General features: G+C 47.8%; 1 protein-coding gene across 4 annotated transcripts; it reads left to right on the plus strand.

Annotated features, from left to right (window-relative positions):
- Positions 1–13,572: 13,572 nt before the first annotated feature.
- On the plus strand, positions 13,573–110,858 carry GALNT16 (polypeptide N-acetylgalactosaminyltransferase 16). Of its 4 annotated transcripts, XM_063596267.1 has the most exons (17): positions 13,828–13,965; positions 14,144–14,433; positions 74,577–74,734; positions 78,506–78,604; positions 79,150–79,217; positions 79,775–79,840; positions 82,269–82,390; positions 85,285–85,372; positions 86,903–86,987; positions 87,315–87,418; positions 92,462–92,588; positions 93,338–93,430; positions 95,494–95,577; positions 100,878–101,019; positions 101,715–101,840; positions 105,869–106,008; positions 107,170–108,305. In XM_063596267.1, exons 2-16 carry the CDS (start codon positions 14,257–14,259, stop codon positions 106,004–106,006), a joined length of 1,677 nt encoding a protein of 558 aa, XP_063452337.1. In that variant the 5' UTR covers positions 13,828–13,965; positions 14,144–14,256; the 3' UTR covers positions 106,007–106,008; positions 107,170–108,305. The 4 variants fall into 4 exon arrangements, with proteins under 4 accessions (XP_034793609.1, XP_063452335.1, XP_063452336.1 ...); XM_034937718.3 differs by having other exon boundaries at positions 13,573–14,433; XM_063596265.1 differs by lacking the exon at positions 107,170–108,305 and adding an exon at positions 110,571–110,858 and having other exon boundaries at positions 13,602–14,433.
- The last annotated feature ends 21,689 nt before the right edge of the window (positions 110,859–132,547 follow it).

Genomic DNA, 132,547 nt, shown 5'->3' on the forward strand with positions numbered 1-132,547 from the left:
CTGCAGCACGCCAGGGCAGAGTTGAGATTCTGGCCACTCAGGCCACCAGGGTATCTATTAAGTCCTGGGTAAGAAACAGAATTTTGAGCTTAGTCAGCTACAGGGGGCTGAAAAGGAATGAGACTGAAACATGGATAATTTTAAAGGAGGTATGTTTGCTTAGTGGGAATGGGGTGGGCTGGGGGCTTGTTCATGAACTGAACTTTAAATTTTGCTCTTTCCTATACCTAGTTCTGTCATGTATTGGAGGATCAAAAAAAAGTGTGCTGGTGACTGAGGTTCTGGTTCCAGCCACCAGCTGTGTGCCTTTGGACAGATCACTTTTCTGGGCTCCTTTCTGTATCTATAGAGGTTTGAATTAGATGTGCTGTAAGGGCCCTCCTAGCTGTAGCATTCTGTAATCCACCCCACTGTTTCCTTATGTGGCCCTTTCCCTTGAGTACTGTGTACTTTCTGCTTTGTTGCACACTCTCGTCCCACCCCCAGCGCTGGGAATGGAGACTGCATGGAAAGAAGGGTAATGAGGGAAGCAGGATGCCACACCATGGCCTCATTGACTAGGGAGAAACCTGCTCTCTCCATCTGGTGTCAGAATACTTGTCTCACCAGAGATGTCTGTGTGTGGGGAACTCACATTTCCCTATAGCCCAGTCCACTGAATAATCAGAAAGAGAGAAGGGAAATCTGTATGTTTAACCACATTGCCAGTGCTCTAGGATTTAATAGGAGATAAGTGTAAAAGGGAAATGAGGCAAGTGTGCCAGGTGTTGTAGATGGGAGGATATTGAGTGGGGAAAGACTGTTTCTCATTTTAAGGATAAAGAAATTAAGATTTTATATATATATATACACACACACACACGTATATATACATATATACGTATATATGTATATATACATATGTATATATATGTATATATACATATGTATATATACACACATATATGTATGTATATATGTGTATATATGTATGTAATGGAGAATTGAATTGGGTACTTTGAAAAAAAAACCTTAAACCAATAAGTAAAAATACTCTTTCTGTGTTTTGTGTGTGGGGTTGTAACAGCCCAAGAATATTGGAGGCGTCCACAGTGTTAACGTGTTCTTACCCATCCATGAGTGCTAAGACATGAAGAACTCACAGGGAGACAGGGAAGCATCTCTGGAGCCTGTTTTGTATAACCCTGACATGCCTTGGACTTTGTCCTGCTTGCCTTTGCCTTTGCCTGGGCATCAGCTAGACAGACATGTGCAAAATGTAAAGTTTGCATTTTATAAGCTGCTGAAGACATTTCTCTCTATATCTCCATCCCCTATGACCTGACAGAAAATACAATTTCTAGTCCATCCTTGTGCTTAGTTTCAGTCCCAAAGTGGATTGGCTTTTCATTGTGTAACACAGATTTGTATCAAATGTGTTCATCTTGGAGCTCTTTCCACAATAATCACCTAGATCTAGACATGAGCCCCTGCTTTCTACCAAATTGGGGTCCTTTTGTTGTTTGTTTCAGAAAAAGTAGGCAGCTAGCCAAACAGGAAGCTCAACTACATTTCTCTGCCCTCTCCTCGATGGACCCTAACTTTATCTAAAATTCTGAAATTTCTCCTTATATCCCATGGAATCAACTAAAGCCCTGTTGGCTGGCTTCGTTTCTTTTTAATCAAGATATGTATGTTTGGCCCTGGAGGTTTGGTAAGCCTGAGCTGTTGCACATATGGCTGCCTCTGAGTTCTTGGACACAATGAGCAGGACTAAAGTTGGCTACAAAAAGGAACAGAAGATGACTTAGGTTAGTTTTTCTTTTTTAAATGTTATACAAGTGCAGAGCACTTGGCTGCCATCCCCCTCTCAGACCATCAACAGAACTTGACCTTGGCCAAGATTTTGCCTCATCCTCTCGGCATTTCAGCATAGAGTTGCGTTTCAGCCATGGAATGCTTAACCAAAAGCACATGCTGTAGTGGTGGTTTCCAAAGAGTAAGTTTTTGCAAAAAGTCCACATAATGTTTCCTCATAACAGCAGCTTTCTCTGAACCACCAACCCAACAAACCTCTAAGTGGTGATTTTTTGGCTTATTTGTCCACAAGGACTGTGATTTTTTGTTTTGTTTTTAGCAATACTTTATTAAAGTGCAGTATAAGTAACATATGATAAAGTGCACACATCTAAGAATACAACTCAATGAATTTTGACAAATGCATATATCCATATAACCACCAGGGGCTGGTGTTTTTAATATTTTGTGAAGCACCTATTCTAATGATGTATGTTTTGGGATTGGAAGGTTGTGCATTCTTCTAGCTGAGAAAATTACTATAAAACAGTAAATCCAGATCAAAATGTGATGAAGATCCACCTGCCACAGAGAAAGTATTAATAGAATATAAGGCTAGGGTGTAGGAGAAGTGGCCCAGGAAAGCCATCCATGCAAATTTTGTTTCCTTCCTACTTGAGAGGGTTGGAGATGAGAGGTCCGTCCTTCCCTGGCTCATAAGCCCATGAGTTGTGTAAAACACTGTTCAGTAAGGCAGAATATAAGTCCTCTTATATATTGAGTCCAGACAGTTTTCCCTTTTGTCACATCTAGTGGGTTTGGTTATTGCAAAGCTTCATGTTTGTTTTTAGTAAGTTAATTTTTAAAAATAGGTAAAATGTGCACATAGTATAAAATTTTTAAAAAACATATAATGAAAATCGCTCCAGTCTTTCTGCCCTCCTTGAAGGCAACCAGTGTTACTATTAATTTGCATCCCTCAGAGAGATTGTATGTGTGTGTGGTTTTGTTTTGTGTTTTAATTCCCAGGTTTCTTATTTGGTCGCGAACCAATAATATTCTCCACCCCTTTGTTTCACACTTTAGGCTCTAGTTTAGGGCATTTATGCAGAAACGTTTTGGATACTGCAGCCTGAGTAGGACTACTACTTTTTGTTCTGTACCACGAAGTTCATCCTCTATATCTGTCAGCTGGTTCAAAAGTTCATGTTTCTCACAGGATTGGCCATGGGTTGAGAATCATTGAAGCTGTGTGTTTATTATAGTGGGCCCTCTCTCTCTCTCTCTCTATATATATATATATTTGAAAATTTCCGTTAAAAATGTTCTTTAAAAACTCAGTCTTTTGTTTGTTTTAAAGTAATGCTTAGTTGCAACCTAAAAGCAAACCATAGATTAATCTCTAGACAGAACCCCCTGCCCCACCATCCAAGTCAGACATTCAGAGTTCCCAATTTGCAAATTGTGACCTAGGATGGTTATTCACCTTTACAAGCCATCCTTCTGTTTAAACATAGGATTGACCTCGAATTTATTTTGAAAAGCCAGCTTCTCTGGCAGGTAAAATTTGATTTATACACTAATTCTTTCAAGAATATGAATCTCATGCACAACAGAGGGCTTATATTCTGCCTTCTTGAACAGTGTTTTACACAACTCATGGGCTTATGAGCCAGGGAAAGAAGGACCTCTCACCCCAACCCTCTCAAGTAGGAAGGAAACAATTTGCATAGATGGCTTTCCTGGGCCACTTCTCCTAGTCCCTAGCCTTATATTGTATTAATACTTTCTCTGTGGCAGGTGGATAAGGAGTCAGGTCTTCTCCAAATTAGAACTTCCTGAAGATACACAGTCCAGAGAAAGGAGCGAGGCTGTTGGTGTTTTCCAGTTCAAGTCCCGTATGGTTTCCCTAGGGCCATTTTACCCTTGATGCCCTTTCATGCTCGCTCCTTTGTCTTGCCATAGTCTAAACACCCAAGGCCTCTCAGTCATCATTAAGAATATTCCCACTGGTCAGGGAGTGCCCTTTGAGCATGCCCTTAAGAACAGCTGTCAGATTTGAGCAGCATCTGCTTTCTGACAAGCTTGAAAACAGGATGAAGGAAGCCATTGAGTATTTCCCAGTGGAAATGGTACCACAAGCTGCCTTTGGGACTGTGTTCAATATGCGAGGAGTTTAGTGGCCTGGCAGCTTGGGTGGGGGTGGGGGATGTAAGTGTGGGTCATTCAGGATGGAGCAGGGATCTTCCCCATCCTGAATGGTCTCAGCCATGTCATCCATGCAGGGTCCTGATGCTGGAATCCTTCCCTCAGCCTTTGGCTCCAGCCTTTTCTGGGCAGGGAAACAGAATGAGGCAAAATGCCTGGTGTGTTTTAAATAGATTCTTCTTGTGGCAGCCAATGAGTCCAACAGCTTGGAAGGTGAGTGACCCTTCCCGAGAGACTTATGTTGTGCCATTTCTCTTGTCCCTAGCCCCTGGAATACTGACCACCTCGGCCCCTCCTGCCGTCCTCCCCTCCGACCTAAACTCCAGTGATGTTAGCCATCCTCCTGCTGCTCCCTACATGGACTGTCTTCAGGCTTTTCTGGTTTTAGTATTTATTACACTTCCCACTTGGCTTTTTCTGTCCCCAAAGCTGATTTTCCTTGTGCTATTTGTCCACTCCACCCAGTGCACATCCCCATCTGCTGCTGCTTGTCTGACTGTCATGGCTTCCCGATGATCTTCTTGCCTCCACCTTCCTGTGGCCTGCTAGGGGACAGCCCAGCCCCACCTGGGCCTGTGTGCAGCTGGGGAGGCAGGAGAGGCTGCTCATTGCAGTGGCAAACCCTGGGGTCTGCAATGTGAGGTCAGCAGTCAGTGCTCCAGCACAGCCAGGACACCCCAGATTGAGCATAGGCAGCGTGCAGAGCCATTTTCAAAAGAGTATCTTTTAGCAAAGAGAGTTAGGACTTCAGAAGACCAATGTGGCCTCTTCCCACCCTATCCACGGAGACCACTTACAAGACCTAAGCATCATGATCTCTGGATTCCCAGTAAGGGGTCATATAAAGCAAGGACATGAATATTTTTTACTTGCTAAGGGGAGATTGGCTGTGTTGATTCTGGAAAGATGTAGGGTATGGGGAATGTGAATGGACGGTAGAGGCTCCTACCTCGAACAATCTCGGTTGTGGGGCAAGTGAGAGCTCCAGACTAGGAAGCAGACCTCAGTGATGATGGCTATTCTTGGCAGTGTGGCAGTGCCATAAGTCGGTGAAACAGGTAATGGGGGGGATCAGAAATCTGAGGAGGGGCATAGAGAACATAGGACACACAAGTGATGGGCCAGCACCCATTAAAGGTTAGAATCAAAAGAGGAAGGTCAGGTGGAGGCTGGATGTCATGAGGGAAAGTTGATGAGGAGCCGGCACTGGGGAGACCAGGGCAGTGGGACCCTGCCAGAGACCCTGCAGCTCAGCTCTGCCACATGGAGGCAAGCAGTTTGGGGATAAGGCCAGGAACAAAGGGATCTGAGAGGACCCTGTCTCCTACTCATCTCTCGCCCTTTTATTATTTTTTATGAGCCTGTCCTCATTTTATATTAGTAGTAGAAAACAAACAAAGGCAGTCTGCATTTGAAAGGGGATGGCACAGCCTGGAGAATTTAAGGCTGGATGTACTTCCCCTTTTGCTGAATTCTTAGGCCTCTTTGCCCATCTGGTGCTGAAGCTATGGGGCCAGTCCCTTACTGGAGCACTCTGAATGGAATCCCTACACAGCTCGACAGCTCAGATGAGTGCCGGCGGCAGGGGTAGCCAGCAGCGGGTGTGCACCCACAGAACCCCTCCAGGCCCATGGGGCAGCCAGGGGAGCAAGGCTGTTGGCCAGCCTGGCTAGAGAGGGACCCTTAGGGAGGGTCTGGTCTGAAGGCAGCTTCCAGCGTGTGACTCCAGCTCAGTCACTGGGCTCCTCTTCCCCTAGGCACTGAGCTGCAGAGAGGCCTGAGGTAGAAGAAAGAGGAAGGAAAACTTTTTTCTTGCTGGAAAAGAATTTTAGGTAAAGAGGTAAAAAAAATTGAAAAGGCACAAAAGGGTATACAATGAAGGTCTCTCTCCTACTCATGCTCCCCTCAAATTCCCCTCCTCAGAGGCATCCCCAGATGTACCAATTTCTTGTACGTTCTTCCAATTTCTCCTTTTTTAGTCTGCTGTAATCCAGAAGTTTCCAGATTCTTGAACAAATGGACTATTTGCAGTTGTTGGGATGTGTGTGTGTGTGTGTGTCTGTGTGTGTGTAACATGTAGAGGGGGGAATCAAATGATAATAAAGAAAATTGTATCCTAGTTGATTGCCCATCATTCTTGCTGAGGCAGGGAATGGTTTAAAACATTAAAACAAGTAAATAGAATTCTAAAATGCTAGCACTTGAAAGGACCTTCCAAGTACTTTTTTCTTTCTTCTTTTCTTTTTTCTTTTCTCTTCTTTTCTTTTCTTTCTTCCTTTTTTTCCCAAAGCCCTCCCCATAAACATGAGGAAGAGGCCCAGATAAGTGACTTTTCCAGGGTCACCATGCTAGCTGACAGCATATCAGCTACTGAAGTGGAAATTAAAGCAGTGTTCCTGGAATTGGTATATATCTTGAAGCTGTCAGCAAGGCTGAAGATATCCATCGATATATTGTGAAGTGTCATTTCTAAAACCCAGGTTTCCCATCTCCCAGTTGTCCCAATTGCCCAGGAAAATACTGCTTGCTCCATCTTTAGGTAGTGGTCTTTGTAAAGATAAGTGATTCAGAGGTGGAAGGAAAGACAAATGATCAGACATGGATTTAGAAATTTTCTCCGGTGGACACAAATAGGAGGAAAGAAATTAGTAATTCCAGGAAAAGCCTGAAGTCAAATTCCAATTGAAAACAGAGCATGTGCACACATGCACCCGCCTACCCACCCATACACAAGTACTGGCAGAAGACAGAAGATGGCTGCCGGCAAAGTCTATTGTCTGTCTATCCTGCTGGGCTCCGGGCTGAGATTCAGGGTCCAGGCAGAGGCTGTGAGAGGCAGCATAGCGCCATCCCTCTGCCAAAAAACTTGCAGCCCTCTGGCTTACTGTCACTGGGCAGGTATTTTCTTGTTGGGCAAAAGGGATAAATGTCAACTTAGACTGGACAACTAAGAAGACAAGCTGTGCGTGGGGAGGATGTGCCTGGCCATGCCACCATGGAGCTCTGCCACCACTGGCTCCATGAGCACTGATAGACAGCCCCAGCTGTTTCCTACCACCTACCAGGAGGAAACTCCATAAAATTTACATGCTGATAAAATGGCAGGATGATATTTTAAAATCCTCCCTGTTTTGGCATCAGCTCCAGACACTGTGAGCAATTTCAGTGTCCAAGCCAGACTGATGGGCCTTTTGATGGCTTCAGAGGGTGGCTTCAGTGAGAAGGGGACATGTAGGACTGTAAACATTGGCTGTAAAAGCCTTCAATTGCTTTGAAATGGTAAATTTCCAGGCAATGTAGATCTGATGTTATATGCCTCCTGCATTAACAGCTTTTTCTTCCCGTTCAATTATTTTGACTGGTAAGGGAGTAGAAATTACACTTCAAAATATATCGATGGATATTTTCAGCCTTGCTGAGAGCTTCAAAATATGTACCAATCCTGGGAACATTGCTTTAATTTCTACTTCCCAGTTTCACAAGGAAAATGGAGATATCAATTATAAGCACCATTAAACTGAAGGAAATGCAGGACCAGGACTATGGATCTCTCTTCAAATTCTTTTTGGTCTTGTCACCTGACCTTTTTGATATGGAGACAAATTTTATACAAACCCTAGGTCAAGGGGTCCATCCTGGGTTTCCCGATAAAGCAATGAGTATTCCTAAGAGACTGGGTCCAGGGACTTGAATTAAGGCATCTGACAGAGGCAGAAAAAAATGCCAGTTTTCTGTCTCTCCATCTTCACACGAGGCATCCAGAAGCCCTCATCTCTGACAACATGGCCTTTCTGCTATGCCTAGGTGCTTGGTACATAGGCAGCCACCCAGCAACATGTTCACCCCAGTTGTGTTTCTGGCTTTCTCATCTCTACCTGACTGGTGACGTCCACTCTCCCTGAGCTCCAGATCTGGATTTATAGATGCCTTCCTGGACCGACCACAGACAACTCAAGTTCACTGAACACACCTCCCAAATTGGCTCCTCCTCCTATATTCCCCATTTCAGTTAATGGTTACATTACACCAAAGCACTAGTCTCCTAATCAAGAAACTTAACATGCTATTCTCAAATCCTTTCTCTCACATCCACCTCAAACTGACCACCAAATCCTACCCTCTTTCTCTCCTGCTTGAATGTTACTGCTCTAATCTGTGCTTCTGTGGAGCTCTATTATATCATCTTGTGATTTTTTTTTCCTCTGAGGCAGGGTCTTGCTCTGTCACCCAGGCTGGAGTGCAGTGGCATGATCATAGCTCACTGCAACCTCAAACTCCTAGGCTCAAGCTATTCTCCCCACTAACCCTCATGAATAGCTAAGACTACAGGCATGCACCACCATGCCCAGATGATTTTTAAATGTTTAATGGAGATGAGGGCTCACTATGTCTCCCAGGCTGGTCTCGAACTCCTGCTGTCAAGCAGTCCTCCTGCCTTGGCCTCCCAAAGTGCTAGGATTACAGGCATGAGCCACCACACCCGGACTCATCTTGTGATTATCTATGTGTATTTCCCCATTGTCAATTACTGGACTCTTCAGAGGCTACAACAGATTCTATTAATTTTTATATCCCCAGTACCTAGAAGTGCCTGGCATGGTAGGTGTTCAAGAAGGAAAGGAAAGGAAGGGACTGGAAATTCCATGCCAATGGGCAATCAAGCACTGGCTTTACAGTCTGAGTGGGCTATTTGGCATTTTCATGGGACAGAATGGGGAGTAGCAGCAGCTGCCACCCTCAATATTCATTCATTCATTTACTCTGCCTAGATATTTAGCGAGTGCTGCCAAGATGCCCAACACTGTGCTAGAAACTCATGATACATAAGAGGAGGCTGCCAGGCTCTGCTTAGAGGAGCTCCCATTCAAGGGAAAGACAGGCATGTGGTAGGCACTAACCTGGCATCTTGGGCCATGTAGTCTGATCTGAGGACCTTGGCCACCCAGCTCTGCAGAGGCTACGGAGAAGGGGAAGGGGCTCAGGAGAAGGTAGTGGAGACGGGAAGGTCAGAGAGGCCTTGGAAAGGGCTCTGCCTCTGGGATCAATTCTGCTGAGGAGTGGTTTTATTTATGTATTTCTCCTTTGTACAAATTCCTTGCTTGTTAATGAAAATCATTTGACACATTTCTAATTAGCCTGCAGCCTCTGCAATCCTATTATTCCCAAATGCAACACCTGGGTTATTTCATGATCCCTAGTAACATTTATGGTTCTTGCAGTTGTCCACCAGAATTGGGGTCATTCCTTCTGCTACTTCTCATGGGACCACAAAGGACTTTCTCTCCCCCCTCATCCTGGGGCAGGAAGGTTTGGCCCTGGCTCCATGACTTGGGGAGGCCCTACACTGGCCCGCCCTGACCCTAAACGAATCACCCCCTTTGTCTGTGCTCTAGTCCTGTACTCATTTCTCAAGTGCTTGGCTTAAGAGAGAAGTGCATTTTTTCATAGAGCTACACTGCCTTTTTTCCTCCCTCCCTCTTCCTCTCCCTTCCTTCCATCAACAAATACCTATGCGATCGCATTCCAAGGGCTTCAGACAAACAAACAAACAAAAAAACAAATACTACACACTAACAAGCATGTACTATTTGCCACTACTATAGGCACCGGGGAAACAGTGGTAAGGAAAATATACAAGAACCCCAGTCCTCTTGGAATTTATACTCCAGTGGCAGAAACTAATAAGTAAGAAACCAGAGTTATCAGACAAGTAGGAGGAGGAGGATTGACAATAAGAAAACTGCCAAGTTCCTTTCAAAGAGCTAAGTCCTTTCCTCCATCTATAATGGTTTATAGAAACTACCTTATAAATATCTTTTCCTTAGAGACGATTGGTGCATTGAGTGCGCTTAGCTGGCAGTGGGCAGCGCATGCTCCACTTTATGCTGGCACCTCCGTGGGCATCAGTCTCCTCCCCTGTGGAAGGGGGATGATTGCGCCTTCCTCACAGGGTCGTTGTGAGTATTCTGAGATCGTGTATCAGCACATTGCCTGTTGCTTGGTAACATACATTCTGTCCACCATCCCTGCCTTCCTTCCTGCTTAGAGCAGACATGGGCCAGTAAGGGTATCCAATCAGGTCCCTTCCCTACCTTCTGGGCCCTGCTGCTGCGGACAGAGCAAGAGCTTCTGAGCTGGCCCAGCACCTCAAATGGGAGGCTGGGGCCCTGCTCTGTGCCTCTCCCCTGCCTTGCCTCCAGCCTGCTCAGCAGAGGCTCTGGAAGATGCAGCCACCCACCCACGGGCAGGACAGTCTATGACTGCTGGACATTAGCCATGGCCAAAGAGGCTGGCATCAGGTCTGTTCTTGGCAGCAATAGTGAGCAGTCCCTTTCAGGAGGCCCCTTTCACCTCCAGCAGCCAGCAACAGCCTGCAGGAGAGAGCCCCTGGGGGGTGCTTCTGAGGCACTGGATTTTACATGACTTTATTTCATCCTATCTTTCCCAACAAAGTTGTGAGGTAAGAGCTGTCAGTGCCCCATTTTGCAGTTGAGGAAACTGAGGTTAAGAATTTGCCCAAACCACTCTCTTAATTTGTGACAGGATCAGCATTCAAGTTCAGGTTGTCCAATTCCAGAGCCAGGGCCTTACACTGAGCTATACCCTTTCCCCCTCGGTTATCCACTCCTCCACAACCCCCACACCAAAGGCCCAGAGGCAGAGAGCTCCCTGGGGCATCTGGGAGCCCCAGGGGCATGTGGAACTTTGCCCAGCTTACCCTGAGTGCTGGCTTTGACAGCTTTAAAACAATATGAACTGTGCCTAAGAGAAATCCTGAAAAGGAGGAAATGCAAGTTCTAAGTGGCACAGTTGGTGAGACCCCCCCACCCCAGGACATCTTGTATCCCTCCTTTTATGGATGAGAAAACGGAGAACTGTGGGCAGGGAAAGTGAGGCTCCTGCATACAGAAATTCAGACCACACTGCAGAATTCCCAGTGGCCTCAGAAGCCCTGTACTCGTACCCAGACACAAGCGTTGAAAATGGCACAGGACTTAAACCGAGCTTCACCACTTACTTGCTGTAGGATTCCAGGCAAGTTGAGTAGCCTTTGAGCCTCAGTGTCATCATCTGCAGTTGGGGATATGATCATCCTTAGCTCAGGGTTGTAGGGGCTTTAGAGACAGTATAGGTGAAGTGGTGGCACAGTGGCTGGCACCTGGTAGGTACTGAGTAAACTGCAGCTATTATGATGACTCTTGTTTTCACAGTTCAAAGTATGTGAAGAAACAGTGAATTCCTTAGGTGTTGCTTTGATTCTGTGATGCTGCTGGAGTCCATTCCTAGTACCAGAGAGGAAACAACACTCATTGTCATTTCTGAGCATTGAAACCTATCCCAGGGAGGGCCAGTTCTGCACCCACTTGGGATTACAATCTGAAACAAAGACCACAGACTGTAGCCAAGGTGGCAATTCCTGGTCTTTAGCTCTGCCAGAGTGCCTATGGCTTCAGGCACATTACTCCACCTCTGTCTATGTGGAATTCCTGTCAGTCAAATGAGCACGGTAATTACTTGCTGTCTTACCCCCACCCCACCCCCATCATCCCCCAGGGAAGTGCCCAACTAAGGAACAGCTGTAGTTAAGTCATCTAGAGAGGCTACGCTTCACTTCTGTGCAGTCTTTCTGGTGGTGGGGGCCAAGCAAACCTTCTCTCAGGGACAGAACTACCAGGAGTGACCATTTGGGGCAGATATATAGCATCCTCACCACTGAGCCCTGGGCAGTAAGTGGTGAGATGTGAGAAACCCTGCCACATTCCAGCCCATCCCACTCCTCCCTCCTTCCCCCCATGGAGCCTTCCTTTTGGAGTCACCAGAAGCCCCAACTGCCTGGTTTCAGTCAGCATGGTCCAGCTTCATCCCCGTGCCGAGGGGTGAGTTTGGAGCCTTTTACCAGGAGGTGATAGATGATGTGATGTCTTCGAATCCCACATCCAAAGGCAAGTAGAGATGCACAGACCAGGCTGGGATGAGGGGAGCAGCCTATGACAACAGGGCTACTCCCTAAGTTTTCACCTGGCTCACCTGAGAGATATGTGAAAATGGGGGCACCAGGAGGGTAGTTCCCTTACATTTTCTTGGTTGACCTGAGAGGCCTGTGGAGCCTGATTCCCAAGGAGCAAGGTCTTTCCTGGCCTCCCACAAATGGCACCACTGGATCTGCCCCATGATTCCTGTGGAAACCAGACGGTGGTTTGGCAGTGGTTTTCTCCATCTATGCAAACAAGCCCTGGCCCCTGGCGCAGTCTTATTAAACTCCCCAGGGGAGAGAGACCTGGGAGAGCATCTGGCGTCTCCAGACTCCTGCCCTTGTTGTGACTGCCACACCTTATGCCTGAAATTCCCTGCTACTTGTGTAGACCCTTTGTGAGGCCCTCTTTGCGTATTCTCTTCTTTCTAGGTCCCATTCCTGCGTGGGTCACTTCTGGACTTATCTAAGTGTCATCGTAATTAGTCTTCTGAGTGAGGATATCGTATTGCAGTAATGACCCTGGGTTTTCCTCAGCAGAAACCCAACTAGGGTTTCTTCACCTCAACAGAAATGTATTGAGCATCTATTATATGTGCGGTTCAGTCTCAAGTGCTGGAGAAATGGAGAAAAGCCACCTGATTTTACTTCTATCTGTCAGGGTGGTGCTCATGGGATGCTTGTGGGGGGGGCATGATGCTGTGACTTCAGTTTGCCTGATTCCCCAGATGGCTTCATTTAGAGGCTGGACCCTATGTGGGTCTTCGGAGTAGCCATGGTGTCCAGCAGTGCCAGCAGGAAGCAGACTCCTCAACAACTCTGCCCCGGCATTCAAGGACCTCCTGAGTTCAGACTCACCCAGCCTGGCCAACCTCAACTCCTATCAAATCCTAGGCCCCCTGCAACGCCTGGCAGCTCTCTCTCTTGAACACATCAAGCTCTTCCATCCTCTGGATTTTTGCAAGGCCTATTTCTGCAGTCTCTCCCCTGTCCTCACCTCCCCCTTCCTTGCCTCTTAAGTGATTCATCCACCTTTCTGAGAGCTTTCCCAAAGGCCACCTTACAATAAATTATTTCTTCCTCTGTTGGATCCCTACTTTGTTGTTACACATCGATTCATTGAGCGCTCTGTGCCCGACACTGTGCTGGTTTCCTAAAACTCATCTAAGTCTCTTGCTTTCTGCCTGGAGTGAAGAGTAGTTCACGCCTGATTCTCAGTGCCTCTAGGGCTGGAGCGGAATCTCAATGTCTGTGTCCTCGTCTCTCACCACCGCGTTTTGCACTTTGTCGAAAGGTGTCAGATGGAGAGATGGCTTCTAGACTGGGCTCTGCCCACTAATTAGCTGTTTGGCCTTGGGAGAATCATCCGGCCTCTCTTGCTGCCCTTCTTTCCGATGAAATAATGCTGACGATGATATTTCAGGGTTGTCCAGGGGTCAATGAGGCGGGATAGAGGGAAGCATCGTGAAATCTGGGAGCCCCAGGCCACCGAAAAATGTGGAAGGGCCGTACCCCCACTCTCCTAGCACTGGGTGTGAGGCAGCGTCGTTTCCCCTTCGCTCTCTTCGAATGTCAAGTGCACCAGCTTCCAATCCCTCCTCTGGGCGGGCCCTGTCTGGCTAATCTCAGCTGCAGATTCCAGTACAAACTCAGGACTCTCCCCCGCCCAGCCGCCCCTACACAAGGACTCGCCGAACACACCTTGAATCCCGCGCCAGAGTGCAGCCCGGAACTGCAGCTCGCGGCGCGGGCCCAGGTCGGGGGTCGCGCGTCTCCAGTCGGTGACTCAGGGCCGCTCGGTCCGGGGGTGGGTGTGGGTAGGCAGGACCGACCAGGGCCGCGCGGGGGCAGCTGCCGGGCGTTCGGTCACCTAGCGGTGGGAGCCGAGGCTGGCTTTGGCCAGTCGCCATTCCGCCGCGGGCGTCTGTCTCGCCGGGTTCCCGGGCGCGGGAGGAAGGCCCGCGCCGCTTCCCACTCGGCGCGCTTCTCTCCCAGTGCGCAGTGGCCTGGTGGGTCAGCCGGCGGCGGCTGGAGCGCGGGGCCGGCCCTGCGCGCGAATGAATGGGCGCCCGGGGGACGCGCGCGCTCGGGGCTGAAGGGCATTAGGACCGTGAGGATCGCTCCGCGATCCTGTCTCTCCCTATCACCCCCCCGCCCCCCCACCTCTCTCCTTTTTCTGCTCTGCAGGACTGAGCAGCTAGGCGCGAGCGAAAACAAACAGCTGGGGCTGCGAGCGCCCCCGCCCCGGCCCCGAGAGCACGCCGGCCCAGTCCCCCACCTGGGGCGCCCGTCTGCCCACCATGAGGAAGATCCGCGCCAATGCCATCGCCATCCTGACCGTAGCCTGGATCCTGGGCACTTTCTACTACTTATGGCAGGACAACCGAGCCCACGCAGCATCCTCCGGCGGCCGGGGCGCGCAGAGGGCCGGCAGGAGGTCGGAGCAGCTCCGCGAGGACCGCACCATCCCGCTCATTGTGAGTACGCCCCGAGCGTCGGCCGGCCGGCTAGGGAGCCGCGGCGCGCGTCCAGCCCCTGCGCGGCGGCCGAGGGCGCGGGGCCCGGCCAGGGGCTGAGTGCCCGCTGCGCCGGGCCGGCTTTGTATATGTTGGAGCATTCCTGCCCGTTGTTATGGCAACCTCTGCCGGGCGGCGGGGCTGGGGCGCACCGACTAAGGGAGGGTGACAGAGGGTGGGGGCTGGGAGAAAGTGCTGCAAGTTTGGTGGGCCCGGCGTGCGCGCGCGGCTGGGAACGTGGCGGCTCTCCCGGCTCTGCGCTGCCGGGGCCGGGAGTCTGGGGGCTGCAGGAGCCTCGTGTGCCCCGGAAGGCTGCCGGGCCCAGCGCGCGGCGAGCGGGCGGTGGGAACTACTCGCAGCCGAGCGCGTAGGTGGCAGTGCGCAGCCCGTCTCCAGCCTTCTGGGGGCAAAGGACATCGGGTGGGGGCGTGGGTAGGGGAAGGCTCTCTAGGCGCTGCGCCTGGCTTCGAACCCCCTTCTGAGCAGGGGTCAACTTGAACCCGCTTCTTCGGCGCCGACACCCAGCTCCCCCGGAGTTCTCTGGGTTGAGGAAAGGTCTCGCACTGTACGCGTCTCTCACTCCCAACATTAGGGTCCGCCACCACGGGTAGGTGGGCAGTGTCAGCGCCCGAACTTGGCGATACCCTTGCATGAAGTCAGCCTCGCGACATCTAAGCGGGCAGGGAAACAAAGGCAGTGTGGCACAGCGGGGGCGGCGGCGGGGCTGCGGGGGCCCTTGGCGCTCTGGGGACCCGGGCGGGGGCGTGCGGAGCCGCAGCCGCCCTGCAGGGGGCGATCCTGTCGCCGTCTCCGTCCGAGCCCCAGGTGACAGAGCTGTGCGTGGCCAGGCAGGGGCACCTGTTGAGGCGGGAGGCTTTGGCACCCGCCGAGAGTGCGCTCGAGCGGGCGCGTTCTTCCAGACGGGGGCGGTTGGTGGACGAGAGCCTCGGACGACCCTCAGGAACTACCAGGGCGGGGCAGCCTGGCCGGATGAGGACCAGGAAGAGGAGAGCCGAGTGGGGCGGGGGTAAAGGAGTGAGGAAGCTTGGCGATTCCGACAAGGAAAGATCTGGGCCTGGGGGTGGAGGGGTGAGGAGCTCCGCGGGGGAGGTGCAAGGTCCGGAGGGCTGAGGCTTGTGTGGAGCCGAATCCGAGAAACGCATCCAGACGCGGATCTGAATCCCAGGAATATCAGGAAGTTCATTGGAGAGTGTCCCCTCATATTCCCATCCTGCCCCAGATTCCAAGTCCCCTGCAAAGGAAACATTATTTCAGGGCTTTGCCTGAGGAGACCTGGCGGGGGGTGAGGTTGTGGGTTTTGTCCTAGATACCAGTCTGGGTGAACTCTCTGGGGGCAAGCCTGATTAGGTGCACTGTTCCCTTCTGGGCTGTTCTCCCAGGACACTATTTCCAAAGCACTTGTCGCCCTTTGGACAGAAAACTGATAAGGAAAAGCCTCCTGTGCTGAGACCCCAGAGTGTTGTGATCTGAGCGGAGGGACAGGTTGGAGCTGGAACTGTCCAAACCAGCAGTGGCCTCCAGACCCCAGGGAGCTTCCTCTCCAGGAGCCCAGGCTGCCACATTCATACTCAGTGGCAGGAAGAGCCCTAGTCTCAGGCAAGACAGACTGGCCAGATGCTCTGTCCCTCTTTCTGGTGAGGCGACGGGAAGAGGGTCTGAGTTGGAAGGGGCGGAGAAAGAGGCTGGGCAGGGAGGAGAGGAGGGAAGAGAGCACAGGGGACTGCTGCTCAGAGCCTCTGCTTTGGAACCCGGAACCTGAACCCTGACCTGGCCCATGCACCTCTCTCCTGCTCCTTCCAGAGTCCTGTAAGATGCACTGGGAGGGCCGCTCACATTTCTCAAGAGTCCCAGAATGGTGTAGGGGACCTGCTGGAAGGATTCAGCACTCATTTTGAGGGGTGGGAATTGGAGGTCATGAGAATCACCAGTAAACATCCTCTTGTCCCTGCTTATTCCCACAGGGTTTGACTTGCTGCAGGTAAGAAAAGGTCTCAGAGCAGGAAGCTAAGTTTAAAGTATGAAGGAGTATCAGGGAGATACCTGGGAGCTGGGAAGTGAAGGTGCAGGAAGAAAGGGAGAATGGAAGTCCCTGGGAGTGGCAGAGCCTTCTGTGGCCACTTAGGGGCACAGCCAGCTCCCTCTTTGTTCTTAAGCTTTAGATGCCTGTTCCACCAGCACTGACCCCCGTCACGCACCACTTTTGACAACTGCCTTGCATTGTTTCATTGTATTCCTCTCTTCCAGTTATTTCTTCCATGTGATTTGCAGCTGAATGTAAGTGATGCATGCGGGAACTGTGCTGGAAGCTCCTTGCATCCCCACATTGATGCACACAGCAAGATTTCTTTTTTTCTTTTTTTTTGAGATGGAGTCTCACTCTGTCACCCAGGCTGGAGTGAGGTGGCATGATCTCGGCTCACTGTAACCTCCACCTCCCGGGTTCAAGCGATTCTCATGCCTCAGCCTCTCGAGCAGCTGGGATTACAGGCATGCGCCACCACTCTCAGCTAATTTTTGTATTTTTAGTAGAGACGGGGTTTCATCATGTTGCCCAGGCTGGTCTCAAACTCCTGACCTCATGTGATCCATTCACCTCAGCCTCCTAAAGTGCACAGCAAGGCTTCTTAAAGGAGTGAAATAGGATTCTCACCCATTTCTGGGGACAGTCAATGCTTCACATCCCCTTAATATTATTATATTATATTCATATCTCCTTAATATTTTATTATCAACTGTAACCTCTAAGTAAGGAGGTGGCTCTAAGTAAGGAGGTGGGGGATGTATGTTCAAGCTTCTGCAGGCATTGAACCCTTTGTTCAACTTAAAAGGGGCAGGTGCAGCTGAGGATTTACTTTCTCCCTGCAATTTGTGGTAACCGCTTATTCAGAAACATTTCTCTGTCTAGTTGGGCCAGGATGCTGCGTGTGGATTTTCAGATTCTTAGAGAATGATGTGGCTAGCCCTGCTGTCAGAGGCTGGCAAATTCAGACAGGCGTCATCATTGCTCCCTTGGGGAATCAGAGAGCTGAGCTGGGAAAGGGAGGGTCTGCAGAAGCGCCTGGACCTGGAAGCAGCTCTGCTTTCACAATGTCTGGACTATTCAAAGCCAGCCAAGTTGCTTCTGGACCTTGGAGATGCCTGTTTGGCATTATAGGGTGTCGGCATGGCAACCGTATGGCCAGATTTCTCAAGAAGGTCCTGATTTTTAATATTCTGTCCTGCTGTCGGCCCATGTGTCACCAATTTTGATGTGAAAAATTTGGCTATGAAATCTGTAAAGCTAAAGGGAGATACTGATTCCATCCCCATATGGCTGCTTACGATGCGGCAAGGTTTGTGATTTTTCCATGCTGTACCTGATGGGCGAGGCAGTAGATTTGGGGACATCCCCTTGAATCTACACTGATGCACGCTGGGACAGGACAGCAGCCAAACTGGGAGGCAGGGCCAACACAGCCGGCCTTGAGTCTTCAGTCCTCACAGTTGGAGAGAACATTTGTGGTTGTTTTGGTTTGGGACCTAGGTTTTCCATATGCCAGTTCACTAACAGGCATGGGTGGGAGGCTAAGGTGTTATATGGAATTTCACTTTACATTTTTTAAAAAGACTACTCATTTTCGGTATAGGTGCACTCACTTGTGTCAACAGTCTCCTATTTAGAACTGTGAAAGATTTAGCCAAGAATTTCTTAAACCGGAGTTTCTTAGCCTGAAATTGGGATACTGCTGAATGACCATGGACACAATACTTAACATCTCTGGACCTTGGTTGTTTTGTCTGCTGAAGTTGAGTGAAATGATTTGCAAGGTTTGTTGATCCTGAGATAAGCAGATGATAGCTCCATTTCTAGATGTAAATACATGACTTTAAGGGGGAGTTCTCCTGAAAGGTGTTGTGAAGTTTCTGCTTATGGAGGGACATGCTCCTGTCAGTGGAAGGTCCCACAGGAACCCTTGAGGCCTTGCAGGAAGCCCCCGCTTACCTAGCAGAAGGGGATGCAAATGATGGCTTTTCTGGTAGTGTTCTCAGAGAGTGGATGCTTTAATAAGATCTAGAATAATTTATATTTTATTTATAATGTGTGCATTTTGGAACTGTGGGAATATGATTTGCCTAAATATAATAACAGAAAGTGATTTTGTATTTAATTGGTTTAGGTACCACACTTGAGAAAGAGAGTGAGGAGGAAGAAGCACAAACACCCACAATTCCCTTTGTCAAAATGTTCAGATTTTTTTCTTTTCTTTCTTTTCTTTTTTTATTTTCTTTTTTCTTTTTCTTTCTTTTTTTTTTTTCAGACACAGGGTCTCACTCTGTCACCCAGGCTGGAGTGCAGTGGCACAGTCATGATTCACTGCAACCTTCACCTCCTGGGCTCAAGCGATTCCCCTGCCTCAGCATCCTGAAGAATAGCTAGGACTACAAGTGTGTGCCACCACACCTGGTTGATTTTTATATACTTTTGTAGAGACAGGGTCTTTCCATATTGTCCAGGTTGGTCTCGAACTTCTGGACTCAAGGGGATCCTCCCACCTTGGCCTCCCAAAGTGCTGGGATTACAGGCGTGAGCCACTGCGCCCAGCCAAAAATGTTCAGATATAAAGGGCCTGATTTCCTGTCAATGGGGTCTGTTCCTGGGCCATTTCGAGACCTGCCTCTGGGACATGGGGTCAGCCCAGAGGGAACTAAGACTGGGGGTGGGGAGGAGGGCTGGCAGCCCGAGAGTTACCTTCCTGGAAGTCCAGAGGTCCAAGGGCACGGGACTAGCTTTAGGGTGCTGCTCATGCTTCTGCAGGTCTTTTATTTCTGTGCTGTAACAGCAATTTACCCCCCAGCTGCTCCGAGATCTTTGGGAGCATGGCTTTCTTCCCTGGTGGCTGTGTTTGTCCTTGCTGCAGGCAGAGGAAACCCTTGGGTCTGGAAATGCCATTTAAGGTAGAGGTAGGAGGACACTGGTAGACCAGGGCCAGGCTGAGTTGCCCACGGGACTGTCTCACTGTAATGGAGGAAGCTTCCCTGAGGTCAGAGGGGAGCCTATAGCCAAGCCTTCATTACAGTTACAAGATTGAAGATTTATACCCTGTCTGCTTCTTGAGGAGACCTTAAGCACCTTCCCCATGAAGAGTAGAGCAAAGACACAGGAGGCTAAACAGACGTGGAAAGGAGCGGAGGAGCTGAGCTTTCAGACATGAGTCAACTGCTGATTATACTTGGGCAGTAAATTCAGTTCAGTTAATCAGTGTGCTTGCCTGGTACAGTCACCGACTGTGTGTAGCCCACTCTGAAAACGGTGTCAAGTGGTTTAGTCCCTCTTCTCTGAAATCTTGTGGTCTTTGACCTGTACCTTCTAGCCTCCATAATCACTGTATACTCTGTTATGTTGATGGTGATGACATTCGTTGGAGACCTGGATGCTGTGTGTTTTACAGGCTTACCTCTCTGAATCCCCTCAACAACCTAATGAGATAGGTACCATTGTTAAGTTCTCATACGAGTAAACATGCTTACTCATGCTCTGACAACTAGTAAGTGCACCCGACACTAGGTGTTTCTGACTCCAAAGCCCAGGCTCATGTCTTCCTTCCCCTAGAGCATCTTCTGGGCAAGATCCAAGCCTGGTTTATCAGCACATCTTTTCTGGGGCACCTGAATCAGCACCTTGCTTTGTATTCGCTCCACAAACATTCGTTGGGGAAAAAAATGCAAAAACGATACAGAACAAAATGTTGGCAGTAGGGAGGTAGGATTATGGGCAATCCCTCCTTCCATCTTTTGGGTTTTTACCCCCAAATTTTCTGTAATAAGCATCCATTGACATGATAATGTTCAAACCAATAAGGATAATTATTTTTAAAACATATTTGGTGACTGGTTAAGATCACTCTTGACTCCAAAATCAAAGTATAACCTTCTTAACCACATCTCACACTTCTGACTCCCCATCAAAACTTAGCATTGAGCCAACTTTCAGAAAAGGCAAGAGACTTATTTGAATTATTCTGTAGGGTTCCAAGGAATAGAATTGAGGCCAGGAGGTGAAAGATGCAGGGAGAGAAATTTCTTTGCAACAGAAGGAAAACATTCTCACAGAACCATCCAACAGCGGAGCAGTCCAAAGGCCGGCCAGGGTTTCTCTCCACACTCCCCGTTGGCCCATAAGTGCTCCCAACAGCAGCAGGAAAGGGAGAAAAAAGACTCCCTGTCATGAAATAGGGCCCAATTATTGCACTGCAAGAGCCCTGCACCCTGGGAAGTAGGCGGGCCCCATGCACTGAGGCCAGCCCAGGACAGGGTAACAACCAGAAATCCATAACTGCTGCTGTGCTCCTCTCTCCCCTGTTCCTTTGGAGCTGCCAAGCAAGGACAGAGAGAGGAAGCCAAGGCTGGTCAGAGACAAAGCTGCAAAGTTGGAGGCGCTGGTCTTTAGCATCTTTCCTCTCCCAAGACTGAGGCCTGCGTAGGTGTTTCTGCCTGGTGGAGGCACCTTGAGTCTGACCTTCCCATATTCCACTTCTATTTTCCCAATCCAACCCAGGTGTGATTTCCAGGTTACCTGTCCTGTCTCCCAGACCCCTGACTGTTGCTGCCTGGGGCGGCGCTGGCTGGCAGTGCCCCTGAGCTGTGTGCTTATGGAGAAGCCACAGCCCTGGCCTGCCTGTCTCCCCACACCCCTAAACTTCAGATGCGCCTTTGAACTGTATCTGGCTAGAGACAGTATGGTCACTCAGGGAACTTTTGTGAACATTTCAGACCAGATAGGAGTGGCAGGCCAGAGGTACTTTGGGAAAGAGGGGGAGACTGGAAGAAGCTTGTCGATCATATTATGTAGGCAAGATAAGGCTCAGGCAAAATTTGAGGAGGCATTGAGGCAGGTCTGCCCAGGTATAGCCTTTCCACTTTTCCAGACCCATTAGGAACAACTTCACGTTTCACTGAAGAGCACAAGCTCCTCTTTCTTGCTGTTTCATAAAGTGAGGTGTGGCTCTGTGTAGAGCAGGGATGACATTGTCTCAGAGTTCAGAGGTGAGTGACATGCCTTAATGTGAATTGTGCTGTTGCAGGATTTTCCTGGCCCCTAGGTGGGCCAGGCAGAGTGAAGTGGCCCAGGATGGAAACAGATGTTGGCTGTCAGCAGGGGATGGAGAGAGGGAATGGAGAGAGGATGTGAATGAAGTCCAAGTGATCCCACTTCTAGGCTCAGCCCTGCCCTCAAGGGACTGTGTTTCCTTAGGTGAGTCACTCCCACTCCCTGGACCTTAGTTTCCTCATCTGTCAGGTGAGGGTTGAACTACAGGATCTCGGCGGTCCCTATCAGCTGAAATAATCTTGGACTTTGTTGAACTTCTCCCGCAAAAGTGAGGTGGCCTTCAGCCAGGGCTTAAGTCCTGATAGTGCTTGAATTAAGGAGAATAAGACCAGAGGGTGAGGTGTACAGAGACCTCGACCACATGTATTAAGAAGGGCTGTAACCTTTAAATTCTCATAAGGAATAAACTGGCCCCCATCCTTCCCCTTTCTCTTCCCTTGAAACATTGTCTGATGGAGCTACACCGCTCCCTGCCCGCTGTACTAGAAGCCTAAGATATTTGTGAGTGTGTCTGAGAATGCACACAGGCATGTATGCAGAAGTGTCTACAGGTGGACTTCAGATACCTCAACAATCTAGGAAGACCAGAAGGAAGCTACAAAGACCCCTTTGCAGAGCATAAATAGCCATAACACCCATGGACTTTACTCAGAAGACAGGCATGGAATTGCCCATAGGCCACAGTCTGGAAATTAACATTGTTTATAAAAATTGGTTTCAGTAGTTCAGGGGGTTGGTCATCTCCTGGCAACTTTCAGTTTTCCTAGGTTACAAATATAGTAGATTGGATGAAGCAAGATGAGGGAATTGCTAGGAGCTGCTGACACACTGAGAAGTGACAGCTGATAGCAAAGGCCTAGCCAGGAAGGGCCGTGTGAGGTAGGAGGGGCCCCTCCTGCCTCCACACACACACAGGATCAGAATGCTGAAGGCAGCATCTATTCATTCTCTTGACAATTATTTACTGAGCATGTACTATGTGCCAGGACTGTTACAGGCCTGGAAATAACAAACCAGGTAAAATCCAAGCTCTCAAGGGGCTCATATTCTAGTGGGGAGAGGCAGAAAATAAACAGAAAGATATATTAGGTGGTGGCAAATACTATGAAAGTAAAGCAGCATAAGGGGGCAGAAAGATGGGAAAAGGATGGCCAGGAAAGGCCTCTGGTAAGACTTCACTGGAGATGGCATTGGCATGCAAAGAGAGAGTGAGCCATGCGGACATCTAGGGAGACAGTGTTCCAGACAGCCTGGGCCAGGGCACCATCCCGGAGAGTGTGTGCTTAGAGGGGCAGCTGGAGCAGGAGGAAAAGTGCCCACAGCAGAGGCCAGACCGTTAGGCCTTGCAGGCTGTGGTAAAGATAGACTCAGAAATCCATCCCTGAATCATCAGGAAGTGATAAATTCCACTCGGTGCACAGGCTGGTAAGTCAGGGAATTGTGTCATTCATTTCAGAACATTTTCCAGCAAGATGGTCAAATTTAGTTGTTAGTGTTGGTTCTTTTTTCTTTTTTTAAGATTTTTTTCCCTCTCAGGATATGTGTGTGTATAAAAGCGTTGGTTCCTAAGGAGGTAAGAGTAGGTTCGTTGGAAAATGTTCTGTGTCTTGGAACACTTCATTTCCTTAAAATGTGGGATCAATGTGTGTTGTGTGTGGTATGTGTGGTGTGTGGTGTCTGTGGTATGTGTATGTGTAGTGTGTATGTTGTGTTGTATGGGTATGTATAGAACGTGTGATGTATGATATATGGGGCGCACGTGTGTGTGTGGTGTAGTGTGTGTTGTGTGTGGTATGTGTATATGTGGTATGTCTGGTGTGTGTGTGATGTGTGGGGTTTGTGTATGTGTGTGTAGTATGTGATGTGTGTGTGTGGCATTTGTGTGTGTGTGATGTGTGGGGTTTATGTGTGTGTGATGTGTGTGATGTGAGGTTTGTGTGTATGTAGTGTGTGTGTGTGATTTGTGGGGTTTGTATGTATGTGTGTTATATGTTGTGTGTGTGTGGTATGTGTGGTGTGTATATGATGTGTGGGGTTTGTGTGTGTGTGGTGTGTGTGTGATGTGGGGTTCGTGTGTATGTAGTGTGTGTGTGTGTGTCTGTGTGCATTTGTGTGTGTGTGTGTGTGTATGATGCATGTGTGGGGGGTGTAGTGTGTGATGTGAGGCTGGTGGAGGGTGCTGGTGCCTGAAGCGATGTAAAAGGGAAAAGGTAACGGAGCCCTTGTTGAAATATTGGAGTGGGCAGGCTGGGGAGGACTCTGTCTGGAGGGAGAGTTTTGTGTGGGATGGAGAATTCCTCTGAATGGTGGTACCTGATCAAGCCTGCCTTTGTCTCCTTGTCTGGTTCGTGGTGTTCTCTTCTGGTACCGTTGGGACTCTGGAAATTGTTTTCTGGCAATGCAGGAACTTGGAATCCCTGCCCCTCCCCACAGCTTCTCCTCTGTTCAAGCAGACCCCCTGGAGGCTGAAGCCTGTCAGGGCCTTCCCTAAGACACAGAGTAGGCACTCGTGCGGGGAGTAGTCACTGCTGGGCAGGAGTGGGCACTGCGCAGCTCTTTCTCGGGCAGGTGGTTGATAAAAGGGGCTGCCTTCAGGAGGCAGACGGCTCTGCCCGGCCCATCTGAGGTGTGTCCTCTGAGGTTCAATGGCTCCCTCAGTGCCCAGGTGACTGGTATGACACAGCGTCGTGTGTCTCTGGCAAGCTGCAGGCACCTTTTTTCTGTGGTTTAGGTCACACACAATTCCAATCCCCTGGCAGTCGTGCCCTTTGAGATGCTTCTTGTCAAAGTTCAGATTTTCATCCCTTCATCTTCTCACAGCAGCTCTGCCTGTAGCTTCTTTAAACAAACTGTATGGGAGGGCTTCTGATATTTCAAGGTCTTTCATGTCAAGGGAAGCTGGCCTTGGGCTGCCACAGTCCACTGGGGCAACCCGAGTTGCCTTCCAAAGTTGCCGGATCAGCGGTCCGTTCCAGGGGGCTTCACTTCTGACGCCTCACACATCTGTGACCTGATTATTTCCTTGGAAGTCATCTTTTCCTCTCCCTGTGGAAGTTCTCACTGGATAGGGAGATGCGGGGCATGTGGCAGGCTTGGGGCATTATCCCAGGGATGAGGGGAAGCGCAGCCTGGGGCTCAGGGAGAAAGAACATGTGATCGCCTAGTGATGTCTTGCTGGGGATCTGGTGGTTTGAAGGGGCGAAGCAGTTAGGACTGAGCACAGCCCCCACAAATACCGCACCAACCTAGAGGCCGGATGAAGAAGGAGAACCAAAGGTCAGGGCAAACACACCGCAGGGACCAGGGAAGGCAAGGGAGCAGCAGGCCAAAGCACTTCTCCAAGTGGAAAGCAGAGGCTACCCACGGTGATGTGTGAGTGCAGTCTTGGTGGTGCCTTGCGGGGGCATGAACATGGCAAGGGCCTTCTCCCAAAACAACAACGGGACATGGCTCATCGCTGGATGCACCCCAAAGTTGCCAACTCCAGTTGTTTTTTGTATAGCAGAGAACACAGCGTCACCCAACTACCTCTTCCAGACAATGCAGCATCCCTGAACCACACTGGGGCCGGGGCTCTGGAACTGGGACTCACAGCGGGGTGAGGATGGGCTAGCTCAAGACCTATGGAACTTGGGAGATCAGAAGGCCAGCGCTGGGGCAAAGCTGAGGGCAGGCCAACCAGAGAGCCCAAGAAAGGGCCCTGGCAGGGAGGAAAACTGGGCATAAGGTGACAGGTCTGAGCGAGAGTGCTCAGAGGAGCCGGCCCCTGGGATCCCCGAAGCCAAGCCGAGTCACAGGAGCTCTGATGGGAGGCTGGCATCTGCCCGAGGCTGGGGAGAGCCCTCCTCATCACAGAGTCCAGACTGTGCTCACCAATGCAATGGTTGCCGGCCACAGGTGGCCACCGAGTGCTTGGAATGTGGTTATTGCAACTGAGGAACTGAATTTTTCATTTTATTTGATTCTCATTGATTTAAGTTTTGAAACAACACTCATTTTAGTTGTGGGAAAACATTTGGGAATGTTTAGAACTTCGGTATGTGGAATCTATATTTTCAACTGTAAATTTTTGTGAAATCTCAATACAGATCTGTGCTGAAAATTTAGTATCTGAATTGAAATCTGCTGTAAAATATATATCGGATTTCAAAGACTTAGAAAAAGAACTAAAATACCTTGCTAGTATTTTGTACATGTTGAAATGATATTTGGATATATTAGGTGAAATAACATTATTAAAGTTAATTTCGTCTGTTTCTTTTTATTTAATGTGGCTACTAGAAAATTTTAACTTGCATACATGGCTTGCAGTCTGTTTCCACTGGGCAGTGCTGGTGCTCACATTCATTCACATCCCCTCTCTTAAGTGCTAGGAGGGACCAGGTGCTGTGGCTTGCGCCTGTAATCCCGGCACTTTGGGAGGCTGAGGAGGGGAGATCACCTGAGGTCAGGAGTTCAAGACCAGCCTGGTAACATGGTGAAACCCCATCTCTACTAAAAATACAAAAAAATTAACCGGGCCTGATGGCATGCACTTGTAATCCCAGCTACTCAGGAAGGGGAGGCACAAGAATTGCTTGAACCTGGAAGGTGGAGTTTGCAGTGAGCCAAGATGACGCCACTGCACTCCAGCCTGGGTGACAGAGCAAGACTCTGTCATAAATAAATAAATAAATACATAAATACATAAATAAAAAGTGCTAGGAGGTTGTCCAAGGAAGGTTATACAGTCATGTGCTGCAACAATGTTTTGGTCAACCAGGGACTACATATACGACAGTGGTCCCATCAGATTATAATGGAACTGAAATATTCCTCACCTACTGACCCTGTAGCCACCGTAATGTTGCAGCACAATTACTTTATTTTAAAAAATAAATTTAGTGTAGACTACATGTACAGTGTTTATAAAGTCGTGTAACATCCTAGGCCTTCCCATTCACTCATCACGCACTCACTGACTCACCCAGAGCAATTCCCAGTCCTGCAAGCTCCATTCATGGTATGTGCCCTATACAAGTCTACCATTTTTTATCTTCTATACTGTATTTTTACTCTACTTTTTATATGTTTAGATACGTACACATATGAAAATACTTATTGTGTTACCATCGCCTACCATTCAGGACAGTAATATGCTGTACAGGTTTAGAGCCTAGGAGCAATAGGGTATCCCATATAGCCTAGTTGTGCTGGAAGTTATACCATCTAGGTTTGTGTAAGTGCACTCTGACATTTGCACAGTGATGAACTTGCCTAATGACACATTTCTCAGAATGGATAAGGAATGCATGACTGTATACAAAGTGAAGAATCTGGCTACGCATCCTAGTTTACCTTGACTTCAGGATTAGATCTTTCCAGTCCAGCTGCTGCTGAGCTATTGGTTCCTAATTCACCATTATCCGTGAGCATGGGATACCTCCCAGCATGGGCTCTAGTCCTCATATCATCATTAAAAACAAGGTCAATATTTTGTGCAGTGTCTTCTCTTTTAGAAATCCCTTCTAAGCTCTTGCTGTGATGAAAATGGGTTTTGGAGGAGGGGTAGGAGCAGTGGAGGCGAGAAGCCTTTTACTCCCCTGGAAGGTAGAGGGATTATTTCCAGTCTGTTGCTTTTGGTGTTTCGTCTTTGTCCTGTTACAGCCAGAATGACAAGTAGGTCTCAGCTCTAATGCCAACTCAGAACTTGTGGAAGTGGCAGCCTGGAGCACTGTGGTGAGGATTCTGGAGCTGCCTCCAGGCTGAGCGGGAAAGAGGCTATGATCGATTAGCCATGTCTATAAAGGGCTTGGAAAGGGACCCTAGGACATGCACCTTGTATTTACTAATCCTGCATTAGGTGAGGTTGTCTTCTTGGAGTGATTTTTCTCCACTTTAGAGATCTGACATGCTTTAAGACATCAGCCACTTTGAAGAAGCAGGGATGAGGCTTACACTGAGCCAGAACATGTGCAAAAGAGACATTCTCATCTCCTTGGGCCAGAATCCTAGCTAAGGAGATGTGTGACATTTTAGTAAGCATTCCTGTCAGGAAAGTCTCAATACCCACTTCACATACTTGGTGGAGGTGAGCTTGGCTCTGGTCTGGGCTCAGCCTACTGGCAAGATAGGACATAGTTAGAGCCGTAAACCCAAGAAGAGTAGGAATCTGCAGGGTCTGGAAGAAATGGGAGGGGTTGGCTCTTTTTCTGTCTTTCCTCTTCTTTGCTTAAAAACAGGAGCTGTGGATTTGAGAACATGTCTTGCTTCTTGGTGCTAAATTTCTGATGATGGCTTTGTTCAGGATGCAGCATAGCGTAGTGGTTATGGGCACAGACATTGCAGCCAAAGTGTCAGGGTTCATATTCTAGTTCTGCCACTTACTAGCAAGTTACTTAAGCATTCCATGCCTCTGGTTTCTCGTCTGGAAAATGAGGATGCTAGTAATCCGCGTTTTAGAGGGTTGCTCTGAAGATTGAGTTAATTCACATCAAGAGTTTAGGTTAATTCACATCAAGAGTTTAGAATTCTGCCTAACTCGTAGTAAATGCTATACAAGCATTAGTATACAAATTGTTACACAAATTAGTATGCAAACTTGTAATATAAGTTATTTGTTAATTTGTATATTAGTTATCTAATTCTGCATAACAAATCACCCCAAAACTTAATGACTTAAAACAATAATTATTTATTCTCTCTCATTGGGTCAAGGAATTTGGGAGTGGCTTGGCTAAATGGTTCTGGGTTTTCTCATGTGGTTGCAAACAGATGTCAGCCAGGGCTATTGTTATCTAAAGGATTGAAGGTGTTTCTCTCATATTGTTGGCAAGTTGGCATTGGCTGTTGGCAAAAGACCTCAGTTCTCCACGTGAGTCTCCACAGGCCTCCTGTGGGAGGCCTTCATAGTATGCATCTTCATAGTATGGTGGTTGGCTTCCCCCAGAGCAAGCAATCTGGGACACCAAGGCAAATATTGCCAAGCCTTGTATATGTGTGATGCAGCCTTGGAAATCTCATAAACAGAAGAGTAGTAAGATTTTGAGAGACTGCTGCGGCTGCTGGTTTGAGAATAGACTGGAGGACGGCAGGGATAGAAGCACTTTTTGACTGTCCAGCTTGTTCTGGTACTTTCCCCCTTGACCAGAATAGCAGGCCTGAGCTGATTGTTACTGTCCTCATTTTACACATCAGAACCTGACTCAGAGATGGCAGGTTACTTGCCAACAGAGCCAGTTCTACCAGGGCTGCCCGGCTTCAAAGCCATGGACACACTTACTTGTCAGGATACCCACCACCTGATGGCACAGCTTACAAGGGGAAAACAGATTCTGTGAAGGATCGTAGTTCCCTTATCCTTCAAGTCAGGATGGGGAGCTTCAGAGGACAGAGAGGTACTCATGGATCAGACAAAGGATTGGAACGAGAAAGGGGTGACCATAGCAGGTGCCATAGCTGTGGGAAGATAGAGGGACTGGGGCAGAGTTTGGAAGGTCTTAGGGACTAGAAGGGTGCAGCCTGGGGAGAGCCCCTGCAATTGGCTTAGCCTCTCCAAAGTAGAACCCCTGAGGTCAGGGAAATTCTTGGTGTTATTTATTATACCCTAGAGAGCTCTATGCAAAGGAAGCAGGACCACCCACTTGGGATGGAGTACCTTGCAGGAATAAAATAAATGAAATTGATCAGTATATATATATCAGTATGAAAGGAGCTGAAAAATATGATGTTAGGGAGGAAAAGAACTGCATTGCAGAATTGATGATTTAGTATGATACCATTTATGTAAATTAAAATAATACAAAACAATTCCATATATCATCCTTGGGTGTGTCTATGTGTGTGTGTGCGCATGTGCACATATACATCTCAAAGTATAAAAGTGGAACTGGCCAGGCACACTTGCTCATACCTGTAATCCCAGCACTTGGGGAGACTGAGGCAGGAGAACTGGTTGAGCTCAGGAGCTTAAGACCAGCTTGGGTAACATAGTAAGCCTCTGTCTCTACAAAAATTTGTTTTTAATTAGCCAGGCATGGTGGCATGCACCGAGTAGTCCCAGCTACTCTGGAGGCTGAAGTGGGAAGATTGCTTGAGTCTGGGAGGTCATGAGTCTGCAGTGAGCTATGATCATGCCACTGCACTCCAGACTGGGCTATAAAGTGAGACATGTATTAGTCCATTTTCACGCTGCTGATAAAGGCATATCTGAGACTGGGCAATTTACAAAAGAAAGAGGTTTATTTGGACTTACAGTTCTACATGGCTGGGGAAGCCTCACAATCATGGCAGAGGATGAAAGGCAGTGGCGAGAGAGAATGAGGAGGAAGCAAAAGTGGAGACCCCTGATAAACCCATCGGATCTCGTGAGACTTATTCACTATCACAAGAATAGCATGGGAAAGATGATTCAGTTACCCACATTGATTCAGTTACCTCCCATTGGGTCCCTCCCACAGCATGTGGGAACTCTGAGAGATACAATTGAAGATGAGATTTGGGTGGGGACACAGCCAAATCATATCATCTGTTTCCAAAAAAAGAAAAAAAAGAAGACCAAAGAAGATACACAGCACACTTATGACAGTGAGTGTCCTGGAGAAGGATGGGAGAGAGGATCAAAAGAGAGTGTGACTTTATCTGTAATGTTTTGTTTCTGTTGTTTTTGTGGTTTTGTTTGTTTGCTTCAGTTTTTTTATAAGAAAGAAGCTTGGAGGCCGGGTGCGGTGGCGCACGCCTGTAATCCCAGCACTTTGGGAGGCCGAGGTGGGCGGATCACGAGGTCAAGAGATCGAGACCATCCTGGCCAACATGGTGAAGCCCTGTCTCTGCCAAAAATACAAAAATTAGCTGGGTGTGGTGGTGTGTGCCTGTAATCCCAGCTACTCAGGAGGCTGAGGCAGGAGAATCGCTTGTACCCAGGAGGTGGAGGTTGCAGTGAGCCGAGATCACGCCACTGCACTCCAGCCTGGGCAACATAGTGAGACTCTATCTCAAAAAAAAAAAAAGAAAGAAAGAAGCTTGAAGCAAATCTAACAAAATATAAACAGTTGTTAATTCTGGTGGCAGTGCAAGTAATTGTATTCTTTGTCTTTGTCCTTTTTGGAATAAAAAAACTCTGATTTTAAAACATGTTTAAAGTAAAAGGAAAGAGCGAGCTTGTGACTTAAGGTTGCTGGAGCTCAGCTGATTGAGAAGGAGGGTGCAGTGGAGGACTGAAGGCAAAATGCCTGTTCCCCCAAGCCTGTCACGCACGTGTCACTGTGGTCACTTGCCTGGAGGACAATCAAAGTGACTCTCGATTCTTCTGAACCTGAAGATCAACCCTGATGGGCTGGCATTGAAGGCACTGGTCATGGAGAAAGGACTTCCCTGCTGAGAGCCAAGGCAAGAGAGACGAGATCCCAGGACCTGAAGGCCAATCTGTAAAAGGGCTGAATAGTCAAAATGGGTGTGTCTTCATGAAGGACAAATGACAAATTCTTTTGATAGAAAGGTATGAGATCAAAGACAAAAAGCCTTTATTATTATATTTTCTCCTTTTTTTATTATTATGCTTTAAGTTCTAGGGTACATGTGCACAACGTGCAGGCTCGTCACATGTGTATACATGTGCCATGTTGGTGTGCTGCACCCGTTAACTCGTCATTTACATTAGGTATATCTCCTAATGCTATCCCTCCCCGCTCCCCGCCACCCCACGACAGGCCCCGGTGTGTGATGTTCCCCATCCTGTGTCCAAGTGTTCTCATTGTTCAGTTCCCACCTATGAGTGAGAACATGTGGTATTTGGTTTTCTGTCCTTACAATAGTTTGCTCAGAATGATGGTTTCCAGCTTCATCCATGTCCCTACAAAGGACATGAACTCATCCTTTTTTATGGCTGCATAGTATTCCATGGTGTATATGTGCCACATTTTCTTAATCCAGTCTATCATTGTTGGACATTTGGGTTGGTTCCAAGTCTTTGCTATTGTGATTAGTGCCACAATAAACATACGTGTGCATGTGTCTTTATAGCAGCATGATTTATAATCCTTTGGGTATATACCCAGTAATGGGATGGCTGGGTCAAATGGTATTTCTAGTTCTAGATCCTTGGGGAATTGCCCCACTGTCTTCCACAATGGTTGAACTAGTTTACAGTCCCATCAACAGTGTAAAAGTGTTCCTATTTCTCTACATCCTCTCCAGCACCTGTTGTTTCCTGACTTTTTAATGATCGCCATTCTAACATTTATGCAGCCAACAGACACATGAAAAAATGCTCATCATCACTGGCCATCAGAGAAATGCAAATCAAAACCACAATGAAATACCATCTCCTTTTTTTTTTTTTTTTTAGAGACAAGCCCTCCCTCTGTGACCCAGGCTGGAGTGCTGTGGTGCTATCAAAGCTCACTATAACCTCCAACTCCTGGGCTCAAGCATCTACTCACCTCAGCCTCAGCCTGTAGCTAGGACTACAGGTGCACACCACCATGCCCGGCTAATTTTTAAATGTTTTGGAAAGACGGGGTCTCACTATGTTACCCAGGCTGGTCTTGAACTCCTAGGCTCAAGCAGGCCTTCCACTTTGGCCTCCCAAAGTGCTAGGATTACAGGCGTGAGCCACCACACTGGTCATATTCTGTCCCTTTAGACATAATATGTGTTTAATTTACAAGGCAGGGAATCAAAAGGAAGGAAATAAAAATCACCCCAAATCCTACCATTCAGGGTTACTGCTATTAATGTTTTGGCAAATAATTGATTCAGATCTTTTTTGATTGATTTTTAAAAAAAGGAAATTATAGATTCTATACTGTTTGTAACTTGTTCTTTTTATTTAACACTATATCACGAATACTCTTCTGTATCATAATCTTCTTCCAAATATTTTTAAATGTCTGTCTAGGATTTCATTGTTGTCTACTGTTCCATAGACTATATAATCACAGTTCATAAATGATGAATGTTTAGATTAGGTTGGACTATATAATGTTGTATTTTAGGTAAAAAATTGTCAAATTGGCAGTTTTGTATGGTCTAACCAAATGTGTTGTCCGTGTTTCATAGTTATAAACAACACAGTGAGCATTCCTGAAGGCAAATCTTTGCACATAGCATTGATTAATTCCTTAGATAAATACCTCGAAATGAATTGTTGAACAAAAGATCAAATTTCAAATAAAGACAGGATCTGACAGGGCTGGAATTAGGGTGAGGCAAATTATCTATGCACAGAGCCAGATCCTGTCTTTACCTTAATTTTTTTTTTTTTTTTTTTTGAGACAAAGTCTCACTCTTGTCGCTGAGGCTGGGGTGCAGTGGCACAGTATCAGCTCACTGCAACCTCTGCTTCCCAGGTTCAAGCGATTCTCCGGCCTCAGCCTCCCGAGTAGCTGGGATTACAGGCACTCGCCACCACTCCCGGCTAGTTTTTGTATTTTTAGTAGAGACGGGGTTTCACCATGTTGGCCAGGCTGGTCTCGAAATCCTGACCTCAGGTGATCTGCCCACCTTGGCCTCCCAAAGTGCTGAGATTACAGGCGTGAGCCACCACGCCTGGCCATTTATCTTAAATTTAATATTTTGTTCATTAAGAATTTTTTGCATTAATTTTGATTTTTAAAAATACTTCATTAAAATATTACATACCTTGATTACTGAGTTTTGGGGGGGTCCCTTTACATTTGCACCTGAGGTGAGTGCCTCACTTGTCTTACCCTGAAGGTAACGATAGCACTACCTTTTAGAGCTGTTAAGATGAGACAATCTTTTGTAAATCTCAGAACATTGTCCACAGTAAGTGTGTTCAATAAATGTTATGTACATCTCCACTGAAAAAGCATTAGTTTTCTTGTGTGCAACAAGCACTAAGCTAGAAGCTGGTTTACAAGGATAAGTAAGACCCAGTTCCTGCCCTCAAGTTGCTCAGCCCTGTAAGGGACTGAGTGGGTGTGGGAAGGGCTTTGGGGGCCGTGTCAGGGCGTATGCCGAGTATAGCACAGTCTTGCACAGCTTCACTGAGGGCTGAATCTTTGAAGATGAGCATGTGCTTGGTGGACACAGGAAGGAACATCAGGTGAGGGGTGTGGCAAAGGCTTGGTGTAGTAACCCCAATTCCATCTTGTAGGGTCATCTCATAGGGTCATCTCATGGGATTGTAGCCTGAATGGAGGGGGCCTAGGTCGAGAAATAAGACTGGGCTGTTGGGGGAAGAGACTGCAACTTCACCCTGAAGCTGGTATTTATTCTGTTCCCAAGCTACACAGACTACAGGAGAGCCCAGCCTAGAATAACCTACTCATGTTCCCTATGCAACAGAAATAATGGTGCCTAGTATTCATTTATTTTTCTTATTTTTAAAATTTTATATTGTAGTAAAATACATATAAGATAAATTTTACCATCTTAACCATTTTTAAACGTACAATTCAATGGCATTAAAGACATTCACATTGTTGTGTGACCATCACTACCATTCATCTACAGAGCTCTTTCATCTTCCCAAACTCAAAGCCTATGCCCATTAAACACTAACTCCCCATTTCCCCTCTCCCTAGCCCTTGGAGGCCACTATCCTACTTTCTGTCTCTATGACTGTGACTACTCTAGGTACCTCATATAAGTGGAATCCTGTAAGTTGTGTCTTTTGTGGTGGCTCATTTCATTTAGTGTAGTGTTCTCAGTGTTCATCCATGTTGTAGCATGTGTCAGAATTTCCTTTTTTTAAGGCTGAATAATAAATACTTCTATGTATGTCTATACTACATTTTGTTTATCCATTCATCCATCAGTGAACCTCCCGGGCTGCTTCGACCTTTTGGCTACTGTAAATAATGGTGCTGCAAACATGGTGTACAAGTATCTGTGCAAGACGCTGCTTTCGGTTCTTTGGGGTATATATGCAGAAGTGGAATTCCTGGATCATATGGTAATTCTATTTTTAATTTTTTGAGGAATCACCATAACTTTTTCTTACCATTTTTGCTGGATAAGGGAGCTGAGGCATCCAGCACAGTGCCCACCCCTAGAAAGTATACAATGAACATTGTTGCCTGGATGAGGCCCATGGAGGTTGAGTCACTTGCCCAAGGTCTCAGAGTTGGTGGCAGATTGGGGGAACATCCAGATTCGAATCCAGAGGGCAACTCCAGGGCCCAAAGGCTCTTTACCTCCAGGTTGTATAGCTCCCTGAGAGGGCCTGGCTCCATCAGTTTCATGATGTCTTCTCTTCCCTTTCCTCCTCTTGGGGAAGAAGCTGAGGTTACAGCCCTTAGGGGAGCCCCCACTGCCTTCGCTGCAATGAGTTGTAAAGGTGGCCAAACTGCTCATGGCTAATAAAAACACGGAGTCTTAACCACATGCCCACACCAACCCCCGAGACCGGGGCAGCAGCTGCTGTGCACCAACCCAACTGTGCTGCAGATTGCTTTTCCTTAGCTGTTCCTTGTATACCCAGTGGTCAGAGTCCGCGATCGTACTTGACCTCCACAGTGCCTGGTCCATCGTGAGCACCTGGGGACTCTGCAGTGATTGAACCTACAGGGCCTACTGTGTGTCACACCCAGAGCAAAAAGCTCGACACATTCTCTGATTTAATGCAGTGAACTAGGAACTGTCAGTATCTCCATTTTGCAGATGAAAAAACTGAGACTCAGAGAGGGTGTGACAGCTAATCAGTCACAGTGCTAGGATATACAGCAGACATCTGGGCTCCTAACCACACAGGCATATAAAGAGGGGGAGAACCTAATTAATTCAGCTCCAGACCTTGTTAGGTGTGCAGGGTCCCACTCAAAGTCCCCAGAGCACCCCTGGATTTCTGGGATGGAGGAAAAGGATGAGAGGAAAAGGAGGACAATTGCAAAGCTGGTGGACCCAGTGCTCTGCTTGTCTGCCCTCCCCGCTTTCAATGTTCTGTGAGCCTGGCGGTGGAAATCTGTCTCCTTTGTTGCCAGCAGGGCTGGAGGCTGCATCCCTGTGTAGTCATGACACCAGCTGAACCCTCCACTCCTGGGCTTCATGTGCTCACGTGACCCCAAGGAGAAGTGGCTTGTTAAAGAACTCTGACGTCAGCCTTTCTCCATCCCAGCACACAGACATGTGCCATTTCTGAGACCTGATATTTTACAAGCCTGTATTGAAGAACCCAATACAGTCTCCCATTACTCCAGACACAGTCCTCTGCCCGAGGGTGGTGCTGGGTAGGAGCTGAGACTGTCCCCAGTGCCTGTCTAAACCCCAAGTAACCATGAGGGTCATTAAAGAAACAACACTCATTCTGAAATTGCCTCCTGTTGGTAAGTATTTGCATGCACAGAGCACTTCAAAGACTAAGTGTTAGGATTATGAATTTTCATACGTTACATCGTGGGGTTTGTCCCAGAGAAACTATGAGAAACGTCAGCCTTGATGAAGACGATGTCTGCACTAGCTGGGCTTTGTTTTCTTTATGTGAAGACAACTCAAGTTGCATAATGAGGTTTCATTGCTTTCAGAGAGGCTGTAACCTGGGACCACCCGCATCCCCTGGAGGCGATTCCTTGAGTAGTTCCCTTGCACGCTGCCTGTGTGGACACAGTATTGTGTGGCGTTGGAGTGCACAGGCCTGGAGTCAACCAGACCTGGATTTGAGTCCCCGACTTTCCTCATCTCCTATTGTTCCTTCTACGCACTGTGCTCCTTCCACACTGACCTCCTTTCTTTCCAACAGGACCTCAAGTTGTCCTGCCCTGGGCGCTTTGCACAGGCCACCCTCTCTGCCTAGAACACCCCTAGCTCCTCAGATCTGACCATGGTTGGCTCCTCTCTCCAGCCCTCTCCAGCCTGTACCTTGCTTTGTTGCCTTCCCCACGATGATCGCCCTTGGAAATGATTTTTTTAGGGTTCCCTTTTATAAGGATAATGTGAACATGGGCCCTGTATCTGCTCTAAGTGCAGGCCCTGTATCTGCTCTAAGTGCAGGCCCCATATCTGCTCTAAGTGCAGGCTTAAGAATTTGTCCTATTTATTTATTTATTTATTTATTTATTTATTTATTTGAGACAGAGTCTCCCTCTGTTGCCCAGGCTGGAGTGCAGTGGTGCTATCTTGGCTCACTACAACGTCCGCCTCCTGGGTTCAAGCAATTCTCCTGCCTCATCCCTCCTGAGTAGCTAAGATTACAGGTACACACCACCACACCTGGCTAATTTTTGTATTTTTGGTAGAGATGGGGCTTCACCATGTTGGCCAGGCTGGTCTCAAACTCCTGACCTCAAGTGATTCTCCCAACTTTGCCTCCCAAAGTTTTGGGATTACAGGTGTGAGCCACTGCACCTGGCCGAGATGATTTTTTATATGTTCTCTACTGCTCTCCATCCCACCTCTTCCACTAGCATTACAGCTCATGAGGGGCAAGGCCATCTGTGGTGTTCACTTCTGTACCACCATATCAGCACCTGCCATGCAGATACCTGTAAATTTGTGCAGTTACCATGGAGCAAGTGATCTCACCTTTCTCAGACTCGGTTTCTTCATCAATAAAATGAGCATGATTAAGGTCACAGAATTACATGAAAAGACACTATGGACACATTAGTACAATCCACAAATGATGGATCACTAATGTCAGTCACTTGGGTTCCTTGAGCGCATTAGGGAGTGCACCTAGTTTAGCTGCATCAGGTCCTGGACAGTGCCTGGCACTTGGTGGACACACAGTAAATGTTGCCTGAATCGGAGGGAGGCTGGCCAGTATTGATATGGCTGCAGTTTCTTTGCTCACTTGGTCTTTCATAGTCTGCATCACCCATGTTGTGGTTGCTAGGATAATGGTTTGTCTACCAGGGTCACACTTGGCCTCTTACGAGTCCTGACTCTTGGGCTCAGGCTGGTGAGGAGCTTTGTGTAATGTGCCAGGGAGCTTTTCCAAGGTAGGATAGACAGGATGGTAGTCATCACAGGGATGAAGACCACCGGTGCTGGAATCTAACTGTCTGGGTTCAAATTTAGCTCTATCACTTACTAGCTGTGTGACCTCAGGCAAGTTACTTAACCTCTCTATGCCTCATACCTACATCACACGGTAGTTAAGAAGATTTGATTATTTACTCTAAGTGGTGCTGTTAGAATGGTGCCCAACACTTAGTAAGTGCTGCATTCATTTTGTTTGTATTACTGTCCCTCTGCTTTCTCATCTTCCCTGTGTCATGTATTCATTCATTTAAGATATATTCATTATGCACCTACTATGTGTCATGAACTGTACAGGGGGCTGGCAAATCAAAGATGAACAAGACATTCTAGCTCCTGTCTTCAAGTTGCTTACAGTAAGGTGGGAATCGGTGATAACAGAGGCATGGATAAATACCAGGAGAGGGTGTGCTTAAGAATGATTTGGCTCATCCTTACCCATCCTGATTTGGAAAAATGGATTCCTGCTTTTTGGGTGCTCACACCTGTCCTGCTATACAAACTTTGACCCTCTCCTAAGACTAGACTCAACTTCTCCGGGCTGGACCTCCTCCTTATCTTCCCCCAAACACCTGCTGCAGTTCCTCGAGAAAGGGATGCCTGCTCTTCAGGCACAAGGAAGCAGAGCCACCACTTCAATGCCAGCAGCCAGGCCATCCTGCTACCCTCCAGACTCCAGAGGCGAGTGGGCCCATCAGCAGCAGCAAGGAGAGAGAGATCAATGCACCTGTCTCAGGAGCTGCACACAGATAGGTATAAGGAGGCACTCCCAGCAGCGTGTCAGCTCCAGGGCTGTAACTTCCAGTTAACTCACCCCGTGTGGCGTGTGCAGACGAAGGTGACATTGGGGAGCCAGGGCCAGGAGGCTTTTACACGTGGCTGCTCACTCATGACAAATAATGCTCCCGGGTGGAAAACTTGCCACCCACCCTGGACAGGACTCTGGGGCCTTCACTGAGCACCTGCTTTGGTACAGGAACCTCTTATTCAGCAAAATGCTGTGACTTGCGGCTTCGTAATATGGTGAATTCTGGTTCCACAACTTACTAGCTGTGTGAACTTGGGCAAAGTATACCTCTGTTCTGTTTCCTCAGTCACAAAATGGGGACTGATATGGTTTGGCTGTGTCCCCACCCAAATCTCATCTTGTAGTTCCCATAATCCCCATGTGTCATGGGAGGGACCTGGTGGGAGGTAATTAAATTATGGTGGTGGTTCCCCCATGCTGTTCTCTTGATAGCAAGTGAGTTCTCATGAGATCCAATGGTTTTATAAGGGGTTTTAACCCCCTTCGCTCGGCCCTTCTCTCTCCTGCCACCATGTGAAGGACGTGTTTGCTTCCCCTTCTGCCATGATTGTAAGTTTCCTGAGGCCTCCTCAGCCATGCAGAACTGTGGGTCAATTAAACTTCTTTCCTTTATATGTTACCCAGTCTCGGGCACTGTTTTTTTTTTTTTTTTTGAGACGGAGTGTCGCTCTTTCGCCCAGGCTGGAGTGGGGCAGCGAGATCTCTGCTCACTGCAAGCTCCACCTCCCGGGTTCACACCATTCTCCTGCCTCAGCCTCTCGAGTAGCTGGGACTACAGGTGTCCGCTACCACGCCCGGCTAATTTTTTGTATTTTTAGTAGAGACGGGGTTTCACCGTGTTAGCCAGGATGGTCTCGATCTCCTGACCTCGGCCTCTCAAAGTGCTGGGATTGCAGGCTTGAGCCACTGCACCCAGCCTGGGGCAGTTCTTTATAGCAGCATGAGAATGGACTAACACAGGGACTATAAAAGTGCCTGCTGTGGGAGTAGGATTGTCAGGGGGATCAAATGAGATTACACCTCTAAAATGTGTAGTATCATGTGTGGTTTTCTCATCATTACTGTTGTCATTATTGTTATCATCTTCCAGGAGCAGTGAGGTCATGCTGATAGCCCATCACACACGGAAGCAGGATGGCTCCCATTTAAGAAAGATCCTTTAATTTTTATGCCACACTGTCAATTTTGCACCTGCACAATGTACCATCGTCTACATTTCCATTGTAGGCACCATTGTAGCTGGGGCTGTGGCAGTCGCATGGAGAAAGGGCCTGTTTGACCCTCAGAGAAAGAGGGTTTTGTGAGGACACCAGAGAACTGGAACTGCAGTTGAAAGGGGAGGAAGCTGAGCCCCCCTCTCCATCTGTCCCTCAGGGACGGTGCCATCTCTCACACAGAGTTTCTTCATCTTCTGGATACACACCCCCTACCCCTCATTAGCTCTGGCTTTTCCACACTTCTGCTGGCACATAGCATGCAACCATAGTGACCCCAACCCAGATCTGCCTCATGGCCCCTCAGCTCAGCATCCTGGTCTGACTCCCCAACCCGCCCCAGTGCAATCAGTTTCCCACTTCTCGAAAGAGCCTCTGGTAGGTGTGGCCTACCCTGCCAAGCCAGGCCAAAGAGGTTAAAGATCACTCTTTAACCAGCACCTGGCTGGCTTGCCTTTGGGTGAGGTGCCCAGGCTGGGCAACTCACTGTGGCCAGGTGCTCAGAACCACAGGGCACAGAACTCATAGGGTAGGACAACAAAGGGTAGGGCATGCGGGACAAGGGCAGAATCCTGTAAGAAGGGATAGATGAGGGAACTTTCTGGAATGATATTACTACTCTATTTCTTGGTAGGGATTTGGACTACACAGGTGTATGCACTTACCAAAATTCATCCAAAGGCACTTTTTTTTTTTTTTTTTGAGATGAAGTCTCGCTCTTGTAGCCCAGGCTGGAGTGCAATGGTGTGATCTCAGCTCACTGCAACCTCTGGCTCCCAGGTTTCAAGTGATTCTCCTGCCTCAGCCTCCGGAGTAGCTGGGATTACAGGTGCCTGCCACCACGCCTGGCTAATTTTTGTATTTTTAGTAGAGATGGGGTTTCACCATGTTAACCAGGCTGGTCTCAAACTCCTGACCTCAGGCAATCTGCCTGCCTCAGCCTTCCAAAGTGCTGGGATTACAGGCATGAGCCACCGCGCCCGGCCAAAGGCACTCTTAAGATTTGTGCATTTTACACACACATATTATAACTCCTACTTAATAATATGCATGTGAAGGGTTTAAGTGAAATATACTGAGGTCTACAGCTTCCTTTGAAGTGCACCAAAAAATCAGGATGGGTTGACTGACAGATGAAAGGATGGTTAGAGGAGAGCTGTATGATCAAGCAAATATAGCAAAATGTTAACAGTGGGATCCAGATGGGTGTTCACTATACAACTCTTTCAACTTCTCAGAATGTTTGAAAAATTTTATAATAAAATGTTGATGTTTTAATAAAAAAAGAAAGGGAGTGTGATCAGGCAGGTCTTGACTGGCATCTCCACACAATTTGCCCTATTTCCAGTCAAAAACACAGGATCCGTCTACCCCAGGCCTGCCACAGAACACGCGGCATCTTCTTGACCAGTGTAGCCCCCATCAGTGAATCAAGAGACTTTCCAGGACATATGAGTCACTCACCATTCCTGGTTTTCCAGATCAAGACCCCACACACCTCACTATGGTTTGTGACTCTGCCCACTGTTGGTCCATCTTTGTGCAATTACAACTCTGCATCACACCCTTCACTTTCATAGGGCCCCTTTGAGCATCTTTTGTACAATTGCCATTGACATCATTGTATATCCACTGTGTGAAATACATCCCAGAGATAAAATCCCTGTTGGTTCCCTGGGGACAGGAGCCTCAGGTCTGGTTGTTGTTGCAGGCCCAGCACAGTGGCTGCCTAGCCAGATGCTCAGTAAGTGTTTACTGGCTAAACGCAAGGATGAGTGAACTGTAGAATTCAGTGCAAGAAAGAAGTGTTTATCTCCTGACGTTTGGGTAATCTTTCTTTTTAGCCAACAGAACTGAGTAGCACACAGCGTTTCCCTTTTGGTGCAATATAGCAATTACAACTGCTCCCGTAGCCTGAGCTCCCTCACTGGAAGTGGGAGGGGGTACCTGCTCCCTCCCTTACACGTCTCTGGATGTTTTGTCTCCCTGTGAGTAATGCTCCGGGGAATACATAATAAATAAGTGAATAGAAATCAAGTCCAACCTCCAGAGAGATTAAGTGACTTGTCCAAAGGCAAACAGCCATCTGCTGGCCAGCACAGCCAACACAGAGCCCGCCTTTCCTACCTGCACTTTTTTCTCCTGGACCACACTGCCTCTTGTGTTCAGATTTGAGGTGAAAACACAGCTTGGAAATGATGCAGCTGCCTCTGAGTGAGATATGCTAACCAAAAATCCTAACTGCAGGGCCCAAATCCTGTAGAAAATTTTCCTCTTGATCCCCGCCTGGGTATTTGGTGACTAATTCTGAGGACTCAGAGAAAACCCTCCATAGCACCAGGAGCTCTGAATTCTCCCTGAAGTTTCTCAAGTCCTCAAAGACTGAAGTGCTAAGAGCCAAAAGTGTTTCTTGGGATCAGTGACCCCCCAAGTCCAAAGCAAACTAACAGTGTCTGCCACTGCCTAGCTCAATTCTTTGTGTACTGCTTTCCAGCAGGGACTGAAAGAAGGGCCAGTCAAATCTAGGAAGTGACCTGGACAGCCGCCTAGTGGCCTAATTTACAGGGGGAGGAAATGAAGGTCAGGAGAGTGTATCATTTGTTTAAAGTTGCACAGCTTGTTTGGACAGACTAGGGCTGGAATCCAGGCCTCCTGGCTTCCAGCATCCCGGCAGGACTCTTCCCACTACCCCCTGCTGCGTCTTTAAAAAGCCACAGGGCACTTGTTCTGCATTAAGGCAAACCAGAAGGCAGTTGGAACAGGTTGACAGCCTGCAGCAAAGAAACCTCTGATGCAATTGGTGGTGAATGAATTTTAGTGGGGATGCTGCCAAACCTGACCCCCATTGACACAGGAGGCCCATGTGAAACAACAGCTCTCCCACCAGTAACCCTGGCCCCTATGCTTTCCCAACACCCAGCAGGCTGGCCACGTTTCCTTCATTCATTTTGCATTGACCGAGCACCTAGCCAGGCCTGGCGAGTTGCAGCACCAGGCCTCACTAGTTTACCACCTGGAATTACTCAGAGAAAATGAGATTAATGGGCCCTTCCTAGGCTATCTCTTCAAGGATCAGAACTTCCAGTCGGTTTCAATCAACCCAGAACTCTGTAGATTGGAAAATAGCTTCCACAGCATCAGAAACTTCAAAACTCAATATGAGGTCCAGAAAAACCAACACCTGGAGAATGAGAGAACCCACATGTGGAGCAGGAGCATATTTGAGTCTGGTGTTGGCATGGGCTGTCATCCTAGCGAGTGGATAGAGGTCTTCTTTTTTTTAGAGACGAGGTCTCACTCTGCCACCCAGGTGGGAGTGCAGTTGTGTGATCACAGCTCACTGCAGCCTCAACCTCCTGAGCTCAAGTGATCCTCCTGCCTCAGCCTCCTGAGTAGCTAGGACTACAGGCACACACCCCCATGCCTGGCTAATTTTTAAATTTTTTGTAGAGACAGGGTCTCGCCCTGTTGCCCAGGCTGGTCTCAAACGCCTGGCCTGAAGCAATCCTCCTACCTCGGCCTCCCAGAGTGCTAGGATTACAGGCGTGGGTCACCATACCCAGTCAAATAGAAGTCTCATTGTTTTCCCTTTTGCGGCCTCTGAGGGATGCCGAGGTGCTGGAGAGTCTTGAGAGTGGCTGAGTCCATGTGGAAGTCATTATGTAACACTTGAACTTGTATGAGGCCCAGTGAATCCATTTTGAAGTCTCTGGTTTTAAGTTTGCACAACTAACTGAAGTCATCAGGGAATGTGATGCAGGGGAGACTGGAAACCAGGATGCTTCAGAAGGTCTCTGTGGTCAAAACTTTTGAAGGCTTCAGCTCGCTGGAAGGTTCAGACTCTACAAATCTCAGTTGCTGGCCTCAGGCCTAAGGCTTGAGAGTGGCTTGTTGGCTCGGCCTATGTCCTGTGGTTGCCCTTTGGTGGGAAGAAGTGGGCAGTCTCCACAGGGGCCTACAAGGACTGCCCTGGCTTCCATGGTGGTGATAGTGGTGGTGGGGCAGACTCCTGGATGCTCCACCAGGAGTCTTCCTGGAAGGAAACGGGTGCTCTTAGGAAGAGGAAATGGATACTAGGCTTCCCAAAACAAACGCTGTCCCCAGAACCCAGTGTAGACGTTGTTCTGAGTTATTTATTTATTTGGAGATAGAGTCTCACTCTGTCGCCCAGGCTGGAGTGCTGTGGCGCGGTCTCACTGCAACCTCTACCTCCCAGGTTCAAGCAATTCTCATGCCTCAACTTCCCGAATAGCTGGGACTACAGGTGCCCGCCACCAGGCCCAGCTAATTTTTTTTTGTTTTTTTTAATAGAGACAGGGTTTCACCGTGTTGCCCAGGGTAGCCTTGTACTCATGAGCTCAGGCAATCCGCTCGCCTCGGCCTCCCAAAGTGCTAGGATTACAGGCATAAGCCACCACGCCTGGCCTGTTCTGAGTTATTTTTGTTAATGAATTTCATATGAACATATGCTTTGTTGGTCAATATCAATGAGCTAATGTGTAAGGTTTTAAAAAGCAAGAGACAGTGCCACAGTGGTAGTTATTGTCACATGCCATGTGTTCATCTTTCTCACCGGAACTGCTATTTGGAGATGCTCTCAAGTTTGCTCTTTGACCCACACAATCTTGCCAGATCTTTGCAAGGTTCTTAGGAGGCAGCTGTTGTTTTACCGAATATGGTGTTCCCAGGAGAAGGACCCTTTGCCTCAGGAAACCAACATCTTGGATGGCCTTGCAAGCAAACAGGAAGGCGGGGGAAGAAAAAGCTGTCCCAAGACATCAGAATTGAACCCAGGCTGCCTGCAGCTGGGAACAGCACGGCAGGGACAGACTCCCAGAATCATCTGTGTTTGGTGCCTCCGCAGAGGAGCTGAGACAAGATGTTGGCAGGGGCTTTGCCCTTCGGTTTCATTGTTGATGGTTTTAAACTGACAAAAGCAGTTGAAAAGGTTGCAAAAAATAGTAAGGCTCTCATTGACCCCAAGATGCTATGACAGAGAATGATTGAAAGATTCACGTTAAGAAAGTGACTCTTGAAAGTGCCTCCCAGAATTCAGACTGGCTTAGGAAAATAACTTGTGTGCTTCACCTCTGGGCTTGGAACCATCTCAGTCCAAATGGTAATGGTCTCAGAAAATTACCAGCCCTCGAAAATGAGTGTGGCGAATGGAAATGCTATTTCAGCCTTAAATGGAAAGAATTAAGTGCCAAAACCTTCCATCCAGGTTCCATGACTGACAACAGTTAAACTATGTTAGAGGAAGGTAACGTCACCAGGGAAGGTTCCCTGAAGCTTCAGGACCCACAGAGCTCCCTTGAGAGACATGGTTCTGGGGTGCGGCAGCCCGCCGGCCAGGAGACAGGGTTAGAAGCTCAAGTGTCAAGGACACTTCTTCCAGGCTGGGTGTGGTGGTTCATGCTTATAATCCCAACACTTTGGGAGGCCAAGGCAGGAGAATTGCTTGAGGCCAGGAGTTCGAGACCAGCCTGGGCAACATAGTAAGACCCTGTTTCTACGACAAATTTTAAAAAGTTAACTGGGCATAGTGGCATGTGTCTGTAGTCCCAGCTAACTCGGGAGGCTGAGGCAGGAGGATTGCTTGAGCCTAGGAGGCAGAGGTTGCAGTAAGCCGAGATCACGCCGCTGCACTCCAGCCTGGGTAGCAGAATGAAACCCTGTCTCAAAAAATAAAGTAAAATAAAATTTTATGTGGGAACTTTTGAAGTTTGTCCCCAAAGCTCTTATCTAATAAGCCCCCCTCCCCGGCTTATTAGATAAGAGGGAGACTTGGCTCTGACTTTCCGAGTCTCTAGGCTGGGTGGCTCCAAGTAGACCAGCTATTCATACAGCTGACTTGACAAGGACACAACCCAGTGAGGTCAGGGTCCCCACCCACCCTGCTCTTGGTCAGAACAATGGGAAAGGCACCTTCGTCCACAGACATGCGCCAAGCCCTGACCTTGAGCCAGCCTGCCAGGCCTCCATGCTGCGCTCACCGACCACCAGGCACAGGCACTCAGGAGGAAAGGGAGTGGGATGGGGAAAGACAATCCTCGCCTCTGCCAGGAAGGCTCAAGGTCATGTGGAACAGGAGTTCCACCCCCTGGACTTCAGTCCTTCTTCACTAGCTGCGTTGCCTCCCTTGACTTCCCCCATTTCTTCATCTGTAAAATGGCTACCATGAGAATGCTCACAGGCTTATAAGAGCCGAACTGAGAAACCGTGTGAAATTGCTTTGCAAACTGATCAGTGCCATAAAAGCAGAAGGAACCACGGTCATTACTATAGTAGGCACCCGAAGTCCTGTAATGGGTATGACCCCACAGGCACTGCTAACTTGGGAGGGGTTCAGATACCCCTCCTGGGCACAGGCCTGATGGCATCCTGGGTCCTTCCTCAAGACAAGAATCTCAGGCAGGAAAGGGGACCTGTGGATGGCTCTGTCTTAACCTCAACACAAGCTTAACAGTAGCTGCTAATTATGGAGCATTAACTCTGTCCCCAGGCATGCTAAGAATTTTCTTCTCCCAATATCCATGTGGGGTAGGACCTGGAGCACAGAGGAAGTGGGCACAGAGAAGTGAAGTACTTTGTGCAAGGCCACACAGCTAGTGAGTGGCAGAGCTGGGACTCCCATCCAGGTTGCCTCATTCCTGAGTTAGTGCTCTTAGCTGGCATGCTGGACCACATCTTTGTTTCCCATTATGAACTCTGTCCTGAGACAGAGGGGAAAAGGTGAGTCAGCTGCTTAATGCTGCTGCCCCTGCTGGGCCCTGCTCCTCCTAGGAGAGGAGCCTGAGGCCAATGAAGGCAGGGCAGGGAATGGGAGTGCCATCCCAGAGCCCCAGGGAAGGAGCACAGCTGACTGCTCCTGAGCGCATCTCCGTCCTAGTGACACCAAGACGAGTCTCCTTCCATACCCTTGGCCAGTTTAATGGCCAATGGAAAGTCCTTTAAGGCTAGCTTAGCCAGCCTCCTGCCCCAGTCTAGACCCAGTGGCTCTTTCTCTGTTCTCTGGGGAGATGGAGAATCATTCCCTCCTACCCACAATAACCTTTCTTATACCAAAGTCACAGATCTACTTAAAGCACCTCATCTTTTTCTCATTAGTCTAGTGATGTTGGCTTCCCCCTACCAGTTTGATTTGCTGTACACAGTGGCTAAATTTCCCGTCGTCCCTCCAGGCTGATGACAGGGTTGGCCCATTGGGCAGCCTTTTTCTAGTGTGGAGAGTCAAATCACAGTGCTGAGAGCACAAGACCTTTTGTTAACCTTCCTCTACAAAGTGCTACACTTCCTTAATGAGCTGTAATGAGAAATGCATCTGTGGTGACAAGAAAATTAGGTGGAAGATAATTGACTGAACTTATTAATCCCTCAATATGTGCCATGACCTATGCTGAGCACTCTGCACATATTACATTATGTCATCCTTGCAACCTCCAAGCAGGTTTTTTTTTTCCAACCCATTTTACAGATGAGGAAGCTGAGAGTGAACAGAAGGTAAGTATCTTGTCACTGATCAGATGGCCATATTGGTAGAGGGGCCAGGACCAAGCCCTGTTCTGTCCTGCCCCAAAGCCTGGGCCTTAAACCTCAGCACGCTGCCTCACTGCTGCAAAGAAACCCAGATGCGGTAGGAACTGCATTGACTTCTTGCTCCACCCCTTAATGTCTAAACCAGATAGAAAAGGGATTTCTTTACAGAGGCTCTGTAGAGTTAAGCACTTTTCTTTCAGACAGAATACTTCTTAAAACGGGCTTGGCTTTTTTCTCCCCAAACACTTCAAAATACAATTGGACAAATTCAAGCCATTTGAGTCAGCTAAGCAGTAGTTTCTTCCCTGACTAGCATTTATTGAGCACTTATTGTATGTCAAGTACTTTTTATTCATTGTTTTTATTTAATTCTCATAACAACCTGAAATAGGTGATGTCATTGTGAGGTGGTACAGTATGGTGGTTAAGCATTTGGCCCTTAAAATCTGGCTACTGCTTGCCCTACTGCCTGCTAGCTGTGTGACCGCAGGCAAGTCACTTAACCTCTCCGTGCCCAGTTTTCTTATTGTAAAATGATGATGATCATAGGAGAGTTGTGAGGCTTAAGCGCATTAATATATGTAAAGTGCTGGAACCAATGCCTGGCTTTATAGTAAGCATTAGTTATTCCCAGGACCATGTTACTGATAAGGGAATAGGAAGATAAAGGAGCAGCTACACTGGGACAGTTGGCATTTTCACCCAATGAGGCCAGAACCCATACTTTTTTTTTTTTGAGACGGAGTCTTGCTCTGTCACCAGGCGGGAGTGCAGTGGCATAATCTCGGCTCACTGCAACCTCTGCCTCCCAGGTTCAAGCAATTTTCCTGACTCAGCCTCCTGAGTAGTTGGGACTAGAGGCGTGCACCACCATGCCCAGCTAATTTTTGTATTTTTAGTAGAGACGGGTTTCACCACGTTGGCCAGGATGGTCTCAAACTCCTGACCTTGTGATCCACCCGCCTCGGCCTCCCATCTCGCTCTGTCACCCAGGCTGGAGTGCAATGGTGCGATCTCGGCTCACTGCAACCTCCACCCCCTGGGTTCAAGCAATTCTGCTGCCTCAGCCTCCCAAGTAGCTGGGATTACAGGTGCGTGCCACTGCGCCTGGCTAAGTTTTGTATTTTTAGTAGAGATGGGGTTTCACCATGTTGGTCAGGCTGGTCTTGAACTCCTGACCTCAAATGATCCATCTGCTTTGGCCTCCCAAAGTGCTGGATTACAGGCATGAGCCACCACGCCCAGCCCCCTTTTACCTTTTTAAAAAGCCACTTTACTGAGGTACGATTTACATACCAAAAAAATTCACTAGTTCTAACTGCAATTCAAGGACTTGTACTAAATTTACACTTGTGCAACTTACACCATAATCAAGTTTGGAACGTTTCTGTTATCCCAAAAGGATCCCGCATGCCCACATACAGTCACTTCCCCTTCCCACCCCCAGCCCTAGGGAACCACTAATTTACTCTCTGTCTCCATGGATTTGCTTTTTAGGGGAGACATTTTATATCAATGGAACCTACAATATGCAGTCTTTTGTGACTAGCTTCTTTCACCTTACCTGATTTTTTTTATGTTTATTTACTTTTAAAGAGGGGAGTCTCATCATGTTGCCCAGACTGGATTTGAACTCCTAGGCTCAAGGGATCCTCCTGCCTCAGCTTCCCAAGGAGTGGGGATTTCAGGCACAGGACACCGCGCTGGCTCACATGATATTTTTGAGGTTCACCCATGTTGTAGTTTATATTAGTAGTTTGTTCATTTTTATTGGATGAATAATATTCCGTGGAATGGATATGCCTCATATTTTTTCATTCACCAGATGATAGACATTTGGATTGTTTCCACCTTTTGATCTTTATAAATACCTTTTAAAATTTTAATAATCTATTATGAAAAAATTTAAACATACGATGAACCCCCACGGGCCCATCAACCACCTCAACATTTAACATTGGCCGGGTGCCATGGCTCACGCCTGTAATCCTAGCACTTAGGGAGGCTGAGGCGGGTGGATTGCTTGAGCTCAGGAGTTCGAGACCAGCCTGGGCAACATGGGGAAACCCTGTCTCTACCAAAAATACAAAAGATTAGCTGGGTGTGGTGGCGCAGCCTGTAGTACCAGCTACTTGAGAAGCTGAGACGGGAGGATCGCTTGAGCCAGGGTGGTTGAGCCTGCAGTGAGCTGAGATTGCGCCCCTGCACTTCAGCCTGAGGGACAAAGTGAGACTCTGTCTCAAAAAAAAAAAAAAAAAAATTAGGCTGGGCACAGTGGCTCACACCTGTAATCCTAGCATTTTGGGAGGCCGAGGTGGGCAGATCACTTGAGGTCAGGAGTTCAAGACCAGCCTGGCCAACATAGCAAAACTCTGTCTCTACTAAAAATACAAAAATTAGCCAGGCATGGTGGCACGTGCCTGCAGTCCCAGCTACATGAGAGACTGAGGCAGAAGAATTGCTTGAACCCAGGGGGCAGAGGTTACAGTGAGCTGAGATCGCACCACTGCACTCCAGCCTGGGCGACAGAGCGAGACTCCGTCTCAAAAAAAATTAAAAAATTAACATTAACATTTTGCCATTGTTCTTTCATCGAAACCACTCACAATATATTTTTTTTTCTGGAGTACTTAATTTCTCATAGGTAATATATTAATCAGGTTCTAAGACCAAGGAGTATAAGAAGATATTTCTTTCACTCTGGAAAGTCCTATCCCCCATCTGCTCAGTTCTCAGTTCCCTCCAACCACCGTTTTGTTCATGGACCCTTCCAGAATTTCTTTGTGCATATCGTTATCAGTCCATTCTTAGATTGCTGTAAAGAAATACCTGACATTAGGTAATATATAAAGAAAAGAGGTTTTACTGACTCTCGGTTCTGCAGGCTGTACAGGAAGCATAAAAGCTTCTGCTTCTGGAGAGGCCTCAGGAAACTTCCAATCATGGGAGAAGGTAAAGGGGGTGTGAGCCACTTCACATGGCCAGTGTAGGAGGAAGAGAGAAGGAGGAGGAGGTGCTAAACACTTAAACAACCAGATCTCATGAGAACTCACTATTATGAGAACAGCACCAAGGGGGATGGTGTTAAACTATTCATAAGAAATCTCCCCCATGGTCCAATCACCTCTCTCCAGGCCCCATCTCCAACACTGGGGATTACAATTCAACATGAGATTTGGGTGGGAACACAGAGCCAAACCACATCACATATGCAAGAAAATATAAATATATAGTCTTGCTCAGGTGTGTTGGCTCATGCCTGTAATCCCAGCACTTTGGGAAGCCAAGGTGGGCAGATCACTTAAGTTCAGGAGTTCAAGACCAGCCTGGGCAACATGGCAAAACCCCATCTCTACAAAAATATAAAAATTAGCCTGGCATGGTGGCACATGCCTGTAGTCCCAGCTACTCAGGAGACTGAGGTGAGAGGATTGCTTGGACCTGGGAGGCAGAGGTTGCAGTGAGCCGAGATCACACCACTGCACTCCAGCCTGTATGACAGAGCCAGACCCTGTCTCAACACAAAATAAAACTAGATAGATGGACAGATAGATAGATAGATAGATAGATAGATAGATAGATGATAGAGATAGACAGACAGATAGAGCTAGATAGATAGATAGATGCCTTTTCTCACCTTTTACACAAAAGGTAGCATATTACATATACTGTTTTGTACCTTGATTTCTTTTTCACTTAATAGTATAGCTTGGAAATCTTTCCATATCAGAAGACAGCTTCCTCATTCTTTTATTTACATTTTTACAGCTACATATTATTTCATTGTGTAGCTATACCATAAGTTATTCAATCAGCCACCTACTGATGGACATTTGGATTATTTCAGTCTTTTACTCTTAACAGGCAATGCTGTGGTTCATTGCCTTGTACATATGTCATTCATCATGCAAAATATCTATAGGATATATTTCCTAAAAAGGAATTGCTGGGTGAGAGAGTATGTCCATTTGTAGCATTTGTAATTTTTACTCATTTGCCCTCTTTGGCGGTCGTATCGATTGACACTCCCAGCAGACGTATACACTCGCAAGTTCTTGATTTCCTATTGCCTCACCAATAGAGTGAGTTATCAGACCTTTTAACTGTTACATAATAGTTCTGCTTTTCAGCTCTCGCCTCATTTTCTTTCTTTCTTTTACTCTTTTTGCTTTAGTTTATACATTTTTATGTTAAGAATTTTTGAATGGGCTATTCTTATACACCTTGACTCATGTTTTAAGGTTTTTAAAAATAACAGCTTTAATGAGGCATGATTCACATACTATACAATTCACCCATTAAAGTGTACCAGTCCATGGTTTTTAGTATTTAGCTCACTTTTAATGCTCATCCTCAATCTTTAAGAGCATTTTTTTCTAATTGCATTAGTATTATGTGTTTGGAAAAGCCAAAAAAAAAAAAAAAACAAACTACAAAGAAAAACATAACACTGTCACTTAGAGATATCCAGTTAACATTTTTTTAAAAACAAAAATAATACCATATTGTAGATCATATGCTGAGGTTTGCTTTTATCATTCTCAGTTCTTCTAAGTCTCTCAATTATGTGTTCAGCCTCTAGGTCTTCTAGTGACATAATCATCGGTGATGATAACAATAGCAATAAGAACTATAATACTGCCGACTTACTGAGAGCTTGTTATGTGCCAGCATTGTGTCTTACATACTTTATGTGCTCGATCTCAATTAATCCTTGAAACAGTTTGTTGGTCGGTACTGTACTCACCCCTATTTTACAGCTACAAAAACTGAGGCTCAGAGAGGTTAAGTAATTTGCCTCATGTTAAACAGGTAGCAACTGAAAAAACTAAGGTTTGAACACTCATCTATGCAACTTCAAAATCTGTAGTCACTCAGCTACAAGTTCAGACTAGAGACATTCAGGACTGGTTAAAGAAAGCAGCCCCTCTCTCAGGAAGAGTCAGGAGGGCAGAGGAGTTACAGCCTCTCAACAGCAACGTTGGGGCCTGCCAATGCCAGTTCCTGATGCCCCCCTCTTTCTCAGGGCTGGTGAGTGCCCAGCGCCCTTCACCTGCATTGGCAGGACTCTGTTCTAGCTGTGTGTGGCCCTCTCTCTGCCCCTGGAGGGCCCTCCCTCCTTCAGCTTGTAGATAGGGAGTGGAGTGGGTAAGGAGGTGTTGCTGGAGAAGTGGCCTACATCACAAGAAGGTGTGGGAACCCCTCTGGCGGGAGTCATCTCATAGCTCTTCCAACCTGTTGGTAGGGAATGATAGAACAATTCCAAATCTCTGCACTTCACAATCAGCCTCCCATTCCCTGTCACACACTTCCCACGTCCTCCACCATGTTCCATCCTCACAGACACTTTGGGGGCACCTTCCCCTGCAGTTGCCCAAGCCAAGTAGTCAGCAGGAGCTTCATGGCTGTTAGCTGGAGCGGAAGGCTGGCTGCCTGGTTGCCACAGCAACAGCTGTTATAAGTAAGTGGTCCTTGTGACAGAAGACAATTTAATAAGCCAGATCTGGGGGCCTAGTGGGAAGGTTGCTAGTGGCTTTACTGGGTATCTTCTGTGGTGCTGGAGCTGTAGGCAGGCAGGTGTGACTGAGGACAGTTGGAGTCGGGGGAGGCCAGGCATCTGCCTTTACCTGAGGGCTGGAGGCTTTTGTCCTGCAGAGGTAGGCCCAGCCAAGAGGGAGCTGCCTCCTGTGTCTTCAGAGATCCCGACACTCAGCTCTGGATATCACCCAAGGCCGAGGCCTTGCACTTCTGCTCCCAGCTAGAATGAACTAGCTTGTATCAGAGCAGTTCTTCTGCTGAGAACAACCGGACAATTTGGATGAAGCATAAGAAACATCTGTGTGCAGTTGAGACTGAGGCAGACAGGACAGGTGTCCATATCTAGGGCCCGATTTCAGCACGTGCAGTAGCCCTGGGAAAATGGCATGCTGTTTCTGCATCTCTGTGCTCCTAGTAAAACAGCAAAACTCCTGGAAAGAGTTGCCTATGCTTGCTGTGCTGTTTCTCTCCTTTCATTCTTTCTTGAATCCACTCCAGTGAGGTTTTTGTCCCTACTGTTCCTCCAGAATTGTTTGTCAAGGCTGTTCTCACTTCATTTGCTCCCTAAGGGATCTCGCCTCAAGTCTCAGGTTCCCAGGAAGCTGACTCGGAGACGGAGGTTTGCATGCAGCAAGTTTATCTGCCAGTACTTTGGAATGAATACTCGCAAGTCACACAGGATGGTGCAAAGGGAGATGCTCCACTGTGATGGTGTTGCAGCAAAGACTGTGGCTGACCTCCGGGGGTGCTCCAGAGCTGGGGCAGCCTCATCCGTAAGGTGGGGTGGGGAGTGCTGAGCAGTGTGCTGTGGAGGCATTACCTTGAGTCTTCCTAATGTCCTTAAGGAAGAGGTTCTGTCATTGTCCCCATTTTGCAGGTGCAGAGGTGGAGGCTGAGTGAATTATACATCTTGCTCACTGTGGGGAGCTGAGACTCAGATCAGGTCTTCCTGCCTCCCAGAGCCCTAGCCACGCTTCTGCTTCATAAAGCCTCCAAGAAGCGTGTTGAGGAAACTCCTGGGCCAGGTCTCTGGGAGGCCTGTGACTGTCACTCCCCTGGGCTGGCTGCTGGGAACCCCATCTTCACCATGGAACTTTCAGGCTACAGTGGAGGCTTCCCACAGATTCTGTCCTATCTCCTTCCAAGACACCAAGGTGTCCGTGTTACAGGGTCTGATGGAGCAGCTCTGAGATGTTACAAGAGTTCGAGCAGCCTCAGAAGCAGGATGAAAGGATGAAGCCCCAGAGAGCCAGGCCTCTCTTCCCCAGCCCATCAGCGGCTGCTTTTAGCACGTGTGTGCACATTTTAGGAAGGGATATTTCCTAGGGTGCTGCCTCCTTTCCCCACAAATGGCTCTGAAACTTGAAAAAACAAAAGTCAATTCCAAAATAAGCGAATCTCTAACCACTGGGTGAACCCCTCTGTGTCCCCTTGAAGAACTTGTATTTAAAGTGTGTGTGTACTACACCCGCACACACACATATGCTCTGATACACACAGACACATCCCTGTCCACAGCAAAGCTTGTGCCTGTGTACACACATAAGCACACTCACATATTCACAAATATGCAGACCCAGAAATGGAAACACTGAGCAGCATCAGCACTGGGGTGATGCCACTCCTGCCCTTGCTGTCACTGGGGCTGTAGCTAGTGATGCTTCTGCTGCTGCCACATCTAAGGCCACCTCTAAGAGCCATTACCCTCTAGGGAGCCCAGGCAGCATTCTCTGATCTCAGAAAACCACGCTTGCTTTTGCCTATTAGGGTCTGGGGTGATGTTTGAAGCCTGCAGGAATGGTTTTAAATATTGATTTGAGTCATCTGCAGAATCTTCCATTTCACTTGGGGTGTGCCCATTTAACCTCTGGAGAGCTACTGCCAAATCACCTGCCCCTCCTGCAGGCCCTCCTCCTAGGTCCTAGCAGTCCCCTGTGCAATGACAGTTGGTAGAGGTCTTGGAGTTTGGTTCTTGGTACAGCTTCTTGAGAGATCTTTCAAAGCAAGAGGACATCCAACTCAGAATTAAAGCAAAACTCCTGTTCCTACCCCCACACTCCCCTCCCCGCCCCATCCCAAAGGCATGGGACATAGGAAGTCAGAGGTACCAACTTGGGATTTACCTTCTGGTTCTTCCTGTCTGTGGAGCCCTCCCAAATTGAATGCTTTTCAGCGGTACTCAGAGTACAAGAAATTCTTCCTCTGCATCATATTCTCTCTCACACACTTTAAAGTGCTTGCTGTGAGGCAGCCCCCTGGGAGTGCTGAGCTAATTCTATCCCTGGCTTTGTTCCTTTTTTCAAAATCCATGTTTAACCAGTTTGGCCCAAAAGGAACTTGGGGATTTCAGGGCTCCAGGGAGTGCCAAAGGCTTGGGATTGCACCAGGGATTCTGAATCTGGACTCCAAGAATGGACCTCAGGGGTTTGTGAGCCTCTGAAAGCACCTGCAGCTGCGTGAGAGTTTATGTGTGCTTTTTTCCTGAGGAAAGAGTCCATAGCTTTTAACAGGGTCTCAGCAGGTGTGCGATCACTCTTCCCTACATCCCCCAGAAAAGGTTAAGAACCATTGCCTCAGGGACAGAGTATGTAGCTTTATTTTTTTTAATTATTATTATTTGAGACGGAGTCTCTCTGTGTTGCCCAGGCTGGCTTGCAGTGGTGTGATCTCTGCTCACTGCACCCTCCACCTCCTGGGTTCAAGTGATTCTCCTGCCTCAAACTCCCTAATAGCTGGGATTACAGGTGCATGCCACCGCACCTGGCTAATTTTTGTATTTTCAGTAGAGACAGGCTTTCACCATGTTGGCCAGGCTGATCTCAGAGACTCGCCTGCCTCAGCCTCCCAAAGTGCTGGGATTACAGGCGTGAACTACTGCACCCAGCCCAGAGTATGTGGCTTTATAAACAGGCAGAGTTAAGTAACTGCATTCTAGAATCAAGAATCTAGGGAAGGGCCGGGCGTGGTGGCTCACTCCTGTAATCCCAGCACTTTGGGAGGCCAAGGCAGGCAGATGATTTGAGCTCAGGAGTTTGAGACCAGCCTGGGCAACATGGTGAAACCTGCTCTCTCCAAAAAGTACAAAAAATTAGCTGGGCATGGTGGTGTGCACCTGTAGTACCAGCTACTCGGGAGGCTGAGGCAGGAGAATCGCTTGAACCCAGGAGGCGGGGTTGCAGTGAGCCGAGATGGCGCCAGCTTGGGTGACAGTGAGACCTCATCTAAAACAAACAAACACACACACAGAAAACAGAATCTCAAGAGGGATTCAACAAGAAGTTGAGGTGGGGGTGCTGCATGCAAAGTTTTGTGTGACTCTGCCTTCTGAGAATAGGATACAGATTTCATTAGATCCCCAGAGAGTTCATAACTTCCTGATTTAATAATCACAGATACAGAGAATTAATGATGTTAAAGTATTAGTGTCATCTGAGAAGGTAGATATTTTTAATAGTGATTCTTTTTCAAAATGTAAATGCATTTATTCATTGAAGAAAACTTGAAAAAAATCTTCTGGAAATCTTCCAAAAATCACCTATAATCCCAGAACCCAGAAATAATAACTGTTTTTTTAAAAAAAGATTTCTCCAGTGTGTTTGATGTCTGTCTGTCTCTCTCATTCTCTCTTTCTCTGTGTGTGTATGGGCATGTACACACAAACCTAGAATCATACTGATTTTAACATGATTTTTATTTATGTAATATCTATTTTATGAGCACTGTCTCCTGTTGTTAGTTTTCTAAAACAGTGTTTTTCAAACTTTGTTTAGTAATGGAACCCTTATTTTTAAACCGAATCTTGCACAGAAGTCTAAAATATAAAAGAGATAAAAGGTGAGACGCTCTAGTTAAAGCACAGGAAGAGAAGAAACACAATTTGAAAGCTACTGCACTAAAAATTTGAATTTTAATGGCTATATTGTATTCCATCATATGGACATATAGGGTGACCAGATTTAGCAAGTAAAAATACAAGACATCCAGATAAATTAGGGTTTCAGATAAAAATGAATAAATTTTTAGTATAACTATATCCCAATTTGAATTTTAGATAAACAAATACTATAAAAAAGAAAACATTTTTAGAATAACTGTGTCTTACAGCAATATTTGAGACATACTTATACCAAAAAAATTATTTGTTGCTTATCTGAAATTTTAATTTAACTGGGTATCCTGTATTTTACATGGCAACCTTGTGATATGCCATAATTTAACCACTCTCCCATTATTGGACATTTAGATTATTTCCAATATCTTACAATTATAAGAAATATTAAGCATGTATCTTTGTACCTACATCTTCATTACTTATTATTTTATAACACCCTAGAATCAAAATTGCTAGACCAGAGGTTGTGAACATTTTAAAGGCTTTTGACGCATTTGCCAAGTTGTTTTCTACAAAGAAATGTACCTTCCACAGCTGTATGTGAGGGCGCCCTGACCCATTGTTACTGGTTCACATTTGCTCGTCATTCTGCCTCAGCAAGGTCCTGAGCCTCCAGGTGGGATCCAAGATAGCTAAAATGGATGGGGCCTGAAGGTGCTAAAGAACCCAAAGGGAGGGGCTGGTTAGCCCAATAGCATCTGCTGCTTGGGGTCAGGGATCAGGGCTGGTAAGAAATAGGGTAGAGATGGCAGAGACTTCACCCAGGGAAAGTCAGCTCCAATCATGTGTTGCAGAGACCATCCTTTCTCCATTAAAGTAGCAGTAAGCTGTACACTAGGCCCATGTAATGCGTTATATTTAGTAAGCAGCCTTACTTACCATAAAGACAGCCATTCCAAGGAGGGGAGAGGCTACAGAGGAAAAAGTCTGAAAAGATTTTTTCCCACTTAAAAAATAACAATTACATAAACATAGTAACAACCAAAAGGATGGAAAATCACCCATAATCTTCCCATCCTAACAAATCACAGTTTTTAGTTTTCAGTATACCCTTCTTGTCAAGGTCCGTAATTTTTACATAACTGCAATCACAAAGTGTATACAATTTTATCCTGCCCTTTCCTCCCTTTATTGTGCAAGCATTTTTCTGTACTGCTACAGAGCTTTCATAGCTAATATTATTATTGTTATTTTTTCTTGATTTCAGAGGTATAATTATTCAGCAAGATAAATGAGAACATCTAGATAAACAAAAATGGGATCAAAATGCACATATTAATTTGTAGCTCATTTTTTCCCATTTAACTGTGTCTAGTGAACATCTTTCCATGTTAAAAAATGTTGATTTCTGCATCATTTTTATAATTGCAATATGTTCTATTTAAGGAGTCTTCCATCACTTTTTTTCCAGGCTCTTTTTGGGGGTGGGGGTGAGGGATCAGCTCACGTTTAATGATGACATTTTAAAATTGTACAAGTATTTTCACATTTGCCCACTACAAATTTAGCCTCTTAAAATGACAGGAAAACACCAACCAATCGCAGGTTAAATAAGTTTACCCCTTCAGTTCTGATTTGCAATATCCAATATTCTTTTGAAATATGAAACAGACCGGTAAAGGCCAACAGTAAATTTCTGCCCTCTTGACAGAGTTGGAGAGTTCAGTCCAGGTTCTATTATGGTTTAATTTTATAAGTGAAGAGATGGAGATTCAGAAAATTTAAATAACTTCTAATAGATCACATGTCAATGAGTGAGAAAATGTAGGCCTTTTAATTCCATATGTGGTTTTTTCTTTTATATTATTGCAGTAAGAACACATAACATGAGACCTACCTTGTTAGCAAATTTTGAAGTGTAAAATCCATTATGATTGACTATAGGTACGATGTTGTACAGCAGACTCTAGAGCTCATTCTTTTTGCTTGGCTGAAACTTCACACCTGTTGATTAGTAATTCCCCATTTCCTTTACACCTCCCCCAATAGCCCCTGGCAACCATGAATCTGACATTTTGATGTCTATGAATTTGACATCATCATATTTTAGATACTTTATATAAGTGGAATCATGCAGTATTTGTCTTTCTGGGACTGGCTTATTTCACTTGGCCTAATGTCCCCAAGGTTCATCCGTGTTGTTGCAAATGGCAGGATTTCCTTCTTTCTCAAGGCTGAATAGTTTCATTGTATGCATCTACCACATTTTCTTTATCCGTTCATCTGTCATGGACATTTGGGTTGTTCCCACATCTTGGCTATTGTGAATAATGCTGCATTGAACAAAGGAGTGCTAATATCCCTTCAAAGTCTTGATTTCAATTCTTTTGGATAAATACCCAGAGTGGGCTTGCTGGATGTTATGGAAGTTCTATTGTTAATTTTTTTAAGAGCTTCCATACTGTTTTCTGTAGCAGCTGCACCATTTTACATTCCCACCAAAAGCGTGCAGGAGTTCCAGTTTCTCCACATCCTCACCAACACTTGTCTTTTTTTTTTTTTTTTTTTTATAATAACCACCCGACACGTATCTTTTTTTTTTTTTTTGAGAGAGAGTCTCACTCTATTGCCCAGGCTGGAGTGGTGTGATCTCGGCTCACTGAAATCTCTGCCTCCCCGGTTCAAGTGATTCTCCTGCCTCAGCCTCCCAAGTAGCTGCGATTACAGACATGTGCCACCATACCTGGCTAATTTTGTATTTTGTGTAGAGACAGGGTTTCACTGTGTTGGCCAGGCTGGTCTCGAACTCCTGACCTCAGGTGATCCACCTGCCTTGGCCTCCCAAAGTGCTGGGATTATAGGTGTGAGCCACTGCGCCTAGCCCTGACAAGTATTTTATTGTGGTTTTGATATACATTTCCTGATGATTAGTGATATTGAGCATTTTTTCATATACCTGTTGGCTGTTTGTATATATTCTTTGGAGAAATGTCTATTCAAGTTCTGAGCCCAATTTTTAAATCAGGTTACTAGTTTTTTGTTTTTGTTTTTTTTAACTGTTGAGTTGTAGGAGTTCCTTATAATTTTTGGAAATTAACCTCTTATAAGAAATATGACTTGCAAATATTTTCTCTCAGTCTTTTCACTCTGTTGATTGTGTCCTTTGCTGTGCAGAAGCTTTTTTAGTTAGATTTAATCTGGCTTTGTTTATTTTTGTTTTTGTTACTTGTGTTTTTGATGTCATGTCCACGAAATCATTGCAAGACCAATGGCATGAGGATTTTCCCCTAGGTTTTCTTCTAGGAGTTTTGCAATTTCCAGTCTTATATTTGTCTTTAATCATTTTGAGTTGATTTTTGCGTATAGCGTAAGATAGGGGTCCAGTTCCATTCTTTTGCATGTGGATATCATGTTTTCCCAGCACTATCTGTAGAAGAGACTATCCTTTCATCATTGCGTATTCTTGGCACCCTTGTCGAACATCAGTTGACCATATATGGATGGGTTTATTGGGGTATCTATTCTGTTCCAGTGGTCTCTTTGTGTCTATGCCAATTCCATACTGTTGTTTGATGACTGTAGCTTTGTAATATATTTTGAAATCAGAAAGTGTGATGCCTCCAGCTTTGTTTTTCCTTTTCAAAATTAATTTGGCTGTTTGTTGTTATATAATAACTTACTGAGCCAATTTCCTACAGTTGGAACTAGGGTTTTTTTTCCCACAATCTTTTGCTATTATAAGTGAAACCAAATTTTAATCATTTCCTTGGGAAAGACCCCTAAAATTGAATCACACGTACACTTTTTTTACTTTTGATCACACTGTTAAATTTATCTCTAAAAGATTTATACCAGTTTATACTCCCACTAATAATGTATTAAAGAGTACCTAGTTCCCCACAGCCTATATCAAATATTGTAAATCATTGCTAAATATTCTATTCAGTTGAGAGAACATAATTTATTTACTCTTCTTCCTGCTGTTAACATTTAGATTATTTTCAAATTTTCATTCTTACAAAACCATCATGAACATCTTTCTGCCTAATATTTGTCTATAAGTTGAATCATGATTAAAATAGGAATCCTGGGTGAGAGGGCATATTTACCCTTGTCACTTACACTTTCCAAAGGTTAAACTGAAATCTTCTGGGTAGATGGGAGTTTTGGGGCACCCTGCCATGTCTAGGGGAAGGTAATGGACAGAATGAAATAGAAGAGGCCATGTGCCAAAGGATAAAACACTAGAAACGTACTGCCAGACTGTTTTCCAAAAGGGTACTAATTTCATAACCATTCCGGTGTCTTAAAAACAATTTAATGCGGTATTCAAAGATATTAGGTAAGGAAGAAAAGCACTATCCACCATTAACCTGCAATAATGTCATTCCTCACAGAGGACCCTTCAACCTCAATAAAACACACATCTCTGTCCCTCCTGGATCCAAAGCTAGCATGCGCATCTGCCTAGCTCATGCACTTGCAGGAACTACCTGGGGAACTCACAGGGTAGCTCATCTCCTGGGGCTCCTCTGTTCTAGAATCCTTTGTATTTTTATCTCCTGTCCAAAGCTCGAGATCCCCAAGGGAGCAAGTCCCATTTTAGTTGACACCTAATCAAAGCTGCTGATACTCCTTCAGCTCCTGTGGAGCGTAGGTCTCTGGGGCACAATGAACACACTTTTTCACGTGACAAACTTACCTCGAGCAGCTACTGTGTGCCAAGCAAAGCGACAGATCACAAAGAAGCTCTCAGCTCTTCAGCAGCCTTGTCCAGAGACCTAGTCCTCACTGTTTCAGCATTTGCTCCATGATCTGCAATAAATATGTATTGAACAATGATAGGACGAGTGGATGTTGTTCCGGCTCATTTGATATTTGAGGTGGAAGAAGACTCAGAGATCATCTTGCTGAACCCCTCCTTTTATACAGTCATTTAGTGATGGCCTCCCATGACCCGATGTGCTTGACACCCCGAGGCAGTACCATTACCTCCTTTCCGCAGCTACGGAAACTGCTTCACTCAGAGGTTAACTTGACTGCCGCTGTGGAGTGGCTGTGGTCTAGCTGGAGGAACTTGACTGACATCCCTTTTCAGCTCTCCTTGCCCTGCCTGCCCCCTTCAACTAAGTTACTAAGTTAAGCACTCACATCAGGAACTTTAGAAAATATGTTTTTTAATGGTCAAGACGGAAAAGGAAATGGCACCAATTGCCCATGTGCCTAAGTACCTAAGTACCAGCCTCCTGGGAGTGTTCTGTGGTTGATGTCTGCAGTACAGGTGAGGAAAGGCTTGGCTTCTCGGCCCCCACCCCCAGTCCCACCCTGTTTTCAATTGTTAGGCTTGTGCTTTGGGGAGAAATCAGGCAAAGTCAAGTTGGGTTGCCAACCATCACACGAATGATGAATTCACCTGCAAAAGCACCTCCCACCCCAACTCTGCAGTTCAGCCTCCACATCTTGCTCCCCTCCCTCCTCCGCTTTCCTCTCCTTCCTGTCCATCAGGACTAAGCTACTCCGGACGGTACCTCGGCCCTCAGATGTTACAGCTGAGGAGGGACTTACTTTTCATCAATGTATTTATCCCTGAGTTTCACTCTGAGGATGATGATGATAATGATGACAGTAATGAGCTCAGTCCTTTTATCTTAGGTAGAGAATTAAGGTTCACCTGTTTCTTAAAATTTTTTATTATAAAAAATAAATCCTTATTTATATTAAAAAACCTGACATGTATGAAGGAAAAGGTAAAAGTCTTCAGTTTTCTGTCTCACCCCCATGCCATTTTCCAGAGGTGACCCCTGTAGAGTGGTTTCCTGTGTATTCTTTCAGGTATACGTATGCATTTACACATGCATATGTTTATAAACTATTTATATAAAATGAATCACACTGTATACATTTATTTCTTCTAACATTCCTTTGGAATTCTAGTATAAGGATAAAGTATACTTTAATTAATCAGTTGTCTACTGATAGACATTTATTTCCACCATTTTTATTAAAAATAATGCAGTAATTAATATCTTTGTACATTTCACATATTTACATGAGTTTAATTGTAGGGCTAATGCCTAGAAATATAAGGTGACCATATAATCTATTGCCTAAACCAGGACAAGTGCTCATTCAGAAGGGCTCCAGAGAGCACAGGAATGTACACTGTAATTGTCTCAGGAAATCAAGTGTATTTTTACCTAGAAATGAAACTTCTGCTAAGTCAAAGAGTAAGATTTTTAAACACTGATGTTGACAAATAGCCTTCTGTCATGGTTATACCAATGTATCATTCACCAATGTATAAAAGTTTCTATTTCTTCAAACTGTCAAAATACTGAGAATTAATAATTATTCTTGAACTTTGCCAGATGAATTAGCAAGACATTATGTCTCATTTTAGTTTTTGACTTTTGTTTTCTGTAATTTTTTATTACTGGCAGAATCAACCAGATAGATCTTGCTTTAATTTGCATTTTTATTTAGTCATTAATGAAGTTGAACATCTTTTCATTTATTAATGGCCATTTGCATTTTATTTTTATTTTATTTTTCCTTTTTTAACATGTACTTATATTTATTATAAAAGGATATAACTCAGGAAAAGCCAGATGGAAGAAATGCATAAGGCAAGATATGGGGAAAGGGGCACAAAGCTTTCATGACCTCTTGAGATGTGCCACCTACGTTTCATCTTTCTTTCTTTCTTCCTTTCTTTTCCTTCTTCTTTTTTTTTTTTTTTATTTGAGACAGGGTCTCACTCTGTCACCCAAGCTGGAGTGCAGTGGTACGATCATAACTTATTGCAGCCTTGAATTCCTGGGCTCCAGTGATCCTCCTGCTTCAATCTCCTGAGTAGCTGGGACTACAGCACGCACCATCATACCTGGATTATTTTTATTATTTTTTTGTGTGTTTGTAGAGATGAGGTCTTGCTGTGTTGCCCAGACTGGTCTTGAACTCCTGGCCTTAAGTGATCCTCCTGCCTTGGCCTCCCAAAGTGCTGGGATTATGGGCATGAGCCACTAGCCAGCCACACATTTCATTTTTCTATGAACTACTTCAAATCCTTTAAGCTTATATTCCTTTTTAAATATTGGTTCATTTCTTATTGATTAATAAGAGCTCTTTGTGTATTACAGAAGTTAGTTCTTTGTCATATTTTTATTTAATATTTTTTCCCAACGTGATGTTTGTATTTTGACTTTATGACATTTTTGACATATAAAAATGTTAAGTCTTTGTATAGTGTTTTCTTTTATGACATATGGGCTTTATGGCCAAGATTGAAAATAAATGAAAAGTGACCAATTTTTTTCTTTATACTTTTAAGTTTCTTTTTCAGTTTAAATATTTGAGCTACCTGAAATTTATTTTGGTTGAAGAAATTAGTCCAGCTTTATTGATTTCCACATTGCCTAGTCACTTTTCCTAACATCATTCACTGAATGGCATAGCTCTCCCTCCCCACTGCCATTTGAAGTACAAGTGTATCTTATGCCAATCCTCCACATGTATTTGGGTCTATTTCTGATCTCTCCTCTATTGATCTGTTTATAGTAAGACATACTATAAGACTACAGGTACTACTAGTATAGTAGTATTCTACTATATAGGATATAGATCTATATCCTATAGATATAGGATACTATTATATGAATAGCATCTGTAGTCTTATGGTATATCTTAAAACCTGGTAGGTAGTTTTTTTTCAAATTTTCTCTGATTGTTCTCTCATGTTTAAACTCTTCCAGCTGAATCTCCCTTCCCCCAACACAGCTGTTATTTGATCAGAGTTGCATTAAATTCATAGATTAAGTCAAGGAGAATGTATGTCTTTACATCACTGAATCTTTTCCAAGCATGAGCTGTGTCTTCCCTTTAAGGTGTGTTTAACTAAAGGGTGGGTGGCCGTAAAGGGAAACATGGACAAATATACCTAATCAGTGGTTTATTTCTATCACATTACAATACATGAAACTGTGTTGTTTTTACTAACAATGTATGGTTCAGTGTACTGTGCAAAACTGCAACAAATGCCACATTTCCATTGATCCCTGTACATGCATCTAAAATATGCTATGATCAGAACATTTGTGTCTCTGTTTTCTGATGGAATAAAACTGCCTTTATGGCATCCCAGAAGTAATCAAAAGGGTTTTTTCTGTCTAAAAAAAATTAGGGCTGGGTGCGGTGGCTCACACCTGTAACCTCAAGACTTTGGGAGGCTGAGGCAGGAGGATCACTTGAGCCCAGGAGGTTGAGGCTGCGGTGAGCTATGATGGCACCACTGCACTCCAGCCAGGTGACAGAATGAGACCCCAGCTCAATAAATAAATAAAATTTTAAAAAATGGTATTATCCCTCTTTCCAAAATTTATGGCTACTTTGTGCCTTGATAAAATGCGGGCTACAGGGGTAGAGGCAGTCCAGGGGCATGGTCCTATTGAGGGGACAGGTCACACCTGCTCCAGCAGTGGTCCTGTCTTTGTGCTGCTGTAACAGAATATCACAGCCAGGGTGGCTTATAAACAACAGAAATTGATTTCTCACAGTTTCAGAGCCTGGAAACCCAAGATCAAGGCACCAGCAGGTTTGGTGTCTGATGAGGGCTGCTCTCTCTGTTTCCAAGATGGTACCTTGTTGCTGTGTATTCCAGAGGGGACAAATGCTGTGTCCTCGTATGGCAGAAGGTGAAAGGGCGTAAAGGTGTGAACTCTCTCTGAAGCCTCTTTTATAAAGGCATTAATCCATTCATGAGGGCAGAGCCTTTCTGACTTAATCACTTCCCAAAAGACCTTACTTCTTAATACCACCACAATGGGGATTAAGTTTCAACAGGAATTTTGGAGGGGACATATTCGAACCACAGCAGAGCCTCAAAGAAAGTCACACAAGAGGCAGGCTGATTTTTCCCAAGTTCTCCTTCCTCTCTCCCTTTTCCTTACGTTTAATCTGATTCAAAAAAATCTGCCTTTGTCATGCTCTGTCCTATTGGTGGACATTATTGTGAGAGTATAGCCTAACCGATTAATTACTAGTCACAAACCACAGGTAATGTGTTTCTAAATTTGACCCACAGTGCCAATAATGTGCCATATCAGCCAGTACTCTGTTTTTGGCTCTCTCTTCTGAAAAGTGTTATAAACCGACATGCCCAGCTGGCAATCAAAGGCTTGCTGAGTTCTAATGTGTTGAATTGGATCCTGGCCCGCTGGTCCCGACCTCAGTTGGTGGGGCAGAAGGCTGTCACCATCTTTGCAATAGTCACACTATAAGTGTTCTATATGTTATACGGCCCATTATTGCTTTTTTTTCCCCCTTAATATGTTGGGGCAGGGGTGGTGGCTCACACCTATAATCCCGGCACTTTGGGAGGCCAAGGCAGGAGGATGGCTTGAGGCCAGGAATTTGAGACCCGCCTAGGGTAACATAGCAAGATCCTGTTTCTAAAAAAAAAAAAAAAAAATCTATCTATCTATCTGTCTGTCTATCTATCTATCTATCTATCTATCTATCTATCTATCTATCTATATCTATCTATCTGTCTAATATATATAGTCCCAGCTACTCGGGAGACTGAGGTGGGAGGATCACTTGAGCCTAGGAGTTTGAGGCTGCAGTGAGCTAGAATCATGCCACTGCACTCTAGGCTGGGCAACAGAGCAAGACCTTATCTCTAAAAAAAAATTTTTTTTTAATTAAGTGTGATCAGTCCGTGTTCGATAGATACTGACTGTGAAATACCTGAAGTACAATGATGGCTTGCAGACCTTGACGCTTTGCGCTTGTGACTACAGCAGAAGTGGCACCGACCTGGACCCCATGTTAGTCCAGAGGGTGTTTCTTGGGGCCTCAGTTGCCTTCAGGTTGTCCTGTCTCAGCAGTTCATCCTGCTCATGTCCTTTTCCTCAGCCATAGAGCAGGACCAGGTTGTTTGGGGGACTGGTACCCTGAGCAAGAACGACTTTGTCTCCCGTTAGGTGTGACTGCTGCTGAGGGTCATCAGGACCTTGAGGGTGTCGCTGGCTGAGAGGACCCAGGAAATCTGGTGGTGTGCTGATTTGGTCTGAGTACACAAACTCTTGTATTTTTCTGTTTTTCCATGTTCTTTTGAGCCATAGTCAAGAAGCGCATGTCCAGGCCAAGAAGTGACAGCACTGGGCAAGTCCCTATCTGAGCCACGAGCTGATGCCCTGATCCTTGAGCCAAGGAAGGAAGCGACCTCCAGCCTGAGCTTGTCAGGACCCAGCTGTGTGCCGGGCACCAGAGGCCAGCCTGCTTTGGAGCTGAGGACTCAGAATTGGCAAGAGGGGATGCCAAGGACATCTGAGCCACAAGCTGGTCTGAAGGCACACAGAGAAAGCTTTATGCTTAGGCTCTGTGGCCAGACAGCCTCAATTTTGGTCCCGGCTAAGCCACTCAGCAGCTATGTGACCTTGGGCATACTATTGTACCTCTCTAGGCCTCAGTTTCCACCTCTGTAAAATAAGAATAAGAGGAGCGTTTGGAGATAGAAATAAGCCCTTGGCATAGCACCCAGTGCACAGTAGACCCTCAATGAGCCGTCAGCATCAGCTCATTCCTGTTGAAGATGCCCAGTCTTCCCCCGATACCCTGGGCTACAGCAGCTGTGGCTGGAAGGATCAGGTGGGGCTTTTGTACCCTTCACAGACTCAGGGATGCTTGATTTGCACCAGCGAAACTGATAAGCAGATGCAAGCCGAGCATCACATATCTCTGGCATGGACCAGTCTCACACTCCCTCCATCCCCAGATGGCCTCTGGGCTGGGCAAAGGGCGGGAAATGGAGACCTGGGGAGCCTGGTGGACCTGGAGAGGACCCTCGGGTCTGAGCAGAGACTGCCTGGAATGGCGGGCCTGATGCCTTGGCCCAGCCTTAGGTAGAGGACCCTGGGTGGCTCAGATCCCTAGGGGAATAAGCAGTGGGCCTCCCTCCACTTTCTTGGTGAGATCACTGGAACCACAAGCACTCATAAGGCCACAGGAACTCTTTCTCAGTGAAACCAGTAGTGTTGGAAAGCTGTGCAGTCATCAGTACCCCTGGAGGAGTCATTAGGATGTGTTGGGAAATCTAACTGGAGGCCTTAGGTGGGTTTCCCCAGGCAGCTCCTATCTCGTGTTCCGGATATGTAATTAAACTAGGGCCTCCCAGGCCTGTGGGACAGAAGTGTTGCAAGGTAGTGGATTTCCATAGTAACCATGGTGGCTCTAGCTGAGTTTCAGTTGGCTCTGCTGATGATGAAGTTCCTGGTCAATACAAATAGAGGCCAAAAACCAGACTCGCGGTTAGCCTTCCTGGGAACGGGGTCAAAGGAGACAGCCTTTAAGGTCCCTCGTAGTTCCAAGATCCTATGATTAGCCCCTCACCATCATGAGTTTGTACAAAGCAGCGGCTCTCAACTTGGTAGCACATTGGAACTGCCTGGAGAGCTTTAAAAACATCTGATGCTTTTGTCCCACCTCCAGAGATTCTGGTTTAGTTGGTCTTGGGTATGGCCTGTACATCAGGCTTTTTGCCATCTTCCCACATGATTCTAATGTGTGGCCAAGGTTGAGAACTACTGATAAAAAGGCAGACAATGTAATATAATAATAGTTAATAACAATTCGTTAGTTAATAATAATAATCACAATTTATGTGCCAGGCACTGTGCAAAGCACATTATATACATTGCATTCTTGATAATTTCCATTTTCCAGATGAAGAAGAAACATGTTCAGAAAGGGAAGTGACTTTCCAAGGCCAGAGAGCAGTAAGAACTGCCATTCTATACCAGGGCCATGAGAGTTCAAAGCCCTGGCCAGTCACTTCTATAATTGCCAGTTTTGAGGCAATGTGCAGCAGAAGATGGGGACATGTCTGGAGCAGACTCCTGAGGGACCCTTGATACTCCACTCAGGCCTCCCCTGTACCCAACCTGAGGTTCCTGGCCCTGTGCAACCTGCAGCACCTTGTCTGGTTGGATGAGACCACTGGCAGCCCAGTGGGGTTGGCTACTTCCTGAGGCAGGCTCAGGGAGGCCCTGTGGAACCCTCCTTTTCATTTGGAAGAGTTGGAACCTGAGACCTTGAGCTCAGAGATGTCGAATTATGTGCTTAGCTTCCCAGCTCTCATAATGAATGGCAGTCTTTCAACTTGGGACAGAGAATCAGGTAAGATTTTACTCCCAGGGGAGTGGGGAGTGGTTGGAAATCATATTTTATTCACCAGGTGTTTTTGGTTTATAGCAGACTCAGGAAAAAAGTCAAGGGCCATCCATAAAATAGGGCCAGAGCCTTTTTACTTGCAGTTTCATTGAAATTTAGTGAAAGGTAAACCCAGCAGGTACCTGTTTTACTGGCAGTAAAAGAAAATTGGGCAACAATTATTTAAAATGAGTCAGAGCTGTTTAAATCTAAAATTTAGGGGTATGTGTATGTTTTAAAAGAAAGTTTACAAGGCTTGGAGATTTGGACTGAACTGTTTTTGATGAAAATGACATGGAAAATATTTTCCTTTCTTATTTTAAACCTTCTTCTTTGCTGTTTGTTTCCTAAATTTAGCAGGAAGCAATAAGCAAATCTAGCTGGAAAAAAAAACTGAAGCAAGTTAGGGAAGTTTCAAGGTCTAATCGAAATGATAGACTGAAAATAAAGCTGTCCAAGGTGAGACAGTAATTCTTCCCATTTTATAGAAAAAAGTCATTATTTCAACTTAAACCATTTCAGATGTGATTGACCTATTGGACACAGAAGTGCTGGATTTGGCACTCCCTAAAAGTACAAAGACTGGGGAGGGAGGCAACTGTCTAAACATCAGCCAAGAACTCTCAGCGGGAGGCTGGAAGGATGTGGGAGGCTCGTCAGCCTGTCACTCACCATCTCCTCAACCTTCCTTCCTCACCATGGCAACACCAGCGCTTTGGAGCCATGGTCCAGATGGAACCCCCAGTCTCAAAGCCTGAACACCGCCCTGCCTGCTGGGGAAGGCTGGGAATGCCCCACCCAACTCTAGACTTAAGCCACTGGCCAAATCCCAAAGACGGGCCTGATATTTTGGAATGGAGCGTTGACACCAGTGACTGTCATTGTTGTCAGTGACTCACTTGTTGGGTTTTGGGTTTGACTTTGTTTTTTACTTGTGGAGAATGATTTTCTATTTATTGGAAGAACTGCAGGACTGATATCTCTGAACTTTTGGTCACTAGAGAAGAACACCCAACTCAAATCAGTTTTTTTAAAAAAAAATATGTAGGTAGGTAGGTAGGTAGATAGATACTTTACATCTCTTGGTTCTGATTGTTTCTTCTTGGTTCATTTTTCAGACAAGGTTTCTCCATGTGATGGACAAGAAGATTCTCATTTTGCACGCTTGGCAGTGCTGGCAAAAAAAAAAAGTTCATTGTACAGAAAAGTCTCAGGGAAGATTCTGATTGGCCCAGATCAAATCAAATGACCATTCCTGAGCCAATCACTGTGTCTAGAGGTGCAGTAATGAGATTGGCCTAGCCAGGGTCTTGTGCTCACCCTTGTGGTGGTGCTTGGGGTGTTGGTGGGACAGGGGACAGTGAATGACAGTCCTGCCAGGAGCCTATGAGTGGGGAAGAAGATCTCCAAGACAGGCAAACTACCATATGCCAGCTTGGTCCACCTCAGTCTCAAGTGTTGTATTTGGCCAAGGGTGCAGGGATGGTGGGGAAAGGAGGAAGGAGAGGCTTGAGATTACACATGTATTCAGTAGCTATTGTTTTTGAGTGTCTACAATCACCAAGGTTCTGCTCTGGGCTTTGGGATTCAGCATTAGACAAAACAGAAAACCCCTGCCCTGGTGAAGCTTATAATCTTGTGGGGAGAGGTAGCCAAAACCCTAAAATAAATAAGTAAAGCACATATAGACTGTGAGATTGCAATGAGTGCCATAGGAGAAGCAAAACACTGCAGGAGGGCAGGGAATGAGAGGGTCGGGTTGGGGTCACAGAGTTACATGTGGTGGTTGGGGAAGGCTCACAGAGGAGGTGAGGTTTGAGCAGCGTCCTGCAGGAGGTTTGAGCAGGGCCCTGCAGGCCCTACACAGAGGAGCCTTCCACAGAAAGAGAGTGTGGCTGGAGCAGAGCGAGTAAGGGGCAGCAGTGGAAGCAAGTTCAGCAAGGTGACACCTGCCCAGAGAGCGCCTCAGGCCATTGTGAGCTTGGGGGCTTGTAGTCTGTGGGGGGGGGGGGGCACTGAAGGTCACGTGATGTATCACAGGGTCCCATTTGTTTGCTGTTTTCTCTCCATTTGATTATAGGTCCTTTGAGAGCAGGGACAATATTTAGGTATTTATTCATTTACTTATCTATTCCTTGATTCAGCAACCACCTGTTGAGTACCTACTGTGTGCCAGGTGCAGGGAGCCCCATGAGGAAGAGCTCACCATCTAGTGGAAAAGAAAGAGAAGTAAAGCACAAATGTCAGTGTCATGTGACACGTGCCCCTGCTTGACATAAGAATTCCACCAACAACCCAAAATACTTTCACTACCCCCTCCAGAGAGGGCAGCCAAGCTAGTCCCATCTAGTGGCTCCAAGCCCAGGATCTCCAGTCTCTTGAGCTGGTCCAGATATAGCTCCTCATGGTCCTGCAGCCAAGTGCCAAATGATGCATTTACTCCCTCGCCAATACACTTAGTGAGCAACATGGATGGAATGCAGGCTAGCAGCAGCACAGTTCCCCTTTAGAAGAGGGGAGGAGGGAAACAGCATCCACTGGTCACACGACATCTGCAGACTCCTGCTCCAGTGGGAGTCAGGGTGGGGTGAGGTTCTGTGGTCAGTTCTCCAGCTCCGCTCTGAGCTTGGGGTTGGAGGTTTCTTCTTTCTGATCCTCCATGGCCAAGCCTGGCATGGGATGGGGCATGAAAGGGACCAGATGCTTGGATTCCTGTTCTAGGGGTTATGTTGCCTTTTGTTTATTTCCACATTCCCAGCCTCTTACCCAGTGTATGTACATAGTAGGTTTTCACTCAGTATTTGCTGAGTTAATACCAGTGTTGTTAAGTACACTGCCTATGAATACACAGGGCAGACATTGAATCAGGCTATGGAGCATGGGAGGGCATCAAAGACGATTTTGTGAATTCATGACTTGGGTGGAACTGCTCATCTCTGCAACAGGGAATGCAGGAGAAGCAGCAGCTTTGGGATAAGTGGGGAATTTGTTTTGAGATGCCAAGTTAGGGGCACCCATGGGACATTCAAAGACCTGAAGTCTCAAGATCAAAGAATGGGGCTAAAGGCAAAAGGAGGAGTTCAAGAGCTGGAAGGAAATGATTATGATCTGGGCATTGGAACTGGGGTTACATATCGGAAGTAGAACAGCTCTGGGTGGTGACCGGGGCGAGGCCAGAGAGAGCTGAGGAGAGAGGAAGTGAAAGCCCTTCAGAGGTCATGGAATTGTGGCCAGGAGCCACAACCTACCCTTCCTCAGGATCCCCTTCACTTCACTGGCTCAGGGCCAACTGACATTTCAGCTCCAACCCCAAGGAACAGCAGGGTCATCCTGAAAGGAGAGCTAAGGCCTCTGGGCCTATTGTTTCCATGACACCTGTCTCACAGGTGAAGAGTCAAACCCCAAACCCTGATACCACCTGGAGCGGGGTTGGACCACCCAGAGAATATGGCTTGTGGAAGGGAACAGCAGACTTTACTTTTCCCAATAGCATCTTTGAGGATGTGTAACTCAATTTCGAGGCCTTGGGAGGAACCTCTCTAGAGAGCCTGGGCCTGAGCAGACATTCTTCCACAACAGTCTCCATGGCCCTGAGGAAGCCTTGAATGAAGTGGGGAAGGCAGCAGGCTGGGGCAGGGGGAACTATCTCAGAAACCTTACTTCTGCTTCCTGGCACATAGGAGGCGCTTGGTGGAGCTTTGTTGAATGAATGCATGCATGAATGGATGAGTGAATGCAAGCATTCATAAACAAATGAATGCATGTTTAGGTGATTCAGAAGGGTGCCCCAGTGCCTGGTAGATGGGTGACTGTCAGTCAATGTTCACTGGGCAATGAATGAGTGTGGGATGAGGACTCAGAGGTTTCCTGAGCCCACAGAGTGGCCGTAAGTCCTAAATAAACAAACATGGCTATTTCCCACAGCTGACCTGGAGGATAATGAAGTGCACACTCTCCCTTTGGGAGCTTCAGCAAATCATCCCTCTGCAGTTTGTCTTTAATTTTAGCTCCTTTGCCATCAACTGGAGGCTCCGTTCCATTTCCCTGACCTAGAGCTAAGAGGGCATCCATCGCTCTCCCAGGTGGGAAGGACAAAAAGAATCACTCTCCCTTTCAGAGTTGGATGGCTTGGATCCTTCTGGCGATCCAGGGCCCAAGCCAGAACATTCCTTTTCTCCCTCTCTCCCTCCTTCCTTCCTTCCATCTTCCGTCTTTCCTGAAATGGATTTTGAGTTCACTGGGGGCTCCGCCACATCTGTTCAGTCTCTGGCATGGCACCACCTCAGTGTTCCACACAGCAGCCACAGCAGTGTTACCATCATGAGCATCTGTGTCTAGCATGGGGTGGGCCCAGTGGACACGAGGACATCTCCCTCACTGTTCTGCCCTCAGGGAACCTCCAACTGGCTCCTAGGACAGGAGGCAACCCTAGAAGGTAGCATCGCTACAGAGTGGCAGCAGTTCAGGAGATCAGAGCTCCCCGGACCCTGGGCATGCCTGTCCAGTGAGGTCGGGGGCTAGGCTCTCAGGGGAACATAGAGGCCCTGAGCTGCTGGTGACAGTCCCAGTGTCATTCCACACAGCGATCCACTCCCCACAGGTCTAGCTGCCTTGCTGGGACCATCCCTCTAGGACTAGGCCTGTGATAGCATCCTCATGCAAGAGTTTTGTGAGTGGGCAATTCTCACCCTCCTTTCTGCTTCCTCTGGGGCCCCAGCTTCAGCCCAGGGCTGATGGTTGTGCGGAAAGTTGGAGTTGGGATGTACCCACAGTTGATGATATTTCATGGCACTCTGGAGAACATCCAGCCAGCAGTTTGGTTCAAGTAATGAGATGTCAGGGTGCTTGCATCCATCTGTTAATTTCAGATGTGTCCTTCCCCAGTGTCTGTTGCTGGAGACTCTGGGAGCACAGGGTAGGGTGTGGCCATGAAGGAACGGGATGGGCAATGGCATCTGCCATCCATCACTGCCCAGCACTTAGTGCCTGGGGACCAATGGATCTTACAGGGGCCATTTCAGGAGCAAGCAAAAGTCCCAGAGAAGATGCATCACTGTCTGAGCACTTGAGTTCTGGTAGCTCTGGCATCAGCCTGCAGGGGTTTGCTGTCCTTACAGGTAGTTCTTTATGCAGCAGATTGTCCAAGCCCTGGTGTTTTACTGATCGGGTGCCTCATATAATGCCTAGGCCAGGGCTAGGCCCAAGTTTCTGCCTAGGAGACTGTCAATCTGCAGGCGCTTGGCAGCGTCCATTCTGGTTTGTAGTCCCCTCAGGACACCTTGCCTTAGAGGTCTGGTGCACTCCAGGACTCATCCTCCCCATATCCCGCAAAGAACATTGGTTAAGAGCATGGGCTTTGGAGTCGGAATGACCAGTTTAAATCCAGACCTTGTGACTTACTAGCTCTGACCCTGGATGCTTTTTAAAAAGCCTCTTGATGGCCGGGCGCGGTGGCGCATGCCTGTAATCCCAGCACTTTGGGAGGCTGAGGTGGGTGGATCACTTGAGGTCAGGAGTTCAAGGCCAGCCTAGACAACACCACGAAACTCCACCTCTACCAAAACTATGAAAATTAGCTAGGCGTGGTGGTGTGCACCTGTAATCTCAGCTACTTGGGAGGCTGAGACGGGAGAATCGCTTGAACCTGGGAGGCAGAGGTTGCAGTGAGCCAAGATCTGCACTCCAGCCTGGGTGACAGAATGAGACCCTGTGTCAAAAAAAAGAAAAAAAAAAGAAAAAAAGAAAAAAAAAGAAACCCTCTTGAGCCTCAGTTTTCTCTTCTGTACAATGGGGGAGATAATGGTCTCCTCCTCATAGAGTTGGCGTAAGGCACAAATGAGGCCACGTGGCTGGCTCCCGCCTGGTGTGTGCTGAGCACTCGCCATGCGGTGGGGTCCTCCTGCCTGTGGTCCTCTCTGATGCTGACCTTCATCTCAGGTGACAGGAACTCCCTCGAAAGGCTTTGATGAGAAGGCCTACCTGTCGGCCAAGCAGCTGAAGGCTGGAGAGGACCCCTACAGACAGCACGCCTTCAACCAGCTGGAGAGTGACAAGCTGAGCCCGGACCGGCCCATCCGGGACACCCGCCATTACAGGTACGGCCTCCATCGTGTCAGTGGAGGAAGAAAGGCTGAGAAAAGGCCAACATTGTTTAGTTTGTCTTTTACATGTATCTAAGAAATGAGGATGATTTCCTCAGACTGTGTCCAGTGATTTAGACATTCAAAAACCCTCACCCTCTGTTGCTTGTTTACCTGACCTACTGAGGCCCTGCCAAGACCAAGGAAACCGCTCCGCTGGGGCCAAGGAGGCCCCAAGGCACTTCAGTCTGGCGCCCCAGCAAAAGTGACCTGGGAGGGGACCAAAGGAGGTCCGTGGCGGTGGGTGAGCCAGGCGCTCTTGGGGCCTTACTGGTGGTGCCTAAAGTGGAGAGAGTCACAGCCCTGCACATTGCAAACAGTGGGGTGCTGTGGCCCACCCCATTGACCTCCCTTTCCTGCACCACAGCTCCACCTCCTCAGCAACTCCCAGAAATGCTTCCTAGTCTTGTTCTTAGTTCTCCCAGGATGGTGAGGAGAGAGGGGCCTTAGACCAGGACCAAGGAAGCCTCCACTCTCATCCCAGCTCAGTGTGCGTGACCGGCCTTAAGCAAGGCATTAGTCCCTCTCTGGGTCTAGGCCCTTGTGTGTTCTGTCTAGAGCGTGAAAGTCACCATCTCCAGTCTTTCCTCTTCCTGCCATCACCTGCAGGAACAGTCTGAGTTCCTGATGCTGAAGCACCACCCCCCCCTCCCCATGACCTGGCCTTACCCACCTTTCCCCCAGCACTTGATGGTCCTGCAGTCCCAGATTCCTCCCTCCTTCCTTCCTTGCTTTCACACATGCTGTTTCCTCTGCCTAAACGCACCTCCTCCGCCCCACCTACCCTTTGAGCTACTTGGCTCACTTCGAGGACACTTGGCTCACTGTCCTCTCCTCCATGGAAGGCTCCTTCCCAACCCGGGCTAGGTTGGGCCCCTCTTCTGTGCTCTGTGCAGACATCTCACAGAATGGCCAGGGCGCTGTTGGAGCTGACCCACGGCTGTGCCTGCAGCTATGTGCTCAGAGCTAGGCTGGGCCTCCGTCTGGTCCTGGCTTGAGGGTAGCAACAATGACTTGGATCAAGGTTGCTTTTACTTCTGAAGCAGCTACTCCACAGCACAAAGGGTATAGGTGAGGTGAGGGTGCGAGAGGGCCTGGTTCTAGCACCTTCCTTGCCACTCACAGATGCATGCCTGAAGTCCAGGGTGCTTGGTGGCCTGTGCAAGGTGAGATGAACACAGGGCTGGGGGAGCCCCAGACCTTGGCCTTGCTGTCCTGTAACGCCAGCACTGTCAGCCTCCAGAAACCACTCATGCAGCCAAGTAAGACGGTACTCCTGCTTCACGGCAAGGCCAACACCAGGTCTGCTGGCTGTTTCTGGGCCTCAGAAGTTCTTCTCACCCAGTCCTGGGCAGCGTCCCCTCCTGTCTGCCTGTGCTGCAGAAGAGGTTACATCCACATAGCTCCACTTAGAGACCTTTCACGGGCAGCCCTAGCCATGGCTGACCTAGTCCCAGGGTCTAGAGGATCTGTTGGCCCCAATCTGTGAATTGAGGCCTTGCCCTGGATAATCTCTGTTCACCCCCCAGCTTACCTGACTCTGAACCGTCTCAGGTGCTCACTGAGAAACTTAAAGGGGGAATTGCCCTGGGGGCTATGTACATTTTTTAATGAGACGCTTTAAATCCAGGGTAGTGGTGGGTTGATGAGGTGCCACATGCTGCTGCTGGGCCCTGTCAGAAAGCTGAGGTGGGCCAGGCACGGTGGCTCACACCTGTAATCCCAGCACTTTGGGAGGCCTAGGCGGGTCGATCATTTGAGGTCAGGAGTTCAAGACCAGCCTGGCTATCATGGTGAAACCCTGTCTCTACTAAAATACAAAAATTAGCTGGGCGTGGTGGTGGGCACCTGTAATCTCAGCTACTCAGGAGGCTAAGGCAGGAGAATCTCTTGAACCTGGGAGGCAGAGGTTGCAGTGAGCCAAGATCGCAGTACGGTACTCCAGCCTGGGTGCCAGAGTAAGGCTCTGTCTCAAAAAAGAAAAAAGAAAGCTGAGGTGGCTCACGGTGTGTGTGTGTGTGTGTGTGTGCGCACGCGCGCACACATGTGTAGGGAAGCAAAGGACGTGCTGGCTTTAGTGGGCAGGCCTCCTGCCATGGTGGGGCCAGTTTGCTGGTAGAAGCTGCTCTTCCTTGCAGCCCTGCAGGCTGTAGTGTCCGCTGGACTCCAAATTGTCAGGTTCATTTCTGGTCCAGCCTCAATCTAGGGAGCCCGCTCCAGGCGAGCAAAGGGACATAAACCACATAAGACAGGCCGAGGAGGATCACAGAGAAAACCCCATCAGCTCCAAACTCAAAACTCAGGGCTGGGACAAACCCCTTTAGAGGCTCCTGGCTCCTGGGAGCCAGATAAACCCCCATGCTAAGTAACATCAATCCCAGAGGCATACATGCCGAAAGGGTTGGAGGGAGCTGGTGGGGAGGTCAAGTGCACCCTTCAGATGGGGTGTGGGTGGGTTTGCCCCCTTCAGGGAGATGTCGCTGTCCCGATTCCCTCCTTTCTGGGCACCGGATGGTTGGGGGATCAGGACAGAGGACTGGGGCCCTGGAGGTCAGCACTGGGAGGGTGCACACTTAGGAGGTATTTGCTGCTCCCAGCACACCCCAGCTCAGCTGGCCAAGCTCACTCCCTCCCCCACAATTCATAGGCCCTTGAACAGCATGGTTTCTCAAGGGGTAGAAGGCAAATTTCCCTCCGCCACCACTACCCTACACCCCCTCTCAAGGAGAATTATTGCACAGCCTCTCAAGATTTCCCCCAGGGGGGTCCCAGGCTAGTGGGACTCCTGCCTGTCTGACCCGGTCTGCTCTGCAGGGCAGGAAACAGGCCTGGGAATTCGGGCTGTAAGCTGCTGTCAGTAGAATGAATGCCACAATGAAAAAATTGGCACTGCTGGAATAGTCAGAGAGCAATTGTAATAAAGAAGATTGCTATGAAAACCAGCAACGGAGGCCACCTTCCAGCACCCCAGGAGCTCAAATAAATGCATGCGCAGAAACAACAGGGATGAAGTCTGGCAGGAATGAATTGTTTTCACTCCCTTTCTAGAGGAGAGGGAGCCGGTAGGCCAGAAAATGTGGTCTATGGATGGCTGGGGAGGGAGGAAGTGATGGGATAGGCCTTTGGTGTCTTAACAGAGGCTTGTTTCCTCCAGGGGACCCAGTACCCTGGGAGGAGCGAGACTGCTCCCCAGCTTGTTGTCTGCAGCAGGGCTGTCAGTGTTGGGCAGTGACAGGGAGGAATTCCCTGGCAGCCAGGGTAGGGGTGATTCCTCTGCAGATGCTACCAAATGTCCTGAGCTGGGAAGAGAGAAGGAAGAAGCTCCAGGGTATCAGGACAAACAGAGGTAGTTTTCCCTCTCGCACATACCCCCCACCATACAACAGAGTGTGGTCAGGGCTGTATCCTGGGGCCTGGTGCAGTACCTGTACATACTAGGGAGCCCCCTCTGGGGGCTCTGAGATCTCTGGTAAAGAGCCCCCGGGCCTTGGAAGGTCTCCCAACCTGCTGCTTCCCTCCCAGGACCCCAGGATGGGTGGCATCGGGGCTCTGGGCCAGTGTGGGATGCAGCATGGGGGTGGAGGCACGGGGCCTCTGGCCTGGCTGTGGGTGTGCCTTCTCTGCCTGGCAGAAGTATTCTCAGGCACAAGACTGGACAAAGAAAAACCTTGACCTGCCCTGAGGATGCCCTCATGGCTGGCTCTGACCTCTGTGCTCCCTTCTCAGCTGCCCATCTGTGTCCTACTCCTCGGACCTGCCAGCCACCAGCGTCATCATCACCTTCCACAATGAGGCCCGTTCCACCCTGCTGCGCACAGTGAAGAGGTAAGTCCAGCCATGGGACTCTCATCTCAGTGGTGCTGGCAGGGGAGGACATTGGGATTGGGCGCTGTGGCCAGACAGCTTGAAGCCCAGCAGGTGCTGGAGGCTGAGTAATGTACTTCTGAGAGGCTGAGACTGGTGCATCAGGGCCAGGAAGACCCCAGAAGTCAAACTGTTAGAGGAATGCGACAGTCAAACACCAGGTCAGATGTCCAGGACAAGGGCAGAAATGCAGGTGTCAGGAGGTGAGGGAGGCCGGGCTAGACAGGAGGCCTCAGGAGGGTGATGGAAGCCCAGCAGTGTCTGTCAGTGTCAGAGAGAGGTGGATTGGAGGTGGATTCTCCTGCTAAGCCTGGGCTTGTGGTCAAGTTGAACTCCCATCTCCCCATTTCCTCAATGAACTTAGACAAGAATAGGATTCAGGTAGGAGCGCCCAGCATGCTGGCCCTGGAGCTGGGCGGCTGGGGAGTCCCACGGCCCCGGGAGTGGTAAAAATGGGAGGTGGTTCCTAAATCCAGGCTCTTTCTCTGTTTCCACTGCTACTGTAGTGTCCTGAACCGAACTCCTGCCAACTTGATCCAGGAGATCATTTTAGTGGATGACTTCAGTTCAGATCGTGAGTAGTCACCTTCCTTTTTGCAGCCCTCCATTCCGCCCTTGTCCCTGTTTCCCCAGAACACCAAGGCAAGCACCCTGCGGTTGTCCTGACCATCGCAGACACCTTTCTGCCCCCGGCAGGGATCCTGTCTTTTCTAGGACCCCTCCCTGGTCCTGTTCCCTGGTGTCAAAGGAGGGGAAAGAAGGGTGGGTGTTGCTTTGGATGGGGTACTAGTGAGATGATATTGTTTTTAAAAAGTAAAGAAAATCAACAGCATCCTTCATTATTACAACTGCCAAATGCAGATGATAGCTGGGCTGGTAGCCACCCCCAAGCGTGCTTTCTAGTGCTCCCTGAGGTGGAGTGGAGTACTGCCATAGGTACAGGCACTCTTCAGTCTGGCCTGAGAGTGGGGCAGGGCAACCCTTCGGCCAGTAGTGATGACCATACCTCTTCCCAATCCCCATCCCCAACCCTTTCCTGGGCTTAGTATGGGGCAATTTTCATGGCAGCCAAACCACTAGTGGCCTGATGCCCATGTCTAAATGAGCTTGCCTTCCTCTTTACATCCTCAGCGGAAGACTGTCTACTCCTGACCAGGATCCCCAAGGTCAAGTGCCTGCGCAATGATCGGCGGGAAGGTGAGTCCTTGCACCCTGGGTCCCACCAAGGGCCCATCTTGGTGTCATCCTATGCACTTCCCCACTCTCTCTTGGTGCCGTGGCACACCAAGCCAACATGGTCCTGCTGCATTCCTGATGGCTGGGACCAGGTTCTGCAGAAGACTGTCCTCCTTCCCAGATCAGCCCCATCAAGGCACAACTGTAGGCAAGTTACTCCACCTCTGACTGCCTTAGCTGTCTCTCCTGAGAAATGGGATAAGACAGTCCCTTTCTGCCTTGCAAGGTGATTGTAAGGATTGCATGAGACAGGCTGTGTGGAAAGGCTTTGAGAAAAATCCAGAAGCATAAAGCAGATGTGATCTCACTTCCAATCCAGATGTATTTTGGAGTAGCTACTATAGCGTGGCATTGTGCATGGCACTCTAGGGGACACGAAGGAAGTACAAAGCATAGGCCCTGCCCTCGGAGAGCTACTACATAGCCAAGGAGTCAGAATCCACTCCAGCCACAGGCTGGTTGTGGTTGTGTATGAATAGCATGGAGATCGGAGGAGAGCTGGAGTGAGCAGGGAAGGCTTCCATGGAGGAATGGGCTTCAATGGGATGTGGGGGCATCATGAGACAGGTAAAGGGGAGCAAGGGAGGGCATGCCGGCTTGTGCACTCTGCAAGCAAAGGCATCAGTCAGGGGTACGGGCATGCGCAATACTAACAGCCCCTTTCCTGAGGTCTCCTCCCCTGCGGGCATCCACTTTGCTACTTTCAGTCCTTGTACTCAGCCCACTGTGCCCGTTGTACAGACAAGGGAACTGGGGTTTAAGGAGCTTCAGCGATTTGCCCAGGGTGATGAATAGAGCAGCCATGGTTCCAACCTGTGGGGCCCAACCCAAAGGCCAGCCTCCTAACCTCCCTCTACTCATACTCCCTTCCTGCGAGACCCCAGGCCTGGTCAGCAGGGGGAATGGATGGAGTGAATTGAGATGATAGAAGACCTTGGAAGCCAGAAGAAAGCATTGACTTCATAAGGCAGAGGTAGCAGGGAGCCACTGAGGTTTTAGAGTGAGAGAGGGATGTGATAGATATGTTTAAAATAATCCCAGCACTTTGGGAGGCTGAGGCGGGCAGACCACTTGAGGTCAGGAGTTCAAGACCAGCCTGGCCAATGTGCTAAAACCCTGTCTCTACTAAAAATACGAAAATATCTGGGTGTGGTGGCACATGCCTGTAGCCCCAACTACTCAGGAGGCTGAGGCAGGAGAATCACTTGAACGCTTGAACCCAGGAGGCAGAGGTTGCAGTGAGCCAAGTTTGCGCCACTGCACTCCAGCCTGGGTGACAGAGCGACACTCAGTTTCGAAAAAAAAAAAAGAAAGAAAGAAAGACCAGTCAGGCCAAGGGGCCACAAGAATACCAGTGAGGGAGACCTTCAAACCAGAATGGAAGTGGCCGAAGTTAAATCCTTCCCAAGCCACTGGGTTGTAGGTACCATCAGTTCTGGGAATATGCTGTCCCTGGATTTGACAACAGTAAATGTAAATTTATGACTCGATGCTTTGTAGACACTTTTGGAGTGGAGATTGATGGGCTTTTGGCTGGCTGGCGGGCTGGTAGGCAGCTAGAGGCAGAGTGTGGGGCAGAGGCATGGCTAGGGAAATGTCTCCAAGGAGCTGCTTATACTCAGAGCTCTAAGAGTGAGGCCCTTCCCTCCCACAGCTCACAGGGCATGCATGGCCACTCTGGCAGGGGCAGGAGAAGCTGGGCCTCCTCCCTCCTGACCAGGCAGGTCTCCGCCCAGAGCAGAGTGCTGCCCAAAATGAGGCTGGTGAGGCTATCAGGGGACAGGCACAGAAGAACAGAACCTGACATGTGTGGGTCTCCCAGGCACCAAGCTCTGTCCCTGTCGTCTTGTTTGATCCTGACAGTCAGGGATTATTATCTCTCTGAATCTTATAGATAAGAAAACTGAGGCTCAGAGCGGTTAAATAACATGCTGAAGGTAAGGAAAGGGGCTGCCATACAAACTTAAGCCTATCTTAGTCTCGAAGATTATCTCCATGCTACACATAGGGGTATGGATGGAAGGGATGACCCAGAGGTTCCCATGGGAAAAAGTTTTGTTTTCTGGTTCTCCTTTGGGATCAAACTACTTTATTGCACTTTCCACACTCTAAACTGTGACTGTTCATCATTGTGTCCCTAGAGCCCAGACAGTGACTGGCACATAGAGGGCACTCGGGGTGTGACCCTGGAGTGATGGTGGTTGATGGGTGGATAAGAAGAAGCAAGGGAGGGAGGCAGGAAACAAGCAGAAGTATAAAGTCAAATCTAATCACAATAACTCAGGAAACCTCAGCCCCTGAAGGAGAGGAGAGCCTTGGGACTTTGGGGGACAGGTGGGAAGCCAGTTGGCCCAGTCCCAGCGCCAAGCCCTGTCTACTTCTCTTGTAGGGCTGATCCGGTCCCGAGTGCGTGGGGCGGACGTGGCTGCGGCTACCGTTCTCACCTTTCTGGATAGCCACTGCGAAGTGAACACCGAGTGGCTGCCGCCCATGCTGCAGCGGGTGAAGGAGGTGAGCCACTGTCTCTGGGGAGCTGGGCGTCCTTGGGGACTCAGCCACTACGTTCCTGGCACCGAGGCCTATGGAACAGTCTTTGAAGCTGGGCAGGCATCGTAGGAAGCCCAAATAGTCTACTTCCCCCTGAGTGACTTCACCTTATTGAGTTTTCTCATCTGAAAATGGGGATAATTGTCATAATTATCCCACTGGGTTATTGTGAGAATGAAATTGGATGAAAGCCTGGGTGAGCTACAAAGCTCCTGCTACAAATGGGTGTTGTTTTTCTCCTGGGAGAGTTAGGGTCCTGTGCTGGCAGAGCTTTTGTTCAGGCTGGGAAGCCCTTGCAAGAGGGAGCAGAGGATGTTGTTCTCAAAGAGAGGAGAGGGTAGAAGGGCCCCTGCCACGTGCCTACTGTTCTCCAGAACAGGGAGGATTTGGACAGATGGCAGAAAAGGATGAGGTGATTACAACCCGACCATAAAAAGACAAATAACCCAATTTAAAAATTGGCAAAGGGGCCTGGAGCGGTGGCTCACCCCTGTAATCCCAGCACTTTGGGAGGCCGAGGAGGGCAGATCACCTGAGATCGGGAGTTCAAGACCAGCCTGGCCAACATGGTGAAACCCCATCTCTACAAAAGTACAAAAAGTAGCTGGGCATGATGGCGGGTGCCTGTGCTCCCAGCTACTTGGGAGGCAGAGGCGGGAGAATCACCTGGTCCCGGGAGGCAGAGGTTGCAGTGAGCCAAGATCACACCGCTGCACTGCAGCCTGGGCAACTGAGCGAGACTCCATCTCAAGAAAAAAAAATTGGCAAAGGATTTGAGTAGACATTTTTTCAAGGAAGATATAGAAATGGCCAATAAGCCTAGGAAAAGATGCTCAGCATCATTAGTCATTAGGGAAGTGCAACTCAAAACCATAATGAGATGCCACTTCACACCTACCAGGATGGCTAGAATCCAAAAGATGGACAATAACAAGTGCTGGCAAGGACATGGAGAAATAGGAGCTGTATCAGGCCATTCTTGCATTGCTATAAGGAAATACCTGAGACTGGATAATTTACAAAGAAAAGAGGTTTAATCGGCTCACGTTGTACAAGCATGGCACTGGCGTCTGCTTGGCTTCTGAGGAGGCCTCAGGGAGCTTTATTCATGGCAGAAAGTGAAGGGGGAGTAGGTACCTCACATGGCGAGAGTGGGGGCAAGAGAGAGTTGGGTGGAGGTACTACATGCTTCTAAACTAACCAGATCTCACGAGAAGTCACATACTGTCAGGAAGACAACACCAAGCCATGAACGATCCACCCCCATGACCCAAACACCCCCAACTAGGCCCCATCTCCAATCTTGGGGATTACATTTCAACATGAGATTTCGGGGGATAAATACCCAAACCATATCAGGAGCCTTCATATATTGCTGGCAGGAATGTAAAGTAGGGCAGCCACTTTGGAAGGCAGTCTGGCAGTTCTGCGAAAGTTTGAACATAAGTTAGTTAGCATATGACCCAGCAGTGGAGCTGCTAGGTGTATACCCGAGAGAAATGAAAACATATGTTCACACAATAACTTCAGAGCAGCACTATTCAGAATAACCAAAAAGTAGAAAAAATCCAAATGCCTATCAACTGACGAATGGGTAAATAAAATGTGGTGTATCCATACAACAGAATTATCCAGACATTAAAAAAATGAAGAACTGATACATGCTACAACATGGACGAACTTTGAAAACCTATGTGAAGTGAAAGCCAATCACGAAAAGCCATACATTGTATGATTCCTTTCATAGGAAATGTCCAGAATAAGCAAATCTATAGAAACAGAAAGTAGATTGGGTTTCTTGTCGGGGTGGTGAAATGTTCCGGAACAAGATAGTGGTAATGGTTGTACAATCTTGTGAATATACTGAAAACCATCAATTGTGTACTTTAAACCTGTGATTTTATATCTCAGCACAAAAAAAAGTCTATAAAAAGGATGAGGTGAGGCCCTCCACAGAGCACTGAAAAACCATCAAAGGTCTCTGCTGATCAGCCCCATCCCGGGCTTCCGTTATCCTGATCTAGGGTGGGAACTGAGGGGCAGAGCTGGATTCCAAGTTCCAGACAAGAGGATTTGGGGGGTGAAAGCAGAGTGGGGAAGGAGAAGAAAGAAGAGGCTCTGTTCGGTGTCCCCCATGGAGGGCAAAAGATGAGAAGGCTCATGAAGGGTGATGAAGTTTTACATGTGGTATATGACATAATCTACCACCCAAAAAAAGAGGCCAGCAAAATCAACATTATTCATCAAGGTTTTGGATTTGGATTTGTGTTCTGGGAGGTGATGCGGGGAGTGGTGAGTCTGACCTTGTAACAGTGGATGTGGTAGGAGAGGGATAGCACCCAGATTACATGGGGACCTCGGAGCCCCTGCCCTCCAGCTGCTGGTAGTCCCATTGGGAAGACTCAAACAACTATAATACAAAGGTAAATGATATTAATAAAGCAACAGTTCAGACCAGAAATAGAAGAGCCGCTTCAGGCAGCACAGTGAGTCACTGTCCCAGGAATCATCTAGGCTGTCATTGTAAGAGTAGCTTAAAAGAGGAAAAAATCCTTCAGCCTGCAGCAGTCAAGGAAGGCTTCATGGAGTAGGTGAGATTCTAGCAGGGCTCAAAATAATGTGTGAGGAAGAGGCTTGGAGAGTACATGGGAGCCAAATAGGAACATCCAGGAGCTTGGGTGTGGTGATGCAGGACAGCTGCCAGGAGCCTGCCAGGGTTGAGGGGTGGCCCTGGGCATACCCTGCAGGAAGTGCTGAGTGCCCCATGTCTCAGAGAGGCCTTCTCCCCAGAGCAGGCAGCTAGGCCTTTTTCTGCAGAGAAGTCCCAGGCCTCACACCATCTCACATCTCTCTCCTAGGACCACACCCGCGTGGTGAGTCCCATCATTGATGTCATCAGTCTGGATAATTTTGCCTACCTTGCAGCATCTGCTGACCTTCGTGGAGGTGAGTTCTGCTCCCGGGGATGGGGCTGTAGACATGAAAGGAGGTAGGTGAGGCTAGGCAGGCAAAAACCCTTGCTTGCTGCTCTTTCCAGCTGTGCCAGAGAGCCTCATGAACACCCCTTCCACCACCTCCAAAGAGAAAATGAAGAGGGATTGGGTGCAGCCCTGGGACTGGGGACAAAGGAGCAGAGCTGGCAGTTGCAGGCTTCTGATACAATCAGTAGCAGAGCCAGACTAGTCTCTCATCTTTCCCTCCCTCCAAATATTGACACTTTCTTCCCAAATGCTGCCAGCCTAGGGATCATGGCCACAAGTCCCAGCAGAAGGCCATGATGTGACAGCTGTCTTGAGGATGGGGAGTGGGGAGCCCTCAGCCTTACATGACTTCCTAACACATGCGCCCCAGAGATGGTCAAGACCTGTGTTGTGTATGGCAACTATCAGCCACATTTGGCTATTGAGCTCTTGAAATATGACTAGTCTTGAAAAGTGACTAGTTGGAATTAAGAGGGCTATAGGCATAGAAAACCCACAGGTTACCCAGACTTAGTGTGAAAGAATGTAAGATACCTCATTAGTAACTTTTTGTATTGATTACATGTTGAAATGACAATATTTTTGATATATTACATTAAAAATATTTCATCCAAATTAATTTCATATATTCTTTTTCTGATGTGATTACTAGAACATTTTGAATTATGTATTTGGCTTACATTTGTGCCTTGCATTATATTTCTCTTGGACTGTGACGGGCTGTTCAGTACAGTAGATAATAGTCACCTTTGGTTACTTAAACTTGCATTAATTCAAATTAAATAAAACTTAAAAGGCAGTTCCTTAACTGTACTAGCCACATTTCAAGGCTCAGTAGCCACGTGAAGTTAGTGGCTACCATATTCGACAATGCAGATACAGAATATTTCATGATTGCAGAGAGTTCTATGGAACTGTGCTGCTCTAGAGAATCTGTTGCTGGGAGCTAGCGGGCACAGTGGATTTCCTGTTTGGGATCTGGACTCCCAGTATATGGACCCAGCCATTAGTTAGATCGTGAGTCTGAGTGGGATTCTGAAGGGAGCCAGGCATTTCCCCTTTCGGAAATCACCTCAGGGCTTTGGCACTGGCAGCTGCCCCTACCTGGAATTCCCTTTCTCCAGGTATCTTCATGGATCTATCCTTCATTCAGGTCTCTACTCCAAAGTCACCAGAGAGCCTTTCCTGACTATTCTAACTAAAATATTAATAGTATGGGCACTCCTCCTTTGTTTTCTTTTTTTTTTTTTTTTTAGTACTTTCATCCCCAGCTGACATAGTTTCCATTGATTTATTTATCTTTGTAGCTTCTGTCTTACCCAGTAGACGGTACACTTCCTGAGAGGAGGAGCTTGGCTCATTCCGAATGAAGGAGGGACTGCACGAAGAGCCCAGGGCTCTGATCAGGGGAGACTCCGAGGGGTGGTGGAGTGAAGGGGCTCAGCAGCCCGCAGCTCTGCCCTGAGCTCTGTCCTCACCTTGCTGTGTCCCTTAGGGTTCGACTGGAGCCTGCATTTCAAGTGGGAGCAGATCCCTCTTGAGCAGAAGATGACCCGGACAGACCCCACCAGGCCCATAAGGTCAGGGCTGCGGTGGGATCTGGGGGACCCCTTCCTTCCCTGGGTCAGGGGCCTGGGAGGCTCTTGGGAGGCTGTATTGGTCGCTTGGGCTCCTGAGGCGCACTAAGTGCTGACTCTGTTCTGGGCCCTCTGACCCTGTATGCAGGGACAGCGAGGACAGAGGCCACGGGAACAGATGTGGGGGGCCAGGGAGCTGGCCAGACATCCTGCCCCAGTGACTCTGCAGGGAGGGATCTAGAGGCAGACGGTCTTGGGTCCTGGGGCCATCTAAAGGGCCTCCTTGCTTCTCCAGCTCACGTGTTGCGTCTTCCCTCTCCTTGCTCCCAGGACGCCTGTCATAGCTGGAGGAATCTTCGTGATCGACAAGTCGTGGTTTAACCACTTGGGAAAGTATGATGCCCAGATGGACATCTGGGGGGGAGAGAATTTTGGTGAGTTGGGAAATAGTGACAGTGAAAATAACAGTAGCAGTAATAACCATAGTTAACCCTGACAGAGCACTTTCCATGCGTGAGGACCTGCTCTAAGGACTTTACACACATGAGGTCATTTAATTCTCTCAAGGACCCTCTGAGGTAAGTACCATGATCTCCATTTTACTGATTTTAAAACCCAAGGCACAGAGAAGTTAAGCAATTTGTCCAGAGCCACACAGCTAGTAAACAAAGAGGTTCTATTTAGGGGGAGCCCGTGGTCACATGGCTGGATATGTGTGTGGAAGAACACACAACTGTATCACAGACCACAGCTTACACACGTGGCTGCTTCCCTACCAGCAAGGCTGGGAGGTGTGTGGTAGAGGGTGGTGGTGAAATGCTAAGTGATGGAGTCAGATGGCCTGGGTGCAAACCCTGGCCCTACCACCTGCATGCTGTTTGGCCCTGGGCAAGTTAAAGCCCTTTAAAGTCTGAGTTTCCTCAAGAGGTTGTTATGAGTACTAAATGAGGTGATGAGTTAAAGGCAGGTCACAGTGCTGGTGGCCACTGTCATTAGGCAGTCTCTAGACTCAGAAGCACAGGAAGCTGCCCCTCCCTGCCCTGAAGCAGCAGCGAAGGAGACAGAGGTGGGGGCAAAGTGTTCCAGTAGGGAGCTGGAGGGGCTGGACCCTCACACACTTGCTTCTCAGCTCATGGTGTTGGGGCCACAGAGTACCAGGGAAGGGTTACCAAGTGGGATCGGAGCCCAAACTCTGGACTCCAGTATGTGTGGGCTGGCAAGCCAGTCAACTCTTTGAACCTCAGTTTCTTCGTTTGCAAAACAGGGTTGCAAGTGAGATGGAGGTTAGATAAAGGGTGAGCATCAGTTAGGGTCCTGGCAGAATACGGAAGGTGCAACCGACTTGAGTGTTTATTAAAGGGCTTGTTTACATGGTGCAGGCAGGATAGAGGGAACCGCAGGGACAGCACAGTACTGGGCAGAGCTGTGACTTCTGGGAGCTGTAACCACCCCAAGGTCTGAAAGACAGGGTCAGGGAGCACCCCACGATGGAGCTGTGGTCTTGGGGCACATGCAGCCAGCCCATGGCACCAGGTGGAGAGTGTCAGGGCTAAACACTCACCCTCACTCTACCCCCACCCTGTCATCTCCTGCTGGTGCCTCCCTGTCTGCCTGAGGAAGGGAACCCAGCAGTGCAGCCCCCAGGGGCAGTCTCACAAACAGCGATGTGGAGACGGGGGCGGTGGGGAGCACCATTCTGGGGGTCTCCAGGAGCAGGGGCAGGTCCTTGGTGGCCTGTTCTTGCCCTCTTGGTGGACCCAGTCCTTCACAGAGCCCTCTCCCACTGCTTCCTTCTTCTTCCTGACCAGGTGTTCTGTGCAATAACTAGCACTGGTGGTATCTCACCCATTTGACAGGTAGAAAGACTGAGGCGGATGCTGCCTTCTAGATTTCAGTCCGGAAACTCCACATCTAATGGGCGTATGCAGCTCCTTTACCAGAGCCACTTATGTGTTGTGGGACGTTGGCAAAGGCACAGTCTATGTCTCTGAGACGTTAGGAGCAGGGATTCTTTAACTCTTTCTCCCTGATGAGGAAAATAGCAGTGAGGGGGCTTGCAACAGGCCTGATCCCGACTCAAAACCAGCTGGAGTGGGAATGGGCGTGGGACTCCCCCAGCTTTGTAACTTGCTTTTGGAGGCTGTTTCCAGGCAGGGTTCAGAGAAGTAAATTCTGGGAACTGGGGTGCAGTGACTCCTCCATTCTGACCCCTTTCATGTGTTTTGGGTCCAAGTGACCCGCTTTGTGTCTTCAATCTCGGCCTGAAGGGCTTTGGCAAAGCCAGTTTCCTGTGAAGACTTGGAAAGCTGGGAAACCCACAGTCTCCTTGCTCTGCCTCCAAAGGCCATTTTTTCTTCTTCTTTTTTTTCTGAGGCTAGAGACAGAGAAACAAGTGAATGATCAAACAGCTCACTTCAAACTCTGCCTGAGGCAAGGGCTCCGTGGTTGGAGAACTTGAAAGGTGAACCACAGAGTGGTTCTGGCAAGGGTTTTGTTTCTTAGAAGAAATTCAAAGAAATGTCTGGGCTAGCTGCAGTGCTCAGACGTTCAGCCGCTGGGACCAGTTTTGAGCTGTGAGACTCCTGTTGCTGGTGGGTTTGAGCCTTCCCTTTTATTCCTTTATTGAAGGAAGGGAGATTTCCAAACCAAGACGTGTTCTTTTGTCCCCAAAGAATTCCAAACTCGGGAGCCCAGAGGCTACCTTGAGTGGGGCTGGCAGATGTGCAAGGTTAGGATCCCCAACAAAGATGTGTTGGGGATCCTTTTAAAACATAGATTATGTTGCTTCTGTGCTCAAAACCTTGCAAGAGTTCTCATGTCATTCCGAGGAAAACCGAAACTCCTTACTGGCTACAGGGTATCTGCCTTTCCCTGCAGCCCTGCAGCCACACCCCTGCCCTCACTTCCCACTTCTCCCACCCTGCCTCACTCCACGTGGGCTGCACGGCCTCCTTTTTTTTCAGACAGAGTCTTGCTCTTATTGCCCAGGCTGGAAGGCAGTGGCACAATCTCACTCATTGCACTCTCTGCCTCCAGGGTTCAAGCGATTCTCCTGCCTCAGCCTTCTGAGTAGCTGGGATTACAGGCACACACCACCAGGCCCGGCTAATTTTTGTATTTTTAGTAGAGACGGGGTTTCACCACGTTGGCCAGGATGGTCTCGAACTCCTGACCTCTCAGGTGATCCGCCCGCCTCAGCCTCCCAAAGTGCTGGGGTTGTAGGCGTGAGCCACCGCCCCCAGCCAGCATGGCCTCTTTGAACTTGCCAGCTGTGCTGTTGCCTCTAGGGACCTGCCCTTGCCGGCTCCTCTGCCCGGAATGCTCTTCTCCTGCTAGCCACAGGACTTGCTCCCTCATCTGTTTCAGGTCTTGGCTCAAATGTCCCTTTTATAGTGACAACTCCCCTCATCAGCCTGGTTTAAAACATAGTCTTAGTCCTCCCCCACCACCATCCACTGGCCCTCTTAAGCTCCCAGCCTGATTCATTTTTCTCCATGGCCCTAACTACCATCTGATATGCTCTATTTATTTTATTTATTTTTTTCATTTTATTTATTTATTTATTTTTAGAGACAGAGTCTCCCTCTGTCACCCAGGATGGAGTGCAGTGGCACGATCTTGGCTCACTGAAACCTCTGCCTCCCGGGTTCAAACAATTCTCCTGCCTCAGCCTTCCAAGTAGCTGGGACTACAGGTGCATGCCGCCACACCCGGATAATTTCTTTTGCATTTTAGTAGAGACGGGGTTTCACCATGTGGCCCAGGCTGGTCTCGAACTCCTGAGCTCAGGCAATCCGCCGCCCTCAGCCTCCCAAAGTCCTAAGATCACAGGCGTGAACCACCGCACCTGGCTGACATGCTACATTTTTATGCATTTTCTTCTTTACTTGTATTTTTTTGCCCCTTATTTTATGGAGTTCCCGTCTTCTCACTTCCCTGCTAGAGTACAAGGGAATCTAGAGCAGTGTCTGACATATAATGAAAATTTGCTGAGTGAACTAAAGAATCTGACAGTGTGGCTTGCTGGACACAATGTGAACTTGATGCTGCACTTCTGCAACTGAATATTTGAGTGACCTTGGAGAGGTTATTTAACATCTTTGAGCTTCAACATCCTCGTTAAAAAAAATAAGGCTAAAAATCCTGACTTCACATGGTTGCAGTGAGAATTAGATATTGGATAGAAAGAGCATGGCATGTAGTAAGTACTCAGTAAATGGATGGTTACTGCTCTTGTTATGGCCATTGTTGATAATAATAACAATAGTTAATAATATTATAGACATTATGGGCTGAGTGGGATGAAGTGACTTAACTAGCATAACAAAGTTGGGATGGCAGAAATGGAACCAGAATGCAGATCTTCTGCCCCCCAGGACTATGCCCAGTTCTAAACCTTAGTTGCTGAGGCCAAACACAGAGCTCTGACCAGGAGAAGGGATGGATGCCTGGCAGTTTATAGGCAGACCTAGGGAAGCCCATTGATATAGCCATCCTTACATGTGGGTCCAGGTATGCCAAGTGTCCAGTCCTGGCCCTGAACCACATCTGGACGTCACTTGGTGCACACAGGCTGGCCAGAGGTGGGCTTTAGTCCTGCTTCCTCCACTCTGCCCTTTGCTAGTTACTGGGAGGGTCCTGACCAGCTATGCCAGGTGAGAGCCCCCAGGCCTGGTTGGAGATCATGAGTGTCCTTAGAGCCAGCTGAGGAGTGGGAAGAGACTATAGGGTTAATATGAAGGAAAGTACGAAATCAAAAGAGATTATGTGAGATTCATCCAGCTGTCAAGGTGGGTCCTTACCATAAATGGCAACTGGTGAGCGGAGATCAGAGTGGTAACTTTTGAGGTCCCCTTCTGGGCAGCAGGATGGCCACTGCTCTCCTGACACCACTGGGGACCACAGTCATCCACAAAAGCTGGTTCAGCTCCACCACCGCTGTCAAAAGGAGGCATGGCTCAAGAGGGCCAGTGAGAGCCTGTACAAGGAGACCAACTGGGTCAAGAGGGAGGTTGGGGCCAGCCCAAGAGGTGCCAGCTGGAGCAGCCTGTGGTTTGGTTGGTGGCTGGTTTTCCGACCTCTCAGGTGCACAGAGCTGGCTGACGAGCAGATGTGTTTTTCCTTAGCTCATGTCTGTCTGGGGCTTTCTAGACAGAGCCTGGAAATGATGCCGCTGTTTGGTTGTTTTCCTTCTACTTATGTTCTTGGTGTTCCTTCAAGCTTTTTCCGCTGCTCTTCCTGGAATGGGCCACGGGGATCATGTGTATATGTGTGTGTGTGCATGTGCACGTACACATGTAGAGTGGGCAGTCAGGAACCTGTGCAAGGAGTGGGAGCACTCCATTTGAGCAGGCCCAGGAGCCCCGACCCCAACATGTACCTCCAGTGAGACACCAAAGGGAAGGGAAGCCAGCCCCTTCCCACCCTCACTTGCCAAGGAACCCCTTCCTCCTCCTGACGGCTACTATTTCCTGCAGAGCTCTCCTTCAGGGTGTGGATGTGTGGTGGCAGTCTGGAGATCGTCCCCTGCAGCCGGGTGGGTCATGTCTTCAGGAAACGGCACCCCTACAACTTCCCTGAGGGTAATGCCCTCACCTACATCAGGTAGGTCACCGAGAAAGGAGCACGGGACTCAGAGGAGGACACCAAGGCCCAAGCCCCCAGCCTTGCCAGTTATCACTATGTGACTGTGGGCAGCCACCTCACTTCTTGGGCCTCAGTTTCCCCATTTGCCCCCTCTGGTAACATCCTGGGATTGCAGGTACCTTCAGGGGTGGAGGGAGTTGCCACCAGGTCTCTCTTGCCTTGAGACTCATATGGACTTCCTTTGTCCGTATGAGTCTCGGGAAATTGGCCAAATCCCCAACTAAGCCATGCTCTCCACTCATGGAGCCCCGAGTGCTGGTCATGGATGCCTGTGCCCCAACCCTGACTTGATCAGCCATCTGTCCATCCCTATCCCCAGCTACAGGGTGCACTAGTCTCAAGGGAGAGTGGGTAATGTCCTAGAAGACCACTCCATGGTCTGCTCTCCTGAGGAGGTTGGCAGGGGAGGATGAGGGACTTGTCATGAGCACCCTCGTACATGTGGATGGTTCTTCACCTTGTCGAGCTCATGCTTATTCGTACAGCGTTTGGAGCAGCAGCTGCCCAAGTCTAGCTGCATACCTACAAAGTCGATGGGTATTGACAGACTGTCTTCCAAAAGGACCGTGCTAATCTATATCATCCAAGTATCACCTTGCTCCTGAGATTCTCATCGTCCTGTATTCATGGATCAATTAATCTTGATCCTGACCGCTAACCCTGTTGCTTCCCTGGTGACCTTATTTTGCTCTTTCCTCTCCTTTTAGGAATACTAAGCGCACTGCAGAAGTGTGGATGGATGAATACAAGCAATACTACTATGAGGCCCGGCCCTCGGCCATCGGGAAGGCCTTCGGCAGGTGGGCCCCCCCAGCTCCACTGTCTGACTCCCTCTACCCACATCAGCACAACCCCAGCAAAATACGAAGTGGTGTGTACGCCAGGGAACCACCCGCCACCTCCCCAGCCACTGAGGTCCCACTCTAATGGGCTTCTTTGGGTCCTGGGAGGGAATGCAACCGCAGAGACAAGACCTTAGGCTTTGAGGAGTGTGAAATCTCATGGGAGAGAAGGCTCGCTTATGAAAAAGAGCTGCCTGTCCACAGCTGCCTGCAGAAGAACAGGTATCTGTGGAACTGCTTAGGAGGGGGCTGCCTGCAGAAAGCATTTGGGGTTCTGCCTCCACTCCCTGTTCAAAATTGAGATCTGTTAGCCTATTTTCCTGTCATGGACTGTTAGGACTATGGTCTAGTTAAGCATTTTCAAAATGCAGATGGGTTGTGAAATCAATTTAGTGGGTCGTGACCAGCATTTAAAAAGAGAGAGAGAGAAGTAGAACCCTATAGATTAGATTAGTACAGAGCAGGATAGAAAATAAGAGTTGATTGCAGTTAAGAGTTAGTATTGTCCTTATGAAACTCTTATTTCCGTTGTGGGTGCATGTGTGTGCATGCATGTACCTACACATGTACAGTTGCCCCTCTGCATCTGCAGGGGATTTGTTCCAGGACCCCCCACGGATACCAGAATCCACACAGATGCTCAAGTCCCTGAAATAAAATAGTGTAGTATTTGCATACCCTATGCACAACCTCCTGAATATTTTAAATCATCTCTAGATTACTTATAATACCTAATACAATGCCTACACATCACTTCATTTGCATGGATTCAATGTGGTACTCGATGCGTGGCAAATTCAAGTTTGGCTTTGGAACCTTGTGGAATTTTTTTTTTTTTTCTAGATGGAGTCTCATTCTGTCACCCAGGCTGGAGCACAGTGGCACAATCTAGGCTCACTGCAACCTCCACCTCCTGGGTTCAAGCGATTCTCCTGCCTCATCCTCTAGAGTAGCTGGGATTACAGGCACGTGCCACCATGCCCAGCTGATTTTTTGTGTTTTTAATAGAGATGGGGTTTCACCATGTTGGCCAGGCTGGTCTCGAACTCCTGATCTCAAGCAATCTGCATATCTTGGCCTCCCAAAGTACTGAGATTACAGGCATGAGCCACTGCGCCTGGCCTGAAATTTTTTCCTAAGTATTTTTGATCCAAGGTTGGTTGAATCCATGGATGCAGAACCCACAGATACTGAGGGCTGACTGTACATGGGGCGTATTAGATTACAATGTAAGATAGTTATCTCCTACTTAAGCTTGTGGTCAGAAAAGTTTGAAAACACTATTAATGATCATCAATGAATCTTCTCCCTATTTATTCATATCTATCTCCCTTTTTTTGAAAAAATAAGTTATGTCACTAAATATTTCTTGTAATGAGGAACTAACATTTACTTAGCACCTGCCCTGTGCTAAGTGCTTCACGTCCCCTTAATTCACTTGATTCTCACAAAAGCCTTCTGAGATGAGTGGTTGTGTCCCCAGTTGAATGTAGAGGAAACTGAGGCTCAGATAGCTGGTGACGAGGGCCGTCAACCAGTGTCCATTGTGGTGGGTGTACCTGAGGAACGTGAGGATGGCGGTGTCCCAAGGACACATCTAATGGTTTTATTTGCCAACACATCTAAAGATGTTTAAAACTTGCTCTTCCTGCTGTTAGACCTTCCTCCTATACTTCTCATTAATTCTGCAAAGATAAAGACCAGTTCATGGTCTGCTAACAGAGGTCTTAAGGAGTGAGAAGCCGAGAGAAAGGCATGGTCCCGTATGGTCTGTGCTCACCCTGAAAGGTGAGCTCCAGGCAGGAATTTGATGAGTGAGGCATAGCCAGGAGACCTGCCTTGAGCTTGCAAGTCAGAGAATAACATCAGATAAGTGGCCAGGGCTGGACATGGCAGGCTGGAAGTCTCCTGGTCCTTGCCTGCCTGAGATAGATGGGGCTGGGGGACAGGCCTCTGGCATCCTCCCTCGGGCTGCCTTCCACACTGGCAGGCCAAAGCCCAAGCCCTGCCTCCTCCTACAGTGTGGCTACGCGGATAGAGCAGAGGAAGAAGATGAACTGCAAGTCCTTCCGCTGGTACCTGGAGAACGTCTACCCAGAGCTCACGTGAGTGCAGCCCTCATCTTGTGCATCCCCCAGGCGGGTAGGGGGTGGTTGGGGCCAGCGGCTTTGGTCCCACCCCACCCTTAGATCTCCTCAACACTGGTGATCTGGCTTTCTAGCTGCCGGGTTTTATCTTCACGTGACGGCTCTGGGGGAACTGAGAGGGCATTACTAGGGGTTATAAATTAGGTGTGGTGGGAACCGAATTTTTAATGGTTTCAGATCTAGATATGGACGTTATCCCCTTAGGAAACAACACTGCATTACATAGCAAAGGCTGCAGAGACATTCGTCCCCTTTAGCCCTGTTCTCTCCCTTCTGGGAGTTTATCCTAAGGAAATAAAGCAACCAAAGCAGAAGCTGTTGACCAGCAGATCAATAGCTGTGGTGAAAAAATGAGAAACCGCCAGGCACAGTGGGTTATGCCTGTAATTCCAGCACTTTGGGAGGCCAAGGCAGGAGGATTGCTTGAGTCCAGGAGTTTGAGACCAGCCTGGGCAACATAATGAGACCTTGTCTCTACTAAAAATCAAAAAATTAGCTGGGCGTGGTGGCACACACCTATGAGTGGGAGGATCACTTGAGCCCAAAAGGTAGGGGCTGCAGTGAGCCCTGGTTATGCCACTACACTCCAGCCTAAGTGTTAGAGTGAGGAAGAGGGAAGGTGAGGGGAGGTGAGGGGAGGGAGGGAGGGAAGGTGGAAGAAGGAAGGAAGGAAGGGAGGGAAGGAGGGAGGGAGGGAGGGAGGGAGGAAGGAAGGAAGGGAGGAAGGAAGGAAGGGGGAGAGGGAGAGGGAGAGGAAAAGAAAAGAAAAGAAAAGAAGAGAGAATCAACAATAGGGGTTGGCTTCAGTGAATCACCATACATAGATCTAAACAAATATTATGCACCCATTAATATTATAATCATAGAAACTGTGAAGAAAACACAGGGAAATGTTTGCTCTGGCAAATGAGAAAACAAAATGCAAATGATGTGTGCACTCGAGCTGTAGTTACCTAGGAATATGTGTGCGTTCTCACAGGACAGTGGGCAATAAGCTACGATGGCCTTTTCAGTGTCTCAGTTACATCCACGTGGTTCATTTCCTCACCTTCCTCAGGCCTTGACTCAAACGTCCCCTTCCCAGGGAGACTTTCCCTGAACACTCTGAGTTTGCAGCTCCGCCTCCCTCCCCAGCATCGTCTCCTCCATGTTCCTTGTAGCCGTTATTATCATCGGCATTATCTGGCCAATTAATTTTGTTGTATCTCCCTGAACTTGCCTGTAAGTTCTATGAGGGTGGAGGCTTTGATCTGTTTGTTCACTGCTTTATCTCCAGCACCTGGAACAGTGCCTGTCATAAAATGGGCACTCAGTAAATATTTTTAATGGAACAAGTTGCACAGTCCGTACGCCTCAATCATGTCTAAAAGCCGCATGCTCCCTCTATAGGTGTCACCTTGGGGAACACGTTTCCCACCGCTGCCAGCTTTCTCTCAAGGATGCTGCCATGGCTTTCCGGAACACTCCACCCCTCAGAGCTTGCATATCCTTGAAAGAGGCAAATCTTTGTCCTTTGAGGACAGGTTTGATTTTTGGCCAACAGCCACCATTAAGTTGTAGCCAAGTGCAGTGAATAAGCTAGAGATGATTAACCCAGATAATTATAATCCCAGGTCCCAAATACAGCATGACTCTAAATAAACAAGATTAAACTGACTCTAGGAGCAATTTCCAAGAAGTTCCAGAACAATGTGAGCAATGGCAGTGTCACTGGAAGAAAGTCAGTGGCCTAGATAACCCCAGCTCCCTGGACACTAGCTGTGATGGGAAGAACATTAATTTATGAAAATGCAACTTCCTGAAGTGGTCACTTCTAGGGGACAGTGTTCATTCAGATGCATCATTTCTGAGACCCTGAAGAAAAAAGAGCAGTCACTTCTTTACACTGTGTCAGCGTTCATACAACATTTGGGTGAAGCCCACTAGTTCCAGCCCTAGGGCAGGAGCTAGGCAGCCTGTGGGAAGAGTGGGGGAGGCCTGGGAATGCCCTTCCTCTCCAACCTCAGTGCCCTGCCACAGGGTCTGATGACACCCCCAAGGACCAAGGGGAAGAAGTGTCTCATAACTATCAGAAACCTGGCTCGATCACAAGGCAGGAGAGTAGATGAACCAGCTACGTCGATGAGGAGCAGAAGTCCTCTTCTGTTTGTTCTGCCACTGTGTGAAAGTTAAAATAATTTTTTGTTGCTAAGATGGAAACCCCAGACCTCATTCCTATCTGGATTACTCACCCCCAGTTCCTAGGGTGAGGGGCCAGGAGTGGATCAATTTGCTGATTAGAAAGGGGACCCATAGGCCTGAGTGATACCAACTTTCCTCCAAACAGGGGGTCCCTAAATAGTTGCCTACACTTGCAAACAGTCAGTGGGGAGACCGAGGAGGCTGAAAGAAGAGGCTTTTGCTTTCCTAGGCCTGCCGTGGCTCTGCCCCTTCTCCAGGTTAGAGCTCTGCAGCTGGCCTCAGCAACTGCTAATTTATTACTTGCATTAGGACTATCAAGAACAGTTGTTCAGGCTGTGCATTGCACAAGCACACCATGTTTGTGAGGGTGCTAGTTGCATAGTAGACATTGCACATTCATGACACTAATTCCAAGCAAATGGCAGTAAGCATTCTTCTAACAAAACCAGTATGTCAGTTTTCTAACAGAAAGAAGTAGTGTCTTGGGGAATGGATCTAATGGCAGCCTGTGTACGTAGAAGAGACCCATAGAGAAGGAAGTGGATGCAGAGTTTAGAGGGCTGCTGACAAACAGGACAGCTTAGCCTGGCACTGCTGGGGAGCTGGGGAAGGATGGTGACGACTGCTATTCCAGCTGCTCCAGGACTGCTACCACGATGACAGCTTAGGAGCTGCATCTGATCTTGAGATTGCTCCCAAGCCTAGGGTTTCTTCCGTAAGCATCACTGGGCATTGCCACTCTTGGTCAGTATCCACCTCACCTCTGAAAGCTGATCAGCTTGCACAACACCCTAAGCAACAAGGGAGTAGCAGGGTCTGGAACAACCCCTGGCCCTCGTGCTGTATTCCCCCTGTGCAGTTATCAAAGAGGCCTCAGTACCCATCTTGTCTCTATAGAGAAGGGAAATGTAACACATTGCTCCTGGATGAGGCTGAGAGTGTGGAGCTCCTGCCCTCCAACATGCTTGCACATGGCAGGGGTTGCAAACTCAAATTCTTACAGTGGTCAGGCAGGTGATGTCAATAAGTCAAATGGGTAAGGATGAGACAATAGAGAGTTGTGGGGACTGGGGCAAAGTGCGATGCAAAAGCCCCACTCAGAGGGGGCAGCTGCTACTCACTGCAGTGGATTAGTACCATTCTGGAATGCAAGCTCATTGTGGCCTGATCTTCCAATTTTTAAGAGAAGCTAGATTCAGATTTGAAGGTTTCTATGTAACCTTAAAATCATTCAATATTGCCAACTAATTAAAAGCAACAACCACCACGCTATGCAGGTCAGACCATGTCCAGGGTCCAGATTCAGCTTGGCAGCCAGCAGTTTGCCACCTCTGCTAGAGAGTTGCACGGCCTCCCAAAGGGAGTCTGGAGAGGCACAGGCTGCTGCCAGGGGTGTGGGAGAGGAATTGAAAGGGTCTCTCTGAGCCTCCTGTGAGCAGATCAGTTCTGGAACTTTGCGGCTTCTAGCCACCCCTGAGGAAGGAAGACCTGGTTTGGTCTAGATCCTGCAGATATCCACATCAAAGAATGCCAAACATCTTATAATGGCCCAACCCCCCAGGCCCAGATTGTTTCACTGACAGAGGTAACAGGAGGCAGAGAAGGCACACACACTGTAATCCCTCCTGCTCCCCCGTAACTCCCAGGCCTGGTGACTCCTTAATCCAAGAACGAACATAACCTGAACTCAGGTATGCAAGCCTGCAGCAGCTGGGGCCGGCAGCTTCCTCAGGTTTATTACCCATAAGGTGTCAGTGTGTGTGTGTGTGTGTGTCTGTATGTGTGGATAAGCATATTTTCCTGGGCATATAAAGTGTTTTAATAATATAATATTTTAAAACTTGCCTGTTTTACTTAATAGTGTGCTGTGAACATTTTTCCATACTAGCAAGTATCATTTCACAAAGTCATTTTTTAAAATTTTATTTTATGTATTTACTTTGAGACAGGGTCTCACTCTGAAGCCCAGACTGAAGTGCAGTGGTGGCATTATGGCTCACTGCAGCCTCAACCACCTGGGCTCAAGTGATCCTCCAACCTTAGCCTCCCAAGTACGTGGGACTATAGGCATGTGCCACTGTGCCTGGATAATTTTTTTTTTTTTAATTTTTGTAGAGATGGGGGTCTTTCTGTGTTGCCCAGGCTGGTCTCGAACTCCTGGTCTCAAGTGATCCTCCTGCTTTGGCCTTCCAAAATGCTGGGATTACAGGTGTGGGCTACCATGCCCAGCCATAAGTCATTTTTAATGGCTACAGGGTTTTCCATCCTATGGATGAATCCGAATTTATTTAGCCCAGCTCCTGTTGTTAGATATCTAGAAATTTCCGGTGTTTTCAATATAATCAACCACTCTGAGATGAATGTCTTTTACAACATTTATAATTATTTCTGTAGGATATGTTCCTACAAGGGGCAATATTGGTCAAAGATGTGTGCATTTTTAAGGGCTTTGAGACATAATAGCACACTGCCCTCCTGAGAAGCTGTGCTAATCTATGCTCTCACCAGGAAGGTGTGAGAAGATTCAGTCCCACAGCTGTTGCCGACACTGGGCATTGTCATTAAATTAAGTGTGTGTGTGTACAAATGTACATACATGGTAAATAAACATTGGTGACTCTGATACGTAGTTCTTTAATCATTACTGAGATTAAACACATTTTCATATTTGTGTTTAATTTGCCTCTTCAAAGCGCTCCCTTCCCTGTCATTTTGGGATTGATTATTGAGCATACATTTTGGCCCCAGGCTCTCCTGAGGCTTTCCTCTTTCTGGACTGAGGGGCTCTGTTTTTCTAGCCTGAGCTCCGCCCATGGCTCCCCCATCCTCTATGTCTCAGGCCCAGCCTCCAGGGCAGAGGGTCCCAGAGCCACTTGGAAGAACCCCTGGGGCCAAGGCCCAGTCTTCCCAGAGGCCACTCCTGCTCCTCACCTCCCCCTGCTGGCCAGGCTGCTCCCGGGCCCCTTCCCACGGAGACCTCGGCGCTCCCAGAGCTGATGGGATGCTGACGTCTGGCAGAGGGTGTAGGTAAGCCTTGGGGGGCAAAGCACAAGCCTGACTGCTGCCTTTTCTCTCAGGGTCCCCGTGAAGGAAGCACTCCCCGGCATCATTAAGCAGGGGGTGAACTGCTTAGAATCTCAGGGCCAGAACACAGCTGGTGACTTCCTGCTTGGAATGGGGATCTGCAGAGGGTCTGCCAAGAACCCCCAGCCCGCCCAGGTAAGGACCTCGGGTAGGAATGGGAGTGGGAGAGAGCTGGAGGCATTGTCCAGGAGTGGGGTGAGGGACTTCCCCCTACTCATTCTCCTCCTCTGTCTACATCTTACACAAACCCACTTTGCCAGGGGCCCCTAGACCCTGCTCCTACACATTCATATCCCCTTTCCAGCCTGTCACTTGGGTATCCTGTGTGCACCACCTGCTTTGTTCTTGCCGAGGGAGAAGAGCTGCCCAGATAGTGCCCAGTTCTCTCCTGAGATCCAGCTGGGGTCGGCTCATGTGACAGGCAACGTCCAAGACTCCTGTGCGCACATGGGTGCGACATATGAGTGTTGCACCCACATCGAAACTAAAGCAGGTCATGGAGACTCCAGTGAGGACCAGCTCTCAGCTGCCTTGGTTCCATGTCTTGTCATTCTCTCTCATCCCCCACAGTCTCTTGGCACAGCCCTGACTGCCCTCTGGCCAGCTCCAGCTAAGCTCCCCCACCCCAACATTTTATTACCAAAGAATTCAAACATATAGAAAAATAGTAAGAATTATGCAGTGAATACCCATACATCTACCCTAGCTCCTACAATTATTTGTAGAAATCTTACAAAAATATGCCGTGTTTTTGCTTTATCCCCTATCTACCCATCTCTCCACCCATCGCTGTACTTTTTGACTTGGCCTTTCTGCTCCCTGCCTTGCAGGCATGGCTGTTCAGTGACCACCTCATCCAGCAGCAGGGGAAGTGCCTGGCTGCCACCTCCACCTTAATGTCCTCCCCTGGATCCCCAGTCATACTGCAGATGTGCAACCCTAGAGAAGGCAAGCAGGTGAGTCTCCTTGCCTCTGGCCCAGAGGCCCAGCAGCCCGAGGGGACCATGCCTCAGGGTGGCAGACCTTGGCAGGAGAGCCCTTGATTGACTCAAATAAGCCCTTCAGAGCGAGGATCTGTGGGGAGGGGGAGCAAAGTCTACATCTAGGTCAAGCCAATTATTCTGCCCATGAGGAAATACTTCTTTGGGTAATTATTTGTTTAATGCCATCCTGCCAGGCTGTGAGCTCCATGAAGGCAGGGACCACTTGTCTTGTTAACACTGTATCCCTAGCTCCTGACAACCACCACAGTTCAAATAAGTGTTAGCTTTTACTGACAGCCTGTGCTAGAAGTTTGAAATAGATCATCTCATCTAATCCTCCCAGCCACCCAGTGACGTGGGTTCTAGTACTACCTCCATTTTATAAGTGAGTAAGCTGAGGCTCGCTGAATCTAAAGAATATATGTCAGATCACACAGCTGAGAAGGGGTGGAGCTGGGATTCAAACCCAGGTCAGTGACTTCTAGGCCCACAGTCTTAACCCAGCACATAGTAGATGTTCAATAAGTATTTCTTGACTGTTGGCAGACTAGGGAAACTGAGCTCCAGACACAGTGATGTCCAAGCTGGCATGACCAGCCTCACGTGAGCACTGCTTTTTCCATTGATCCAACACTCTCACCCACACTGTCACCACTAATCCTGGGAGACAGGTCAGGGTCAAGGAAGAAACTGATGCACAGAGAGGTGGAGTCACTTGCTCAGGGTACACAGCAACCAGTGACAGTGGATTTCCAGAATCCAGCCAGCTCTCTTCTGTGCTACTCCCTTCCTGCCTTGGAGGGCTCCCTCACCACCCAGGGAATGGGACCCAAGGCCCAGAGGCTGCTCCAGCACTTCCCCTGCTCACCCTCCTCAGAAGCCCTCCCTGTGCCTGCCACTGGCTAGCCTGCCTCAGTCGGTGCAAGCAGTGAGGAGGGTGCCTGGGTCTCTGATTTGGCCTGCATGGTTTTCCTCCTACCCCTTTTTCTTTGCTTGGGTCAGCACGTTTTTTAAAGGATGAACAGCAGTTTGCTGTGCCATTCTGGAAAGCAGCCACAGCCTCTCCCTCCGGCCTGTGTGTGTCTGAGGGATCTGTGTGCCTAGCCCACTTGCTGGACCTGTGGGACACTTTAAGCGCTTTTGGATGGTGGGGGGATGCAGCCCACCCTCGGCCCTGCCCTGCAGTGGGGCTGGTGCAGTGTCTCCTGCACCTAGAGCACCCACCTCTCTGAGGGCAAATCCTTGAGCCCATGCCCACCCCCTCCCACTGAGGAATTATCTCCGAGCAAAGCCTCCACTCAATTGCCCCTCTGGGGCTGAATCACACATTTCCCCCTTTGTGCTGACCCAGCCTACGGGGTGTGTAGGTATCTCCTTGGCCCCATTCATTCTGCCCCTGCAAGTCCTGCCAGGCTCCCGATGGCATTCTGGGTGCCTGTGCCCCTCTTCTCCCAGGAGGACAGGATGAGCAGCTATCCCACTGCCAATGCCTTCTGGAATCCGGGCCGTCCTTCTTGGTCCCCTGCCGGTCCTATTTCCAAGGCTAGCTGGGTTTCCTGTATCCGAGAGGCTCCTGTGCCTCAGACCTGGTGTGATGGAGTCAGCAGGCCCCAGCTCAGTCTTCCCTCCCCCTCCCTTCACTCAGTCTCCTCACTTATAAAATAAGGGGCTCCCTCCCCTGCTTATCTCACAAGGAATCCGCAAGAACCAAGATGTGGAGATGGGACAGTGGGTGATGTGACATTGTTTCTCAGACAAGCCCAGAATTGAGTGGCCTGGAGAGTCAAGAAGCCCTGAGATTGTGCCTAATAGCACTGATAAGAAGTGAGAATCCCGCTGTTTGCGGAGCACTTCCTAATGATTGGGTGATTCAGTCATTTGTTCATCTTAAAACAAAATGATGGCCGGGTGCAGTGGCTCATGCCTGTAATCCCAGCACTTTGGGAGGCTGAGATGGGTGGATCATGAGGTCAGGAGTTCGAGACCAGCCTGACCAAAATGGTGAAACCCCGTCTCTACTAAAAACACAAAAATTAGCCGGGCGTGGTGGCGCGTGTCTGTAATCCCAGCTACTCAGGAGGCTGAGACAGGAGAATCGCTTGAACCTGGGAGGCAGAGGTAGCAGTGAGCCGAGATCGTGTCACTGCACTCCTGCCTGGGTGACAGAGCGAGACTCAGTCTCAAACAAACAAAATGTCACTGGGTGCCTACCTTGTGCCAGAGAATGTACAGATCATGTTGGCCACAAGGATGAAAGGACATGGTCCTTGACCCCCAGGGAATTTACACTTTAGTGGAAGAGAAAGAAGGGAGTAAGACACTATATTACAGAAGGCTAGATGCTGAGGTAGCTCCAAGCACCACGACTCCCTGGGGTGAGGATGGCCATACTCTCTCCAGCTGGGCATTGCTGGAGGTTTGGCCTACATGAGGTAAATGTCAAGGACTAGAAGAGCATGAAGAAACAGGAGGGGGGATCCAAAGGCCCTTGACCTTTAGGCTCTCTGCGGGGGCCATGTGGGCCCAGAGAGGCTGGGTCTCAGCCCTACCCATCACATCCTTGCATTCCCACTGGGAGCCCAGGCTCCGCCCCTGCCTTCCACCCTGTGTGCACATCCCCCCGCAGCCCTAGCCCTATCCCTGCAGCTGGGTGGGCTCATCTCTCTCCCCCCAGCTGCTCCCTGTTCACCAACTGCCCTCAGAGCCCTCTGGGCTTCCTCCACATGGTCACGAGCACTCCTGCCTCTAATCGAAGACACGGTGAATGAGAGAAGATGGAAGAGGGGAGGTGGTTGCAATGGGAGGCAAATAGGAGAGAAACCCAAACTAGACCTATCTTACTATTATTCTTCCCTGAGCCTTGAAACCTGGGTCTCTGCCTCTCATCCCTTCTCATAAATGTTCCAAGCAACACTCCATCCTCCACCCAGGCACTTCCGTAATGTTCTACAGGAGCAACTCTTCTCCCCCTTGTCAAACCCGGGGTCGGGGAGGCACCAGGAGGTGAAGGCACTGACCAGGAGCCCCTGCATGACTCTGTGATGCGAGACCTCCAGTCTCCCACCACCCTGCTGGCCCCACACTTCATCCCTACAAAGAAGGCAGCTTCCCACTAGGGGGTGTAGATTACTGGCCTCACAGGTCAGAAGCTTAGGAAGAATAAATCTTGTTTACAGAAATAAAAGATTTACCTAGGCCAGAACTGACAAGCTCAAGTGCCTACAGGGAGCTGGTGGGAAAACCCCAATAGGAGAAAAGTCGGGACCAGGCAGGAACTATGGTGACCTGGAGAACGAGAGCCCCATCTAAGGCAGAGGGCAAATCCTCAGCCCCAGCAACTGATGCCGTGTAAGAAACTGGGTCCAATAACTACATAGAAGCTAGAAATGCAGATTTGCACGTGGCAACCAAGCTAAATTGTAAATAAACACAGGGGACTTCTGCTTTGCCTCCTCCTCTGATCTGGACAGGAACTTCTGCAAACTACAGAAAAGCAAGAGCCCTGCTGGGAAGGGCAGGGCTTAAAGCTGGTGTTAGAGGCAGGATGGGGGCAGCCTCTTACATAGGAACACACAGCCTGATTTAAATGAGGGGCATGACTGGGCATGGTAGCTCATGCCTGTAATCCCAGTGCTTTGGAAGGCCAAGACAGGTGGATCACTTGAGGTGAGACGTTCTAGCTAGACCAGCCTGGGCAACATAGCAAGACCCAGTCTCTGCAAAAAATTTAAAAATTAGCTGGGCGTGGTGGCATGCAGGTGTAGTCCTAGCTACTCAGAGGCTGAGGCAAGAGGATTGCTTGAACTCAGGAGTTCAAGGCTGCAGTGAGCTGTGGTAGCACCACTGTAAGAACAAGATCATGCCTAAAAAAAAAGGAGGAGGGGGATGTGTCCTAGTTATATACAAGGGCTGTGTACATACATGTGGAATGAAAGTACAACATTATTTTTTTAAATCATTGTTTTCTCCTTCCTCTTTTAACCCATCTCCGTTCCTCCTAGAAATGGAGGAGAAAAGGATCTTTCATCCAGCATTCAGTCAGTGGCCTCTGCCTGGAGACGAAGCCTGCCCAGCTGGTGACCAGCAAGTGTCAGGCTGACGCCCAGGCCCAGCAGTGGCAGCTGTTGCCACACACATGACGGTAGCCCTGGGGCCTCCTGTACCTTTTGCATGAGACTTTGGGACCGGAAGGGGGTTAGGGTGGGGGAGTGCAAAGCGGGCTGTTCCCATCTCCTCACATTTCTGCCAGGACCATCAGCAAATACCCACCATGACACACGTTCTCCAAAGCTTGTTCCAGGAGGGCGCAGGCGGGCACGCCCCGATGCCCTCAGTGCTGTCCTGGCCTTGCCCCGGGAGAGGAGATGGTCAGGGTGCTGGACTGTTGCTGGGTAGAGACTGAGTAGGTGCCCCTGGCCCTTTGTCCTCTCCCTTGGCGCTTCTTGGGGCTGGGACAATAGTGTGTGGTCTCTCCCTTGTTGCCTGGAGAAAGCAAGGACAGAAGCCCACACAGGGGTCTTTTGGGTCATGAGGCCCAGCTGTGCAGGCAGGCAGGGCCAGGGGAAATTGGGCAGCATGGATGGAGAGGCTGAAGGCTGGGAAGAGGGAAGGGGAGAGGGGCAGCCTGCAGGGGTAGCTAAAGAACAGGAAGGAGGTGAGAAGCCCGGTGACCTGTCAGAGATGCCAAGCCCAGGGTGGCACTGGGTTGGGTGGGGACGGATGGTGTCTTGGCAGCAAAGGATGGGTAATTTGCAAATGAACATGGATAGAAGAGCAGCAAAGCACCAAAAGAACAAGCTCTCTTACCCAGGACACAGTCCCTTCCACACTTTACCAGCCCCAGGGTCTGAGCCCGACACTGCCTCTTCCGGTCCTGTGCCTGTGGGTGCCCACATTCTTAGCAAGAGGCTGCAGAGGGATCTTTAGGGGAAGATTCGGGCATAGTTTATTAAACAGACTCCACTTCTATTTGGCCATGTGTCAGGCTGAGACCTCTCTCTCGGGCATTAATGAACAGCTAGTGCCCTGTCCCTGCCGCCAGGACCCACTGAAAGGACGGGTAGCCACACACATCCCTGAGTAGTCCCAGCCTCGTTTGTCATTTTTGACTCCTGCTTTCTCAAAGGTTTTTGCCTCTGTCAATACAGCATCATGGGTGGTTGGAAAGAAGGGAACTTCCTTTCTGGACCAAGAACAGCCCCTAAGTCATTAGGGTTCAACCTCACCCTTATTCCCCTCCCCGCTACAGGAGCCCCTAAGTCGTTAGGGCTCAACCTCACCCTTATTCCCCTCCCTACTACAGGAGGGATTTTCTTGAAGGGTCAGCTATTGCACTGTGCTGGGAGGCTGGCTGTGGCTCCTGTTTGTGAAGAGAACTCCCAGTTCCTTTTCACAGCCGCTGAGAACACATCCACACATCTACCCCACGGCCTTGTCTTGGAACTGCTCCTGCTATCCCCACACCCTGCTTCCTCACCCCACTGGCTCTTGGGCAAATGACTGTTGGTACCAGGACCCTGGGGGTCTCCCCTACAAAGCAGACCAGCCTGGGGCAGATTACCTACCACAGGAGCCCCCTGTCTTTCATAGGCCAAGGATCCACATACCCATAGAGTTCATGGATTCTAGAGGGTCTAGGAATCTCTTGAAATTGTCCCTAAAATACTGCATGTGTGTGCATACATGCATTTTCCTGGGGAAAAAGTCCATGGCTTCTAAAAGAGGTCCCTGATCCCCAAAGGGCCTGAACCTCTGCTCTGGATTGAAGCCACTGTCTGCCCAAGCTGCCACCCCCTAATCTTCCTCCCTGGCGTGCTCAAACTGCCATCGCCTGCTCCCTCCACACGGCCCTTGGGGTCAGCAGCCAAGTGTCTGTGGTCCGCAGCACCTGCTCTGGAGGGCTCTCCAGCAGTTTCGCCTCCTGACTCTCACCAGCGTCCTCTCGGCAGCACTCCCGTGCCCAAGCGCACCCCTCTGGACTTGCCAGCGCAGGGCCCTTCACCCCCAGGGCCATGCTTTGCCTGTCCTCTGTCGTGATGTTTCTTCCACAGCCAGGTGCAGCCTCAGATCCCCTGTTCATCTGGGAAGCCTCCTGCCACAGCTTAGGACAGAACTGGGCCCAGGGCAAAGGCCTCTCCCCAGAGGATGGACTAGAAGGCCTGGGCCACACTCGGGCATGGACCTTTGGGGCTGGGGAGCAGGGGCTGCGCCTGTTGAATGTAAGAGGACTGCTGACCAGAGGGCCTTCAAGAGGGTCCCTCTCTCCTTTGCTGTGGTCAGATCAGGCTCTGCACTTATCAGCCGGTCCTTTGTGGCAACTCAGCTCTATTCTGTTTTTGCTTTTCCTCTTCTTGACCAAAGCATGTGCCACTAGCTGTCCTTGAGGACCTCGTCTTTATGAAACACACACCTGGAATAAAACCACTTCTTACATGTCCACATGCACCAGCGCCTTCCTTTCTGCCTCCAGGCCTAGCCCTTCAGCACACCCTCCCCCGCCTCGTGGGGAAAGTCAGGGCCTCCTTTCTGTAAAAGTGAAACTGAACATGCTCAAGTCTAGCCCTCTCCTGCACCTGGTAGCTTGCTCGTTGGCCTCCATGCCCTGTGGTGCCCCAGGAACTCCTGACTGCTCTGGTGGGGGCCAACAGGTGGCCCTACTGCAAGGACAGGCCTTGGACCAAAACCAGGAATCAGCACAGGTCAGGTGGAGCCCAGGCTCCTGTGGCCTCATTATGGGATTCTACTTGGGGCTTAGAAATGGAAAGCAAATTGCTTCTCCAAATAGGTATTGCCCTGCCGCCATGTTTGCCTTTAGCCAGCCCTCTCTCCTTCCCTGAGAGCCAGCCCTGTCCCCTTGGAGCTGCCCTCCCCTGCTCTACCACACAAGAAGGCAGTGGTACAAATTCAGGCAGGACATACTTCCTGGGTAAAAACAGCAAAATAATTCTGAAAAGAGTCTTACCAGACCAGCTTTGCTTGATTGGGTAGCAGATGCTCTGCCTAATGTTCCCATGGAAACCAATGGAAAACCCCCACCATGTCTGTGATCAAAAGCTGAACCTACCCAGGTAAAAATAAACGCTGCTTCAACATACATATGAACTGCAGTTGGCAGGCCAGCACACCACTAGCCTCTCCTGGACGCAGCCATTTCTGCCCTCAGCCCCACTTTGCCGTGGGGCTGCTGATGAGTTACCCAGAACTTCTGACCCCTCGCCTGAGGAGCCTGGAGCAAAGCCCTAGCTGGCTGCAGAGAATACACCTTGGCTACAATGTCCAGCTTGGTCTGGGCTTAGGAGCAAGTCACTGTAAAAGACCCTGGCTGCAGTCTCCATTCCCCCATCCACCCCTCCGTCCTCTCAGGGAGCACAGCCCACCACCCACCGCCTACTCAGGGCTCCCTCCTGGCGCGCTGAGCCCCATTTCCACTCTCCATCTATTTTCACCCTCAGCCTTGGAGGGCTTTGGTGCTTGCTTCTCCTGAGTCAGGCTCTCTCCTCTTGCTTGCTCTCCTCCAAACCTACCTCTCCCAAAGCCCATTTTCTGTGCCACCCAGTTTTTTCCGTAGGAGCTAAGGCTGTCAGCCTTTAGCCAGGCCCTGGAGGAATCAGCAAAAGCCCCAGGCTGGGTATTAACAGTTGCGTCACTGGCAGGAGAGTCCCCCGAGAGCCTACAGGCAGGGCAGCAGAAGGGACTTCTGCACCGGGGCCAGACTCCCATTTGTACAGCAGGGAGCAGTTCCTGAGGATCCCTGGGCCTCTGTGAATTGGCTTCAGTTTTTACACGGGCTGTTCCCCCTGGCCCCTCAGGAAGGCTGTCTCCATCTGCAGTTGGGAGAAATAACCTGGACAATATGACTGTCGTCCCAGGGTTCCAGCACCCCAAGGCCTGCGGGGGATGTCTCCCAGCACTGCATGGGGTGTGGTCCTTCTCCCACCAGGGAACAGGAAAGGAAACCTGGAAGGGAAAGGCTGGCATTTATAACGTCTGTAATTTCATTGCCAACAATGTTCTCAGTGTGTTTGGTATTTGTGTGTCCCTGTGATGGTCTGAGTCAGTGCTCCTCCAGAAGGAGGGGGCAACCCAGCCAGCTTCTCTAATGGGAAGAGGTCTTCACTGCCAGGCACTTAGGAAAGACCTGGAGATGGATCAGGGGAGGGCCTACTCTCCTGGGCTGGCAGCTGGGCTGTCTGAGTAGCCGACCTGGACTGAGGCTCCAGAGCCATCTGAGGACACTTTCTCCTGATTAATTCAGCCCTGTGAAGCATGGAGAAGAGTGTACTAGGGGTGTGGACTCTTGGGTCTTTAAGACCCATTCAAGCCAGGCGCAGTGGCTCACACCTGTAATCCCAAATATTCAGGAGGCTGAATTGGGAGGGTCCTTTGAACCCAGGAGTTCAAGACCAGCCTGGGCAACATAGCAAGACCCTATCTCTATAAATAAAAATTCAAATCAACTTTAAAAAATACCCATTCAGCTGGATTCCTCACTACTCTGCCATTTGCCAGCTGTGAGCTCTTTTTTTTTTTTTTTTTTGAGACAGAGTATTGCTCTGTCACCCAGGCTGGAGAGCAGTGGCATGATCTCCACTTACTGCAAGCTCTGCCTCCTGGGTTCACGCCATTCTCCTGCCTCAGCCTCCCGAGTAGCTGGGACTACAGGCGCCCACCACCACGCCCAGCTAATTTTTTTTGTATTTTTAGTAGAGACGGGGTTTCACCGTGTTATCCAGGATGGTCTCCATCTCCTGACCTCGTGATCCACCTGCCTCGGCCTCCCAAAGTGCTGGGATTACAGGCGTGAGCCACCGCGCCTGGCTGAGCTCTTGAATAAGTTATTTCATCTCTCAGCCTTGATTTCTTTACCTGTTAAATGGGGTACTCATAGCCATAAAGGATTTTTTTGTGAAGCCTGATCGCAAAGCATCTGGCCCTTTCCAAATGCTTAATCAATATGTCATTACTATTATTAATAAACATTTTCTGAGTGTCTGCTACATGCCAAACACTTTGCTAGGGGTGATGACACAAATGTAAACAAGACAGAAACGGTCCCTGCCCTCGAGAACAAATATTCTAGCAGAGGAGATGGACCAATCAGCAGCAACTGTGATACCACATGATAAAAGCTACAGGGGAAGGCAGGAGCTACGGGAGCGAGGAGAGGGAGCTCTTACCCAGAGCGTCAGTGAGTTGGTGCTCTCTCTCCAGAAGATGATGCTTCCAGGACAGCTTGAAATGACATTCCAGGCAATGCCTGCCTCAGGCTGGATAAAGGTTGGACTGGATAAGGTCTGGTAAAGTCCACTGGCCACACTAGCAGAGATGGCAATTCAGCTGGCACCTTGCTGGGTGGCCTGGGCTTTTTACCCTGCAGGCAGCATTGTGGTGATGTAGACCAGCCTGTTACAACAGGAGAATTCTAGAAGGAAGCTGTGGGAGCCATTTCAACCCCAACAGACACAGCCTGTGCTTCTTGAGCTAGGGACCATTCCTCCAGGGCTCGGTATTCTTGGTATTCTTCCTTCGGGAAGGTGGGTCTAGTTGGTACAGGAATTAGTGATCCTTCTCTGGAGAGAAGGGATACTCATGGTGGAGGCGTTCCAGGAAAGACTTGTTTTTGCCTGGCTCTCAGGTTGCTTCTGATCCCCTCGAGCCATCTGAAAACAAAGCCGGTCTTTCAACAATTTGTCTTTCAAATATGTGTCTCTTAAGATGTGGTCCAGATAACCTGCTCAGTATCCCTGGAGGGATTGTTGACCTGTATGCTCCTGGGTCTGACCCAGACTGGGAGGCTCAGAATTCCTGTGTTTGTATTGAGTGGCCCAAGTGATGCGTTTGCACATTTAAGTCCCATGCACCAGGAAGGAGAGCTGGAGGCCCAGAGAGGGGAAGCTGTGCAGGAGAGAATCAGAATGAGCTGGGCCCTGGATTGAGTACCCTGACACTCAGCACTGGACTCACTACAAGAGGGAGAAGCCAAGGGGAAAGAAGGCTACCCTTGTACTCCTTACTGTACTTCCCCAGGAGCCAGAAGAATGTAGGGACCACATCTTGGACCCGGAGGTCTGAGCTCAGCAGTGGTGGAGAGTCCCCAGCTGGGAGACCCTCAGTTGGATGGGAAACTAGGGATGGCAGGAGAGTCTGGGGGACTCTCTGGCAGGAGAACCAGGAGGTAAGAGTCTCTGGAGACAGTTGCTCTAGGTCCACCTCGATGGGGTCTCTGTCTGGGCCCCTCCCCACAGTTTGAGTCAGAGATGGCTCTCAGCATGGCAGGAGGCTTGCTCCTCTCCCCGTGGGTGGACTGCAGTTCCCACAACCCTGTCAGGCAGCTGCAGAGCTCCAGGTTTCTCTGCTCACAAGGGCAGGGGCTGCCCCTCGCCCAGGATGACTCTGCCTTCCAGATCCTTGGCCTCCCTGGGGGTGGGAGTGTGGGGGGATGCTAAGGTTAAATCAGGTCACAGTAAGTTGTGGGGGCAGCAGGTGGAGCAGCAGAGTGGCACTGGGAGCTTTCTCTTGGGTGTGTGGTGTGGCCTTGGTTCTGCAGCCATCAGGTGGGGGCTTGGGACTGACTTCTCCTTCTGAAGGATGCTGGGAAAGTGAGCTGGCTTTGGCAGTGCTTAGAGCTCCGGGGGGTTCCCCCTCCTAGAACATGCAAGCTCTCACACCTGTGCGTCATCATCACACCCATCATCAAGCCCACAGTGGTATACTGAACACCTGCCCCACAAAGACGGTGGAATGCTCTCAGAGGAGCCCCATGAACCACCAATGGTCACAACTATCCAATGCCTGACGGCAGACAGCCAGGCCAACCTCAGCTCCCACTCTCTCTTCCTCACCCTACAATCAGCCAAAGTGACCTGAGTCGTGTAGTGCGAAGTTGCTTTCTGCTTTCTCTTGTTTGTGCTTTTGCTGTTTCTTCTGCCCCATACTTTGTTAACTCCATGAGTTAAATGCTACCCATTTTCCCAGACAAATGCTGCTTCTGCAAGGAAACCCTTCCTGATCCCCCACCTGTCTGAAAAGTACCTCTCCAGCTTGCTTCTTCAGGGTGCTGAGTGTTCCTTCCCAGCCTGTCATCACCTTCCTCCATACGCAATGGTGTGTTCCTGTCTTCTCTAGTCTTGTCCTCTTTTTTCTGTTAGATTGTAGCTCCTTGCTGACAGGAACCATGCCTGCTCCAGCTTCATACCTCCCACTGCTACAGCACAGAACCTGCTTCTCAGACTTACAGCAAATGTTTGTTTGCTGAATGAATTAATTAAAGATAAAGCATTCTAACTGGGTTTGTTTTTGTTTTGCTTTGTCTTTTAATGATAAAGCATTTTGGCATTTAGGAATTAGTACACTGCATATAGAAAGCACGCAATATACATTTGTCCATTTTTCCTCTCACTTCTTACAAGTTCGATATTGCCACAACTCCACCCTCCCTATTCATTAGTTGTCTCAACAACAATGTGTTGGTGATACTGAGGACTGACACAGATTGAGCACTTTCTGGGTACCCAGAATCTTAGTAAGGCTACCATATGCACTCCAATGAGGTAGGTTCTCATACACTCACTTTATGGAGGAGGAGGGGAGGCTCAGTTGAGAGAAGAAATTTGCCCAAGGATAAACAGCTAGGTTTAACTCACTCCCACAGGAGCATGTGTCAATGGTCCCACAGACCAGCCCCTTCAGCTGGGAACTTATTAGAAATGTAAACTCTGGGCCAGACGCGGTGGCTCACACCTGTAATTCCAGCACTTTGGGAGGCCACAGTGGGCAATCACAAGGTCAGGAGATCGAGACCATCCTGGCTAACGTGGTGAAACCCCATCTCTACTAAAAATACAAAAAATTATCCAGGCGGGTGGCACATGCCTGTAGTCCCAGCTACTCGGGAGGCTGAGGCAGGAGAATCACTTGAACCCAGGAGGCAGAGGTTGCAGTGAGCCGAGATTGTGCCATTGCACTCCAGCCTGGCGACAGAGTGAGACTCGGTCTCAAAAATATAATAAAATAAAATAAAATAAAGAAAAAAAAAGAAATGCAAGGCAGGCACAGTGATTCCTGCCTAGAATCCCAGCACTTTGGGAGGCCAATGTAGAAGGACCACTTGAGCTCAGGAGTTTGAAACCAGCCTGGGCAAAATAGTGAGACCTCATCTATACTATAAATTTAAAAATTAGCCAGGTGTGGTGGTGCATGCCTGTAGTCCCAGCTACTCAGAAGGCTGAGGCGGGAGGATCACTTGATCCCAGGAGATTGAGGCTGCAGTGAGTTATGATTGCAGCACTGCAGCACTTCCAGCCTGGGCAACAGAGCGAGACCCTATCTCAAAAAGAAAAAAAAAAAAGAAGAGGCCGATTAGGAGACTGAGACGGGTGGATCACTTGAGGCCAGGAGTTTGAGACCAGCCTGACCAACATGGTGAAACCACGTCTCTACTAAAAATACAAAAATTAGCTGGGCATGATGCCAAGTGCCTGTAGTCCCAGCTATCTGGGAGGCCGAGGCAGGAGAATCCCTTGAACCCAAGAGGTGGAGGTTGCAGTGAGCTGAGCCTGGGAGACAGAGTGAGACTGTCTAAAAAAAAAGAAGAAGAAGAAGGAGAAGAAAAGAGAAGAGAGGAGAGGAGAGAAGAATAGAAGAAAAAAAAGGAAAGAAAAAAGAAAAGAAAAGAAATGAAGAAATGCAAACCCTTGGGCCCCACTCAGACCTACTGAATCAGAAACTCTGGGGGTGGGGCCAGCCCTCTGAGTTTAACAAGCCTCTTGGGGATTCTGATGCATGCTCAGGTTTGAGAGCCACTGTTTTGGTGACCGAGATGGGTTCTGGTCCCCTGACGGGGCCACGTGTCACCACGTGGTGCAGAAGGCTCAGAGAGCTGGGTGCTGTGGGCCTTGCCTCTGCTAAGCAAGCTGCCTGCCACAGAGCTCTGGGCAGTGATGGATCACTCTGAGGTGGAGGGAGAGTGGGCACTGGGCTGGGCTGAGGGTTGCCACTGAACCAGCTGCCACATGCCAGCCTCGCTTTGCATGATTTATGAGTTTCTTCCCCAATACCAGCCACATATGGTTGACTTCATTCTAGAAGAACTTCTGCCTCAGAAGATCTATTAATCAAAGAATCAGTGCTGCATCCTCCAGCCTGCAGGACAGGCATACATTTTACCGTGAGTTACATGGCAAAGCCCTTTCTATGAGTACTCCATTCAATGACATTTATAACTGGTCCTGTCAGTCACTGACCAAACACTGAGACACACATTTTATCTTCTTTGATCTTTACAACTCTATCAGGTAGGTATTTTCAATACCACCCCATTTACAAACTAGATATCAAAGCCCAGAGAAGTTAACATATCTGCCCAAGATTACCCAGCTGGCAGGATGGAGGGCCAGGATTTAAAATCATGAAGTCTGATCCAGGGTCCATGCTCCTTGCTGCTCCTTATTGCCTTTCACCCATCAGTCTGTATATTCATAGAACACTGACATGTTTGTACTGTTATCCCCATGTTGCACTTGAGGACACTGAGGCCCTGAGCAAAGCTCTAACAGGCTGAGAGCTTTTGTCCCCACATCCCGTATCCTTACATGACTGATTCTTAGAATGGAGGTAGGATGAGCCAACGTTGGTTCCACAATCATCATTTTGCAGATGTAGAAACAGCATGAGAGGCTAAAGCACCTAAAGTCACAGGGGGCCCAGTGCGGTGGCTCACACCTGTAATCCCAGCACTTTGGGAGGCCGAGGCAGGTGGATCACCTGAGGTCAGGAGTTCAAGACCAGCCTGGCATGGATGGCGAAACTCCGTCTCTACTAAAAAAACAATAATTAGCCAGGTGTGGTGGTGCACGCCTATAATCCCAGCTCCTCAGGAGGCTGAGGCAGGAAAAATGCTTGAACCCGGGAGGCGGAGATTGCAGTAAGCCGAAATCACGCCACTGCACTCCAGCCTGGGTGACAGAATGAGACTCCATCTCAAAATAAATAAATAAATAATAAAGTCACAGGGCAGGAAATTGGGAGCACAGGACATGGTAGATCCAAGAATACAATGTCCCGTGATGTAGCTCTGGAGGCGATTGCGAATGGTCTGCCTTGGGGCCAGGCATCTTCTCTGGGGCTCGGGAGGGTGAGACCCCTGACTGAGCTGGCCTGAGGGCCCAGGGCTATGTCCAGCATGGCCTGTTTTCTCCCTGCCTCCTGGCCAGGGGTATTTGTTCCCAATGTCCTCCCGGCCTCAGGGTTCTCTGCTCTGCCTTATTTGTCCTCAGACATTCGTTTTGAGGTTGTTCAGACCTGTGTGTACTCTGCCTTGTGGCTTTGTCCACTTGAGGTGGAGGCTCCAGGGTGCTTTGTGGAGCCCCACGGCTTCCACCAGGTGCCTGGATCTCTGCATGCTCATTAAGCAGTGAGGCTTATTTAAAATTATTATAACCAAATGTGTCCATCTCAGTTATTTCTTGGCTGGTTTTCTGTGTTGGACTGCAGGGATAGAGAGGAGAGTTCAGCCTCACAATAAGAGAACAATTGCTGTAGCTCTGGCCCAGCTATTTCTGAGCTGGGAGACTTTTAGCCAGCTGCTTAGGCATCCTGAGCCTCACTGTTCTCAGCTGAAAAATGGGTATGATGTGGGAGCAGATCAAATGGGAAAATGTCTGTCATCAGGTCTTGTAAAGTGGAAACAGCACTCTGGGAATCCTCAGGATACGTTTATGCAACCCTGGGCAGGCCAGAGCTGCTAGACTCTAAAGCTTTGAATTTTCCAGCTGGTCAGGACTGTCTCCAGCCACCAGGGCAAGACTTTGCAGCTCAGACATGGTGGCCTGAAATGGTGGGAAGTTGACCAGAGAGAGGAGGTTGGGGAGTCCCAGCACCTACTTCGTTCCTGAGTGGAAGACTGCTGGTCTGGCTTTGAAACCTTGTTTCATGACACTTGCTTTACCTTGTGAAGAAAGCAAAGTGAGTTCAGCAGGGGACTTGATGTTTCAACAAGGCTTTGAAAACCATCAGAATGTTGGACCGGGAGGGAAGGTTATGAGGCAGGAAGAGTGGTTCTGTTTGGGGTCTTCAGAGCACAGCTGTCCCACCGTTGTCTGCATCCCTGTCTGACATGACTTAGGTTCCCTGGAGCAGGGAAGATGCAGGCTGCGGAGACAGTCCTCGGCCAGTGCCCTCTGCTTGTGGGGGCCATAGAGCACGCATGGCCTTGCTGCCATCACCAGGCCTGAGGGAGGATGGCAGTCACGCTGCCGAGAAGGACCTACAGATATTATCAACAACACAGAGAAAGCTGCTGTCGGAAGGCCCCTTCCCAGCCCAAGATTCGGTCTGCCCAGCAGAGGAGAAAGAGAAGAGGCTGGGAGTCTAACCTAGAGTTGAAGCCTTTCCCTTCCTAGCTGGGCAACCTGCAGCTAGTTACTTGAACTTTCTGAAACTCGGTCCCCTCACCAGCAAAGCAGGGATAATAACTACTTCTTAGGGGTGCTGTGAGATTTAAATAACATTTGTCAATGAGCTGAAGTAAATAAAAGAAAAAGAGGCATGGTGCCCAAAAAACTGCCCCAGTTCCTTGAGGAAGAAGTATTTGTCCTGCTCACGGCTGGATTGCCAGAGCTTGGTACAGAAGTGGTCAGTAAGTGTGTGCTAATGAATGAATGAATGAATGAATGAATGGAATGAGGCTCTGTTGAGGCAAGATGAGCCTCTCCTAGAAGGCACTGACTCTAACCCCAGTCCTAGCCCTGGTTCCCGAGCTCTAAAAGGGGGCACGCATTCAAGGCAGATGCATGCCGATCTTGTTAACCTTGCAGATAGAGGAATCCTGTCAGGGATGGATTGGACAAATGGATGCAATCCAAGGGCAAGAATGCCAGGAGCTTCCTTGAGATTCTCCACCCCTATTCCTAGCCACTGGGTGACTGGCCCCCACTAGAGGTTCCCTGAGTGCCTGTACTTCCCCGCTTTTACCTTGAATCAGGGTTGCATTGGAATGGCCTGTGCTTGATTGCAGACTACATGAAGACAAAGACTTGTCTATTGCACCTAGTATAGTACCCCGTGCATGGTGGGTGCTTGCAGTAAGTGTTTCTTGAATGAATGAACAAGTGGCGATGAGTACAATAAAACTACTGTTCTCCATCAGTTCTGAGAGTCTTGGGGGTTTGTTCTTTGTCAGTTTGTTCTCGGCTTCCTCTTTTAATTTGGCTGTTGACTTGCATTTTCATGAAATTAGGTGAGGTTTGACCCACTGAAAATTCTTTTTCATCAGGCATAGGAGACGCAGCATTTGCAAGTGGATGCCAAATCAGTGCTTGATTAAACAGACAATGAATGTGAGAACAAAGATTATACAGCAGAGATGATGCGGTACATACAGATGGGGATGCATCTACCTTGTTAGAAAACTGCCTTCCATACTAATGGATTTGTTGAAAGGCTAAGGCAGTGGAAACTGCAGCTTTGAAATTATCTAAGGTTTTCATTTAAACTGGCAGCAAAGAGAAACTGATGCAGGCTTCTCTGTGGTCCAACAGTCGTCTTCTTCAAGCTTTTGCCCAGGGCCATGTCTCAGCTCAGGATACAGGAGTCTGTATTTGCATACAAATTGCAAATATCTACAAATTCTTTGCTCAAGCAATTTTTAAGCAAAATGTTATTGCTTCCCTGAAGGTCATAATTCCTTGCTTTTTCTCTTCAATATTCTTCTCGCTTAGGAGCCACTCACATTGACCCAGATTTCCCACCCCAGGAGTGGGCAGGAGGGTGGAAGGAGCCAAAGGAAGGGGAGCAGGTGGCTGGGTGATGGAACCCGCTTTTCAGGATGCCCAGAACCTGACCTAAGTGTTTTAAGTATTATTTCATTTAATTACCCAGCCAGCTCTTCAGGGTAGACACTATCATGATATCCATTTATAATGAGGAAATCAAGGTTCAGAGATGTTGTGTGAGTCTCTCAAACTCACACAGCTAGGAATGGCAGAGCCTGGAATCCAACGATGTCTGATTCCCAGAATTGAGTCTTAATCTATGCTGTTTCTGTAAACCACTTACTCTTTATGTCCCCTTAAATATATTAGGCAATTCTATTAAAATTATTAACAATAGTATGCCAAGTCTACTGACTTGTCCCTAAACTGTTTCCAAATGTGAATGTGCTAGGAGCTTTCTGGAGTTAAAGTGGGGGTAGGATCAGCTACATAATTTGGAGGCTTTAGTGAAAAATGAAAATATGGGTCATCTAATTCATAAATAATTAATAATTTCAAACGATGACAGTGGAGTATTGAACCAAGTGTGGGGCTCTTTTAAGCTCAGAGCTCTGGGTGGAATGTATGTCTATTTTGTCTTGGTACCTGGCATTGGGTCTGGCACATGGTAGACAGTAAAAGCTACTGGCTAATTGACACAAAGGAACAAGATCATGTCCTTTGCAGGGTCATGGATCGAGCTGGAGGTCATTATTCTCAGCAAACTAATGCAGGAACAGAAAACCAAATACCACAAGTTCTCTCTTACAAGTGGAACTGAATGATGAGAACACATGGACACATTGGTGGGGAACAACACACACTGCAGCCTGTTGGAGGGCTCAGGGACAGGAGGGAGAGCATCAGGAAGAATAGTCAATGAATGCTGGGCTTAATACCTAGGTGATGGGATGATCTGTGCAGCAAACCACCATGGCACATGTTCACCTATGTAACAACCCTGCACATCCTGCACATGTACCCCTGAGCTTAAAAGAAAAAAAAAAGAAAACACTGCTGGCTATTTGAATGAAATAATGCAATAAATACTTATCATTACTACATACCAAGCAGGGTTTAGGCACAGGTGACACAGCAGTAGACAACATACGTAAGGTCCCTGACCCCATAGCACATATAGTCTAGAGGGACAGAGAAACAAGTAAACCAAAAAATGCACAAGTTTATTCCAAGATAGTAATAGGTGTTATGTATGAAATAAAACGGGACAACGGAAAGTCACTAGGAAGATGGTGTGGAGGGGTAAGGGCTAACTTCAGATGGGGCAGCAGTTGGCATTTGATGCAAGACTTGGGTGATAGGAGTCAGAGAGATTGGGGAAGAGCTTTCTGGGCAGAGAAAGTAGTGATGTAAGATTTCACAGAGGAATGAATGAATGACATGAATGAATGAGCAGCATGGGTAGAGTGGATGCATGCCCATGGGGGTTTCCCATGTAGTAAGCTCCAGTCCCTTGGCTATCCCCCACCTCAATCCATGATGGCCCCCTCCCTACCTATCCAGTTGCCCTCTCATTCACTGTGCCAGTCTTCTCTGAATCCTTCGAAGGCACCAAGTTATTCTCTGCTTAGCACCTTCCCACAGCAGATCCTCTGCGTGCTTCCCCGACTCTGCCTGAGGGGCTCCTTCTCATCTTTCAGGTCTCAGCTTAAATGTCAGCCCTTACAGGGCCCTCTGCTCATCCATGTTCAAGCAGCTCAAAATATTAGTTCTCTCTCATAAAACCCTGATGATTTCCTTCATAACTACAACTAAATTAGCTTCTAGTTTTTGCTGTAAAACTCTCTGAGGGTATCATGGATCAAGGGTCATGTGTACTTCATTTGTTTATGAACCTTAGTTAATAAAAATGAAAGCTGACCTCCCTCCCTGCCTCATACTCCTTTATAATGGAACCAGTATGAATAGGCAGACACAAGTGAGAGTAATTCCCTGATACCAAAAATCAACTAACTAGCTAATTGATTAATGAATCACAAACATATGTTGAGAACCTATGATTTAGAAGGCACTGGGGATTCCAATGTGAAATATGTAGTTCACTCTTCAAAGAGCAGAGATGATTGAGGGAAGTAGACAATCACATCAACAGTCCCACACAGTGCAATATAAGCCATATCAGAACATGCTGGGGTGGAGGGATTAGGTTATCACGGAAGGCTTCCTGGAGGTGGTGACGCCTGAATGGAGCCTTAACCTATGATTAAGGGTTAAAGTGTATGAGCCTTGAGGAATGAGATGTATCCCTAAAAGGAAGAACGTATAAGAGGCATGGAGAGACTGTGGGGTGTACTAGTGGAACCGCAAGAAGTGTGGTCCGTACAGGGAACAGGGAGGCGGATTTTTGGGGGCTGAGTTTTGACAGGTAGGCAGGTGCTGATCATGAAGGGCCTTGGGTGGCAAGCTAAGAAATTTGGATTTTATTTTAAGAATGTGCAATGGACTGAATGTTTGTGCTCCACCCCCGCAAACTCATATGTTGAAACCTAACCCCCAAAGTGATGGTATTAGAAAGTGGGGGCTCTTGGGAGGTGATTAAGTCGTGAGGGTGGCAGCCCTCATGAATGGGATTAATGCCCTTATAAAAGACACCCTAGAGAACTCTCTGTCTTTCCTCCATGTGAGGGTACAACAAGAAGGTGGCCATCTGCAACCTGGAAGACTCCCCTCACCAGCACCTAACCATCCTGGCATCTGATCTTGGACTTACAGCCTGCGGATCTGGAGCAATACATTTCTGTTGTTTATAAGCCACCCAGTCTATGGTACTTCGTTGTAACAGCATGAACAAACTAAGAGTGATAGAGAGCTTCAAGAATTCCAAGCAGGGGCTGTGCAAGGCAAAAAAAAAAAAAAGAAAAAAGAAAAAGAATTCCATACAGGAAGGCCAGGCATGGCAGCTCACACTTATAATCCTAGCGCTTTGGGAAGCGGAGATGGGGCAGGGTGGGGGGGAACTGCTTGAGGCCAGGAGCTTCAGACCAATTTGGGCAACATAGGGACACCCTGTTTCTACCAAATAAAAAATTAAATATTAGCCAGGCATGGTGCCGCACAGCTTTAGTCCTAGCTACTTGGGAGGCTGAGGTGCGAGGATCGCTTGAGCCCAGGAGTTCAAGGCTACAGTGACATGATTGTGCCACTGCACTCCATCCTGGGCAACAGAACGGGATCCAATCTCTAAATAAAGAAAAAAAGAAGAAAAAGAAAAGAGAAAGAATGGCAAGAAAGTGATATAATCAGATTTTCATTATGAAAAACGTCCTCTTCCATAGCACAGAAGAGGACAGACCATTAGAGGGTAGTGATGGATGTCTATTCTTCATCAGCCAAAACCTCCTGCCTCCTTTTTCTGGGAAAAGCTCTTTCCCTTGTGGGTTGAATAGAAACTTCCATTTTATTATAGACTCTATTAGCTACCTATTGCCGTGTAACAAATTACCCCACAATTTAGTGGCTGGAAACAATTAACATTTATTATCTCACAGTTTCCATGGGTCAGGAATCCAGGAGTGGCTTAGCTGAGGGTTCTGGCTCAGAGACTCTCATGAGGTTGCAATCAGTGTGTCAAGCCAGGGCTGCAGTCATCTCAAGGCTCAAGCAGGGCTAGAGAATCTGCTTCCAAGCTCACTTCCATGGGCTGTCTCCATAGGGCTGTCTCACAACATGGCAGCTGGCTACCCTTGGAACCAACAGTCTCAGAGAGACTGAGAGAGCACACCTAAGATGGAAGCCACAGTCCTTCTGTAACTTCATACTGGTAGTGAGATCTCATTACTTCTGCTGTATGCTATTTTAGGAGAGTCATTCATAAGTTCAGCCTTCCCCTAAGAGGAGGGTTTACACGAGGGCTTGACTACCAGGAGGCAGGAATCACTGGGGGCCACCTCAGAGGCTGCCCACCACACAGATCCCACCATGTCCTCAGGGCAGGTAACCCAAGCTGGGCCAGTCCAGTCAGAACATTTCTTGGGATTTTTTAACTCGACTAGAAAGAAGGAATCTTTCTAAAGTGGTGAAACTCGAAGACAATGGGCATCCCTGTGGGAAAGAGCTGGCCTGTGATGGGAATGACACTAACACTTCAAGGGAAGCAGGGACCAGAAATAGCAGGCATTCCTGTTGCCCATCAGCTTCTGGTTCCACTTGATCCTAAGACTCACCTGTGCTCTGGCCATTCCTGTAATTTGTTTACACAACTCAATAAACTATACCCCTCACTCTTGTTGCCTGAGCTAAGTCAAGATGGGTTTCTGTCATTTGTAACGAGAGAATGATGACTGACTAACTGATCGAGAGTCACCCTGAGGTAGGAAGATCAATTAGGAAACTATTGCAGATGATAACTGATGAGGGCCTGATGAAGGCACTGGGGTTGTGATTAGGGCCCAAACAGGAGGACACATAGGAACGGAAGGAGGGATCATGGCAGACGGTCTTATTCCATTATATCCCCAGATGTTAACATTGTGTCTGGCACACAGTAAGTGCTAAGTAAATATTTGTGGAAATGAATAATTAAATAAATGAATAGAGGCAGAGAGACAAAGATAAAAGCAAGACTTGCTGACCAACTGGATGTGGAAAGTGAGGAAGAAAGAAATGAAAGCTTGTACCCAGAACTCAGCCGTGAAAGGTGGGCTGGCTAGCAACACCATTCAAGACAGAGCCGCTTTGGATGGGGTCCATGAGGAGGGGTGGTGAGCTCCACTGTGAACCGCTGGCATGTGTCTTCAAGGCAAGCGGCTGATCTTAGGGAACGGAGTGGTTAACTTTTCTTCACGAGGAACATCCATGTTGTTGGCCTCCCCAGCTCTGTCCACGTTACCTACAGAGTGACGCAACCACGTGCACTCAAAACTAGAGAAAGACCTACTTTTACAAATAGGCAATGATCACAACCACCTCAGGGACTAGTGGCTCCTGATTAGGAACAGTCTAAAGTTAGCATGACAAAATCAGCTGTCAACTGTCAGCTTAATGAGTCTTCCGACTCCCTGAAGGAGCTCTCTAAGGTCCCCCTGAGGACAGCTTACTTCCCTATCAGACTGGGGAAGATTGTAGAGATGAGTGGAGAGGCCTGAAATTGGGAATTCAGAAAACACATTTGCTCTTCTCCTTTGGGGATGCCCACACTGAGTGAGGCTGGGCACATTTGGCAGCTTTTTACAAACTGGCATTGGAAAGCTGTCAGAGGTGGGAAATGCCCCCTTTTCTATTGGCATTCTTGTGTCCAGTCAGAAGCAGTCTAGGGAGGTGGTTAAGCAAGGGTTGTTAAATGTCACCAGAATTTAGTTTGAAGTGCTGACTCTGTTTACATCCCTGGGCGAGTTCATTAGCATGTGTCAGAAATGCAGCTTCAGTGGCCCCAAACATTCCCCACTGCTCCCAGGCTTACAGAACACCAGCCTGACATAGCAGAGCTACCTCGGGCTTCCTTGCAAGCTCCGCCTGCCAAGCAACCAGACAAGTCGTCCTCAACAAAGGCTTCTTTTGTGGCCCAAATATGCCCTGCTTTGATAATGCATCACTCCCTCTTCTGCTCAGGCTGAGGGGAGAGGGTGGGGCAGCGTATCCAGGTGGAGTGGAGCAGTGAATGTGGTCTTGAATGGTAAAGCCCTATGGAGGAGTAAGGATCATGGATGCATTGTCAGTCTTAGAAGTGTTCCTACTGGCTTTAGCACTACCGCTATGCAGTAGCCAAGATAGGATATAACTTTGTGATCGAATCTTTTATTTTTTTTTAACTTTTCATTATGGAAAGTTTCAAGCATATGAAAAAGAAGAGGTGAAACCCACCACCCAGGTTATCAATTTATGGCTAATCTTGTTTCATCTACACCCTTCCACTGGATTATTTGAAGCACATCTCATATATGTCATTTTATCTGTAAATATTTCAGTATACACTCTAAAAGAGAATTTGAAAAAATAACCACAATGGCATTATCAAATCTAAAAATCACAATAATTCCCTAATACTGCTGGAATCTTATACTGATGGGCAAAGGAGCCTCCTGGTGCTATCTTCTCCTTTGCCCTCCATCTCCAACAGGAACGGTGCGCCAAGTGCAAATCAATGCAAAAGGCAAGATCCCACCTATGCTAGGGTCATTACTGCTTTGTGAGCAGCTTTAGCAATTCAAAAATATTTCTTGAAATAGCTTAATAGATACAATTTTAAAAACCAAATAAACAGTCCTTATGTTTTTATCAGATCTTTTGGCCCTTACCAAAGGGCCAAGGACAGCCTATTAGAGAATCAAAGTGCTACAAGGATAGCCTATTAGAGAATCAAGAAGTGCCGGAAGTTGAACAAGATTCCTTGCCTGAGCAGCTGGTGACTGGACTGCCCTGGGGTCCTTGGCCTCCACTAAGATACAGGGTAACTTCACGGTAACATGAATGTTTTTAGACTTCTTTCTGGTAGTATTGTATTAATAGTAATTTTTTTATTTTTTTTTGAGATGGAGTCTCACTCTGTCGCCAGGCTGGAGTGCAGTGGTGCGATCTCAGCTCACTGCAACCTCCCACTCCCTGGTTCAAGCGATTCTCCTGCCTCAGCTTCCCGAGTAGCTGGGATTACAGGCACGCGCCACCACGCCCAGCTTATTTTTGTATTTTTTTTTTTAGTAGAGACAGGGTTTCACCATGTCAGCCAGGATGGTCTCGGTCTCCTGACCTCGTGATCCACCCGCCTTGGCCTCCCAAAGTGCTGGGATTACAGGCGTTAGCCACCACACCCGGCCTAATAGCAATATTAAATATTGCTGGGGAATACATTTGATTAAGTATAACGTACATATAGAAAGTGTGCAAAACTCTTAAGAGTTTGTTTTGTAATAATAGTTATCATTGGCCAGGCGTGGTGGCTCACGCCTGTAATCCCAGAACTTTGGGAGGCTGAGGTGGGTGGATCATGAGGTCAGGAGTTGGAGACCAGCCTGGCCAATATGGTGAAACCCCGTCTCTACTAAAAATACAAAAATTAACTGGGCGTGGTGGCGCGAGCTTGTAATCCCAGCTACTTGGGAGGCTGAGGCAGAAGAATTGCTTGAAGCCGGGAGGTGGAGGTTGCAGTGAGCCGAGATCGCGCCACTGCACTCCAGCCTGGGCGACACAGCAAGACTGTCTCAAAAAAAATAAAAAAATAAATAATAAATAATAATAATAAGTTATCATTAACCTGGCTCTACACTTACCTGAGGATTAAGTTGAACAGTGAAAATGAGGTGGAAACAGCATAACTGTTACTAGGACAGCCGGTCACATAAATGTGGAATTACCTTTATGGATGAGCAGGATGAGTAGGGCATCCCTGTGCAGGAGTGGCCTGCAGTGAGGAGTTAGAGCCCAAGTAGGAAGAGGAGCTTGTCTAGGCAGAAGGTGGCTGGGGGTTGGAGTGGCTATCAAAGCTGGTGATGGGCAGGGGGAGGTGAGGCGGTTGTCCTTGTTGGGAAGCCTGAGTGATCCATCCACAGGCTCTCGGGGCAACATACTCCGTGTTGGCTGCAAACACTGACTCACTGATACGGGGTCTGTTGACATAGAATCTTATACAAACTGTGGAATCCCAATATCTACACTGGTCTGTTGCAGGAATGCTGGGTAGTATTCAGAGATGCTCACCATTCACACATAGGTCACAAGGCTCAAATACATAATTGTCTTAGTAGTGATCATGAGCCTTTTTTTTTTTTTTTTTTTTTGAAATGGAGTCTCGCTCTGTTGCCCAGGCTGGAGTGCAGTGATGCGATCTCGGCTCACTGCAACCTCCACCTCCCAGGTTCAAGAGATTCTTCTGCCTCAGCCTCCCGAGTAGCTGGGATTACAGGCGCATGCCACCATGCCTGGGATCTTTAGCCTTTTATAAGAAGGAAAGAAGTAATTTCTCAATCCAAGTACCTGAAAAGATTCAGAGGGCCTGGCTTAGAGAAGCAAGGGTATCAAGGATACTTTGAGGTATCAAGCAGGACTTTGATCTCTAATCAACTTCATTCTAATGAGCATTTGTCCTCAACAGCCTTTCAGTACCTGCACCTTCAAATCTTTTCCTAACACTCTGCAAGAAACATGAGGTTTCCTGCCCTCTGTCATTATACCTGCAACCTCCCATTGGGATTTGCAAAATAATTGGGATGAGCATTGTGGTAATCCTTCCTGGAGTTGCACTGTAGGTGGAAGTTGGTGACCATACTTCTAACAGGTCTCTGAGCTCACTGACAGTGTCAAGGACAAAGTGATCTCTAGAATGGCAAGGGGCATTGCAGGGCAAGGACCCAGAACTGTGGGATACTCTTCAAACTACTCACCATGGAACAGACACTAAAAGACTCAACTATACTCTTTTTCTCCAAGGCTAGAGAGGCAATATAGTTGGCCAAGCCCAAGGGTCCTGTAACAGAGTAGGTACTCCACAACAAATGCTTGTAGGTAAAGGTGGGAGTTAGTATTACCATGACAACTCCTCCAACCCTGGGCTTCCAAGAAAGAAACCATGATCTATCCCATTTCTCTTAAATTACAGCCCACACACTTTAACTTCAAACATCTGTTGACAAGAATGCAGGGCCTGTCTCAGTTAAGTGATGTCATCAGTTCTCATTAGCCTCTTCATAGTCTCTTGAAAAGCATAAAGAAAATTACCTCTGGCACAGAAAAGGCTTTTAAACCAACCTTTTCACAGTATGTCTCAAACTGAACATCCACTTAAGTGTATAATTACAAAAAAGAAAGGGTATGCTAGATATGTTGACACAGGATCTCTAAATGTAGCTGAAGGAGTTACTATTATCTTCAAAGGCAAAACATCTTTCTTAGGCTTACAAGACAAACTATGTAGTGGAGTAGACAGGAAAGCAAATCACTAAGAGATTATCTCCCTCTAAGTCTTCTTTCTCTTTTTCTTTTCTTTTTTCTTTCTCTTCTTTTTCTTTTTTCTTTCTCTTCTTTTTCTTCTCTTTTTTCTTTCTCTTTGTTCTTTTCTTTCTCTCTTTCCTTTCCTTCTCTTTTTCTTTTTTGACACAGGGTCTCAATCTGTTGCCCAGGCTGGAGTGCAGTGGCACAATCTCGGCTTGGCTCACTGCAGCTGTGACCTCCTGGGCTTAAGCAATCCTCCCACCTCAGCCTCCTGCATAGCTGGGACTACAGGTATATGCCACCACACCCAGCTAATTTTTGCATTTTTTGTAGAGATGAGGTTTTGCCACGTTGCCCAGGCTGGTCTCAAATTCCTGAGCTCAAGTGATCTGCCCGCCTCAGCCTCCCAATGTGCTGGGATTACAGGCATGAGCCACTGTGCCTGGCCCTCCTCTAAGGTATCACTGAAATTCCCCTCAGACCATCATCTAGCTTCTTTCAACTTCTCCATCTTTCAAGTGCCCTCATGATTTCAGCCTCTCAGCCCCTCCTATCTCCTAGCCCATCATTCACTTGCCTTAATGTCTAGCCTAGAGTGTGAGTAGTCTTTCAGTGTTATGCTTGTTACTTACTTATGATTCCTTGTCCACTTAACACTCCCCCAGCATTCCCTCCCATAAAAATGCTATACTGCTTCATGTACTAAAGTTTATGCTCTTCTCTATCCCTACTGCCTAAGATCATTCTTGTTCATCTTTGTTGCCATTTATGTGCCTTGTTCTGTTTAGTCAGATTCTGTCACTATTTACTGTTCACCTACTATATACCAGGCATTTTCCTATGCTACCTCATGAAAAGCAGTATCGTGTAGGATGTCTTGCTAGTCAAAGTGTGGTTACCTGGAAGTTTGTTAAAATTGTAGACTGTGAGTCCACCACAGACCAACCAAATAAAAATCTGCTCAAGATACTCAGGTGTGCAACATTTTGAACAGTACTGGTATATTGCACATTAGAATATCCCGAGGTTTTTAATTCATGTATTTTGAAGTCCTGTCACTGAGTGATGTGTTAGTCTATTTTCTGTTGCTGTAACAGAATACTTACTGGGTAATTTATAAACAATAGGAACTTATTTGGCTCACAGTTCTGGAGCCTGGAAGTCCAAGAGCATGGCACTGGCACCTTGCAAGGGCCTTCATGTCATCCCATGGTGGAAGGCAGAAAGCAAGAAAGAGAGCAAGAAAGAGAGCAGGGGGACTGAACTCACTTTTATGACAAGACCACTCATGATAACTAACTCACTCCTGCGGAAATGACATTAATTTATTCATAAGGCTCATACCCTCATGACCCAATCAACTCTTATTAGGCCTTACTTCCAACACTGTTGAATTTGGGATTAAGTTTCCAACACATAAACTTTGGGAGACACATTCAAACGACAGCAGGTGCACGTATTTTTAGGATTGTTATGTCTCTTGATGAAGCTACACTTTTATCATTACAAAGCATCCCCCTTCATCCCTGGTAATATTCCTTGTTATGAAGTCTCCTTGCCTTATATTAAGTATGGCCACTCCTGCTTCTAATGCTTAGTGTTTGCATGACATACTTTCCGCATCCTTTTCACTTTTATTGTATCTGTGTCTTAACATGTAAAGTGGATTTCTTATAGACCACATATAGTGGTGTCTTGCTTCATGATCCAGTCTGACAATCCTAGTCTTTTCATTGAAATGTTTAGACCATTTACATTTAATGAAATTATTAATGACTGGGTCTAAATTTACCATATTGCTGTTTGTTATCTATTTTCCCACCTATTCTTTGTTCTGGGGTCCTGGCACACAGTAAAACAAAAGCCTCCACAACAAAAGCCTGTAGATGAAGGTGGGAGTTAACATTACCATGGCAACTCCTCCAATTGCAGGTTTCCACATTATCCTGATCTCCTATCTTCTTTTGGATTCTTTTTTTTTAGTGATTTCTCTAGGGTTTACAAATAGAGATCTTTATTTTATTGTGAGACAAGTTCTCACTCTGTTACCCATGCTGGAGTGCAATCATAGCTCACTGAAGCTATGAACTTCTGGGCCTGAGTGATCCTCTTGCCTCAGTCTCCTGAGTAGTTAGGACTACAGGCACATGCCACCACATCTGGCTAATTTTAAAATTTTTATTTCGTAGAGACAGGGTCTTGCTATGTTGCTCAACTGCAGTCTAGAATTCCCGGCATCAAGTGATCCTCCTGCCTTGGCCTCCCAAAGTGCTGAGATTATTGGCATTAGCCACCATGCTTGGCCCTCAAATAGACATCTTTAACTTTTCAGTCTACTGTCGACGTTAAAAAACATTTCAACCCCTATTGTCCTTTACACTATTGTTGTCATACTTTTTATTTTTGAGATACTGTCTCACTCTGCTATCCAGGCTGGAGTACAGTGACGTGATCATAGCTCACTGCAGCCTCCAACTCTTGGGCTCATTTGATCCTCCTGCCTCGGCCTCCCAAAGTGCTGGGATTACAGGTGTGAGCCACCACACCTGGCCTAAGATCCATTTTTAAACTTTGCTATAGTAAGTCTATAGTAGCCTTAATTTAAGGGACCATTGGTCTTATTACAAATTTTAACACTTTTGGAGGCTTCAGTGAATCCCTTAGTTGGTGACACAGGACTCTAGTGGTCAGATTATGTTTCCTCACCCTGTATGAGCTCTGAGAATTGTTCTTCTGACTCCCCATTCTATGCCCAGCCTCCTTTCCTCCAAGATAGTAATTCATTTTACTCATTTAATGAGTTAAGACCATTTAACACAAACTCTTTCAACTTTCCATGTCACTTTTTCTTCTGAGGTTAATCATTCCATCAGTATCCTGTTTAGTAATACATTGCACCATTATGTTTCCTCAGGAACAGAGCTAGAAAGTTAACCCAAGGTAACCACTTAGGGCCATGCTTCTCATAAGCAATCTGGTCTAGTAATACATTGCACCATTATGTAATACACTGACTCATGGTCAACTTGGGTTAACATTGTAGCTCTGTTCCTGAGGAAACACAATGGTGCAATGTATTACTAGACAAGACTGCTTATGAGAAACATGGCCCTTGTGATAAATTACACCTAGACCGGGAGAAACAATGAATACCTGATGGGAAGACATGGCCTTGTGTTTCTCTGAATACAATGACTTGTAAATGGGGCATGCTCCTTGCAGGGACCTAGAAACTATGTCCATGAAGCTATTACAAGAGTTAGTGGCTCTTGTTGTACATGAAGCTTCTAAGTTGGGGTAGCTCTTGCACTTACCTAAGTCTTATCTTTTGCATCTGAGCTACTGTGTGTTTCCGTGTGTTCGGAGGATAATTCTTGGATGGCTGTGTGAACTGCCATGAGGAATACTCCCGTGGAAGAGAAACACTTGATGATGCTGGGCTGGCAAGCTGTTTTCTGTGTCCCCTATGCTTTTGATTACATTGGTGCCAAGTAAGACCTCTTCAGGTCTTGTGAATCCAAATATTTGATTGAGTCTAAAAAGGTCCCTTTGACAAGAATTAGAGGTCCATTATTTAGCACAGCTATTCATATTATGGGGCTCCCCTTCAAGGTCTTTGAGGTTAAAACCTTGTCTTTTTCATCTAGCAAAATGTTGGTATTGCTTTGTGATCTGGTGAATCACTTAGGCAATCTAAATTTTTATTTTATTTTTTTACCATTAATAGAGATATAATTATTTCCTATCTCAAAGGGTTGCTGTGATGATAAATATGTAGAAATATTTCCTAGGCAGTAAAATGCTATGTCTAAGTGGCAATACTAGTATCATTATGCTAACATATAAATTAATATTTCTTCCAAAAGTATCCCTAGGTTGGGTGCAGTGGTTTATGCCTGTAATCCCAACACTTTGGGAGGCCAAGGCAGGTGGATCACTTGAGTCCAGGATCTCAAGACCAGCCTGGGCAACATAAGGAGACCTCATCTCTACAAAAAATAACTTAAACAATTAGCTGGCCATGGTGGTGTGCACCTGTAATCCCAGCTACACAGGAGGCTAAGGTGGATCACCTGAGCCTGGGAGATTGAGGCTGCAGTGAGGCATGATCGCACCACTGCATTACAGCCTGGGTGACAGAGTGAGACGGTCTCAAAAAAAAAAAAAAAAAAAAAAAAAAAAGAACATGAACATGAAAGTATCCTTACAAATATAGTAACATTAATCAATTTATGTATCAATCCTGATTTTCATTCCAACCTTCAAATGATTAGTTAAAACAATTTGATAAAGGAAGACCATCCTGATGTAAAGTTGACAATCATACTGAGAAAACTACCCTGTCCTCTCTCCCCCAACCCAGCCTGGTCTGCTTTTAGGACAGTACAAAATTATTTGCTCATCCCTTAAGTCCCTCTCTTGCTGAAAGTAAAACAGTTCACTACTACTTCTGTCCCAACAATGGGAGTTAAGACACATAACCTGTTTGAGCATTTAGCAAGTTGCTGGAAATACATTAAGCCAGAGAACTGGAAGGGAAGTGAGATCGTTGAACTCTTTTTATACTCCTGGGACCTCTTAAATCAAGCACTACAGGACAGAAATGGCCATTATCAAGAAATATTTTAGAAATTCTCAGGTATATAAATTTAGATTATAAATCTGGATTAGAGAATCGGAAATTGTATAATCTGTCTGGTAGGTTTCACCTTTATGTAGCAGTATAAAATATCACTTAATAAGCGGAAATCAAGCCTGTTTTACTTGTGGTTGGGGAAAGGCCAATCAACCAACACTCTAAATCTCTAACACAAGGACAGTGGTTGTACCTAGGCCAAACCACAGAAACTTTCATTGCACATTTCACCTTCACAAAAAGGCTACTTTAGGCTCTTTTTCTGTGGATTATGGGACATAGACAAATGTTTATTTCTCTGTATTTATTCCAGTTCTAGTCTTCCTTAAGCTTTTAATGATTCCAAACACTGCTCCCCTTCTTTTTGTTCTCATCACTCAACATCTAGAACCCAGATACTTTCTCACATTCCTTTC

The sequence above is a fragment of the Pan paniscus genome, chromosome 15 (assembly GCF_029289425.2).
Source record: "Pan paniscus chromosome 15, NHGRI_mPanPan1-v2.0_pri, whole genome shotgun sequence".
Classification (NCBI taxonomy): domain Eukaryota; kingdom Metazoa; phylum Chordata; class Mammalia; order Primates; family Hominidae; genus Pan; species Pan paniscus.

Excerpts from the sequence above, each read along its gene's own strand:
- GALNT16 (XM_034937718.3), top strand. The coding sequence starts at position 14,257 with ATGAGGAAGATCCGCGCCAATGCCATCGCCATCCTGACCGTAGCCTGG. Across the intron at positions 87,419-92,461 it reads CTGGGGGGGAGAGAATTTTG|AGCTCTCCTTCAGGGTGTGG; the intron begins GTGAGTTGGGAA and ends TATTTCCTGCAG. Across the intron at positions 101,020-101,714 it reads AGAACCCCCAGCCCGCCCAG|GCATGGCTGTTCAGTGACCA; the intron begins GTAAGGACCTCG and ends CCTGCCTTGCAG.